Source organism: Notolabrus celidotus, chromosome 9, assembly GCF_009762535.1.
Source record: "Notolabrus celidotus isolate fNotCel1 chromosome 9, fNotCel1.pri, whole genome shotgun sequence".
NCBI lineage: Eukaryota > Metazoa > Chordata > Actinopteri > Labriformes > Labridae > Notolabrus > Notolabrus celidotus.
The window spans coordinates 36,585,795-36,729,973 of NC_048280.1; the positions used below are offsets into that span (position 1 = coordinate 36,585,795).

General features: G+C 43.5%; 4 protein-coding genes across 8 annotated transcripts; 1 reads left to right on the forward strand and 3 right to left on the reverse strand.

Moving 5' to 3' along the window:
- Nucleotides 1-28,708: 28,708 nt before the first annotated feature.
- sub1b (SUB1 regulator of transcription b) lies at nucleotides 28,709-35,345 on the reverse strand. 2 transcript variants are annotated; one of them, XM_034692908.1, is made up of 5 exons: nucleotides 35,236-35,345; nucleotides 31,687-31,756; nucleotides 31,436-31,552; nucleotides 29,403-29,511; nucleotides 28,709-29,329 (listed from the first exon to the last, which is right to left on the reverse strand). In XM_034692908.1, exons 2-5 carry the CDS (start codon nucleotides 31,753-31,755, stop codon nucleotides 29,250-29,252), a joined length of 375 nt encoding a protein of 124 aa, XP_034548799.1. In that variant the 5' UTR covers nucleotide 31,756; nucleotides 35,236-35,345; the 3' UTR covers nucleotides 28,709-29,249. The 2 variants fall into 2 exon arrangements, with proteins under 2 accessions (XP_034548799.1, XP_034548800.1); XM_034692909.1 differs by having other exon boundaries at nucleotides 31,687-31,759; nucleotides 35,236-35,327.
- A 7,447-nt stretch (nucleotides 35,346-42,792) lies between these two features.
- LOC117818873 (ubiquinol-cytochrome-c reductase complex assembly factor 3) lies at nucleotides 42,793-54,122 on the reverse strand. Its single transcript, XM_034691990.1, has 2 exons — nucleotides 53,874-54,122; nucleotides 42,793-43,072 (listed from the first exon to the last, which is right to left on the reverse strand). The coding sequence occupies exons 1-2, from the start codon at nucleotides 53,985-53,987 to the stop codon at nucleotides 42,947-42,949; spliced, it is 240 nt and encodes a 79-aa protein (XP_034547881.1). The 5' UTR covers nucleotides 53,988-54,122; the 3' UTR covers nucleotides 42,793-42,946.
- Nucleotides 54,123-63,689: 9,567 nt separating this feature from the next.
- On the forward strand, nucleotides 63,690-89,923 carry zfr (zinc finger RNA binding protein). Of its 4 annotated transcripts, none has more exons than XM_034691295.1 (20): nucleotides 63,690-63,822; nucleotides 63,972-64,053; nucleotides 69,182-69,464; nucleotides 71,247-71,382; nucleotides 71,529-71,747; nucleotides 72,097-72,332; nucleotides 72,661-72,864; nucleotides 76,054-76,366; nucleotides 76,600-76,793; nucleotides 76,877-76,996; nucleotides 78,238-78,383; nucleotides 78,467-78,617; nucleotides 78,721-78,935; nucleotides 79,062-79,212; nucleotides 80,244-80,385; nucleotides 83,319-83,416; nucleotides 84,250-84,345; nucleotides 85,657-85,768; nucleotides 86,996-87,093; nucleotides 88,530-89,923. In XM_034691295.1, the coding sequence occupies exons 1-20, from the start codon at nucleotides 63,786-63,788 to the stop codon at nucleotides 88,710-88,712; spliced, it is 3,216 nt and encodes a 1,071-aa protein (XP_034547186.1). In that variant the 5' UTR covers nucleotides 63,690-63,785; the 3' UTR covers nucleotides 88,713-89,923. The 4 variants fall into 4 exon arrangements, 2 of the variants coding, with proteins under 2 accessions (XP_034547186.1, XP_034547187.1); XM_034691296.1 differs by having other exon boundaries at nucleotides 71,541-71,747; XR_004632359.1 differs by lacking the exon at nucleotides 83,319-83,416.
- Nucleotides 89,924-98,120: 8,197 nt separating this feature from the next.
- Nucleotides 98,121-120,454, reverse strand: LOC117818391 (titin-like). The gene is made up of 11 exons (XM_034691252.1): nucleotides 120,424-120,454; nucleotides 110,074-110,210; nucleotides 109,627-109,812; nucleotides 108,863-109,034; nucleotides 108,578-108,757; nucleotides 108,375-108,497; nucleotides 107,095-107,228; nucleotides 106,976-107,006; nucleotides 106,781-106,886; nucleotides 105,853-105,937; nucleotides 98,121-105,767 (listed from the first exon to the last, which is right to left on the reverse strand). The coding sequence occupies exons 2-11, from the start codon at nucleotides 110,206-110,208 to the stop codon at nucleotides 99,294-99,296; spliced, it is 7,626 nt and encodes a 2,541-aa protein (XP_034547143.1). The 5' UTR covers nucleotides 110,209-110,210; nucleotides 120,424-120,454; the 3' UTR covers nucleotides 98,121-99,293.
- Nucleotides 120,455-144,179: the final 23,725 nt, after the last annotated feature.

Genomic DNA, 144,179 nt, shown 5'->3' on the forward strand with positions numbered 1-144,179 from the left:
AGTAGTCTAGACCTGCTCTGTTTGCAAAAGCGCTTGTTGTGATAACATCACCAACCCTGCTTCCTTGTGGTGACCTCCTCACATCATCTGACTTCATTCAGGACTTTTAAAAGACGAACTGTAAAAAGTCAGGGTGATTATATTTGGCTGTTTGCATTCACACCTGCAGCTCATTTCAGGACCAATCAGAAGTTTTGTGCACATGTGAATTCAGCAGAGGTCACACACCACAACAAGTCAGATACAAGTTTCTGCAGACAACACACTACTTTCAATTCTATCCAAATTAATATACACAAATATACACGTGTTCACAATCAAGTGTTGAGCAGAGGACAGACGGTCGGTGCAGAGTGATGATTCGTCCTGGTTCATGGTTGAAGATTTTGACCAAATGATGAAATTTAAACTCTCTGTATCTGCCGAATCCTGGGAGAAGATTAGCTCTGAATCCTGCAGATCTCTCTCTCTCCTTCTCTCTCCTTCTCTCTCCTTCTCTCTCACACACTCAAAGACAAGCTCATAAGGGAGAGTTGAAGCAGTATGTGCGTGACTGTGAGAGTCCGCCTTCGACTCCTTCTTTTCTTTGCGTGTTTGGAGTTTGTGTGTTCTCTGCAGCAGGTGCATAAACACACACATCACACACTCAGAGTAAAAATAACCCACTCATCACAGTCTGGTGTCACATGCCCATTGTGGATGAATTGCCTTCAGCTGCCTCCACACCGCTGGTTACCACGGAAACAGAGTATTATGCTTACTAGCTTAGCGGTTTCCTCTCGACGTGTTTCTTTGACAACAGGAATGTCAATTATCCGAGCTCGCAAAGCTAAAGTTTGAGCCGCCTTTTGTGTGGCTGATTGGAGCTGCAGTCAGACTTTCTATAAATCTACATGGTTTCTCATTAACAGGTTCAAGTGCCGCCTTTAGACATGCATTCCAACAACATGCAACATGTCAACACGTCTGCAGGGGTCAGAGTGTTTCCTGTTATATATCTGCAGCCTGTTTAAACACTCAAACCTGATTCAAGCTTTAAGAACAGCTTCTCCTGGTCCTCATCCTGTGGGCTTCAGTTACATAAGACTCTCTCAGGTACACTGATGGTCACGTTGTTCAGTCTGCAGCCTCATCAGATGAAAGAAACCACAGCTGCTTCATTATTACTACTTACATCTGAAACCTGCAGAACACTGAGCACTGGATGGAGTTAATCAGATCACTTTTATTATTCTCTCTTTAGTGCAGGACGTCATACAAGCTAAAACTAGGAAGAGAGAGCACATCTCTCCAGTGTTAGCTTCTCTACACTGACTCCCCATAAAATCTAGACTAGAATTTAAAATCCTTCTTCTGACCTACAAAGCCCTTAATGATCAGACACCTTCATATCTTAAAGAGCTCATAGTGCCCTATTACCCCTCTAGAACACTACGCTCCCAACAAGCAGGCCTGCTGGTCCTACCTAAAGCCTCTAAAAGTAGTATGGGAGGTAGAACCTTCAGTTATCAGGCCCCTCTCCTTTGGAATCATCTACCAGTCAGGGTCCGGGAGGCAGACACCCTCTCTACTTTTAAGAGTAGACTTCAAACTTTCCTTTTTGATAAAGCTTATAGTTAGAGCTGGATCAGGCTTGGACCAGCTCTTAGTTATGCTGCTATAGGCTTAGACTGACACACTGGGATCCTATCTCACCCCCTTCCCCCTAACCCCCCCATCACTTACTTTAACTCTCCCTGTCCCATTAAAGTTACTAACCATAGACCTTTCTGGAGTCCCTGAGCTCCCTTCTCTCGTAGGTTCCTCTGAGCTGCCGTAGACGTCCTCCTGCTGTGGACGTTCCAGACTCCAGCTGATACGGACGTGCTGGACTCCAGCGGCAACAGCTACAACTACTCATCTCATCACTATCACCGCTCCCTCTCTTATTCTCCTCTATCCCTCTTTCCAGACCCAACTGGGTCGAGGCAGATGTGTGTCTAACATGAGTCTGGTTCTGCTCGAGGTTTCTGCCTGTTAAAGGAAGTTTGTCCTCTCCACTGTAACTAGCTAAATACTGTGAGGTGCAAGGCTCATGGTGGATTAAGGTGGGGTCAGACTGAGTCTTATCCTGTCTTAGTGTTGGGTCTTGGGCTGAACTTAAGGAAATGTTTCATTCTGTATCCATAAAAACAAGCAATAGAAGTTGCATTCATTCACTTTGTTATTATGTTTTAAGTCATCCTCAGTTACTGTATTTTCTGAAAAGCTGTAGATTTGGAGATATGAGGTTTCAGCCTGACAGCAGACACAGTAGGTGGCGGTATACGATTCACCATCACACACGGAGAAGAAGAACAAGCGCAGTCTCAACAAGAGTAAAGATGGTGTCACCGTTGTGGATGTTTTCCCTGTTTCAGAGGAGAACAAAATATAAACTCAAGAAAAATGCTGCAAGTATTCAGAGAGGAGGAAAACAATAATAATAATAATAATAATAATAATAATAATAATAATAATAATAATCATAATAATAATAATACATTTTATTTAAAGGCGGCTTTCTCTGCACTCAAGGACACCGCACATATACATATATATATACAAACACAAATTTTCTCATTAAAGGAAACAAAATCAAAATCAAAATGAAAAAAATATAAACTAACAAAGTGGTAAGAAAATAGAAACAATAAAAAGTGACAGAGCAATTGGCGTGAGATGGAGTAGGCGGTTTTAAACAGATGTGTTTTGAGTTGTGATTTGAAATGGGGGTCCTCTTTGGGGGGTGGGGTGGCGCGCAGCTGGGGGGGTGTTACTACGGCAGCCATTGGGGTGTCCCTCCATGCCCCCGCGGCCTGGTCCATCAGTCGCGGGGCGTGGGTGGGGGGCGTGGCTGGGGGGAGTGGTCGGGCCGTCTGGGGGGGGCGGGGGGGATTGGCCCTGCCGCCTCCGCCCTCCCCCCGCTCCGGCGCGCCGGTTGGTGGGCTCTGGTCCTGGTCCTGCCCGTCTGCCTGGCTGTCTGCTCCTGGTGCCGGGCCCCCTCGGCCCTGGTGGCTCCTTTGGCTCCGTCTTGGGGGGCTGTGGGGGTGTCCCTTGGGGGGGCTGCGGGATCTCGCCCCCCTTTCCTCCTACTGGGTGACCTGGGGGTCGCCCTGGGTGCTCCGGCGGGACCTGTTTGATTCCGGTCTGGGTCCTTGGCTCGTCCCCTGGCCTGGGTCTCCCGCGGCGGGTTGGGTCCTTCGGTCCGACTGCTCTCGCGGCCCGGGTGCCGGGCCGTACCGCTCGGCTGATCTGACCCAAGTGGTTTCATCTGCACCAGTGGTGGTCTTGTTACACAAATAGAACACAGCACGGCGGAAACCCTCTGCGACCCAAGCCTCAGTAATGATTGTGGACACTAAGGGTTGTTTAATCCTTCTCTCTCCCTGTCCCTTTGTATATCCTTATGTAATCTTTCTTTCACTTTCTCTTATTTTATTTGGCCCACCTAGGTGTGCACGCCCTCTTTTACAGAACATGATATTAGCTGTCAATAAAAGATAGGCCAGAGTTCTAAGAAGGATGGTGATGGTTGCATGCACACAGTCACAAGCACAGAAGAAAAAGGTTTTCTTTCTTTTCTTTTGCTGCAAGAATAAATTGCATTAATATTTGACAGTCTGTGACAAACATGACACAAACCAGAAATATATATGCAGACAGAAGAAAAAAAGAAAAAAAAGAAAAAAAAAAATGAAATGGGGGAAAGAATCGATGTTTCTGAGTTGAGGTGGTAATGAGTTCCAGAAAAGGTTTTCTCTCAAGTTTTAACACAACTATCTTTAAGTCACCTGAGAAGTCGTCCTCACAGCTAGCATTAGCTCTGAGTGCTGATTCAGCAGACCTGTGAGAGCTGCAGAGAGTTCATCAGAGACAAAGCTGCAGCAGTGAACGATAAAGAGACAATTTGACATGCTTTTATCTCATCACCTTGATCGTCTCCAGACTGAACAGAACTCAGCTGTCAGGGTTTTAACCAGAACCGAAAAATACAACCACATCTCTCTGGTTTTAGCTCCCTTGCACCGGCTCCCTGTATGTTTTAGAATTGATTTTAAGATTTTATTGATTACTTTTAAAGCTCTACATGGACTTACTCTGAGCTATATAGCAGACCTTTGAATACCCTACAAGCCGACGTGTGCATTTAAATCACTTCTGAAAACATACTTTTATCACAGAGCCTTTCCTGATTTTATCTGAATTTTATTTCATTTTAACCATTTTAAGAAATATATTTTAAATTGATTTAATAGCTTTAGAGTTCTCTCAGAGTAATCTTATGTCTTTTGAAATATGTTTTATGTCTTTATTTTTACTCGTGTGATTTTATGAACTGCTGCCCACGTAAAGGACTTAGTAACTTGGTTTTTAAAAAGTGCTCTACAAATAAAATTATTATCATTATTATTATTATTATTATTATTATTATTATTATTATTATTATTATTATTATTATTATTATTATTATTATAAACTCAGTGTCTGTTCAGCACCTGATGATCACCTTCCTCCAGGTAGAGACCGAGGACTTCAGCAGCTCATATCTGCACCAGTATCCTGAGTCTCCTCTGCAGACTCTATACCTGCCCTGTATGATGTGGTCTCTACACACACTCACAGTCTGATCCACAACAAGGTCAGGGACACAAGTTTGACCACGGACAGACGGACTTCTGACATCAGTCCAGAGAGAATGCTGAGTGTGACGGCCCAGTGATGAAGACTTTAACATGATGAAGACGTGACTGCAGCTCAGGAGAGCTCAGGTTCACAGGGACTGAATCCATGAAGAGTCAGAGCTGAGCTTTGTTTCTGTGAGTGAACTACAGAGACTTCAGGGAGAGCTGTGAGGATAAGAAGATTTATATATATGTGCATCTTTGCTCTCTGAATCTAAGCCTCTCCAACCCTCAGGTGAGCAGAAACGACACATTGAAAATACAAACAAGTAAAATATGTTGTTTATCTTCTTCATCCCCAGCACCTTGTTTTGGTATATTTTCTGGTGTCTTCTAACCACACTCTTTCCTTTACTCTCTCCTCTACTCTCTCCTTTACTCTCTCCTCTACTCTCTCCTTTACTCTCTTCTTTACTCTCTCCTTTACTCTCTCCTTTACTCTCTCCTCTACTCTCTTCTTTACTCTCTCCTTTACTCTCTCCTTTACTCTCTTCTTTACTCTCTCCTTTACTCTCTCCTTTACTCTCTTCTTTACTCTCTCCTTTAGTTTCTTCTTTACTCTCTCCTTTACTCTCTCCTTTACTCTCTTCTTTACTCTCTCCTTTACTCTCTCCTCTACTCTCTTCTTTACTCTCTCCTTTACTCTCTCCTCTGCTCTCTTCTTTACTCTCTCCTTTACTCTCTCCTTTACTCTCTTCTTTACTCTCTCCTTTAGTTTCTTCTTTACTCTCTCCTTTACTCTCTTCTTTACTCTCTCCTCTACTCTCTCCTTTACTCTCTTCTTTACTCTCTCCTTTACTCTCTCCTCTACTCTCTTCTTTACTCTCTCCTTTACTCTCTTCTTTACTCTCTCCTCTGCTCTCTCCTTTACTCTCTCCTTTACTCTCTCCTCTACTCTCTTCTTTACTCTCTCCTTTACTCTCTCCTTTACTCTCTCCTGTACTCTCTCCTTTACTCTCTCCTCTACTCTCTCCTTTACTCTCTCCTTTACTCTCTCCTTTACTCTCTCCTTTACTCTCTCCTGTACTCTCTCCTTTACTCTCTCCTTTACTCTCTCCTCTACTCTCTCCTTTACTCTCTCCTTTACTCTCTCCTTTACTCTCTCCTTTACTCTCTCCTGTACTCTCTCCTTTACTCTCTCCTTTACTCTCTCCTGTACTCTCTCCTTTACTCTCTCCTGTACTCTCTCCTTTACTCTCTCCTTTACTCTCTCCTGTACTCTCTCCTTTACTCTCTCCTCTACTCTCTCCTCTGCTCTCTCCTTTACTCTCTCCTTCACTCTCTCCTCTCCTCTTATTTGCCGTTGCTCTGCATCAGCTTCACCTACAGCTCCACTCCCCTCAAACACTTCAAAGTGACACACAGTTATTTTTCTAAACCCCTGTGGTACTGGACGAGCCTTTCTCTTTCACTAAGTGACATTCCTCCGTCTAATTGCCCTTCATGGTTTGTCTTTCACAGCTGGCTGCAGCTCTGAGCCTCAGCATCCTGAGCCGCAGGTGGGCTGAGGATAAATCTTCACAGCATGCTTCACTGTCACATGACCTGCAGAGTTTCAGACTTCCTGGATTCTGAAGTTATGTGTGGTGTAAAAGTTCTTAACTGTCTGGAATCCCAGAACTGAGCCCGGCCTGCATTCCCTACAGGTTGGACGTTTTGTTTATGGTCAGGGTGGGTCCTATTCTTCAGGGTTACGTGTAGATCTGTAGACCTGTGTGATAATGAGGCTGCAGCAACAAGAATACAAAGAGTAGAGGTGGAGAGATGTGCACCTCAACTCAAAAGAGTAAAAAAAAGCAACTGGTGAGCAGAGGCAAGACTTTTTTGTAGTCTGTGTTTTGCCCTGCAGCAGAGACATTAAAGTGCTGTCACTGAGCTGAAGTATGGAGTCACAGAGTGTGATATCTGGTCCTCAAAGCAAAGACAGACTGATAGGAGACAGAGAGAGAGAGAGAGAGAGAGAGGGAGAGAGAGAGAGAGAGAGAGAGAGAGAGAGAGAGAGAGAGAGAGAGAGAGAGAGAGAGTATAGCTGTGTGTGTGTGTGTGTGTGTGTGTGTGTGTGTGTGTGTGTGTGTGTGTGTGTGTGTGTGTGTGTGTGTGTGTGTGTGTGTGTGTGTGTGTGTGTGTGTGTGTGTGTGTGTGTGTGAGTGGTCTGCACATCAGCAGAGCTGTCATCCCGCTGAGAGAAAGACTTGTTGCATTAATATTAAACAATGTGTTTCTGTTATTATTTTCAGATAAATGTGTAAAAACAAGATTTGGGCTCGATTCAAAGGATCTGAAACGCTCTGCCTGAAGTGCAAAGTGACTTCAGGGATACCTGACCGCATGTTGCTAGTTAACCGGGTGCTTGGATTTTGTGAGGTTGGATTCAGTCCCTTGGGTTTTTTAAAGGCCCTGGGAACCCAAATCAACAAAAATGTTCTACCTATGATATTTCAGATCATATGTAGATACTAAATACTATATGTAAAATTATTAGAACTCAACTTTGATCCATTTTTCAAATATGTTCAATTACGTTTTTTAACACGTTTTCACACTGCGTTTTAAGGGGGCTGGTTTAACCTGATATTTATAATCTAATAAATATACAACCAATCAGAAATGAAACACTTTGTCACATGCACACATGTTCAACAAAACCACTCCTGCTCCTGCTCAGACCGTCTCCTGACATCTCAGCCAGCTCCCCTGAGTGTTGTCTTAGCTGTTAGCTTGTTTGCTAATCACGTACTACCTGTAATCTGTCTGTATATCTGTCTCTCTGCTCTTTGCACCGCTGTCCCTGAGTGTCCCTAACTTTCCTCAGGACCGGTTCACTAACTGTCTCCAGGACCGGTTCACTAACTTTCGCCAGGACTGGTTCTCTAACTTTCGCCAGGACCAGTTCAATAACTTTACTCAGGACCGGTTCACTAACTTTCCCTAGGACCAGTTCACTAACTTTCCCCAGGACCGGGTCACTAACTTTCCCCAGGACCGGTCCACTAACTTTCCCCAGGACCGGTTCACTAACTTTCCCCAGGACCGGTCCACTAACTGTCTCCAGGACCGGTTCACTAACTGTCTCCAGGACCGGTTCACTAACTTTTCCCAGGACCGGTTCACTAACTTTCCCCAGGACTGGTTCACTAACTTTCCTCAGGACCGGTTCACTAACTTTCCTCAGGACCAGGTCACTAACTTTCCTCAGGACCGGTTCACTAACTTTCCCCAGGACCAGTTCACTAACTTTCCTCAGGACCGGTTCACTAACTTTCGCCAGGACCGGTTCAATAACTTTCCCCAGGACCGGTTCACTATCTTTCTCCAGGACCGGTTCACTAACTTTCCCCAGGACCGGTCCACTAACTGTCTCCAAGACCGGTTCACTAACTGTCTCCAGGACCGGTTTACTAACTTTTCCCAGGACCGGTTCACTAACTTTCCCCAGGACAGGTTCACTAACTTTCCTCAGGACCGGGTCACTTACTTTCCTCAGGACCGGTTCACTAACTTTCCCCAGGACCGGTTCACTAACTTTCCTCAGGACCGGGTCACTTACTTTCCTCAGGACCGGTTCACTAACTTTCCCCAGGACTGGTTCACTAACTTTCCCAGGACCGGTTCACTAACTTCCTCAGGACCGGTTCACTAACTTTCCTCAGGACCGGTTCACTAACTTTCCCCAGGACCGGTTCACTAACTGTCCCCAGGACCGGTTCACTAACTTTCCCCAAACAGCTCAGAGTTTAGACAAACAGCTCCGTCTGACACCCGGAGCCGAGCTCCTCTGCGTGCACATACTACACTTCAGCCTCCTCTGCTCCGGGCGTCCCATGGTCCTGATGCCCCGGAGACTACGGAGTGATAAAACTAATAAATGATAGAAGTCCTGATTCTGAAGTATTTTGTGACTCAGCACTCAGAGAACATTGTAAATGAATCATTTTCAGATTCTGGAGTTTTGATGTCTTTAGATTCAGAGTCAGACGGCTCAAACATGCAGGCTGTGAACTCTCTCTTGACCTGTCAATCAAAGAGTTAGGCCACGCCCACACAGTCCTGAGAAATGCTCTGACCTGTAAAATAAGATGTTTTTGAACAGAGTTTTTTCAGTGTTGTGGATGTTTATTTTCACTCTGATTTTTGTTGAAGCTTGATTACACATTACATTTTGATATTCTATATGAATTTTAAATATTCCATTTACGTTTCCAGAGGCTTTAAAGGTGTGTTTTTAACCTGACAAAAAAAGTTCTGTGTGGTCACACTACAAAACATGTTAGAAACTGTAAAGCAGGGTTGTGAAGGTATAAGTCATGTTTATTTTTGAAGTTATTTCATTTGAAACAACAGAACCTTGACTTTGAGTCTGGCCCGTGAGTCCCTGTATTTGTGGTGCAGGTCTGTGTTTATTTGACCCGTCCATCATCCCTGCAGACCGTCTGGCTCTTCGTCGCCTCCTTCCTTCAGGATTCTGAGGCTCAGAAAATCTCCCAGAAACATTTGTTTTCAATCCCTGCTGACGCACACGGAGTGGAGGACTTTTGGTGATGATATCGTGACTCTGTCGTGAACTGCCGTGAGACACAGATGACCCACTTTGAACAGAGGAGAGGGGGAAGTGTGTCTTTAATATCTGGCTTCAGAAAGCGTCGGGTCACATGTGTTTTATTGAGAAGCTGGCAGCGTGCCACACTGTACACATGTTCCTCGCTCTGTATGTTCAGTTCAGCAGGAACTCATGGCTCCATTGAGGACTGCATGTTCTCTCAGACTGTTTTATATGAAGATGATCTGAGAGCGCCTTTTAAAAGTTCATTTAGTTAACGACGTGCCGTTAAAGGAAATATGTTTCATATTTTTGTCCCTGTAAATAATTGGGCTGGTTTGGGTTTTCAACAATTAACACTGTTTTCAAAGAGATGATGTTTGTGGTTCACAAACTGGTGTTCATATCACTCATCTCACACCACAGAGCTGATACAGAGCGACAGGAGGAAGATGCTGAGGGGATCTTTGTTAAGATATTTGTTAAGTTAAAGCTCCTGTGAAAAACTTTCATTGTGTTTTGACATTGGCGCCCCCTGTGGACTCCGTCTCCTCTCTTTGCTGATCTTGTCCTGTTCATGTGTCAGAGTCAGACAATCAATCTTTATTTATAAAGCACCAAATCCAATCAAACGTTCTCCTCAGACTCTTCCAAACAGAGCAGGTCTAGACCGTACTCTATGTTCTATTATTAACAAAGACCCAAAATCAGATCCAGTCCCATCTTACAGACAGGACTCAGTCTGATCTCATCTTAATCCACCATGAGCAGAGCACTTTGCAGCATTTAGCAAGTTACAGTGGCAAGGACAAACTTCCTTTAACAGGCAGAAACCTCCAGCAGGACCAGACTCATGGTAGACACACGTCTGCTGAGACCGCGTTGGCAGTGGCGCCCAATAGGGGGGGGAAGTTAGGATGATTCTGCCCATAGGAAAATAAATGTAGAGATGAGATCTCCAAAGTGTTTCAATTATGTCTCTGAAAGCAAAATGAGACTACAGCTTATGTCTCCTGTTTCTCATTCTTGCCTCCAGAAAAAAAGTTGTAAAAAGTCTCAGCTTAGTCTCCCTTTCAGTTCAAAAGGAGATCTGGTCAGAATCTGAAATGGTTCTCAGGTATTTCTCAGGTGTTGTGACTCCTTTTGAGCTCAGGTGGAGAAATCAGGGAGCTCTCTCAATTGTCTCAATCTAACCTCATCCATTTGTTTTAGTCAGACTCAGTTTTTTGTGTCTCAAGTTGAGCTCAGATGGAGCAAAGAAAGAGCCTGAGCTCATCTTTTCAGGAACATTTATAGTGCCCTGCAAAATTAAGATTTCAATGTAATTGTCCACAAACTTACAATTCTCATTCAAACATTTGAACCACTTGAAAGATCAGCTATTTAGATGTGAAATGATCTCTTCTTTGACTTCACAGTCTGGTCCTTCCTTTACAAGTCTGCTTGGAACAAAACAACCCCACATACAGAGGCTACAGTCCTCGTTGCAGGGGTCGCCGGTTCGATTCCCAGACGGTCGACCATTTCCTGCATGTCTTCCCCCGCTCACTACTCCCCACATTTCCTGTCTCTCTTCAGCTGTCCTGTCAAATAAAGGCAAAAAGGCCAAAAATATAATTAAGAAAATGAGCCATTAATGAGTTCTCTCATTTAAGACTCATGTCCCGGTCTCAACTATTTCTCCTCGTGAATTTTAGGAGAAACTAATGAGAAACCAAAGAGAACAATTTGAAACTTGAATGAGGCTGAAGTGAGAATCTCAATTTTGTCTCCAGAGACTTAGAAGAGAAAGCCTTGAGCAGTAACATTTTCCTCTGGGGGAGGGCCCATGACTGACAGGGGGCCCGAAAATAATAATACAAAGAAAATAAAAATAATCATAATTAATATTTTATTCAGAATAAGGTCATTTAAAAAATGGTCCTGTTGTCTTCATAAAATGTATATCAGAGATCTCTACTTTATTTGGGCAAATTCACATTAACCCCCCTGTATCGGCATGAAATGGTACAGCCCAGCCCGCGCAGTCAGACACAAGTTGCACAGTGCACAGAGTTCGCTAAAGGCAGCTAAAATGTCTGGAAAGACAAAGTCTGGGTCCCAGAAAGGGAGGGTTGAAAGTTGAGAGAGGAGAGAGAGAAGAAAGGGTGACAGTATGTCACCCAGTTTTTCTCCAGGAAAGTCTTTGAGTGGTTAAAATCAACCTGTTTGCTAGTTTGATGTCCACAATGAGATGAACTACATTTCAGCTAATTACAATCAAGACTGAATATTTTGTTGAGCTGTTTTTTTGTTGTTTTTGAGAGAAATGGGTTTCTTGAGACTTATCTTCCTATTCATGCTAAGTTGCCCTACCTTTTAATTTTATATATCCTAACTGACTTCTGTCTTTATTTTGTGCTTGTTTATTTTGGTTCCATGATGAATCCATGAAAACCTAATAAAAGAAGGGGCAAATCAGTCACCTTGTGTGCAGGGAATCCTTCATTTTTGCCAGTCACACAGTAAATATTTGATTCCAAGAGGCAAGACAGCTGAAAAGGTAGAGTTATGTAAAGCTTTGACTGGGTCGATTGGATCCTGGAGACGTGGTTACAGCAGTTGCAGTTCTTGTGGCCTTTGGTGATGGGGCCCAATGTGATATTTTTTCATGGGGCCCAAAATCCCTGGTGGCGCCCCTGCGTGTTGGAGAGAGGGATAGAGGGGGATGAAGAGAGAGAGAGAGGATAGTGGTGAGACGGATAGTAGTAGTTGTAGCAGCTGGAGTCTGGAACGTCCACAGCAGCAGAGATCCAGAGGAACCTACGAGACAAGGGAGCTCAGGGACTCCAGAAAGGTCTATGGTTAGGAACTTTAATGGGACAGGAAGAGTTAAAGTAAGAGACAGGTAGTGAGAAGAGAGAGAGGGAAAGACAGGATCCCAGTGTGACAGTCTAAGCCTATAGCAGCATAACTAAGAGCTGGTCCAAGCCTGATCCGGCTCTAACTATAAAGGCTGATTTATACTTCCGTGATAAATCCACGGCATAGCCTACGCTGGGGGTCCGCGTAGCTCCCATACCTACGCAGAGTTCTACAAACGTAGCTGTCGTGCACCTCCTCATTGTATTTCCCATATTTACAGCACTTCTGGGATCCCCGTTCATCGGCCACACATCGTACGTGTATTTCATCTCCTCCTCTCTCTTCTTCATGTAATCATGTCTGTATGATAAACAGCAACATGTATCAGCTGTACATTAACAGAACACACTCTGAATCTCTGTGGAAAAGGAAACAGAGATCACAGGCAACTGGCTATCAGAGAGATGGCGGTGATGACGGTGAACAGGTTGGTTTATTTCATGGACTCAGCCTTACGTAAGTGTAGAACAAGTGTCACAAACAAACACAGGGTATGATAAACAAACAATGGGCTGTTTGTAAATAAACAAAGTTCTGGAACATTCGGAGTTATTTCCTGTATTTACACAGAACATGTTTCCGTCTCTGCAGCGATAAACGGCTCTCCCTCTTTCTCTCTCTGTGAAGACTCAGGCTCTGACACCAGATCCACCTGTTGGGGTCGAGTCAGGTGGATCATCTGTGTGACATGAAGAGTCTGTGCTAGTGTTTATGATGCTCCTGAGACTATGCTGGAGAGAGGGATAGAGGGAGATGAAGAGAGAGAGAGATGATAGTGGTGAGACAGATAGTAGTAGTTGTAGCAGCTGGAGTCTGGAACGTCCACAGCAGCAGAGATCAAGAGGAACCTACGAGACAAGGGAGCTCAGGGACTCCAGAAAGGTCTATGGTTAGTAACTTTAATGGGACAGGAAGAGTTAAAGTAAGAGACAGGCAGAGAGAGGAGAGAGAGGGAAAGACAGGATCCCAGTGTGTCAGTCTAAGCCTTTAGCAGCATAACTAAGAGCTGGTCCAAGCCTGATCCAGCTCTAACTATAAGCTTTATCAAAAAGGAAAGTTTGAAGCCTACTCTTAAAAGTAGAGAGGGTGTCTGCCTCCCGGACCCTGACTGGTAGATGATTCCAAAGGAGAGGGACCTGATAACTGAAGGCTGTACCTCCCATACTATATATATAAAGTATCAACTGCACAAAAAAAAGAATGATATTCAATTTCATAAAAATAAAACATCTTTGTCAGAGCATCAGAAATACATCCGTGAACAAAAGAGGGAGGCACACACACACACACACACACACACACACACACACACACACACACACACACACACACACACACACACACACACACATACATACATACAAATAATAGCATTTAATTTGATTATTTATCTCCTGGTCATTTGGATTAACCTACTAACATCAAAGTATCATCCAGACTTTATATTCCTATTCTTAAATGTAACTATAGTAACACAACACAGCGGCAGGTTAGTTGTTCTTTGGTCCTTAAGGGCTCAAGAAGAAGGTGTTTGTTCAAAGTCACAGTTTAAAGGACGAACAGAAAATGTGTCTCAGAGAGCAGTCCTGCTGGTTCACAACCAAACAGATAAAAAAAAGTCCAACCTTTGTCAAGGCAAAAAGCCAATCATAAGGCGTTTCCAGAATGCAGTAACTTTACCCTGGAACTATGTGCCTTTCGACCCAGGGTCTAAATTTAGTTCAGGGGTAGTTAATCTCCCCCCTGAAAAGCCCTTGCTAGGGGGGTATTACTTTTCAAAGGTCCCGGGACTTTCAGGGGGCAGGGCCTGTAATGCTGAACGTGTCTGATTGGTAGATTAACCACAGTGTTTTTATTCCTCCCTCCGTCCACAATAACATCACACACATCTGTGATTCACTTGATTTCTCTTTCTTTCATTAGTTTTGATTTGTTCTATCTTTTTTGTATGTGTGTGTACTTTTCAAAAGAAGAAGCTGTGATTCTCTTGATTTAGCAGCTTGTAACAGTAGTCTTCTCTCAGCCCACCGTGAATGCGTCTCTCCCGGTGTTATGGTTTTAAAAGTGACCCTGTAAACTGGAGACCTTCAGCTGAACGTGTCAGTGTTTGTGGAGTTTACACAGCTGTTGAAACACAGAGGGAGTTCCTGGGAATGCAAACTAGTTTAGTTTTTATTAAGATTTCAAAATATCCTCATCAGATATTTAATGATCGTCTAAAGATGTTTATGAGGGACGCATCCGGCTGAAAGTCTCCAGTTAACAGGGTCGCTGTTTAAACCAAAACACCGGCCGATCTCTGCGATCACGGCTTTTTGAGTTCAAAAGGATTTTAAAGGCGTGTTGAAACGTCTTTGCTACTCGCGCTTATCTCCTCTCACGTGTTGATTCAGTGAATCCATCTGTGATGAAATATAGCACCATCTAAAACAGACCAGCTGAGTCTCTTCATGCTAACAGGCTAACTGTTGTGTTGCTCATAATGATACCTGCCTGTCCGTCTGCTTCTATGGTGTCATCTGTGATGAATGTCATTCCTCTTTGTTTTACTGCCCTCTACTGGTCTGGTGGTGTAGTGCATTTACTTTTTTTTTCTCCATACGTCACTGGCCTGATTTGCACAATCTACCCGGGACTTCAGCCCACAGTGAAACGCAGACAACAATGGGGGCACAGGAACCTTTTAGTTCAGGGGAAAGTAGTTCTGGGGGCTAAAAGACCCCGGAACTCTTGGTCCAAATGCACCTATAGTTTAGGGTTCCAATCCACATTTAGGAGAGGAGCATGGTCACCCCTCCCTACCCGTTGAATCCACCCCTGATGACACTTCTTTTACCTCACACAGCACAGCGTGTCCTACCCCACCATTATGCTCTGTCTTTGTCTGATACTCTGAACACACTCATCAGCAGCACGTTTTATAAGGACGCCCAAATAACACAAGCCGTGGACCAGATGTAGAGTTCATGCATGATGGGAGCGAGTGACAATCAGCACGTCGTGTTAATAAATACGATTTAGCAAGAGTCCAAGTCTTGAGACAGAGTCCAGTCTGAAGTCACATTTGTGTGAGACTCGATTCCAAGTCTCAAACTGGAGTATTTTTACTACTATAGCCAGTTACAGACAGAGTGAGGAGGATGTATAGAGATGACACAGTTTGTTAAACTCCCACAGACATACAGGACAGCAGTGTGTGGTCAGTCATCCTGAGCGCTCTGCAGTCATTTGTGCCCACAGAGTGAGCCGTGCAGGCATGCGCGAGTCAACAGTAGCAGAGCGATGTAACGTTTGGACAGCGTGTTTTTCAGCCCGCCTTTGTTAGGTGTCGCTCTTTGTTGGAAACATGTGTCCACACAGCAGCAGGTTCCTGGGAAATGTCAACAGCCCCTGCTCGCCCCCGTCTGCACTGACAGCTCTCCAGTAAACAGTCGATCCTGTTCAAACACTTCCCGTCAGGCTTTTCTTCTCAGCATGCTCCGAGACGACGTGAACTTTACCCAAAGATGGTTCAGGGAAACGGCCCGTCTGTGGTTTATGATCAGGACCGGAACGTAGGAGCGTCATGTGATCACAGCAAACAGAGCTGCTGCACAACAAAGGAGAACAACAGCTGACAGTGATGAACACTGTGTAAAGACTCAGGTAATTACAGACTATAACAGTCTAACTGCCTGATAACCTGGTCTGAACCCATCGTAGACCAGGACAGGGAGCTCTGAGCCAATCAAGAGCCAGGGCCGCTCTAACTCAGGGCTGATTGGCCCTCAATAATGCAGAATCATGTTTACCCAAGAGGACATGGTTCTGCGTTTAACACCCTGCTGAGACCACGAGTCCCTGGCACTCTCTCAAAGCATGATGGGAAAACGAAGGATGTGTCCCACTTTTTGGATCTGGTATAATCTTCCACTTTAAGGAACCAGTGATATCCTGTTCACTGAAACGTCCTCATGAGGAGCTCTGTGAGAAAGACCTACTGAGCGGTCACGACCACACAAGGAGGCAGAGGCAGGAGATTGAAAGAACCCACTCGGTGGGCATTTATTTTCAGTGCACAATTCCCACCAACAATAAAACACCAGGTACACAGCCACATGCACGGGACAGAACCCCCCTAAGAGACAAAGAACCCACTTAAATACCCTCCCCAATTGGGTGCTACTAAGTGGAGGGGTGCTACACATGAAGATCCTTTAAAATCACCCTAGACACCAAAAACACATATTCACATTCATCTTCCCACAGTTATATTTATGCCCTAGTTCCCTTAACTTACATTTACAAATGTATACCTATCTACCAGTGGAACCCTCCCCACACGATAAAGAGGCTGCTGTTTCCCCGGGGACTCTTTTGCGTGTGCACCCTGGGAGTGGAGACGGAGGCTGTTTCCGAAATCGCCTACTATACTAGCAGTACGTACTGATATGTCCAAAATTCAGTATGTAGTAAGTAGTATGTGAACAAGAGCAAAATCTGCAGTAAGTAATTTAGTGTGTAGTGTGATTGTCCTGTTTGACCTGTTCAGCAGTACAGGCTGGGGGTGTTTTCAAACCGCCTACTATACTAGCAGTAAGTACTGATTTGGGCAAAATTTAGTCAGTAGTATGTGAACAAGAGCAAAATCTGCAGTAAGCCAAAACTCCCAGGATGTCTACTGATTCAGAAAAAGTTCACAGTATGCATCAGACCAGTCTGCCTCACGTACTGTTTCCCATAATGCACAGCACTCGTTCTGCTTTTTCTTTTTTCTCCTTTTATGATGGGGCACTCAGTTTTTAGGTGCTGTGAAAATTATTAAATTCCATATAAACCACCTCTTAACTTTTGAAATCATTAGTGATGGTAAAGAAGCAGTTTCTCTATCAGCAACAAATGGGTCCAGTCCTCAGATATGTCCAGTCCTCATGTAGGTCCGGTCCTAATGGAGGTCCAGTCTTCAGGTGGGATCAGTCCTCAGGTTGGATAGGTCCTCAGGTTGGATCAGTCCTCAGGTGGGATCAGTCCTCAGGTTGGATAGGTCCTCAGGTTGGATCAGTCCTCAGGTGGGATCAGTCCTCAGGTTGGATAGGTCCTCAGGTTGGATCAGTCCTCAGGTGGGATCAGTCCTCAGGTTGGATAGGTCCTCAGGTTGGATCAGTCCTCAGGTGGGATCAGTCCTCAGGTTGGATAGGTCCTCAGGTTGGATCAGTCCTCAGGTGGGTCCAGTGATATGATAAATACACACATGACAACATGCCGTTCAAAAACACACTGCTACATCTCATAACGACACCAGATTGTGCCAAAACATCAAACATGTGTCCCTTAAATTCACACTGACATGATATTCACATCATATCAAAGCAGGAGTCATCTCTGACACAGACTTCACTCTCCACAGTTTAAGATGTTTTTATTGATCTAAAGCAGCGTTGAGGGCCGTGTGTGTGATCTGTGATCTGTGATAGATCAGCAGACAGACTGAGGGAACAGACCGGAGAGGAGAGGTCTGAAGGAATCATCTGTTGACTTCAACAGAATCTTTGAAATAATCGGACCAATAAAAAGACAGAGATCTCACTCAGGCTGCATCACACAGGAGCAGAAAAACACAGCTGGCTCTGAGGTGTAAAGGAAAGTCCTCTCGTCGTCAGCATCTGTTAAAGTGACGTCAGAGCAAACCCGGTGTTCAGTTAAAACAAATAAAGGTTGTTTTCATCGGTTGGTCCGGTTTATTTTCACGGCTTTGAGAGCTGTCTGTTGGAGCAGGGAAGCTGCTGTCGGCCACACAAACACTGAGGTTCAAAGACGGCCTGCCATGTAAAGAGCAGAGTGCACTAAAGAGGGAACAACAGGACGATGTGTCTGTGGCTTTAAGGCAAAGACAGTGGTTTAGATTTAGGGTTAGGAATCACCAGCGCCCCACTGACGCGATGTAACAACACTTAAAGAGGAACTAAAACCCCAAACCCTTTTATAAACACGTATTTATAAGAGTATTAAGTAGTGCTGTTAATCAATGTGGGTCTTGATCCAGCAGTTCAGTAGAAAGTATTAAAATCCATCAAATTGTGTTAAAAATGTGCGTAGAGACTGCTCTCTACAGGTTGAAACCAGTAACTGCAATTACATTTTTTGAACAGCTGACCGGGTACACAGGGGACGTATTTGGTGCACACGTTCATCATCGGACTCTATAAATCCATTACACCCCGCTCTATAGACCAGGAGGAGTGAAGTGGAGCAGGAGAACAGCACAGCCTGATACTGACTGTGACTTTAGTGGTTGGATCATTCTGTTAGCATGGATTGATTTAGTGTTTATGTGAGAGTTTCCAAATTTTATGAAGATAGTTTTTAGTTCCTGGCGGAACTTTGGTTGTTAGATTTTTCCAATTGAAGCTAGCTGCTAACTTTAGCTGTAGGTTAGCTTAAGCTCGTAGTGTATCCAGTACGGTTCAGCTGTGTTACTTCCCCGGCTGTAAGCACTTCCTGTCTGTGACAGACTCTGGGTGCAGCTCTCAATCAATCAATCTTTATTTGTATAGCGCCAAATCACAACAAACGTCACCTCAAGACGATTTTACAAACAGAGCAGGTCTAGACCACTCTATGTCAAATTATGAACAGAGACCCAACACCAAGACAGGATAAGACTCAGTCTGACCCCACCTTAATCCACCATGAGCATTGCACCTCACAGTATTTAGCTAGTTACAGCAGAGAGGACAAACTTCCTTTAACAGGCAGAAACCTCGAGCAGAACCAGACTCATGTTAGACAGACATCTGCTGAGACAGAGTTGGGTCTGAAAAGAGGGATAGAGGAGAATAAGAGAGAGAGGGAGCGGTGATAGTAATACAATGATCATCTCTCGCAAAATAACAACAACAGCAAGCTCTTCACATATTACTCTGCGGTGGTTCAGACAGAACATCAGATGGAGATATTTCCTTATTAATAAACTTCCTCTGTTCAATCAATCAATCTTTATTTGTATAGTGCCAAATCACAACAAACGTTATCTCAAGACGCTTTTACAAACATAGGAGGTCTAGACCACTCTATGTCAAATTATGAACAGAGACCCAACACCAAGACAGGATAAGACTCAGTCTGACCCCACCTTAATCCATCATGAGCATTGCACCTCACAGTATTTAGCTAGTTACAGCGGAGAGGACAAACTTCCTTTAACAGGCAGAAACCTCGAGCAGAACCAGACTCATGTTAGACAGACATCATGCCTCGACTGAGTTGGGTCTGGAAAGACAGATAGAGGGGAGTAAGAGAGAGAGGTGATAGTGATGAGACTAGTCGTAGAAGTTGTTGCCGCTGGAGTCCAGCACGTCCGTATCAGCTGGAGTCTGGAACGTCCACAGCAGGAGGACGTCTACGGCAGCTCAGAGGAACCTACGAGACAAGGGAGCTCAGGGACTCCAGAAAGGTCTATGGTTAGTAACTTTAATGGGACAGGCAGAGTTAAAGTAAGTGATGAGGGGGTTGGGGGGAAGAGGGTGAGCTAGGATCCCAGTGTGTCAGTGTGCCAGTTCCCCCGGCAGTCTAGGCCTATAGCAGCATGACAAAAGCTGGTCCAAGCCTGATCCAGCTCTAACTATAAGCTTTATCAAAAAGGAAAGTTTGAAGCCTACTCTTAAAAGTGGAGAGGGTGTCTGCCTCCCGGACCCTGACTGGTAGATGATTCCAAAGGAGAGGGGCCTGATAACTGAAGGTTCTACCTCCCATACTACTTTTAGAGATTTTAGGTACAACTAGCAAGCCTGCATGTTGGGAGCGTAGAGTTCTAGAGGGGTAATAGGGCACTATGAGCTCTTTAAGATACGAGGGTGTCTGATTTTTAAGGGCTTTGTAGGTTAAAAGAAGGTTTTTAATTCTATTCTACATTTTATTGAGAGTCAGTGTAGAGAAGCTAACACTGGAGAGATGTGCTCCCTCTTCCTGGTTCTAGTCAGGACTCGAGCTGCAGCGTTTTGAACTAGCTGAAGAATCTTTAGAGACTTATTGGGGCAGCCTGATAAGAGGGAGTTACAGTAATCTAACCTGGAGGTAACAAATGCATGGACTAGTTTTTCTGCGTCGCTCTGAGATAGGAAGTGTCTAATTTTAGAAATATTGCACAAGTGAAAATAGGCTGACCTTGAGATTTGCTGAATTTGGGAGTTGAAGGATGTTGATTTGTCTGTGGACTCAGAGAGACTGAGGGGACTGACTCAGAGTTATATCAATAGTCAAAAATATTTAGGGCTTTGGGAAACATTCTGGGCTTGAGCTCTCAGCCAAGCTCTACTGATATCTGTGTATGTGACTGTGTGACCAGTGTTGCCAACCCTCAGTGAGGAAAGTAGCTATTGGCTGTCATCAATTAATTTGCATAATTGTAATTGTAATGGACGCTGCAGGAGAGATGTGTAACGTTGAGGGGGAGACAAAAAGAGAGTGAAAAACACCCTAAATATGTTTAGAACTACACTTAGGAGCATACAAGAAATCAAAGTCAAACAAATTACATTTTTCAACCAGAACATTTTCTACATGTTTATTGTCTACTATCTATATTAACTATCTAATGGACCAAAAACATGTCAGTCTCCAAAAGTCTCCATTAAAACCAGAAAAAGTCTCTAGATGTTTTGCTAGTCGCTTTTTTGAAAGAGTTGCTAGAGCGGTCTGAAAACTCGCTAAATATAGAGACAAAGTTGCTAAGTTGGCAACACTGTGTATGACGCTGCAGCTGATAGTAACGGCATGAAGAAGTGAGTGGGCCTTTTTTAAAATCCAGGGTAGATGCATTTCATGTAAACTGCATTGTAGTTACTCTGTAAGTCATATTTATGTGATTTTGAACATTTTGCAGTAAACTGAGAAACCAGATATTGTGACATTTTGATTTCTGATCTTAATTTAGCTTCACATTATATCCCTGAAGTAAGACCTGATCTAAACCCTTATTATCTGATCAGAGTTAATGCGTAGTCTTTTCATCCCACCTCAGTGATTTTAGTCCCTCAATGAATGGTGCACACAGACTGACCGACACTGTGCTAACCCTGTAATAAAGGCTGCAGACACCTGACACACTCAACTGTGATACAGTCTAACTCAGCTGGAGGCAAACCCTCATGGACCACTGTGTCACTACAGGACAGGTCTGTCCCGGTGTGACTGTCGTGTACTGCTCAAGTCAGTGTTTGCTGGTTTTTCTGCAGAGTTGATTTAGCATTAGCGTTCCCCTCATTGGCTAATGCTAACTCGAGATGGCATGGAGTGAGGTGAGCTCTCGTGTACGTTGATTGTGTTTTGTTGCACACTAAAACATCAGAAATAATCCTCCTCTTTGACTGAAACAGAGACAGTCCTCTCATGTCTCTCTGTCGTGTGCCAACTTCAACTTCTCACTGACACCAGCAGAAAAAAACACAACAGCACCATCAAGTGGACTGAACCAGTAACTGATTCTACTTCTCTCCAGTACCTAGGACTTCATTTGCAATCAACATGGTTTATAAAATCAATACTTGGCAGTAGGGAAGCAAAACAACATGCAACATATTGTGATACTGTGATGGGTTTGTTTGGATTTAGCAGATATGTGATTTTAAATCATTTCTACAGCTGAACGCCTTTAAAATCATCTGCTGGACATGAAATCTGGGATCTGAAGAACATTAAGTCTACAAACCGACAAATGATTCTCTGATCCATGCACACTTTAAGGTGCTTTGTGACCACAGGAGCCAGGGTCTAAATTTAGTTCTGGGTAGTTTATCTCCCCTGGAGAAGCCCCTGCTTTGGAGGTAGTACTTTCCAGAGGTCAAGGAACTATGGGGGGCGGGGCTTGCGAGCTGCACATTTCTGATTTGTCCGGTAGAGTTTTCACTGGACCTGTTAAAAGACTGTGATTTCAAGCTGCAGTATTTATTTCTCATTAAACTTCCAACCTGCATATTTTGAGATGGAGAGTGTCAAGAGTCATTGAACTTTCCATAACCGTGAGTGTCTGCTTCAAACCAAGCGGCAACCTCCGGTCTCAAAATATGAAGCCCATGCGTAAGTGTTAAAAACTGCAGTTCATCGAGCGTCCACTAGAGGCTGGCTGCAGAAACACCAGAAACCACATACACACCCATTCAAAGAAGACGATCATTACAGCAGAAATAAACATGTTTACAGCCTGGTTCAAAAAACGGTTAAGTCTACGTAGCTCATTTCTTTATCAGCACACACTGTACGGGGGGGGGTTTCTATTGCGACAGTTCAGAAGATATTAAGATGAAGAGTTTTGCCCAAATAAGGACATGACTGTCTTGATTGACCAGCAGGAACACTGTAGCTGTTAGCAAGGAGGCTCAAACCCCGCCTCTTTACCTCACACGAGCTCGAATGGCTTCAAAACAGCGCTCAGGAACAGATGGGTGACGTCACGGAGACTATGTCCATTTATTATACAGTCTATTCTTCAAACCCACACCAGCATCCGTGACGCTGTGGACTAGATCCACCCGAGGACTGGACCCATAAACAAGATGGTGAATATGGGTGTGTTTAGCAGACAGCAGACAGCAGACATGTGACGTCAGTCTTGCAGCTCTATCAGCCAGGTCACTTCTGTGCATGTCTTTGCTGCACTAGCACAATATGTCAGTATTTTAGACCAGGGGTTCCCAAAGTGTGGGTCTGGATCCCCTGGGGGGTTGCGAGACAAAAATGGGGGGTCATGAGATGTCTTAGAGAATTTATTTTTAAAGTTATCTAAAAATAGTACATTTTACCCATTATAGTAAAAAATATCAACAAAAATAGATGCTAAACTTGAAATAAAACCTTGAACATATAGAATGTAATGAGTTTTCTCCCTTTCTGTGTTTCCAGATGACTCCTAAGTTTAGTGTTAGTGAACAGTTCATTATCAAAAGCATCAGTAGCAGCAGGTTCATTCATAACAGCACAGGAAACACAGACACATGCTCATATAGGTAGGCTCATTTTCTGCAGACCAGCTAAATGAAGACACATTAAATCACTATGAGGGACAGTGGGGGTCACGAGTGTTTGGTACCTGTATTTTGGGGGTCACGGGTTGAAAAGTTTGGGAACCCCTGCCACAGACTGTATGAATTACGGAGGTAGTATCCACGACATCATCCATCTGTTTCTGAAGCGGTGTTTTGAAGCCAATTGTCGCCAGCAGCCATATTGGAAATGTTGAACTCAACCTAAGCTCTGTCAAGCTAGTGTGACTGCCATGCTGAACGTGTCTGAGTGGTAGATTCCCTGCAGTGTTTTTATTCCTCCCTCCGTCCACAATAACATCACACACATCTGTGATTCTCTTGATTTCTCTTTCTTTCATTAGTTTTGATTTGTTCGTTCTTTTTTGTATGTGTGTGTACTTTTCAAAAGAAGAAGCTGTGATTCTCTTGATTTAGCAGCTTGTAACAGTAGTCTTCTCTCAGCCCACCGTGAATGCGTCTCTCCCGGTGTTATGGTTTTAAAAGTGACCCTGTAAACTGGAGACCTTCAGCTGAACGTGTCAGTGTTTGTGGAGTTTACACAGCTGTTGAAACACAGAGGGAGTTCCTGGGAATGCAAACTAGTTTAGTTTTTATTAAGATTTCAAAATATCCTCATCAGATATTTAATGATGGTCTAAAGACGTTTATGAGGGATGCATCCGGCTGAAAGTCTCCAGTTAACAGGGTTGCTGTTTCAACCAAAACACCGGTCGATCTCAGCAGGTTAATTCATAATGGCACAGGAAACACAGACACATGCTCATATAGGTAGGCTCATTTTCTGCAGACCAGCTAAATGAAGCCACGTTAAATCACTTTGAGGGACAGTGGGGGTCACGAGTGTTTGGTACCTGTATTTTGGGGGTCGCGGGCCTAAAAGTTTGGGAACCCCTGCCATAGACTGTATGAATAATGGAGGTAGTATCCGTGACGTCATCCATCTGTTTCTGAAGCAATGTCTTGAACCCAATCGTCGGCAGCAGCCATATTGGAAATGTTGAACTCAACCTAACCTCTGGCTGTTTCTGAAACGGCCTGCTCCATACTACTTACTAATGATGTAGGCAGTAGGTATTGCCTACTACATACTGCGTTTGAATTTAGTATGTAGTATGACTGTTCTGTCCGATCTGTCATGCAGCATGCTGAGCCAGACTTCGCTGGATTTCTGGTTTCGGAAAGCGGACGTAAACGACGGCGAAGCCGATAAATAAAAAGCTTCTTTAGCATCCATTTATGATTTAAAAAGTTAGGAAGTGGTTTATATGTAATTTGATAACTTTCACAGCACCCAAAAACGGATTTCCTCCCGTCAAAAAATGAGGAAAAAGAAAAAGCAGAACGAGCGCTGTGCATTATGGGAAACAGTACGTGAGGCAGACTGGTCCGATGCATACTGAGATATTTTCCCGAATCAGTAGACATCCGGGGAGTTTTGGCTTACTGCAGATTTTGCTCTTGTTCACATACTACTTACTACATACTGAATTTTGGACATATCAGTACGTACTGCTAGTATAGTAGGCAATTTTGGAAACAGCCTTTGTCAAGCTAGTGTGACGTAAAGAGGCGGGCCTTTAGCCTCCTAGCCAACAGCTACAGTGTTCCCTCCTGTCAATCAAGTCAGCTGTGCCTCTCATAATTGAAAACTTGTAATCTCAATATCTTCAAAATTGCTGCGTTATGAACAAGTTCACCCCTCGAACAGTGTGTGCCGATCGTGAAATGAGCTATCCAGACTACACTTGTTTCTGAACCAGGCTGTAAACATGTTTATTTCTGCTGTAAAGATCGTCTTCTTTGAATTGGTGTGTATGTGGTTTCTGGTACTTTCAGAGCCAGCCTCAAGTGGATCCTTGTTGAACTGCAGATTTTCTCACTTGCGCACTGGCCTCATATTTTTAGACCGGAGGTTGCTGCTTGGTCGGTGCCTGTCGAGACACTTTTATGGCTTCACAATGGGCAGAAATGAAGATACCTACAGCCATGTAACCCACCCTGTGTTTTTTTGGATTACAACATACTTATAAGGGTTTAGAATCAAGATGTGACCACGAGATCTGTGAAGAGTAGGAGGTAGGGAAGCCGACGTGGAGACACTTAAAGTGGTTTTATTTAAAGGGACAGAGAAAGCTTGATAAACAATACAAACATGCCCCTAAAGAAGGGCTGTGATCACAGCTGCTGTCATTCAGATATCAAGGAGCTCTGTTAGGAATAGCTTGTTTTTATTTTAGGAGACAAATTCCATGTTTGTACATGATGACAGACTGTGTTTCAGAAACAGAGTGAGGGAGCTACAAGTTACAAAGATCAGAAGCAAAGTCACATGGTCGGTGTTTCAATGAGTCAAACTGTGAACACGAATTTAAATGAACACCAGGATTAAATCAGTGCCTCGTTTTTATTATTCAATACAAAAACACCTCTGTATTGATGCCCGCCCACCTCATCCAACCCCCCCCCCAGTGCTCATCCACCCCAACCTTCACCACAACAACTAAACAAAGTCACACAGACAACACTAGATCCACACAGCTACAAGTTAATGTCATTACAAAACAATCCCAGGCTTTTTACAAAACTGGTTAGCCAACACCTTGAACGTGATCCAACAGGAACATCAGAAAGGAATGATTATGTTCTCTTGATGGCGTCGTCGATTTCTGAGATCTGATCCTTCAGTTGGTTCCACTGCTCAGGATTCAGAGAGATGCCTGCAAGACAAAGTCTATTAAACATCTGCATCTCCTGTTACTGACGTCACATCATGATATCAAAGGATAATACCTTTCTTCCCAGGCTTCATCTCCTGGTCCGGGTTCATCCAGTACTCTCTGATGTCGATCAGGACTTTGCCCTTAAAGTCTCGGACGCTGACATATCTCATCTTCCCAATCTGGAGAGGAAACAAAACTGGTCACTGGACTTTTCTCCCCGAGTGGATTATTTTATAACCTCACTGATCAGGTCTTCAGAGGATAAGACAGCTGTATCCTCAAAACACATGATGAGGGGAGGAGGAGGGGGATCCACATTGTTCATCTTTATATATTTGATCTTTATGGTGTCAGGTCACATATCTGGGTTTCCACTAAGCGTCCTGCTTCTGTCCGGTTTCCACTGTTAAAAGTTTGGAAAAGTCCTTCTGTTGGGGTACCATGTGTAATTATCTAGACACACAGCAGTCCATCCACTGGTTCAAGAAGGACAGTCACGTCCTGTGTGACAGCGGTAATAATGGACAAACCTAAAAAGCCTGATATTTAATATCATGTGAAAGTTAAACACGTTTTTCAACCCCGAAACTAGGGACTTTACCCCTGAGCTAGCTGTGTTTGGACCAGTGGACCCAGGGTCTAAATTTAGTTCAAGGGTAGTTAATATCCCCCCTAAAAAGCCCCTGTTGGGGCAGTAGTACTTTTCAAAGGTCCCAGGACTTTCGGGGGCGGGGCCTGCAATGCTGAACATGTCTGATTGGTAGATTAACCGCAGTGTTTTTATTCCTCCCTCCGTCCACAATAACATCACACACATCTGTGATTCTCTTGATTTCTCTTTCTTTCATTAGTTTTTATTTGTTCTATCTTTTTTGTATGTGTGTGTACTTTTCAAAAGAAGAAGCTGTGATTCTCTTGATTTAGCAGCTTGTAACAGTAGTCTTCTCTCAGCCCACCGTGAATGCATCTCTCCCGGTGTTCCGGTTTTAAAAGTGACCCTGTAAACTGGAGACCTTCAGCTGAACGTGTCAGTGTTTGTGGAGTTTACACAGCTGTTGAAACACAGAGGGAGTTCCTGGGAATGCAAACTAGTTTAGTTTTTATTAAGATTTCAAAATATCCTCATCAGATATTTAATGATGGTCTAAAGACGTTTATGAGGGATACATCCGGCTGAGAGTCTCCAGTTAACAGGGTCGCTGTTTGAACCAAAACACCGGCCGATCTCTGCCACGGCTTTTTGAGTTCAAAAGGATTTTAAAGCCGCGTTGAAACGTCTTTGCTACTCGTGCTTATCTCCTCTCACGTGTTGATTCAGTGAATCCATCTGTGATGAATGGCATTCCTCTTTGTTTTACTGCCCTCTACTGGTCTGGTGGTGTAGTGCATTTACTTTTGTTTTCTCCATACGTCACTGGCCTGATTTGCACAATCTACCCAGGACAAAGCAGCAGGTTAATTCATAATGGCACAGGAAACACAGACACATGCTCATATAGGTAGGGTCATTTTCTGCAGACCAGCTAAATGAAGACACGTTAAATCACTTTGAGGGACAGTGGGGGTCACGAGTGTTTGGTACCTGTATTTTGGGGGTCGCGGGCCTAAAAGTTTGGGAACCCCTGCCATAGACTGTATGAATAATGGAGGTAGTATCCGTGACGTCATCCATCTGTTTCTGAAGCAATGTCTTGAACCCAATCGTCGGCAGCAGCCATATTGGAAATGTTGAACTCAACCTAACCTCTGGCTGTTTCCGAAACGGCCTGCTACATACTACTTACTAATGTAGTAGTCAGTAGGTATTGCCTACTACATACTGCGTTTGAATTTAGTCTGTAGTATGACTGTTCTGTCCGATCTGTCATGCAGCATGCTGAGCCAGACTTCGCTGGATTTCTGGTTTCGGAAAGCGGACGTAAACGACGGCGAAGCTGATAAATAAAAAGCTTATTTAGCATCCATTTATGATTTCAAAAGTTAGGAAGTGGTTTATATGTAATTTGATAACTTTCACAGCACCTAAAAACGGATTCCCCCCGTCAAAAAATGAGGACAAAGAAAAAGCAGAACGAGTGCTGTGCATTATGGGAAACAGTACGCGAGGCAGACTGGTCCGATGCATGCTGAGATATTTTCCCGTATCAGTAGACATCCGGGGAGTTTTGGCTTACTGCAGATTTTGCTCTTGTTCACATACTACTTACTACATACTGAATTTTGGACATATCAGTACGTACTGCTAGTATAGTAGGCGATTTTGGAAACAGCCTCTGTCAAGCTAGTGTGATGTAAAGAGGCGGGCCTTTAGCCTCCTAGCTAACAGCTACAGTGTTCCCTCCTGTCAATCAAGTCAGCTGTGCCTCTCATAATTGAAAACCCGTAATCTCAATATCTTCAAAATTGCTGCGTTATGAACAAGTTCACCCCTCGTACAGTGTGTGCTGATAGAGAAATGATCTATCCAGACTACACTTGTTTCTGAACCAGGCTGTAAACATGTTTATTTCTGCTGTAAAGATCGTCTTCTTTGAATTGGTGTGTATGTGGTTTCTGGTACTTTCGGAGCCAGCCTCAAGTGGATCCTTGTTGAACTGCAGATTTTCTCACTTGCGCACTGGCCTCATATTTTTAGACCGGAGGTTGCTGCTTGGTCGGTGCCTGTCGAGACACTTTTATGGCTTCACAATGGGCAGAAATGAAGATACCTACAGCCATGTAACCCACCCTGTGTTTTTTTTGGATTACAACATACTTATAAGGGTTTAGAATCAAGATGTGACCACGAGATCTGTGAAGAGTAGGAGGTAGGGAAGCCGACGTGGAGACACTTAAAGTGGTTTTATTTAAAGGGACAGAGAAAGCTTGATAAACAATACAAACATGCCCCTAAAGAAGGGCTGTGATCACAGCTGCTGTCATTCAGATATCAAGGAGCTCTGTTAGGAATAGCTTGTTTTTATTTTAGGAGACAAATTCCATGTTTGTACATGATGACAGACTGTGTTTCAGAAACAGAGTGAGGGAGCTACAAGTTACAAAGATCAGAAGCAAAGTCACATGGTCGGTGTTTCAATGAGTCAAACTGTGAACACGAATTTAAATGAACACCAGGATTAAATCAGTGCCTCGTTTTTATTATTCAATACAAAAACACCTCTGTATTGATGCCCGCCCACCTCATCCAACCCCCCCCCAGTGCTCATCCACCCCAACCTTCACCACAACAACTAAACAAAGTCACACAGACAACACTAGATCCACACAGCTACAAGTTAATGTCATTACAAAACAATCCCAGGCTTTTTACAAAACTGGTTAGCCAACACCTTGAACGTGATCCAACAGGAACATCAGAAAGGAATGATTATGTTCTCTTGATGGCGTCGTCGATTTCTGAGATCTGATCCTTCAGTTGGTTCCACTGCTCAGGATTCAGAGAGATGCCTGCAAGACAAAGTCTATTAAACATCTGCATCTCCTGTTACTGACGTCACATCATGATATCAAAGGATAATACCTTTCTTCCCAGGCTTCATCTCCTGGTCCGGGTTCATCCAGTACTCTCTGATGTCGATCAGGACTTTGCCCTTAAAGTCTCGGACGCTGACATATCTCATCTTCCCAATCTGGAGAGGAAACAAAACTGGTCACTGGACTTTTCTCCCCGAGTGGATTATTTTATAACCTCACTTATCAGGTCTTCAGAGGATAAGACAGCTGTATCCTCAAAACACATGATGAGGGGAGGAGGAGGGGGATCCACATTGTTCATCTTTATATATTTGATCTTTATGGTGTCAGGTCACATATCTGGGTTTCCACTAAGCGTCCTGCTTCTGTCCGGTTTCCACTGTTAAAAGTTTGGAAAAGTACCGACATAACTGATCTTCACCAAAATGATGTTTTGGCATCCTTCTGTTGGGGTACCATGTGTAATTATCTAGACACACAGCAGTCCATCCACTGGTTCAAGAAGGACAGTCACGTTCTGTGTGACAGCGGTGATCACGGACAAACTTAAAAAGCCTGATATTTAATATCACGTGAAAGTTAAACGCGTTTTTCAACCCCGAAACTAGGGACTTTACCCCTGAGCTAGCTGTGTTTGGACCGGAGGACCCAGGGTCTAAATTTAGTTCAGGGGTAGTTAATCTCCGCCCTAAAAAGCCCCTGTTGGGGCGGTAGTACTTTTCAAAAGTCCCAGGACTTTCGGGGGCGGGGCCTGCAATGCTGAGCGTGTCTGATTGGTAGATTAACTGCAGTGTTTTTATTCCTCCCTCCGTCCACAATAACATCACACACATCTGTGATTCTCTTGATTTCTCTTTCTTTCATTAGTTTTTATTTGTTCTATCTTTTTTGTATGTGTGTGTACTTTTCAAAAGAAGAAGCTGTGATTCTCTTGATTTAGCAGCTTGTAACAGTAGTCTTCTGTCAGCCCACCGTGAATGCGTCTCTCCCGGTGTTACGGTTTTAAAAGTGACCCTGTAAACTGGAGACCTTCAGCTGAACGTGTCAGTGTTTGTGGAGTTTACACAGCTGTTGAAACACAGAGGGAGTTCCTGGGAATGCAAACTAGTTTAGTTTTTATTAAGATTTCAAAATATCCTCATCAGATATTTAATGATGGTCTAAAGACGTTTATGAGGGATGCATCCGGCTGAAACTCTCCAGTTAACAGGGTCGCTGTTTAAACCAAAACACCGGTCGATCTCTGCGATCACGGCTTTTTGAGTTCAAAAGGATTTTAAAGGCGTGTTGAAACGTCTTTGCTACTCGCGCTTATCTCCTCTCACGTGTTGATTCATTGAATCCATCTGTGATGAAATATAGCACCATCTAAAACAGACCAGCTGAGTCTCTTCATGCTAACAGGCTAACTGTTGTGTTGCTCATAATGATACCTGCCTGTCCGTCTGCTTCTATGGTGTCATCTGTGATGAATGGTATTCCTCTTTGTTTTACTGCCCTCTACTGGTCTGGTGGTGTAGTGCATTTACTTTTTTTTCCTCCATACGTCACTGCCCTGATTTGCACAATCTACCCGGGACTTCAGCCCGTGGTCCAAACACAGACCACAATGGGGGCACAGGAACCTTTTAGTTTGGGGGAAAGTAGTTCTGGGGGCTAAAAGACCCGGAACTCTTGGTGGAAATGCACCTTTAGTTCCTGGGAGAGTAGATCCTGGTTCTTCTGGTTGAAAAGCACCTTTTGATCAGGATGTGTCCTTCAACTAAAGATGTTCATCTTAAGTCAAGTAGACGGTTGACGGCAGACTCAGTGCGTCTTTATATTCTTTTTTTTATGCAGGCCCAGAATGATGACACCTCTTTACAGAACTATACAGGTGATCAGTTTAATGAGTGACCCTGTGAACTCGCCTGCGTCAATGACCTTGTCTTGCAGGTATCAGATTAACACCTCTGTGTAAGTCATTATCTGTGTGATATCTGTGGTGGAGGAGATGACCGTGTTCACCTGCAGGACTCTAAGTTGAACGCCTGAGGTCTCCACTCTCGGAGCACGTTGACTGTTCTACCTGGAGCTCACCTGGAACATGTTGTCTTCTCCGTTCCCGCTGCCCTTTGACGAGCCTCCGGGCTTGGAGCTCTCTCCGCTCTTTGGTTTCTTGGCCGGCTTCTCTGGGGCTGCCTTCCTTTTCTTTGCCTGGAACAACACACGAGTACTTTATGAACATTCTCCCTCCCTGAGCACGTATACGAGATTACTTCCACAGGGTTTCACAGCACACACAGATTGTCTGTTCATCTGAAATGCAACGTGACAAAGAACACACCAACCTTTGACTCCACTTCGCTGTCAGAGTCGCTCCCAGAGGCAGAGGACAGGATTTCCTTTGATTTTGGCATTCTGCTGAGACAGAGACACAATCCCAGACAACTTTACAATGAGCATTTCAAAACTATAGGACATATACAGGGTCAGATTTAATCTGGACTCCCTTCACTGACAGTGTGGCGTCTATTATACTCTCATATGAGGGGACATTTGTTACAGCTTTATTGTTATTGAATTTAAAGATCACTATTTGGTTCCAGCTGTGATTATTGTATGAGTCAGATTAAGGATGGGCATTTCAATCCAAAATACAATTTGATAATCATTGGCATCTTTTCGACGATTATTCAAATAATCTGCACGCGCACGCACACACGCACACACACACACACACACACACACACACACACACACACACACACACACACACACACACACACTTCAGAGTTTGGATAGCATTTATATAGTTTGGAGAGTTTAGAGAGACGGAGGCGTGTATTGTGTTCCAAGCATAGCCTGTATAAAATATGGACGTAGTATCCGTGACGTCACCCATCTGTTTCTGAAGCTGTTTTGAGGCCAATCGTCGGCGGCAGCCATATTGCTTCTGTTGAGCGATTGTGACATTAAGAGGCGGGCTTTGAGCCTCCTAGCCAACAGCTACAGTGTTCCCGCCTGTCAATCAAGTCAGCTGGGCCTGTCATTGGAAGACTCTTAATCAGAAATATCTTCGAAATTGCTAAATTCACCCCGTACAGTGTGTGCCAATCAAGAAATGAGCTATCCAGACTACACTTGTTTTTTGAACCAGGCTGTAAACATGTTTATTTCTGCTGTAAAGATCGTCTCTTTGAATTGGTGTGTATGTGGTTTCTGGTACTTCCGGAGCCAGCCTCTAGTGGACACTCGAGGAACTGCAGTTTTTACCACTTACGCATTGGACTCATATTGACGGAGGTTGCTGCTTGGTTCTAAGTGATTATTAATCACAGGGCTCAAGACTAGTAAGAATTTCATCTGATCACGTTCATGCGAGTGCATTAAAGCTCCCTCTAACACACGCACTGTATTAGACATTGTGGTTGAAAGTTGCTCTATTTTTCACTGGTGTAGTCAGTGTCCTCCACCTGCACTCTCTCCTGTTCTAAAAAGCGTGCGTGTGTACGCTGCGCAGCGTACAAAGACAGACAGAACTTCAGACAAGCGTTTCACTATTTCCACAAATGAAGCGGTCTATCGCTGATTACTTTAAAAAACTAAATAAGGAGAGAGAGGAGGAGGAGGAGGCTGGTGGAGAGGGAGAGCCGGAAAAAGGTACCAAATCAGACTGTGGTCAAGCCAGTCTGCACTTCTGAAACGATAGTAAAGCCAGCCTCCACTGTATTCTGTTGTGTGTGTTTAGAACAAGCATTACGGTAACAGCACGGAAACACAGATTTTACATTTTCTGACTAAATGACGATTTTAGATCATTTCAAAGTGAGAATATTTTAAAAATCCCAGTTTCCACTGACTAATTTCAGTTCTGACCAATAGTGGAAAACCTCATAATGTAGTCCTGTCAATCACTCTCGATCTGATGTGTCATTTCAAAATAAGAGACACTTGAAGTTTGAAAAAAAAGTGATAAATCTGGATATTTTCAAAGTGAGATTATTTTTAAAATCCCAGTTTCCACTGACCAATTTCAGTTCAGACTGATAGTGGGCAGCCTCATGATGTAATCCTGCCATTCACAAGAAGATCTGATGTGTCATTTCAGAATAAAAGACACTTGAAATGTAGCATAATTGCAATAATTTTGAAAATGTTATATATTTTCAAAGAATTTTTTTTTTAATCCCAGTTTCCACTGACTAATTTCATTTCAGACTGATAGCAGTAACAATAACAGCAGTCTGTGAGAGAGGCTTCTCAACACAAAACAGAATGAAGTCAGATGTTAGGGAAAGTCTGCACACTGACACTGTGGAGGACCTCATCCGAATCAGTGCTGAGGGGCCAGAATTGATGGATTATAATGCCAGGCAGGATGTTAAACTGTGGTTCTCCCAGGAAGAGGGTTAGGAGGCCCCACTATAAGAGCTGGCCCCTCTGAGTTGAATTGCAGGGATGAAGCAATGCTGATATTAAGTTAAAGTTATGCTGCTACGTTAGTTTAAGTACAGCCTTTATGAAAAGTATAAAAACTGACTACATGTAAACACGTTGCTATGCTTTACTTTTATTTGAAAACCTTTTTATTATGTCTTCTTTTAAAAATGATATAAAGGAAATGACCTGTTCTGTCAGCCACTGCTTGTTGCAGACAAACTTCATATTCACAGTCAAATATCAGAACTCAACTCACTGTCAATCTTTACTTCATACAAAACTACGGTATGCCAATTAAGACAACTATTCATCAGCATGCATGGTCATGCTGTACCCCCCAAAAAAGGGTGCGACCAAATCATGTGCTGTGCGACCAACTCTGAAAGTTTTTCACCCAGTGGAAAAGTTAGTGTAGAGCCCTGAATCACTGTGCTTATTTTACATGTATTGTCCACTTGATGGCCCAGTAGAGCAAATGGAGCACCATGAAGCTTCAGCCCATGAGTGAACCAATTGGATGGAAAGCCTCAATGCTTCACGAAGCTTCATCTCACCATCACTACTATGAACCCAGAACACAGTGTTCTTATAAAGAGTACTATTTGTATTCACATGATGGTAAAACTCAGGATGTGATGACGCAGTGAGTCCCATATGAGGAACATTTGTTAAAGCTGTAATGTTTTTTAATTTAATATAAATATGTGACTCCAGCTGTGATCATTGAGTGTCTCTTTTTAGCCCCTCCCTCATGATTATTCAATCAAATAATAATAGTGTATTCAAAAAGCTCAGTGTTACAGAGCAGTGCATGTACCTGCAGTGCACAGCTTTCAATCACGTGCACAGTAAATCACCTCAGATCAGAGTGGTGTGTGTGTGTGTGTGTGCATGTGTGTGTGTGTGTGTGTGTGTGTCTGTCTGTCTGATGCATGTCTCCATTTTGGATGTTAGCAGCTCAGAGTCTCGCTCCACGCTCAGAGAGGGCCTCTTAGTTAGCGCTCCTCTCCTCCTGTGTTTGTTTACATCAGGGTTATTTACATAATAAACACATGTGTCTTCACCTTCAGAGCATTATGAACACTAGGTGATCATTATTGATCCTCTCAGCGCCTCACGCTGGATCAATCCGTCATGAAGTATCACAGTCTGATCGAGTCATCTGATTCATGTATTCATCATTAAGATCTTTAACATGATGCCCTGTTGTCAGACACGTGTTAGCTGGATGTAATGAAAACACTCAGATCATTTGCATGCACGGCCCTGAGCTAGCATGCTACATGCTAAGTGGGTAGCTTAGCATCTTCGACTAACGCTAGCAGGCTAACACGTTATATTATGTGTTAGAGCCGGTGAAACAAACTCTCCCTGTAGGGTCAGATCAGACCTCTCCTCTGTCACTGCAGCGTTTAACCCAACCTGTAATATCTTCAGATGTATCATTGAATGCTTACATGATCAGATGTGATGGAGCAGATCTCTCAGGAAGCGGGTCACTTCTTCTTCTACGGTTTTAATGGCGGCGAACAAACAATACATATAAGCAGCAGCGCCACCTGCAGCAGGAGATTAACGGAGAAAAACAATACAACACACCAAAATCAATAAATACATAAATAAAAAGAACTCCCTCTATAAACACTGAGAGGAGTTTATCATCTTTTTTTGAATGTGGAAAAAAAAACAAAGGAGCTGTTAATTAATTTCAGGAGGGCTTGCAACCAGGGGTGTTGCCAGGAATTAAATTCAAGGATTCAAGTTTTTTTATTGTCATACCAACACAAGCTGTCGCATGATATGGAACAAATGTTAGATTTTCAGGTCACGTATAAAGCCACAAAGAACACACAATTACAAAGGAAGAAAACAGTAATAAATGTGAAAATATAAATATTGTGCATGGACTAATTGAGTTGTTATGTAATAGTGCAATTGAATGTGCAAATGTACAATGTGCAAGTTATGAGGTAATAATAATAATAATAATACATTTTATTTATAAAAGCGCTTTAAAAGGTTCTCCAAGCGCTTTACAGGAAAATACAATTATACAATAGGAAAGCAAAAGGAAAACAGTGCAAAAAGCAAAGAAAAGCAAGGCAGCAAAATAAAACAAAACAAGAAAAAAATCAATCAATTCTAGTTTAAAAGCCTTTGTGAATAGGTGTGTTTTGAGTCCGGATTTGAATTTGGTGAGTGAGGGAGAGAATCTGAGGTGTTGGGGGAGAGAGTTCCAGAGGGTGGGGGCAGCGACAGAGAAGGCCCTGTCCCCCCAGGTTCGGTGCTTGGGTTTGGTGAGAGGGGTGAGGAGGTTGGCGTTGGTGGAGCGGAGGTTGCGGGAGGGATTATATGGCTGCAGAAGGTCGGTGAGGTAGGAGGGAGCTAGGTTATGGAGGGCTTTATAGGTGATGAGGAGGATCTTGTACTGTATTCTGAAGGGGATGGGAAGCCAATGGAGGTTCTGGAGGACTGGGGTGATGTGGTCTCTGGAGCGGGTATGAGTGAGGAGGCGTGCAGCTGAGTTTTGTATGTATTGTAATTTGTTGAGGAGGGTGTTGGGTGTACCGTAGAGGATGCTATTGCAGTAATTGAGTCTTGAGGTGATGAAGGCGTGGATGAGAGTTTCAGCTGCTGTGAAGGAAAGGGAGGGGCTGAGACGGGCGATGTTTTTGAGGTGGAAGAAAGCAGTTTTTGAAATATTGTTAATGTGTTGTTGAAAGTTAAGTGACTGATCAAAAATGATACCAAGGTTACGGATGTGGGTGGATGCTGAAACAGTGGATTTATCAATAGTGAGTGAGAAGTCTGGGCAGGTGGAAGTGAGGGATAGTCCGTTGTGTACTGTTCGTATAGGAGTCTGTATGACTAAAAGTGGCCGTGACTAAGATAAGACAAGATAATCCTTTATTCATCCCAGAACGGGGAAATTCACAAAGTTACAGCAGCAAACAAGAAGGTACAGTACAAGAATTCCAACAAGAATATATATATATTAAAAAAAAAATGTCCATCAGAGACGACAGCTTGGCCATGATTCTCCTGTCAGCCACCACCTCCACAGGGTCCAGGACTGAGCTGGCCTTCTTCACCAGTTAGTTCAGAGCACCAACAGAGTTCAGCAGTCTTACGGCCTCAGGAAAGAAGCTGTTCTGCTCTTGATGCTCCTCAGCCTCCTGCCTGAGGGGAGAGGGGCAAACATTGTGTTTGCAGGGTGGGAGGTGTCCTTCATGATGCCAGAGGCCCTTTTCCTGCATCTGTTGGTGTAAATGTCTGTGGTTGGTTGTAAGCTGTTCCCTACAATCCTCTGTGCAATTCTACAATTCTACAATTCTGGGCCCCCTAAAAAAATATTTCAGTGGGCCCCATCACCACAGCCAACCCTACAAAATATAACATTGCTGCTATAATACTGGTTTATTTGCATTAAACAAAAATATATGCTTAAAACTATCCTGGTTCACTCACTCAAATCTAAGCTACATATCAATATTATTATTTTTACAATTCCTCCAAATGTAACCTCACAATATTGACCTTCAGACTGTCCACCTCTTTAAACAAGACTATTTGAAGCCAAGTGACTTGTTGAATACCAACAAGGGGGCATTCTTTGGTATAATCTGACCTCATGAAGTCAAATAAAACTCTAAAAACTACAGTTTACTTTCAATCAGATTCATTTTTACCCGTTTAGTGAAGCGTTTCTTTCTGCATTGTAAGCTGTTTAAATCACACTAATAGCCCATTGTATATGCGTTTTTAATGTATTAATCACGCATCCACATTGATTGATCAAGGCTTTATTTTGCACTGTCAAGCTGGTGAGAAGCAGTATTTCGTTTCACTGATTATGGAAATATGAAAGGAAATGACCATAAAGTGAATCTTGAATCTTGAATCTTGAATCTTGAAATCTTGAGCAGGTGTGACAGGTATGAGTGTTTTTAGACCTTTCTGCTCAGGGACCACCAGTGGTTGACAAAGTCCACGTCTTCATGACTGAAGTCAGAGTGTAGATCCTCCCGGTCAAACATTCCTCCAATACAAGTGAAAGTTGTTCAGTCAGATTCTGACTTGAGTTAAAGTCCTGGAGTACTTTCTTTTAAAATTACTGAAGTATTCAAAGTACTTTTAAAAATATCTCTAAACATATTTTCACAAAGCATGAGGTCAGTCAAGAATGCATGGGTGAACATTCTGCTCCGTTCTGTTTCTCTAGAAAACATGATTTCATCTCTAAAAAGTCTACCATGAAATACAGTTGCATGTGAACCTGTCATAATGTGCTCTGACCTTCATCTAAGCCCCAACAATAGACAAACACAGTCTACTTAAACTAATACCACAAAACAATGTGTTCATGTTTTTATTGAGCACACCATGTAAACATTCACAGTGCAGGGTGGAGAAAGTATGTGAACCAACCTGAGGCTAAGGACTTCTCTAAGAGCTCATTTGAGTCTGAAGTCTGCCTACCTGGAGTCCAATCAATAAGAAGAGATGGTTGGTGTTGGTTAAAGCTGACCTGCGCTATAAAAAACACACACCAGTTTTGAGTCTGCTATTCTCAAGAAGCATTGCCTGATATGAACCATGCCAACCATCTCTGGCACGTATGCTAACATCTCTGTTGAAGAATCTACGATACGTTAAACACTGAACAAGAATGGAGTTCATGGGAGGACACCACAGAGGAAGACACTGCTGTCCAAAAACATTACTGCTGCATGTTAAAGTTTTCTAAAGAGCACCTGGATGTTCTACAGCACTACTGAATAATATTCTGTGGACAGATGAAACCAAAGTAGAGTTGTTTGGAAGGAACACACAACACTATGTGTGGAGAAATAAAGGTGCAGCACACCAACATCAAAACCACATCCCAACTCTGAGGTGTGGTGAAGAGGGCTTCAGGATTTGGGGCTGCTTTGCTGCCATGGGGTCTGGACAGATCGCTAACATTGACTGAAAAATGAATTCCCAAGTTTATCAGGACATTTTGCAGGAGAACTTAAGGCCATCGATCTATCAACTGATGCTCAACAGAAGATGGGGGATGCAACAGGACAATGACCTGAAGCACAGAAGTAAACCAACACCAGAATGGCTTCAACAGATGAAAACCAGACCTCAACCAGATTGAGATGCTGTGGCATGACCTCAAGATTTACACGAGACATCCCAAGAATATTCCTGAACTGAATCAGTTTTGTAAAGAGTAATGGTCCAACATCCCCCTGAGCGATGTGCAGGTCTGATCTGGTCTACAGGAAAGGTTTGGTTGAGGCTTTTGCTGCCAAAGGAGGGTGAACCAGTTATTAAACCCAAGTGTTGTATGACTATCAGAAAACTAGATTAGTCACAGAGGGGAATACAGGGATCTTTCTGACGCGCTGACTCCAAGGGAGGAAACATGAAGCCATTACTGCAATTTGAGTGTTTTATTTAACCTACTTGATAAACATAAATTCAAACATATATTTCATGGAGGTAGGCTTGCAGAATTTGACTATGTGGTGGTAAGAAGTTTCAGCGGTCAACAGAAATAGCAGCACCCTGCCTCCTCTCTCCCTGCACCAGGCAAAAACAGATTCACAGGCAGTGCAGGTGCTATTCATTAGGCAATCAGTGACACACACACACACTCACACAGACCCACACAGACAGACCCACACAGACACACCCACACACACACACACGCACCCACCCACACAGACACACCCACACTCCAAGTGAAAAGTGGGAAACCTTTCCCTGCCTCTACACCAAGGGTTCACATACTTTATCCACCCTGCACTGTGAATGTTTACATGGTGTGGTCAATAAAAACATGAACACATCAACTTATTTTGTGGTATTAGTTGAAGCAGACTGTGCTTGTCTATTGTTGGGACTCAGATGAAGATCAGAACACATTTATGCAGAAATCAGGTAACTCCAAAGGGTTCACAGACTTTTTCTTGCAACTGTATAAACTAAGTTACTACAAGCACAGACAAGTTTACAATGTTCCTCTGGAATCAAAGCAGTGTGTTAGCTCCAGACCTCCACATGCTTTCTCAGGTTAGATGCTGATGTTTTGGAGGCTGTGATGAAGTTTGTGTGGTAAACAGATCAGAGATTTACAACAATACAAACAATCATTCTTTATTTCAAAACCTCAAACCTGGGTTTAAAATATGGCCGTGGTGCTCGGGTAGAGAATCAGAATTCAGTAGTTGCATTTTAACATAATTTGGTTGAAGTTGAACTTAGCACGCCTGAAAGACTCTGAACACACTGGAAGTTGTTTTAAAATAACACACTTAAAACAGATCAGGTACACTTTAGATCAACTTCTCTTTCACCTGGTTTGGTTTATAAGATGTACTCACAGAATGAGAGAAGAGCAGATTCTTCAGACTGTCTTTGAGTACAGTCATGGCCAAAAGTTTTGAGAATGACAGAAATATTACATTTTCACAAAGTCTGCTGCTTCAGGGTTTGTAGGTGTTTTTGTCAGATGTTTCTATGGTATAATGAAATACAATTAGAAGCATTTCATAAGTATTAAAAGCTTTTATTGAGAATTACACAGAATTCATGCAATAAGTCAATATTTGCAGTGTTGACCCTTCTTTTTCAAGACCTCTGCAATTCTCCCTGGCATGCTGTCAATCAACTTCTGGACCAAATCCTGACTGATGGCAGTCCATTCTTGCATAATCAATGCTTGGAGTTTGTCAGAATTTGTGGGTTTTTGATTGTCCACCCGCCTCTTGAGGATTGACCACAAGTTCTCAATGGGATTAAGATCTGGGGAGTTTCCTGGCCAAGGGCCCAAAATCTTAATGTTTTGTTCCCCGAGCCATTTTGTTATGACTTTTGCTTTATGGCAAGGTGCTCCATCATGCTGGAAAAGGCATTCTTCATCACCAAACTGCCCTTGGATGGTTGGGAGAAGTTGCTCTCGGAGGACGTTCTGGTACCATTCTTTATTCATGGCTGTGTTTTTAGGTTGACTGAGGTGCAATCTTACTCGCTGCTATAAACTTCCCTGTTAGGCCCTTTTTGTGCAATGCAATGATGGCTGCACGTGTTTCCTTGCAGGTAACCATGGCTAACAGATGAGGAACAATGGTGTCATGCACCATCTTCCTTTTAAAGTGTCCAGTCACTCAATCATGACAGATTGATCGCCAGCTTTGTCCTCATCAACACCCACACCTGTGTTAATGTGTGTGACACCTGTGTGTCATTGAAATGACGTTAGCTGGTCCTTTTGTGGCAGGGCTGAAATGCAGTGGAAATGTGTTTTTGGTGATAAAGTTCATTTTCAAGGCAAAGAGGGACTTTGCAATTAATTGCAGTTGAGCTGATCACTCCTCATAACATTCTGGAGTATATGCAAATTGACATTATAAAAACTGAAACAGTAGACTTTGTGAAAATTAATAGTTGTGTCATTCTCAAAACTTTTGGCCATGACTGTACAATCAATAAGACATTTTTAGGTCACCATGGAAGCACTTTACAGTTATTGGTAGCCTCGCCCTGACTTCTCCCCTATTCCTGCCCTCTGTGACTCTAATAATAATAATACCTAAGTTTTATATAGCGCTTCTCAAGAACTCAAAGACGCTTTACAAGAGAGACAATAAATAAATACAATAAAGACATATAAGACAAGCAGACGACAAGGGAAGAGGTGGAATAATGAATGTGAGGGGAATGCCTGTTTGAAAAGGTAAGTTTTTAACTGTTTCTTAAATGAATGAAGTGAGTCAGAAGCACGGATGTGTGGGGGGAGAGAGTTCCAGAGGGTGGGGCAAAGGCAAAGGCCCGGTCCCCCAAGGTACGGTGCTTGGATTTAGTGATGGGAGTGAGGAGGTTGGAGTCAGAGGATCGGAGGCGGCGGGAGGGGTGGTAGTACCGGAGAAGGTCAGTGAGGTATGGGGGGGCCAGGTTATTGAGGGATATTTACGTGGTGAGCAGGATCTTGAAATGGATGCGCTGTTTTACGGGGAGCCAGTGGAGCTGTTGAAGGACAGGGGTGATGTGGTCTCTGGAGCGGGAGTGGGTGAGTAGCCGGGCAGCAGAGTTCTGTACGTATTGTAGTTTTTGTAGATGGGAGGAGGGAAGACCATACAGGAGGCTATTACAGTAGTCGAGTCGTGAGGATATAAAAGCATGAATTAGGGTTTCAGCAGCGGATTTGGAGAGAGTGGGACGGAGGCGGGCGATGTTGCGGAGGTGAAAGAAGGCAGTTTTGGTGATGTGACGGATGTGGGGTTGGAAGGAGAGAGTCTGATCGAAGATGACGCCAAGGTTTTTGATCTGAGGGGAGGGGGTGACTGACTCTAGATGGGACCAACCACCCATCTTCCTTATCTAGGTCCGGGTCATGGGGGCAGCAGTCTCAGCAGGGAAGCCCAGACACACCTCTCCCCGGCCCCTTCCACCAGCTCTTGTGGGAGGATACCAAGGCGTTCCCAGGCCAGCTGAGAGATATAATCCTGCCAGCGTGTCCTTAGTCTTCCGTGTCCTCCTCCCAGACGGACATGCCCGGAACACCTCCCCAGGGAGACGCCCGGGAGGCATCCTGACCAGATGCCCCAACCACCTCATTTGGCTCCTCTCGATCCGGAGGAGCAGTGGCTCTACTATGAGCCTCTCCCTGATGTCTGACCATCTCTCTAAGGCTGAGCCCTGCCACCCTGCAGAGAAAGCTCATTTCGTCCGCTTGTATTTGCGATCTCGTTCTATGGGTCACTACTCTAAATGGGACCATCATTAATAAATGAGCATCATGATGTGTGAAGAAGAAACCAGAGATTGAGACCATGAACTCATGAGTGGTTACTGAGGGAATAAATCAGCTGATGAGAAACATTTTCCCACAGACCAGTGGGGTCGCCCCCTGCTGGATATCAGAGGGAGTGCAGGATTCAGGCTCTTTGTAATGAACACCTGGTGTTTATCAGATCCTCAGTCTTTGACATCATTGATCTTCGAATAAGACTGAGAGGTGATTCGGTTTGTTTGGAGAGTTTTAATAAACAATGGTAACATTGAATAGTTAAAGTGTTGAAGACATTACAGCTTAGAAAGATTAGACAGCGTCCAATCCAATGTCCATATTTTGGCCCAGCAGCTGTCACTAGCAGGTGTCACGTCCAGGCGGCTTCATTTCGATCGGAGTCCTCTGGCTATGTTTTCGTCTGTCTCTGCCGCCTCCTTCAGCGCCTGCATCACCAGAGCGTTCCTCTTCCTTGTCTCTTCCATCCTCATGGGGTTGGATTCAGGAAGATTCTGGAGGGCAGAAATAAATCCTTATAGAAACCAGGTAAAGAAAACTGTGACCTTTCCTCTCTTTATGTGGTACATAGACAAAAAACAACAAATTCAGATACTACTTGTACAAATGTGACACCTTTGAAAACACAAAATATTCAACCTTTCGTCTTTGTAAGTATTTTAGGGTGCAAAACAAGTTATTTATGTATTATTTTTCCACGTTAACCACACATCAGAAATATAACCAACACATCCCTCTTCCACCTCAGATCCTCTCTCTCCTCCTCTGCAGCAGAAACCCTCATCCATGCCGTCATAACCTCCAGACTGGACCACTGCAACAGCATCCTTTAAGGCCTCCAAAAACTCCAACATGTCCAGAACTCAGCTGCCCGGTTACTCACCCACTCCCGCTCCAGAGCCCACATCACACCCATCCTTCAGCACCTCCACTGGCTCCCCATACAGCACTGAGTCCACCTCAAGATCCTGCTCAAGCCCTTAATAACCTCGCCCCCTCATACCTGACCGACCTCCTCAAACGTCACTCCCCATCTCGTCGCCTCATACCTGACCGACCTCCTCCTATGCTTATCTCCTGTCCCCCCTTCACCAAGACCAAGCACTGCACCTTGGGGGACAGAGCCTTTGCCATCACTGCTCCGACTCTCTGGAGCTCTCTCCATCCAAACATCCTCAACTCTGACTCTCTATAACTCAAAACCTAAGCGTGTTTGAGTACCAAGAAAAGCGATATACAAATCTTATTAGAAGTAGAAGTATTTTTATGAATAGTAATCTCATATGTTGGCCAATGAATGAGGGTTTCAGCGCATCATTCCACCACGGTGCAAGACTGAACGCTTCAGGCGCTCCTTTGTGCCCACCGCCATCAGACTGTTGAACAGTAACGGCGGCCACAGACCATGCTGACCACTGACCCCCCCCCATAAACAGATCCATAACATCCCTGCTCTGTCTGTCACACTCCATCATCCCATCCCGAACTCTCTCTTGACTGCTGCTGGCATTATAATGTATAATATACTGTATTATATATATGTATATTATATTATGTTATATTACATTACTATTCTAAGTACAACCCATGGTCATATTACATACAAATATTATTTCTATTTATTGCTTAATTTGTCATTACCAACCATAATCACACCATGTCAACCTGTCACTACTGAAATGTTTTAATACTGCCTGTAATTACTGCTATTTAATTTAGATTCCATTTGTAACATTGTATATATCTAAATTGTACTCTAGCTTTATTTATCGATTTTATTTTAGTTATTTTTATTTTTATTTTATTTTTTATTTTATTTTATGTTATTTTGTTTTGTTTTATTTTTGTTTTATTTTTATTTTGTACTTATTTTGTACTTATTGAAACTTCTTTCTTGATTGTACTTATGTCTGGGTTGCTGTAACAACTGAATTTCCCCCCCGGGGGATCAATAGAGTAATATCTTATCTTATCTTATCTTATCTTATCTTATCTGCAGGTTCAAGCACTTTCAAGGAAGTCTCCATGCAACAGTCTCTCTGAGCTGAGCCCCCCTTAAAGTCAGATCCTAGTATCGCCCCTGCAGCCTGTTGCACCAGCTGTGTGTAAGTTCAAACGTAGCCTAGTTTGAACGTAACTTCTCATTTAGGATGGAGTTTACACTCGACTAACGTTTTGGGCGTTGCCCCAGCTGAGATAGTTCCAAAGTCAGCCTAAGTTACAACTGAATTCTTACACTTGCCTCCTCGTAGGTGCAAAGTCCTCTGTAGAGTACCTGTTGATACAGCGCGTCGTTTTGAAAGGTGGGATGATTCGGAGGATGAGGAGATACAGAGGATTCTCACAGCTAGATTACTTCAGCAACGTGTTATCAACGAGAGATTACATCCTTTGGAAAATATGATCAGAAAGATTTGATCTCTAGAGTATTGATGTATGTTGTAGTTGATCATTTTACCACTTGATATCACTTTTACTATAGACACTGTAGATTCAGGATTTAGACTATAGTTCTCACCTTACTGTGACACCTTTTCAAGACTGACATACACACTGTTGTTGTCCTGTGACAGTAACGGAAGTTTGTTTCAACTGTTGGTGAGTTCTGAGACGATAAAGCATGAAAGATAACAATGCAGGTGCTTTCCTCTGATTGGCTGCTGGAAGTGTAAACATCATATCTGAGACAATGTTTTGGTTAATTTGGACGTTACAGTCTACAACATAGACATATATACTGGCGCTGCATTGACTGGCTGAGTCGTACATCAACATCCCTGTCATGTCACATCATCAAACAGCTTAATAGCGCCGCTCTAGTGTCTGCTTGTTGCAGCAGCTCTCTCTTCGTTGTTCTTTGTTCATATCTGTTTAGTTCTCTTTGTATTTGGAGCCTGTCAGGACTTTTAATGACTCATTTGTTGGCCATAGACACCAAACTGACTACGTTTGCAGTGGTGTTTTTACTGTTTTTGTTCCTGTGTGTGTCCGGAGCTCCTACGTGTGACCATGGTTTAACTATAAGCTTTTTGATAAAGCTTATAGTTAAGCTGGATCAGGCTTGGACCAGCTTTTGTCATGCTGCTATAGGCCTAGACTGCCGGGGGAACTGGCACACTGACACACTGGGATCCTAGCTCACCTTCTTCCCCCCAACCCCTTCATCACTTACTTTAACTCTGCCTGTCCCATTAAAGTTACTAACCATAGACCTTTCTGGAGTCCCTGAGCTCCATTGTCTCGTAGATTCCTCTGAGCTGCCGTAGACGTCCTCCTGCTGTGGACGATCTGGACTCCAGCTGATACGGACGTGCTGGACTCCAGCGGCAACAACTTCTACGACTCGTCTCATCACTATCACCTCTCTCTCTTACTCCCCTCTATCTGTCTTTCCAGACCCAACTCAGTCGAGGCATGATGGCTGTCTAACATGAGTCTGGTTCTGCCTGAGGTTTCTGCCTGTTAAAAGGAAGTTTTTCCTCACCACTGTAACTAGCTAAATACTGCGATGTGCAATGCTCATGATGGATTAATGTGGGGTCAGACTGAGTCTTACCCTGTCTTGGTGTTGGGTCTCTGTTCATAATTTGACATAGTGTGGTCTAGACCTCCTATGTTTGTAAAAGCGTCTTGAGATAACGTTTGTTGTGATTTGGCGCTATACAAATAAAGATTGATTGATTGATTGATTGATGGTCGCATTGTTTACATATGAGATCAGCTGTTAGCATCCCGTAGCATGTTGATGCTAAAGATACTAGGCCCGATGTTCCCTGCGAGCTGAGGAGAAGGAGGCAAGGATGACGTGCTGGTACTGAGGTGCAAGCTAAGAAAAGACGACATGGACCTGTCCTTCCACCCACCGTTATGGGGAATGTAAGATCTATCTACGATAAGGTGGACGAGCTAACCCAGCACCAGAGGGAATACTGGCAGAGTAGCATCATGCTAACAGAGCTAACACCGGACACGAACGCCACATTGGAAGGATTTCACCTGCTGTGGGCAGACAGGATACAGGAGAGCAAGACTGAACACACTGGTGAAGAAGGCCAGCTCAGTCCTGGACCCTGTTGAGGTGGTGGCTGACAGGAGAATTATGGCCAAGCTGTCGTCTCTGATGAACATTTCTTTTTTTAGATATATTTTCTGATAGATTAGATAGAATTTGACATAGAGTGGTCTAGACCTGCTCTGTTTGTAAAAGCGTCTTGAGATAACGTTTGTTGTGATTTGGCGCTATACAAATAAAGATTGATTGATTGATTGATTGATTGATTGATTGATTGATTGATTGATTGATGGATTGATTGATTGATTGATTGATGGATTGATTGATGTTGCACTTCGTCCTCACGTTATATAAAACATAATACATGGACAACTGACCTTAATACAATGCAAATAAAAAATACATATTCCTCAGAGTGGGCCTTTTAAAGCTGGGGTTGGTAATCAGATTTAGATCCACTTTTTGTTATACTGGTTAAAATGATCTTTATGTCCTGATGGCAATCATTACATGATGTGTTCCTAAAAAAGAGTGAAAAAAAGCTGCTATCTACAGCCGGAGTAAACCTGGGAAAACACCAACCAATCACCGTGTTTTGGCTCCCCAAATTTTAAACCTATCAAATCCCGTCCAGCCGTTCTGCCCTCCTCCTGCGCGTACATTTCCCGGCGTGCACTCCTCCGAGTCCCCGTCTCCTGCCTCTTCTTCCCCTGACTCTATTTACTGCCCCTCTCGCTCGACCTCGGGCCTGTCCCCTCTGACCCGATGAGGGGCTTTGCTCAGGACTGTAGTCCGGATCAGAGTCTAAAAAGCTCTCACCAACAAGCAGAATAATTAATGACGTTCAGTAAGTCCTACAGAAAATGTAGATGTACTGTAGCGTCCGTCCGGATGCTGTAATGATGACGAGCAGATTCGTGAACACGTTGGTCTTTAATAACCGGTCACTGTCGGCCGTGATCACGCCAACCAACAAAACAACAATCAATGTTTGAATGAATGAAGAACTTCTCCTCTCCTCTCTCCAGCTCACACACTCTACACCTCTCCTGATGCCTTCACTGACCGTCAACACTGTAGGAATTAAGAACATCTACACTGAACACGTTTAACAAACAGTAGAGCTGTTACAGTGTTATATATGTGTTATAACTTTTCTCCTGATATCGTGTCACCAGTACAACTGGATAATGCTAGCATGACAGTTGTGAGTGCTAACAGCAGCCATGTTTGTTTGTGTTTTTAACTTTCACTATGAGAATGTTTTGGTGAGGACCGGTTTTGAATCAGTCACGATTAGGGATGACCACAATTAATCGATTACCGATTAATTGATTGTTAAGAAATTACTCGAAACACACATTTTTGTTATCAATTTTCAGTCACGTGGAACAAACATCATGTGGTCTCATATAACACTCAGCTATCAGGGAGGTGTTTTAAGTTTAAAGCATAAAGCCTGTTTGGATGTGATTCAGTTGTTAAAGGTGTTGTGCACAGCGGAGATGCTCAGCTGGCGTCAGGTCTCCCCGTGTGCTTTTTTAAAAGAGGATCAATACAAAACTGCTGCCAACAACGACAAAGACACGAAGGTTCACAACTATAAACAGGACATTTCCCACATTTGGATACGAAGGCAACAGACAGGAGGGAAATTCAGGTATACTATGTTTGCAGATCAGCAACATCAGAGCCGTCTGAGCTTTTCTGCAGCTGGACTGATTATGACCCGGTTGCTCTCCTGGCTGACACCTGACCGAATACACATGTTTATGTCTCTCAATAAGAACGAGTAGACAGAAAACTGGACACTGTGAGTCTGAAGTACTTTTCTGTTAGTATTATGAGCCTTCACTTTATAAGATTATGTCCGCGGAGAATATTTTAATGAGCCAGATCGTTGATAATCTGCGTGTCAAACATGTACCCGTATTCAATCCCGTGTTATATGCATTTTGTTGCTGTAGAAAACATTATTTAGGGGGAAAACAACCTATTTGGCCTTTTTTTGACGTAAGAATAATACTTTTTTTTTTTATCAATTAATCGATAATTGATCGTTAACATTTCCAAAAATCAATCACGGAAAATACTTAAAATGTACATCCCTAGTCACGATCATATGGTCGAGAATCAGCGGCGCTCGTGCATGTGAGCGGGGGGGCGTCGTTTTGGAGGAGGTCCGAGGGAGGAGGGGAGGGGTTAGACGGAGTCATGAGGAAATGCTACATTCAAATTCATGCTGGTTTTCCGAGACTACCAACCCCAGCTTTAAGGCCACAGAGCAGTGGTATGAAAAGGAGAGAGTGAAAATGAGACAAACAGCAGAGTAACAGTGCTGGAAGGCTGAACATATGAAATTAGAATGATGAAATATTGGGAGCAGGTTATGGATACAGGTGATCAAACTAACAATAGTCAACAGTGAGTGATGTGATCAAAATGAGTAAAGTGATCAGAGGGAAACAGTAAGACTTGTATGTTGGGAGTATGTAGCATAACAGTATAACAGTAACCTACTGCACTTTTTTTTTTCATTAAATTATATTTTATATAATTAAAAAACATCTACCATGTCAGTAATGTAGTTTATCATTCCACTGCTAAAAAGCAGACCCACTGCCAGCTGGAGCCTTTCATCATTTGATAAACAGACTTTGTATGTTGTTTTTAAAAAATAATGATCGTTTTTAGTCCTTACATTAGTTATAATCTTTTATTGTAAAAACGGTTGATCAAACTGAGTTAAATGCAACGGAACATTTCTTTCTTTCTTTCATAAAACCCAGTTTTCACATCTACTTGTATCAGTTCACACAGCAGACCCGCCACCCTCAATAAGGCGAACACACTGACGTATCGGAGCAGTGGGAAAGCACAGTCAATGCAGCGTCTACGTATATATATATGTCTATGGTCTACTAGTTAAGATGAACCTTAGGTCTCTGTGCTGAAACCAAACAATGACACAACTTAACTTACAAACTAACTCGTTTCAACGTGTGGTTTAGGGTGGACATTGCACCCTAACTTAGGACTCTACTTGCACACAGCTGGTGCAACAGGCTGCTGATGTGCAGGATGCTAATGGCTTATGTCTGTGTGCTCTCTGACATTGTTACAGTGACTTCTCTCCTCCTTACACGGCTGCTGTTTCAAAAAGTGATGCTCAGCAGCATGCAGACACAACCTGTCTGTGTTACTGAGCAAATGATTCTACACTTCATTTTACTGACCTGCTGCAAATTATTAACCTGATTAGGTAGATGCTCCCTCCAGGTGTTACTTCAGGATCACATAGTATGTTCAGTGTGTTGATGCATGTTGATCGCATCAAAGTTGAATATTTGTCATATTTGTTAATATGATATACAAGTTTAAGTATATATATATATACAGTGGGGAAAACAGTATTTAGTCAGCCACTGATTTTGTAAGTTCTCCCACTTAGAAAGATGAGAGAGGTCTGTAATTTTCATCAGAGGTACACTTCAACTATGAGAGACAAAATGAGAAAAACAATCCATGAAATCACATTGTAGGATTTTTAAAGAATTTATTTGTAAATGATGGTGGAAAATAAGTATTTGGTCAATAACAAACAAGCAAGATTTCTGTCTCTCACAGACCTGTAACTTCTTCTTTAAGAAGCTCTTCTGTCCTCCACTCATTACCTGTATTAATGGAACCTGTTTGAACTGGTTATCTGTATAAAAGACACCTGTCCACAGCCTCAAACAGTCAGACTCCAAACTCAACCATGGCCAAGACCAAAGAGCTGTCCAAGTACACCAGGAAGAACATTGTGGACCTGCACCAGGCTGGGAAGAGTGAATCTACAATAGGCAAGCAGGTTGGTGTGAATAAATCAACTGTGGGAGCAATTGTAAGAAAATGGAAGACATACAAGACCATTGATAATCTCCCTCGATCTGGGGCCCCACGCAAGATCTCATCCCGTGGGGTCACAATGATCATGAGAACGTTGAGCAAAAATCCCAGAACTACACGGAGGGACCTGATGAATGACCTGCAGAGAGCTGGGACCAAAGTAACAAAGGCTACCATCAGTAACACACTACGCCGAGAGGGACTCAAATCCTGCAGCGCCAGGCGTGTCCCCCTGCTTAAACCAGTACATGTCCAGGCCCGTCTGAAGTTTGCCAGAGACCATATGGATGATCCAGAAGAGGATTGGGAGAATATCATGTGGTCAGATGAAACCAAAATAGAACTTTTTGGTAAAAACTCAACTCGTCGTGTTTGGAGGAAGAAGAATGCTGAGTTGCATCCCAAGAACACCATACCTACTGTGAAGCATGGGGGGTGGAAACCTCATGCTTTGGGGCTGTTTTTCTGCAAAGGGGACAGGACGACTGATCCGTGTTAAGGGAAGAATGGACGGGGCCATGTATCGTGAGATTTTAAGCCAAAACCTCCTTCCATCAGTGAGAGCATTGAAGATGGAACGTGGCTGGGTCTTCCAGCATGACAATGATCCCAAACACACCGCTCGGGCAACGAAGGAGTGGCTCCGTAAAAAGCATTTCAAGGTCCTGGAGTGGCCGAGCCAGTCTCCAGACCTCAACCCCATAGAACATTTGTGGAGGGAGTTGAAAGTCCGTGTTGCCCAGCGACAGCCCCAAAACATCACTGCTCTAGAGGAGATCTGCATGGAGGAATGGGCCAAAATACCAGCTACAGTGTGTGCAGACCTGGTGAAGACTTACAGGAAACGTTTGACCTCTGTCATTGACAACAAAGGTTATGTTACAAAGTATTGAGTTGAACTTTTGTTATTGACCAAATACTTATTTTCCACCATCATTTACAAATAAATTCTTTAAAAATCCTACAATGTGATTTCCTGGATTTTTTTTCTCATGTTGTCTCTCATAGTTGAAGTGTACCTCTGATGAAAATTACAGACCTCTCTCATCTTTCTAAGTGGGAGAACTTGCAAAATCAGTGGCTGACTAAATACTGTTTTGCCCCACTATATATATATATATATATATATATATATATACACACTACCGTTCAAAAGTTTGGGGTCACTTAGAAATGTCCTTATTTTTGAAAGAAAAGCACTGTTTTTTTTCAATGAAGATAACATTCAATTAATTAGAAATACACTCTATACATTGTTAATGTGGTAAATGACTATTCTAGCTGCAAACGTCTGGTTTTTAATGGAATATCTACATAGGTGTATAGAGGCTCATTTCCAGCAACCATCACTCCAGTGTTCTAATGGTACATTGTGTTTGCTAATCGCATTAGAAAGCTAATGGATGATTAGAAACACCTTGAAAACCCTTGTGCAGTTACGTTAGCACAGCTGAAAACGGTTTTGCTGGTTAGAGAAGCTGTAACACTGGCCTTTCTTTGAGCTAGTTGAGTATCTGGAGCATCACATTTGTGGGTTTGATTATACTCTCAGAATGGCCAGAAAAAGAGAACTTTCATATGAAACTCCACAGTCTATTCTTGTTCTTAGAAATGAAGGATATTCCATGCGAGAAATTTCCAAGAAACTGAACATTTCCTACAATGATGTGTACTACTCCCTTCAGAGAACAGCACAAACAGGCTCTAACCAGAGTAGAAAGAGAAGTGGGAGGCCCCGGTGCACAACTGAACAAGAAGACAAGTACAGTAGAGTCTCTAGTTTGAGAAATAGACGCCTCACAGGTCCTGAACTGGCAGCTTCATTAAATGGTACCCGCAAAACGCCAGTGTCAATGTCTACAGTGAAGAGGCGACTCTGGGATGCTGGCCTTCTAGGCAGAGTGGCAAAGAAAAGACCATATCTGAGACTGACCAATAAAAGGAAAAGATTAATATGGGTAAAAGAACACAGACATTGGACAGAGGAAGATTGGAAAAAAGTGTTATGGACGGACGAATCAAAGTTTGAGGTGTTTGGATCACACAGAAGAAGATTAGTGAGATACAGAACAAGTGAAAAGATGCTGGAAGAGTGTCTGACACCATCTGTTAAGCATGGTGGAGGTCATGTGATGGTCTGGGGCTGCTTTGGTGCAGGTAAAGTGGGAGATTTGTACAAGATAAAAGGGATTTTGAATAATGAAGGCTATCACTCAATTTTGCAACGCCATGCCATACCCTGTGGACAGCGCTTGATTGGAGCCAATTTCCTCCTACAACAGGACAATGACCCAAAGCACACTTCAAAATTATGCAAGAACTATTTAGGGAAGAAGCAGGCAGCTGGTATTCTAATGGAGTGGACAGCACAGTCACCAGATCTCAACCCCATTGAGTTGTTGTGGGAGCAGCTTGACCGTATGGTAAGCAAGAAGTGCCCATCAAGCCAATCCAACTTGTGGGAGGGGCTTCAGGAAGCGTGGGGTGAAATGTCTTCAGATTCCCTCAACAAATTAACAGCTAGAATGCCAAAGGTCTGCAATGCTGTAATTGCTGCAAAGGGAGCATTCTTTAATGAAAGCAAAGTTTGAAGGACAAAATTATTATTTCAACTAAAAATCATTATTTCTAACATTCTCAATGTCTTGACTATATTTTCTATTCATTTTGTAACTCATTTGATAAATAAAGTGTGAGTTTTCATGGAAAACACAAAATTGTCTGGGTGACCCCAAACTTTTGAACGGTAGTGTATATATATATATATAGACTCCCAAGCAGTCTTACAGATCAAAGTAGAACACGTACTAAATCTCAAACTTACAACACAATCACTAGAATGTATATCAGAAGTATTTCTGAGAGGTTCACATACTTAAGAGATGTGGAGCAGTTCTTTTTCAATACTGTGAGAATAGAGGAGTACATTTCATCTGTGTAAATACACTGATGAATCATTGAATACACCAAAGCTAGAGGAGGTTTAATGAAATGTGTACTGTTCGCTTATTATTTACAAAGTAGTGTTTAATTTAAAAATGTTCCTGTGCTGCCACCTTCAGGACTGTCACTGTAACAACAGGTGAGCTGACTTATCTAGGTCATCAACCAGGAACAAGTATTTATTCTAATATGTGAGATCTTTATATTAAATATATAAACATAGAGTGTTCATGCAGCAGTGAGTTACTGTAAGGTTTATGTTTTATTATAATAGCATCAGTATGCATTGATTCGGGAGGGTCAGACCTCCATGTGGCTCTCAGTAACCCCCCTCACAGACTGAGGTCTGCAGCAGGCTCTGTTTGTGTCAGACACAGCTTCAGGTTGTTCCTGCAGCCGGTCCATGTTAAACTGTGCACCGGGTCCGGGTCTCCTTTCAGCTGACTCACCTTGACGAGCTCTCTCCGCCGGTCCTCTCCCGGATTGATCATCGCCCACATGCCGTACCCGAGCCCGACCGAGGCGATAAGCGCGGTGGAGGAGAGGAGGGTTCGGAGGCTCATGGTCCTGCCTCACAGTCTGATCTGGGTCTATCACACTAACCTTCGAGCTCTCACTTACTGCATCTCACTGTGTTTGATAACAGCAGGAACTACAGCCGCAATGCAATGTGGGAGATCAGGACCTCTTCTTCTTCTGTGGTTAATATGGGACCGAACAACAATGTGTACATGTGCACACTGCCCCCTGCTGGGCTGGAGTGTGCACGGTCACAGAAATACTAAAATGAAGGAGTTACTGTGATTGTTTTTTATTTATTACAGTGGCTGGGAAGTGCAATGCAAATTTACTAAGGATGAAACATTTTTACAAAGTTTAAGACAAATTTATATTTTAGAAAACATTTTTACATTTTATAAAACAAAATGGCATTAAACACTTTTGCCAAGAACAAAAAAAATTACATTTAAGAAAACAAATTTACTAAATCAGAAACACTTTTACAGGCAATGAGACATTTGTACCAGTCCTGAAAGAAATATACAAACAGCAGATTCTGACGGAAAAGGAATATACCAAGGATTTTCAAAATAAAAGACGGCTGTAACATTAAAATGTGCAACAGCCGGGGAATTAATATATATTCAACATTAATAACCCTGTTTCCACTGAAATATTTAGATTCAGACAGATAAAAGAGCACCTCAAAATGTGTTCCTGCCAATCACAGCTATATCTGATTGGGAATTTTTTTTATTTTTTTTTTTATTAAATTTATTTGTAAAGGGACCATGTACAATATTTAACATAAATGTCACCATCTGATGCATTGTACCAGAGTTAGCTGGTACACACACACACACACACACACACACACACACACACACACACACACACACACACACACACACACACACACACACAATCAAACAAACAAACAAACAAACAAACAGTATGTATATCAAGTTAAAAGTATCAAATCAATGGTTGCAGTGTTGTTGTCTTTAGCAGACTTTTCAGTTTGGTTTTGAAGCTGCTGAGAGATTCACTGTTCTCAATGTCCTCTGGTAAGGTGTTCCACTGAGTTGTGGCTTTCACAGAAAAAGCTGACTGCCCAAAGGCAGTACGGTGAAAGGGCACATTGCAATTTCTGAACGAAGAGATTCTTGTGGATTTAACGGAGTCCACTGAGTGAAAGTTGATGAACTGACGCAGCGGAGGCGGGGCCAAGCCATTTAAAATCTTATACACAAGACACACATTTGAATACAATTTCAAATTCTCAAACCTCAAAAGATGATGTTTCTCCTACAGTGGTGGTATTGCATTGTTTTTTTGTCCAATATTTTTAAGGTTTGTTTATACAGAGAGTGAAGTGGTTTAATGACCGTCTCCCCAGCCTGACCCCAGCATGTGATACAATATGACATTTCAAAATAAAACTTAGCATATACATTTATTTAATTTTTTATTTCAATATTTTAGTGGGAACAGGGTGTTTAATGTCAAATATATATATTAAATCCCTGGCTGTTGCACATTTTAATGTTACAGACTTCTTTTATTTTGAAAATCATTGGTACATTCCTTTTCTGTCAGAATCTGCCGTAAATTTGTTTCTGGTAAAAATGTTTCAGCTCTTTAAAAGTGTTCATGATTTATTCATTTTGGTTTTTTAGATGTACATTTTTTTAGGCCTTGGTAAAAGTGTTTAATGTCATTTTTGTTTTATTCATTTATCTATTTGACCTTTATTTAACCAGAAAAGAAACTCATTGGGATTAAAAATCTTTTTCAAGAGCGTCCTGGCCGAGATAGGCAACAGCACAGTTCACAGAATTTCAGACAGAGCAGCCACACATACAACCACAATACAAGACATCTTGAGGACAACCAGAATCACGTCATTACAGAATAAAACAACAAAATGAGTCTTAAAAATGTAAAAATGTTTTATAAAATGTAAATTTGTCTCCAGCTTTGTAAAAGTGTTTTATCATTTATAAATACTCATTGAAATTCCCAGACACTGTAATTAACCGTCTTTATAAAAAATAACTTAATGCTTGAATCCTCATAAATTAAATCTGAAACAAAAAATAACATCTTTTATACGCTAAGTTTCATCTTAGGAAGGAAACAGATAATATATGTAAATAGTATTCTTATTACATTCTATTCATAATTGCTTAACAGCCTTTTCAGATATTCATCATTTGATTTTTTTAAGTTTCTGATAGTAACACAGTGTTTTAACAGATGGGTTTTTTTAGATACAAACAACAATGCAAAATAAGAGTAATAAGAAAGCATAAATACATTTAAAAAAATTCAAATAACTTTTTAAAATAAAAAGAGGTGAACTTTTAAGCCCTCACTTCCATGTTTCCTTAAATAATAAGTAGATTAATTCATTGTTTCATCAGGACGGATACAAATGGGTCAAAAAAGGTTGTAAAATAGTCAGAGGCAAAAGTTTGATACATTTAGGACAGGATGTTCCATAGCCTAAATCAAGAATCTGAAAACAGATGAACATCAATATTTTTCCCTTTATTAAGACTGAAAGGATCAACAGGCTTTTGGGGTTTTCATATGTGCAGTTTTTAAATATTATTATTATCTCAATCAATCAATCAATCTTTATTTGTATAGCGCCAAATCACAACAAACGTTATCTCAAGACTCTTTTACAAACAGAGCAGGTCTAGACCACTCTATGTCAAATTATGAACAGAGACCCAACACCAAGACAGGGTAAGACTCAGTCTGACCCGGCCTTAATCCACCATGAGCATTGCACCACACAGTATTTAGCTAGTTACAGTGGAGAGGAAAAACTTCCTTTAACAGGCAGAAACCTTGAGCAGGACCAGACTCATGTTAGACACACATCTGCCTCGACCGAGTTGAGTCTGGAAAGAGGGATAGAGGAGAATAACACTCCCGAACACTCTGATTTACCTGGCCCCCCCACAAGCCCCTCCCCACCCCCCTCTGACCCCCATCCTGCGCTGACGATCTGTGAAGATGAGGTAATCCAGCTCTTCCAGCGACAAAAGACCAAGAAGGCTCCAGGACCAGACGGCGTGTCCCCCTCCTGCCTGAGAGTCTGTGCTGAGCAGCTGGCCCCCATCTTCACAAAGATCTTCAACACATCGCTGGAGCTGTGTGAAGTGCCCTCATGCTTCAAAAGCTCCACCATCATCCCAGTCCCAAAGAAACCCACCATCACAGGACTCAATGACTACAGGCCCGTCGCCCTGACGTCTGTGGTCATGAAGTCCTTCGAGAGACTAGTGTTGAGCCACCTGAAAGACATCACAGGCCCCCTGCTGGACCCCCTGCAGTTTGCCTACCGGGCAAACAGGTCGGTGGAGGATGCAGTCAACATGGGTCTGAACTACATCCTGCATCACCTGGACTCCCCCAGGACCTACGCTAGGATCCTGTTTGTGGACTTCAGCTCTGCGTTCAACACCATCATACCAGACATCCTGCACCAGAAACTCACCCAGCTCACAGTGCCGGCCTCCATCTGTCAGTGGATCACCAACTTCCTGACGGACAGGAGACAGCAGGTGAGGCCGGGGAGCATCAAATCCAGCACCCGGACCATCAGCACTGGCGCCCCACAGGGGTGTGTTCTCTCCCCACTGCTCTTCTCCCTCTACACCAATGACTGCACCTCAGGGGACCCCTCGGTGAAACTCCTGAAGTTCGCAGACGACACCACCGTCATCGGTCTCATCCAGGACGGAGACGAGTCTGCTTACAGACAGGAGGTGGAACAGCTGGCTCTCTGGTATAGTCAGAACCATCTGGAGCTGAACCCACTCAAGACGGTAGAGATGACAGTGGACTTCAGGAGAAGCCCCCCCCCACTCCCCCCCCTCACCATCCTGAACAGCACTGTGTCTACTGTGGACTCTTTCAGGTTCCTGGGATCCACTATTTCCCGGGACCTGAGGTGGACCTCCCACATAGACACTATCAGGAAAAAGGCCCAGCAGAGGATGTACTTCCTGCGTCAGCTCAGGAAGTACAACCTGCCCCAGGAGCTGCTGATCATGTTCTACACCTCCATCATCCAGTCTGTTCTGTGCACCTCCATCACTGTCTGGTTTGGCTCTGCAACCAAACTAGACAAACACAGACTGCAGCGGACTATAAGGACTGCAGAAAAAATCATCGGTGTCGACCTGCCCCCCATCCAGGACTTGTACCGGTCCCGGGTCAGGAAACGGGCAGGTAGCATCACCGCTGACCCCTCACACCCTGGACACAAATTCTTTAAACTCCTCCCCTCCGGCAGGCGCTACAGATCACTGTGCGCCAGAACAACCCGTCATAAGAACAGTTTCTTCCCCCAGGCTGTCACTCTGATGAACACTAAACCATAACAGTGTCATACCTGTCAGATAAATACTCTCTGTAAATATACATGTAGATACACAATGCAACAATTCTCAAGCAGAATTCCATATTTCTATTTTTTGTATTATTTAACTACTATTTTTATAATGTAAAACTACCTCTGCAACACACCACTGCACTTTATCATATTATTTTAGCCTGTACATATTAGTCAAGCCTATTTGTTGTTTCTTTGTATTTATAGCTAAGGTTATTGTTATTATATTTTCATTTTATTTTTTATTGTAGTTCTTATTCTTATTCCTATTCTGCCCTGTACAAAGAGAGCACAGTTTACCAAAGTCAAATTCCTTGTGTGTTCAAGCATACTTGGCGAATAAAGCTGATTCTGATTCTGATTCTGATAAGAGAGAGAGGGAGCGGTGATAGTGATGAGACGAGTAGTAGTAGCTGTTGCTCACGGCAGCTCAGAGGAACCTACGAGACAAGGGAGCTCAGGGACTCCAGAAAGGTCTATGGTTAGTAACTTTAATGGGACAGGGACAGTTACAGTAAGTGATGAGGGGGTTGTGGGTAAGGGGGTGAGATAGGATCCCAGTGTGTCAGTTCCCCTGACAGTCTAAGCCTATAGCAGCATAACTAAGAGCTGGTCCAAGCCTGATCCAGCTCTAACTATAAGCTTTATCAAAAAGGAAAGTTTGAAGCCTACTCTTAAAAGTAGAGAGGGTGTCTGCCTCCCGGACCCTGACTGGTAGATGATTCCAAAGGAGAATGGCCTGATAACTGAAGGTTCTACCTCCTGTTATCTATATCGTCTGATTCTTTTAAATTAATTTTCCCTCTGTAGTTTCTCTTTTTTTTAATCTCTTTTCTTCTATATTTAATTTTTCTTTTTTACAATCTGCTGTAACAAATACATTTCTTTAATGGGAGGTTATCATGGTTGTCTAATCTTATCTTTAATGGTATAAAAAATACCCCAAAAACGTTACACTACATCAGCGATATGTTTTCACCTTGGGCAGTTAACCTTCTCTCCTCTCATGAAAATGGGGGAGGAGGATGAGCTGTTGACCAACAAGTTTCTCGCCCTGATTCTTACTTCCCTGTCCTCTGTCTCATCTCTCTCCTCTCTGTTTTTCTCCTTTCTCTCTCTCTTTGGATGTCGCTGTAGCAGGAGGTGAAAGCTGCATGGAGGGGAGGGGGGCGGTTCTTGGACACCAGAGCTACCTGTTGAGCCTCCTTGAGGTGTTGTGCAACCTCATGAAAGACAGGTAAAGGGAGGTTACCACTTGATAACCCTGCCGTGTTGCCCGTCTGGTTCTAAGGCTGGGATGTGGGGGGCCAATAAGGGCCGTGGGGTACAGGTAGCATCAGTGTCTGTACCTGGAGCTTGCATGGACTGTGACCTGTAGGGTTAGGGTTCAGAGGAGGATGCTATTCCATCATCAGTATGAACTAATCCCATTCACAGTGCTGACAACATCACTGGGAGAAGTTTGGGGTTCAGTCTTGCTGAGGGACTCTTTGGCATGTGACCGTACCAGCCGGGATCGAATTCCCAACCTTGAGAGATGATCCTCTCTGCCACCGAGCCACAGGTACAGAGCCAGGGTCTGTCGAAGGTGGCCACAAAGGACCATCTGGAAGCCATGTAACTCATCAGAAGGGAGAAAGTACGTGGATGTAAAGACACACCTGGGCCAGGTGTGCCTCAGCCTGTTACTAAGAGATCACCTCAGCCTCCAACCACACACACCTCTGCTTCTGATTCACTTTCTTTGTCTTTGTTATCACATCACACCTCCACTGGGGCGGCTGTGGCTCAGTGGGTAGAGTCGGTTGTCTGTGAATGGGTATGAATGGGTGAATGTGACGAGTAGTGTAAAAGTGCTTTGAGTGGTCAGAAAGACTAGAAAGGCGCTATATAAGTACAAGTCCATTTACCATTTACCATTTACCATTTACCACTCATCCACACTACACTTCTGACTTTACAGATTCTTCAAATCTATGTGTTTTTGTAGATTTGATTATATTTTCTTGTAAACAAATTGTGAATTAATTAACCTCCCCGGGTTCCCTGTTTTTGTCCAGACTTTATACTGCTTCCTCATATTCCCTCTCTCCTGATCTCTCTGACAGATCAATACTGTTAAGTCAGTTTAGCCTCCTTTAAAATAATCCATTCTCTTCAGACCTTTTGATAGCTCATAAAGTCAGTCCACTTTTTCCATTTTCCTTGGCAGGCAGATTGTTGAAGTCTTAAATTGTGGGTAAAGTTCTCCTTCCTCATTCCTTTCCACACTTCATCCCAGTACTCAGTCATTTTCACACATTGCCAAAAAACATGAGCATGATCAACATCCTGCTCACCACACTGTCTCCAGCAAGGCTGTGGGACAGGTGAGAATGTTCCTTTAAGTTAGGGTGTGATGAAGAATCTCACAATATTTCTCCACCCGTATTCCCTCCACATTCTAGAGCTTGGTGTTCTACTCTGTGTCCTACACATGTTATGTTGTTCCATGGTTTTTTTTCTCTTCAGTTCCTTTTCCCATTTATCTTTAATGTACAGAGTGGAAGTTGTTCTATTTCTCACCATGTTTTGACACAACACTGACATCACTCTCTTCACTCTGTATGCATTACACAATGTTACAATCAATCTGTTTAATTCACATGGGGAATCCGGATTTATCTCCTTCTTAAATAATCTCTGATTTGTAGGTACATGTAGAAATCTTTGTTTTCTAAGTCATATTCTCTCCTTAGTTTTAGAAAACTTTTGATTTCTCCTCTTTCACTTAATGTGTCTATTATTGTTATGCCTCTATTTGCCCACTGTTTAAACCTTTGGTTGAGAGTCCCTGGTTTGAAGTTAGTGCCATAGGCCATCCAACTCAAAAACTTGGCTTCATTCTCCAATTTGTATTTCTTGACTACTTTAAACCAGATTCCCAAGGTAAACCCAACGACAGAATTCAATAATCCATCCCTCCTTTTCCTTATACATGTTTCTGTTCGCCATCATACTCTGCACGTGGCACCCTTCCATGTTCAGTTAAATCTCCTTCCATACTGTAAAATAATTGGCATCACACCAACCTATCAAGGGCCGGAGTGGAGCAGCATGATAATATTCTTGGAGGTTCGGCAGTGCCAGGCCTCCCTCGTCTTTGGGTATCTGAAGTGTTGGGAAACTAATTCTCGGTTTATGCCCATTCCAGATGATTCGTGAAATGTTTTTGTCCCTCTTTTGAAATTGAGAGGCAGGGATTTGCACCGGCAAACACTGAAACAAGTACAAGAGTCTTGGTAGCACATTCATCTTGATGATTTCAATCCTTGAGCTGAAATCTAACATTAATACTGACCATCTATCAATATCCTTAAACATTTCCTGGTTAAGAAGTTTGTAATTCATTTCAAAGAGTTTGGACAATGTATTTGTAAATATGTGAGGATTTTGAACCCTAAAAGGATCCACATTTTCTAAAGACATTCCTTGTTCCTCCCTTACATTACCTTTCAAAATATTCATTTACCATGTAGTGACTTCTGTGTTGATACGCTGTAATATTACAGTATTTAGTGCCAACTTGCTTTAAAAAAAATGATATTGTAATTATTGATGCTATGTAAGGCAGAACAATCCTGGAGGTCAGTGGTGTACTGGGGGGCATCATGTTGACAGAAAAAGTGAAAAAGTGCCCTCTTGGATTCAACTTTATTTGATAAAACATAAAAAAATGTCCTTCTCTGGTGCCCTGTCAGTGGAAAATGCACTAAAAGGTGCCCTTTAGATGCCCCACCTAAGTAAAAAACGCAAAAGTGTCCTCTGGATGCCCCTAAAATGTATAAAACATTGAAAAGTACTCTCTGGAAACCCATGCAGTTCATTATGTTATGTTATGTTAATCATGTAATTTAATCAATAATATAGAAATATAGAAATAGCTTTGTGTTTCACTTTTTCATAATTCAATTTCCAGTACAAGTAGTCACATAAATATTCACCAGGATGCAGGAAATAAGTGTTAGCTGCTCAAAATTTCCTGAGCCCCCTCTTGTTAATGCTGCCTCAATACTTTTATATTAACCCTAAACTGTGAGTTCCAGGTATTTGAAAGGAGGAGAACCCTTTTTTGGGTTTTTGCCCCTGCCCCTTAAACAGCCTGAGTACCCCACTGCTGGTAGTTGACTCCTCTTGCATGCTTCATTTGATTACTCAAATTCATACCTATTTTTTTAATATGTCTCACTGTACCACTGGTTTTCTCACTACTATTGTAAATTTATGTACATTTTACTTATTGAGTTCTGTACAAATTTTTCGTAAGATATACAAATTTACTTTTTTAATTGTTAATATTTTTGAATAATTACTATTTTATATTCTCTTGTTTACGTTATACTGTTTTGCATCTACTTTGCTGCTATAACACTTTAAATTTCCCCGTTACGGCACGAATAAAAGAATATTTCATCTTATCTACAGCAGGGGTTCCCAAACTTTTCAGTCCGTGACCCCCAAAATATAGGTGCCAAAGACTCATGACCCCTACTGTCCCTCAAAGTGATTTAATGTGTCTTCATTTAGCTGGCCTGCAGAAAATGACCCTACCTATATGAGCATGTGTCTGTTTCCTGTGCTGTTATGAATGAACCTGCTGCTACTGATGCTTTTGATAATGAACTGTTCACTAACCCTAAACTTAGGAGTCATCTGGAAACAAGACAGGCAGAAAACTCATTACACTTTCTATTTTCAAGGTTTTATTTCAAGTTAAGCTACTATTTTTGTCGATATTTTTTACTATGATGGGTAAAATTTACTATTTTTAGATAACTTTTTTATTGCATTTTTTCAGTATTTCTTTGTTCATCACAAGATAATAAATTATATATAAGTAATACAAAACTAACAAATAGAAGAAAGAATAACTACAAAAAATACAGACACAATAATAATAATAATAAAGGAATAATCTTAATTAACAGTACAACCAAAAAGAAAACAAGTTAAAAAATAAAAATAATAATAACAAATATTTTTAGATAACTTAAAAAAAACACTCTGGAAGATATCTCACGAACCCCCAGGGGATCCACTCCCAACCCACACTTTGGGAACCCCGATCTACAGTATTTATTATTGGTATTTATTTATTGGGGGGAAACAAAAACTGAGTAACTACAAAAATAAAGTAAGTGTTCCTGTTGACCTGATATTACTATTTGTATTTCTGTGCTCTTATTTGAATGATGTTTTGGTTTACTTGTTATTCAATTTTCAATTCAATTTCAATTCAATTTTGCTTAATTGGCAGAACAATTACATGTTTCAGTTTCTCTTGGTTTGAGTTGTAAAGAAAACAAACATCCTAACCGCGCATGCGCATACGCAGCTTTTCCGGGAACGACATGAAATATCAGCAGACTGGTCTGCAGTACGGGCGTCGATAGAACACACCAAACCAATGATTCCCATATGTCCAGTTGTCTCCTTCACCTATGGTGAGTATTAATACACAGAGGACAGTATCTTACTGTCATTAATACAACATGTGATGACTGAATGTGACGCAGTGTTGAGTTATTGAGGTGAAGGTGAGTCCTTGGAGCCTCATGCTAACAGTTAGCTCCTCCTGTGTCCTCCTCCGCAGTGCCCGGCCGGCTCGGTGAAGAGGCCAAGATGGCTACCGGCAACTACTTTGGATTTACCCACGGTGCTGCTGCCCAGTACAGGTAAGGATGCCTGAAAAGCTGTGCGTTTGTGTTACAGTATGCTGTTTGGTTCTAGTGATGTGGTGCGGGTCTAGAGGCGGTGCGGCAGCGGCCATTGTTGAGCTGGGGGAGGGGGCGGTATCCCTCCGCTGCTGCAGTGAGGTGTCAGGGAGGATGACTGTACAGTACACCGTGTAAGAAGAAGCAGCTCACTGGTTCTATTCATTATATTATACAGGAGTCATTCAATAACGTTTAACAAGGAAAACACAACACACGACACAGACAACCGGTGAGTTCAGATGAATGGACTCAGGTAAGCCGGAGAGGATGTCCAGTAATCCCCAGAACCTGATGACTGCTGCTGTTCCTGTCCAGCTCTGTGATGGAGTCACATTAGATACAGAGTGTTCACTGAGAGCCCAGACCTGCTGCTGTTCCTGTCCAGCTCTGTGATGGAGTCACATTAAATACAGAGTGTTCACTGAGAGCCCAGACCTGCTGCTGTTCCTGTCCAGCTCTGTGATGGAGTCACATTAGATACAGAGTGTTCACTGAGAGCCCAGACCTGCTGCTGTTCCTGTCCAGCTCTGTGATGGAGTCACATTAGATACAGAGTGTTCACTGAGAGCCCAGACCTGCTGCTGTTCCTGCCCAGCTCTGTGATGGAGTCACATTAAATACAGAGTGTTCACTGAGAGCCCAGACCTGCTGCTGTTCCTGCCCAGCTCTGTGATGGAGTCACATTAGATACAGAGTGTTCACTAAGAGCCCAGACCTGCTGCTGTTCCTGTCCAGCTCTGTGATGGAGTCACATTAAATACAGAGTGTTCACTAAGAGCCCAGACCTGCTGCTGTTCCTGTCCAGCTTTGTGATGGAGTCACATTAGATACAGAGTGTTCACTGAGAGCACAGACCTGCTGCTGTTCCTGTCCAGCTCTGTGATGGAGTCACATTAAATACAGAGTGTTCACTAAGAGCCCAGACCTGCTGCTGTTCCTGTCCAGCTTTGTGATGGAGTCACATTAGATACAGAGTGTTCACTGAGAGCACAGACCTGCTGCTGTTCCTGTCCAGCTCTGTGATGGAGTCACATTAGATACAGAGTGTTCACTGAGAGCCCAGACCTGCTGCTGTTCCTGTCCAGCTCTGTGATGGAGTCACATTAAATACAGAGTGTTCACTGAGAGCCCAGACCTGCTGCTGTTCCTGTCCAGCTCTGTGATGGAGTCACATTAAATACAGAGTGTTCACTGAGAGCCCAGACCTGCTGCTGTTCCTGTCCAGCTCTGTGATGGAGTCACATTAGATACAGAGTGTTCACTGAGAGCCCAGACCTGCTGCTGTTCCTGTCCAGCTCTGTGATGGAGTCACATTAGATACAGAGTGTTCACTGAGAGCCCAGACCTGCTGCTGTTCCTGCCCAGCTCTGTGATGGAGTCACATTAAATACAGAGTGTTCACTGAGAGCCCAGACCTGCTGCTGTTCCTGCCCAGCTCTGTGATGGAGTCACATTAGATACAGAGTGTTCACTAAGAGCCCAGACCTGCTGCTGTTCCTGTCCAGCTCTGTGATGGAGTCACATTAAATACAGAGTGTTCACTAAGAGCCCAGACCTGCTGCTGTTCCTGTCCAGCTTTGTGATGGAGTCACATTAGATACAGAGTGTTCACTGAGAGCACAGACCTGCTGCTGTTCCTGTCCAGCTCTGTGATGGAGTCACATTAAATACAGAGTGTTCACTAAGAGCCCAGACCTGCTGCTGTTCCTGTCCAGCTTTGTGATGGAGTCACATTAGATACAGAGTGTTCACTGAGAGCACAGACCTGCTGCTGTTCCTGTCCAGCTCTGTGATGGAGTCACATTAAATACAGTGTGTTCACTGTGAGCTGCACCTCCTCCTGTGTGCTGGGTACTCTAGGTGCTCTGACGGCCTTCCCCTGTCTGTGTTTAGACTCTCATTAAGGCTGTTTGAGAGAAATGGTAAAGTGTATTATATGGTTATTGTCAGACCATGTGATATCCAAACAGCTGAATATCAGAATGCGTGCTTTAGCCCTGTATTGCCTACAGACCAGCAGGGTAGGCAAAGATGAGACATGAGGTTTTTTCAATTTCCACCATATACGTGTCCGGTCTGTCTCTGATCCGGCACCGCATCGGATCTGATATGTTTCTATTCTAGTCAATGTGTTAACTTCCACTGGATCCGCTCCGTTGCGTTCCGGCTGCTTCTCTGATCCGGCAGGTCGGAGTCCTCCGGATCAGATACACAAGACTTCCTCGGAGAGGATCTGGTTGAAGTCCTGGGTAAAGGTGGTTTATAGATCTGCGTCAAATCAACACAGTAGGTCTGTGTAACACATTCCCAAAGCAGAAGCTTCACACATAGCCTGACTTGCCCCACCTCCACAATGTAACTATGAGTCGAAACGACGCGGACCATAAGCCCTGTGATTGGTCCTCTAGACAGCATTGTACATCGTGCATTTACAGCCCTTCGGGAGTCTCTGTACATTTCCTCTCCTCTGACGTCTCCTCTCTAGTCTTCCCTGTATCTTCCCGGTCAACCTTTCTGAGGTTCATATTTGATGTCCGGCATGTCAGAGCCTCCCTGATCAGGTGTTTAGGTCTGTCAGGTGTGGAGGTGACGCTGATACTGACTCCTGAATGAAAAGCTCTGATATATCTCAGCGCAGTGTTTCCTGCTGAATGCGTTTCTCTGTCTTAAAAATGTCCCCCTGTGATTTAGATGGGGAGGTGAGCCCTACATGGACTCGTGATGGGTGGTGTAACGTTGTGTCATGTCATGGATTTTGCAGTACCATCAGGAAAGACACACATTTTGGTTTTAGTGCACACATGATAGAGGTTTCCTTCCCCCCACAGGTTACATTCAGAGCCTTTTATCCATCCACCCACTTTCTCCTATTCAGTCTGGTTTCTAACCCCTCAGCCAAACATGTGAAAGCTTCTGTTCATCTGGTGTGCTTCAGTGAGTCACAGCGAGCTGGAGAGGGAACAGCTTTTAGAGAAATCAAATGGTACGGTGGAGTTTGAAGACAGGACTCCAACGTCTACCTCCAACATGCAGGTGGATTTAAACATGACAGTCTTACAGCGTTTGTGTTGCAGTGACATGTTGCAGGTCCTGTTTAAACTCTGGTACAGTGTGAAGGCCAGTCAGAACGGTCTGTTGTTTTTTACTTCTTATAAAAGTGTAATAAAGGGACAGGATTCAGAGTGTCAGGTGGTTTTCTTCATGTGGGTAAGGATGTAAAAGGACAGGTTAGCTTCAGTTTCCTCTAATACCCCGTTTCCACGAGGCAGTTTCAGGGCTGGTGCTCAATTGAGGACCAGTTCATTGTGTTTCAACTGCGAGAGAACCGGCTACCAGCCTGGAAAACAGGTTCCAGAGCAGCACCAACTCTTTGCCTGTCTAGAACCGTGAACTGCTTTCGTCAGAGGCGAGGGGTGAGGGGCGGGTTGCCGTGGCCTAAAAGACAAACCAGACGAATTTCCGCCATTTTCCTGCAGCGAAATAACAAAGACAGAGCTAATAAATTCTAAGGCTAACGGACAAATGCCACCAGACACGTGTCCGGTCCGTCTCCGGTCCGTCACAGAGCAGGACCACAATGGATTAAAGACAGACCGGACACAGATCTGGTGGAAGTCCTGTGTAAGCAGTGGTCTGTCGAGGAAACAAGCTGCCTCCTTGCGGTTTGGTCCTTGCAGGAGATCCAGAACAAACTGGAGGGATCGACCAGGGAAAAGCGGTCACGTAGAAGTCATGTCATGACGTGGCTCTTCCACAGGCTCGAGCAGGTGGGAAAACAAAACAGGAGAGGAAGACCAGGGGTTTCATTAACTAACATTACTGACACATGAAACGGGGCCCGAAGGGGGCGTAGAACTCCACTCTGAGATTATGATCTACAAACACAAACTGAACCCTGGAGCAAACTCTGACCCGTGCACACGTTGGATTAGGAGGCAGGTGGTGAACGTAATGACAGTCCCACCAGTTCACGATCATTAACATGGAGTGAGTTGAATGAGTAAAAAGATACCGTACTCAGTCGTAGGACGTACAAATTCACAATAAAACCAACAAACTGAAAAGAAATGTCACCAGTGGTGCAGCTCTCACATCAGTCACGGCTCAGGTGAAGTTGGCCCTGAGGTAGTATCCACAGATCGGACTCCTGTTGAGATGATAGAGAGGGGGGGGAGACTGCATTGATGTGAGCACTGTATCATAATGTGGACATAGAAACACTGCAGTGACACTATGCATAGTGATGAATGAAGGATGCTGCAGCAGCGTGGTTCTTAATTTATTCATGACCTTCCTTCTCTATCCACAACTGAATCTATGATCAGTTCAGAATCAAACACTCTGTGTTATCACCAGATCGTGTTTCACTTAACTACAACAACAAACCAAAGTTATGATGAGCGGAGCCAGGCCTGGAGTCAACAGGTCAGAGGTTTTCAGAGGACCAGAAAGACAGCATGGATGAGGAGAGGAGGAGGAGGATCATTGATTCAGGGATTATCGGGGAAAACCTCGGTCACATGACTCCAGCTGTCCGGAGGTCCTGCTCCGTGCTGCGTTCTGAAAACACAACCGGTGGGTGTTGACGGACGAGAGAGCTTGGAGCCGGAGCAGATCAGAGACGGACCGGACACGGATCTGGTGGAAGTCCTGTGTAAGGGCAAAAAAAAAAAGGATCATGCTTTGAGTAGAGAACAACCTTAAAAAGCAAAACCAAAAAACTACTGTTCACAAGTTTCATGTCATTAAGGCCTCCACGTGTGTTAAGGAGTTGAAGTGTTAAAGATGAGCGAATTCACGCAGTCCAATCCAACATGGTGCTGAATGACATCAGCACAAAGCAGCTGAGTCTGAAAGGTTCAAAGAGCAGCATGTGAACCGCTCTGTTAGAAAGAGGAGGCTTTAAGCCTTCAGTAATGCTTCCATTGGAGGAAGACAAAAAGCTGTGTTATCGTGGGTCTCTGTAGAGCATGTGCACAGGGAGCAGAGAGTGAAGGGAAAGTATAAACACATGACTCCACCTGAGTGCCAGGTGAGATCTATGAGGAACCACATCCTCACCTGTTGTCCTGTGTTTGTGTTTCAGTCAGCAGCCAGCAGCTGGGGTAGCGTACACTCACCCCACCACAGTGGCCAGTTACACCGTGCATCAGGCCCCGGTGGCGGCTCACACCGTGGCTGCGGCCTACGCTCCCACAGCGGCCACTGTAGCGGTGGCAAGGCCCGCGCCTGTTGCTGTGGCAGCTGCTGCTACTGCTGCTGCTTATGGAGGATACCAGCCGACGCACGCCGCCACCGACTACGGCTACGCTCAGCGGCAGCCTGAAGTCCCTCCACCGCCTCCACCGGTCACCTCACAGAACTACCAGGTACGCTCACACTGAAGGGATGAAGCTCTTAGTAGTTAGCAGAGGTTAGCGTGTTTGTTTCTCAGCTTGAACAGCTATGGAGCACTGCTTGTAAAGTTGTGCACACTGAAAATAATAGCAACAATTCTCCATAAACGTCATAAAAATGTAGAGTGAATTTTTAAAAGTCACTTTTTTTAATCACATTTAGAGCAACATGTTACCTCCTTCACATTTAATTTAATTGTGAAAAATATATTAGGTTAAAATTATTGTTAAATCCAAATGCTTGATATAAATCTAAATGTTAAATCCAAATACTAAATATAAATGTAATATATATAAATCTAAATATTAAATATAAGGGCTAAATAAGTGTTAAATATAAATATAAATGTTACTCTGCGATCCTAAATATTTAGCTAAAATGTAAATTCACACTGCCGCGGAAATACCAAATAGAAGCTTCATAGACTGGGTCAGTTCTGTCTCTGAGCGTTATGAAATATCTTACTGGACTCCAAAACTGTCTATCCAGCATTTTTACAGTGTTCAGTCCAGCTATAACCTGCAGGAGTCAGTACTGACAGACTATGGTTAGGATATCTGTATCGCTTAATGAAGTTTTTTATTTTGGTACTTCTGCTAGGCGGCAGTGTGAATTTAAAAATTATCTAAATTTTCAGGATCGCAGAGAACATTTAATATTTATATTTATATAACATTTATATTTATATTTAACATTTTGAGTTGGCATTTAACATTTATATTTTACATTTTGATTTATATATAACATTTATATTTATCATTTGAAATTTATATTTATATTTAGCATTTAGATTTAACATTTATATTTATATAAAACATTTATATTTCTAACATTTATATTTAGCATTTAACATTTATATTTATATTTAACATTTAGATTTAACATTTAGATTTAACAAACAACAATTAGATTTAACATTTAGATGTAACATTTAGCATTTATATTTATATTTAACATTTATATTTAATATTTGTATTTATTTTTAACATTTATATTTAAAATAAAAAAATTATATCTAACATTTAATATTTATATTAATATTAAACATTTATATTTATATTTAGCATTTGGATTTAACAGTGATTTTAACTTAGTATATTTTTCTCAGCAAAATTAGATGTGAAGAACATCTCAATTATTCCACTAAAGGTGATTAAAAAAGTGACTTTAAAAAATTAGCATTAGGTTTTTATGAGGTTTTGGATCTTAATGTGGAGAATTGTCAATGTTATTTTCAGTGTGCACGACTTTACAAACAGCGTCCCATATACGACAGTGTTATCTGAAGATGTTATTTTAATGTTTAAACCATAGACTGTATAAAATATGGACGTAGTGTCCGTGATGTCACCCATCTGTTTCTGAAGAGCTGTTTTGAAGCCAATCATCAGCGGCAGCCATATTGCTTCTGTCGAGCCAGTGTGACGTAAAGAGGCGGAGTTTGAGCCTCCTAGCCAACAGCTGCAGTGTTCCCACAGTCAGCTGTGCCTCTCATTGGAAGACTAGTAATCTCAATATCTTCAAAATTGCAGCGTTAGAAAAAAATTCACCCCCCTCACAGTGAGAGGACATCGATTTAAAGATCAGATTTAAATTCTGGTAGAAACGTGCAAAACTAAGTGAGTCAAAGAGCGCTGACTTTTGGTTTCAGACATTGTTCTATCTGGCCTTTATCTAAAGTGTTTTCTTATGTCTCTGTTGTTTTACAATCTGAGGCTCACTTTGACTCTTCCTCTTCTTCCTCTTCCTCTCAGGACACGTACTCGTATGTCCGCTCCACAGCTCCTGCTGTGGCGTACGACAGTAAACAGTACTACCAGCAGCCCGTCGCCACAGCTGCTGTCGCTGCTGCACCGCAACCCAGTGTGGCAGAGTCCTACTACCAGCCAGGTGAATACACTGCATCTTATTATGGTCTTTATGGCGTTTGAGAGACTCTGGTGTTCACACAATCAGGTTGAAAAGCTTCTCCAGCCGTGATCACTTCTCATTTTCATAGCACTGTTGTGAGACCTGATTTCTTCATGTGTTTCTAGCCCCTAAACCAGGCTACAGTCAGGGTGTCACATCATACACACAAAGCCAGCAGTCTCGACAGGTGACGGTGATAAAGCCAGCTGCTCCCAGCCCGGCCTCCTCCACCTTCTCCATCTACCCGGTGACCTCCACGGTCCAGCCTGTGGCGGCTGCTGCGTCTGTGGTCCCGTCTTACTCCCAGAGCCCCACATACAGCACCAACGCGGTCACATACTCGGGTAAGATCTGAGATTGAGACTTATATCTCTGGACAAATGCAGATCAAATATGTTGTAATGCTAAACATTGGATCAAATCAAATCTTGTTGTGGTGGTGCCAGCGGAAAATAAGAATAGAGATCAGGTCTTCTGTTTTGTCCAACAAATTAAACACGACACACTTTGTATCGATGCAGTGAAATGTAGTGCACCTTTTCATGTTTCATTCTGAATGAATTGTAAACCTTAAACCAAATGGTAGCATTAGCAACAAGCTAAACTGATACAAAGACCAGGGTTAAGATTTTAAACTCAAGCTTTTAAAACGCCGCAGATTCTAAGCTGTGTTTTTATTTTCCTCCTCTCCAGGAACGTCGTACTCGGGCTACGAGGCAGCAGTTTACTCTGCGGCCTCCAGCTACTACCAGCAGCAGCAGCAGCAGAAACAGGCGGTGGCCGCTGTAGCAGCGACAGCGGCGTGGACCGGGAACACGTTCACAAAGAAACCCCCCTTCCAGAGTAAACAGCTCCGACCCAAACAGCCACCCAAACCCCCTCAGATCCACTACTGTGACGTCTGCAAGATCAGCTGTGCCGGCCCTCAGGTGAGCTTGACACGGCACACAGTGACACTCATCCTAAAACACTCATGTTCAGCATCATTTTTAAACCGAAGACTTGTGACAATAAAAAAACTCTTCATTTGATCGTTTCCTTTTTTATATTGTTGCTTTAGTAATCTGTCTTTAAGTCGTGTCAGATACAAAGCAGGAAGAAGAGGTCCTACAGGAGTGATTTTAGTCTCTTGAAGTAATCAGTGGTATTATATGCCTGCACAGTTTTCTCATCATGATGTCGTAGAGAAGTCTTGACATGAACGTGTGCTGTCAGTGTAACTTGTGTCTCTCCGTCTGTGTCCACTGAATCCATCAGACTTATAAGGAACATCTGGAGGGTCAGAAGCACAAGAAGAAGGAGGCGGCTCTTAAAGTTTCTCAGAGCAGCACCAGCAGCGGGAGCAGTGGAGGAGTTCTGGCTCGAAATGCTCAGAATCAGCTCCGCTGTGAACTCTGTGACGTGTCCTGCACCGGTGCTGACGCCTACGCTGCACATATCCGAGGAGCCAAACACCAGAAGGTAAGGATATGAGCTGCTCTCTCTGTCTTCATGTGAGTCAGAGATACAGTTTGTCCTCAATTCTCTTATAAAGATCTCAGTCACAACATTCAGTTCAAGTAGGGATTGGTTTTCCACTGATGCTGGTCTTAGCTCTTATTTCCAACATTGCTTATTGGCAAAGCCTTCACCCAGCCCCTTAGCATCAAATATACATAATCTCTTATTCTATACTGTGGGGGCTGCAGCCTAAATCAGCTCACGTAGGATTAAAGACATCCATTCATGTTCACTCCTACTGACAGCTTAGTGAAAAAAACCTCTTCAGTTAGAAACTGGAGCATCCACAGAAACGATGTGTGCTGCAGCTCTGTATGTTTATTCTTCATGTATGGAAGGTGAAACAACACTGCAGCTTTAAAAAGAAACACAGAACCATAACATGAAGACCGTAACATTTGAATTCTACAAATCCAAGCGCAAAAAGGACGTGTTAGAGACTCCTGTGACACATCTTAATCAGTCAGTGTCCACAGAGGATGAACCAGCTGAGCCACAAACAGATCAGACGACAGTTTGAAATCAGTCCCAGTGTGGGCTGCTTCACCAGCTTCTCTTGTTTCCTGCAGGTTTCAGGTTTTTTGACTTTAACAAAGAAATCTTTAAATCATTATGTTATGCATATCAGGTCTTTATGATTCATCATACTGTACATGGCTCCTACAATGGCTTCCTCTGGGTCGTGTTCACATTTGTGTAGTTTGGTGTTTAAATGGATCTTTGGGTCATCAACATGAACACAATGACTCTTTGAATCAGGAGCTCGGTCTGCAGGGACTCGGCTTGGAAACCAGACGGTCACCAGTTAAAGTCTTGTTGTGGACTTAAGTGAGGAAGTTGGGTTGGTGGTTGTAGAGGTGCAAAGTCACTAGTTAGGTACTGCTGAGGTACCCCTGAGCAAGGCACCAAACCCCCAACTGCTCAGGGTGCTGGTCCATGTGCAGCCTGCCGTAAAAGTGAAATCCCCCATGAAGAGTTATAATGTTTGTCCTCCTGATCTAAAGTTTCACATCATAATGTGATATTCATGATTATGTAGTGACTCACGACACAATAGGATACAATAAGTTAAAATGTAATACATTACGATACTATATGTTACGATACAATACGATACATTATGATACAATACGATACGACACGTCAAGATACAATATGATACGTTACGATAAAATACGATACGTTATGTTACAATACAATACGATACAATCCGTTACAATACAATACGATATGATACAATACGTTACGATACAATATGTTATGATACGATACAATACGTTATGATACAATACCAAACGTTACGATACGTTACGATACGTTACAATACAATACAATACAATACAATACGTTACGATATACGTTACGATACGATACAATACGTTATGATACAATATGTTATGATACGATACCATACGATATACGTTACAATACGATACAATACGACATGATACATTGCGATACAATACGTTACGATATGATACGATACGCTGTGATACAATACGATACAATATGTTATGTTACGTTACAACTGCTTTTTGCTTTACGACAACTGTTATTGTTAAAATTACATTATTAAAAATGACACATTTATAAATGAAATACATTTAAATGAACAAACTCAACCAGCTGGTGTCTGTAAACTGTTCATATGTTCAAACTTTAAATGTGTTAATGGTAACCTCTATGACTGTACCTGTAACAGGTGGTCATATTCACCGTCACGTCAGTAACTAAAGCAGGATCTGTTCAGTCAGCATCAGTTCCTCTGTAGTCCTCAGTCAAACCTCTGCCATGTGAGCTCCACTGTAAGTCTCATATAGGGATGGGTACCTTTCACATTTGAACCGATACGGTACCGATACCCGGTACCTGGGATACGGTACCGGTACTCAACGGTACCAATTTTCGGTACTTTTGTGTGTTTACGTTGTAATAAATGTTGATTTGTTTAATAATAAAATCGCAATTTTTTTAAATTTAACATATTTATTTCATTTAACATGAAATGAACAGAAACAGGATTATATAGGTGATTAGATATATTAGCTGACACGTGCTCGTGGCGTCTAATTGCTCTTTCTGGAGTTTATCAATGAACACACGTGAACCTCTGCGGACTGGAACAAGTCAGTTCTCCGTCTCTTTATAATAACAGGACACACAACTTGTTCGGCATTCACGCACACAGGAACGGTTATAGACAGGGCAGGTAGTCGGAGCCAGAGAGTCCGTCTCAACTTAATCCTCCCCTCTGCTCTCTGCATCTGCGCGGGAGCGCCAAACGGAGCCTGCAACTGATGGGCGTGCGCACTCACAGCAAGTCTGAGCTGCAGGCTCCGTTTGGCGCGCAGATGCAGAGAGCAGAGACGTCCACCCGATCAGTCTCGAATTTTATTACAGGGGGAAAGTATGGTAGTATGGAAAGTATCGCCTACTCTTCTCTTCCCCTCCCTCATAGTCACAAGGTCGTGAGGTACCGAAACATGGTACCGTTAGATTTTGCGTCAATCGGTACTCGGTAGTACCGACGGAATTCGGTCGGTACCTATAAAAGTACCGAATTCGGTATCCCTATTCTCATACATCGTCCTCCTTTATAACACGTAGGAGCGTTTCCCTCTCTTTTATAACGAGCAGTAACGATCACGTAGGACTCCGTGCCACGTTAAGTCCACCATCACAGGTGAGTCAAACTCTCTCTGCAGACTTGAGTGCTCCATCTTTCCTCTGGTCTCAGCCACTCTCAGAGCTCAGACAACTTGTTCTCTTTTCAGTTTTAAGAGCGGTTAGCACATTTCTACATCCTTTTCCCTGCTGTCTGACATCCAGTTAAGTAGTGACGCGGTGAGTCAAACTGACGGGGAAATCTAGCGCCGTATTTATCTGAGAAAACCCACACATGCGCCAAAAGATCACAGGAGGAGAGGATGAAGCAGACAGTAATGAAGTGATAATGAGTAGTGGGCGGTTGGTTCTGGAAACACAATCTTGATGAGGCAGGATGAGACTCCAACACACAGCGTGCATGATGTTTCCTGTGTTTAGAAAGCAGTAACAGTGACGTTAAACTTTATCCTGTTTGTAATGTGATCCGTGAAACTCCACCCTCACCTGTCCCGTTGTGTCTGTACTCTCACTCGTCCTCTGCAGGTGGTGAAGCTTCACACCAAACTTGGAAAGCCCATCCCCTCCACTGAGCCCAGCATGGTCACTCAGACGTCGTCCTCCACCACAGCCGCCCCCAGTAAGACCACCACGGCTCCCCTGAACAGTTCCAGCACCTCCAGCTCTCTGTGTGGCTCCGCCTCCTCCGCCTCCAACTCGAACGCCCCCTGCTTGAAACCCGTCAACATCGTCAGCAGTGGGGTGGGAGGAGTCAAGAACCCGTTAGCCAGCGGCTTGTCTGCTGCGAGCTCCGCCTCTGCTGGGAAGAAAATCAGCACACCCAAGATCAACTTTGTTGGTGAGTACCAATGAGTTGGTGGTGAACACCTGAGCAGCAGGTCTTATGTACACACCAAGCTGTGAGGTCGTTAAGTTAAATGTGGCCTTATTGAACCTTATTGAGGGGGCTGGGGGGAAGGGGGTGAGATAGGATCCCAGTGTGTCAGTGCGCCGGTTCCCCCGGCAGTCTGAGGTGATTGAGAGAGAACGTAAGTATACACTTGGTGAGTGATCAATGTTTCTAAACTGCAGGAGGAAATAAGCTACAGACCACAGTGAAGATGGACGAGAGCAGAGCGGAGGCCAAAGTAGAGTCTTCTAAACCTGCGGTGCCCTCTTCAGGTCTCCAGGACTCAAAGTCTGATACCTCAGATTCTCTCTCCACGTCGGCCCTCGCTGCTCTGCAGAGCGACGTCCAACCTGTTGGTCACGACTACGTTGAAGAGGTGAGTTTGACGGATCACTGCAATCACCAGAGCTAACGTGCGCTTACTTGATCTGGAGTTTAACATGTGAAACTTATCTCTAGGTCCGAAATGATGAAGGCAAAGTAATCCGCTTCCACTGCAAGCTGTGTGAATGTAGTTTCAACGACCCCAATGCAAAGGAAATGCACCTGAAGGGGAGAAGACATCGCCTACAGTACAAAGTGAGTGTTTGCGTCTGTACATGGTTACCTGCTGCATTCATCACAAGTCTTTTTGAAAAGGTGCATTTCGACCAAGAGTTCCAGGGTCTTTTAGCCCCCAGAACTACTTTCCCCTGAACTAAAAGGTTCCTGTGCCCCCATTGTTGTCTGCGTTTCGACCGTGGGCTGAAGTCCCGGGTAGATTGTGCAAATCAGGCCAGTGACATATGGAGAGAAAAAAAGTAAATGCACTACACCACCAGACCAGTAGAGGGCAGTAACACAAAGAGGAAGGACATTCCTCACTGATGACACCATAGAAGCAGACGGACAGGCAGGCATCATTATGAGCAACACAACAGTTAGCCTGTTAGCATGAAGAGACTCAGCTGGTCTGTTTTAGATGGTGCTATATTTCATCACAGATGGATTCACTGAATCAACACGTGAGAGGAGATAAGCGCGAGTAGCAAAGACGTTTCAACACGGCTTTAAAATCCTTTTGAACTCAAAAAGCCGTGGCAGAGATGGACCGGTGTTTTTGTTCAAACAGCGACCCTGTTAACTGGAGACTTTCAGCCGGATGCATCCCTCATAAACGTCTTTAGACGATCATTAAATATCTGATGAGGATATTTTGAAATCTTAATAAAAACTAAACTAGTTTGCATTCCCAGGAACTCCCTCTGTGTTTCAACAGCTGTGTAAACTCCACAAACACTGACACGTTCAGCTGAAGGTCTCCAGTTTACAGGGTCACTTTTAAAACTGTAACACCGGGAGAGACGCATTCACGGTGGGCTGAGAGATGACTACTGTTACAAGCTGCTAAATCAAGAGAATCACAGCTTCTTCTTTTGAAAAGTACACACACATACAAAAAAGATAGAACAAATAAAAACTAATGAAAGAAAGAGAAATCAAGTGAATCACAGATGTGTGTGATGTTATTGTGGACGGAGGGCGGAATAAAAACACTGTGGTTAATCTACCAATCAGACACGTTCAGCATTGCAGGCCCTGCCCCCCGAAAGTCCCGGGACCTTTGAGAAGTACTACCCCCCCTAGCAGGGGCTTTTCAGGGCGGAGATTAACTACCCCTGAACTAAATTTAGACCCTGGGTCCACCGGTTGAAACACACGTAGTTCCGGGGTAAAGTCCCTCTGGTCGAAAAGCACCTTTCGAGATCAATCAAGTAGTCACATAGAAGCCCTCTGTATCTCTACAAAATGTTTCTCATCCACAATGTTTTGCTTTGTAGAAAAAAGTGAACCCAGATCTGCAGGTGGAGGTCAAACCGAGCATCCGAGCGAGGAAGATTCAGGAAGAGAAGATGAGAAAGCAGATGCAGAAAGAGGAGTACTGGAGAAGAAGAGAGGAGGAGGAGCGCTGGAGGATGGAGATGCGGTAAGCTGGTTTCTTCTTGTGAAGCAGGAGGTTCAGTTCTTCTCCGTCTGTGATACGTGAAGCTAACCTCCTCTTCTGCTCAGGCGTTATGAGGAGGACATGTACTGGAGGCGTATGGAGGAGGAGCACCACTGGGACGATCGCCGCCGCCCAGATGGAGGGTATCCTCAGGGCCCTCCTGGTCTACTGGGAGTCCGGCCTGGCATGCCTGGTCTGCAGCCTCAGGGTCCTGTGGTGGGTTTTGTGATTGGCATCATGCATTGTGGACAGTCTGTGTAGTGATACTGATTTCTTTTAGTGCTTCAGTAACATCTGATGGGTCCTTTCTGTGTTCCAGCCTCCACGTCGACCCGATTCCTCCGATGACCGATACGTCATGACCAAACATGCTGCGATCTATCCCTCTGAAGACGAGCTCCAGTCCATCCAGAAGATCGTGTCCATCACGGAACGAGCCCTCAAACTGGTCTCAGACATAATCACAGACCAGGACAAGGGGGGCAAAGAGGAGGACAAAGAGAAGAAGGAGCCTGCTAAAGACAAATCTGAAATGTGGGTGGAGTCTCTTTTTATCTTTTTCACATTCACTCCCTAAAAAATGTGCACACAGCAGTTTTTTATTTTCTGATGAATGACATTGTATTGTGTGTTTCTTCTCTTCCTCCTGTGACGTCTCAGGGCTCTGAAGGGGGTGATGAGGGTCGGAGTCCTGGCCAAAGGTTTGCTGCTTCGTGGGGACAAGAATGTAAACCTGGTGCTGCTGTGCTCTGAGAAACCCACCAAGAGCCTCCTGACCCGCATCGTGGAGCACCTCCCCAAACAGCTAACAGTACTGTCTTTACATCATACACTCCACAGTTCAGTTCCCCCTCAGACACTTGTTACCTAATCAGTGCTGTGGACCCACCCTGCAGATTTTAGTGTAATCTGAAGCCTCAAAGTCCTGCTTCACTGTTTGCTTTGCAGTGTTTGGAGCTCAGATCCAAATTAACCTTGTTACACCATGTAGATGTTAAATATTGGGTTTTATGCACAGAACATTTAGAATCTAAAAATGGTAAAAATACAAACTGGAAATATTATAATTTAGTTGCTATATTCTTTCCTGATATTGGGTTTAAATTTGGTGCCATTGGGCCATTCCTCTTAAACTACACTCAATACTTGTGAAAGTGGCCGCTGAATTCAGATTTCATTATCTGCTCCTAAAGGTGCATACCTTTAGGAGCAGATAATGAAATCTAACCAAGAGTTCCGGGGTCTTTTAGCCCCAGATCTACTTTCCCCTGAACTAAAAGGTTCCTGTGCCCCCATTGTTGTCTGCATTTCGACCGCAGGCTAAAGTACCGGGAAGATTCTGCAAATCAGGCCAGTGACGTATGGAGAAAAAAAAAAAGTAAATGCACTACACCACCGGTGTTTTGGTTTAAACAGCGACCCTGTTAACTGGAGATTCTCAGTCGGATGCATCCCTCATAAACGTCTTTAGACGATCATTAAATATCTGATGAGGATATTTTGAAATCTTAATAAAAACAGGGGTAAAGTTCCTCCGGCTATAAAACGCTGACTGTTACATCATGCAGATGTTAAATGTTGAGTTTTGTGCACAGAACATTTAGCATCTAAAAATGTTAAAAATCCAAACTGGAAATATTATAATTTAGTTTCTGTATTCTTTCCTGATATTGGCTTTAAATTTGGCGCTGACTTTGGCCACTCCTCTTAAACTACACTCCTGTGCAGGTAGCTGCTGAATTTAGACTTCATTATCTGCTCCTAAGGGACCAAAAGAAGAAGTATTCACCGTGAACCTACAGAGTATGTGAAGCACGTCGACCTCTTTGCTGTCTCCTCCAGGTCGTAACACCAGATAAATATGAGGTGAAGGGTTCCACCCAGGAGGCGGCCATCATTCTAACTTCCCCCACCGAGCCAAAGATGCAAGTGACGATCACGCTGACCTCGCCCATCATCAGAGAGGAGACCGGCCGGGACGGAGGTTGGAGATCCCCTCACAGCCCTTTCCTGTGCACTTCTTTTCTTGCCTTTCTGCTCTCTCTCTCTATGAAATCAGTTTCGATATGTTGGTTGAACCCCTGAAGAGCAGCGTCCTGCTGGCACTCCACAAACATCGTTCTGTTGGGCTTTGAATCCGATCATCCTGGAAACTTGCTCTCCATTTATGATTCATTTCAGAAATCAGAAATGACGGAGCAATGAAGGAGTGCAAGCTCATCAGGACTTTAGTTGTGGTCTTTCCTGTAGGGTTTGTTGTGCAGAGTGTTTGACCTGCAGACGTTACTCTGTGACAAACCTTAGAAAGAAGTATGCATTTTAATGAAACGGCACATCTGGATAATCTTTAATCGATTTGAGATGAGACACATACCCATCCTCCTCTTTTTGAGGTACATCACTTGATCAAAAAAGAAGAACGAGGAAAGTGCCAGCAGTTCTGCTCTTAGGCTTTTTGCTCTGTAACTCCTTCCTCTCAAATGCTATCTTTATCCTTTAAACAAAGCATGATCAGTGTTTGCATTGTGTTAAGTCTAGTTATTCCCAGGTGAGATTCTATTTTGTTTCCTGTGTTCCAGGAGATTCTGTTTCCATTTTATTATCAGCCAGAATCAACAGGAGACATGCATTACTGGATATTCTCTCCAAGCTTTCCTGAAATGAGGAGACAAAAAAAAGAGTGTAGAAGAAATAAAATCTCAGTCAACAGGACACAGCTCTGTTCCTCAAGCTGAAATCTGGCATCAAGTGTGCAAACTTGTTTGAAAGCTTCTCTCAAAACAAGATTTGGCAGAAAATTAGATGTGATATCTCACAGGAAACAAATCTTCCTTCTGTGTACTGGTGAACAGTTCACCATGCTGAAGTCCCCTGTTCCTAAAGTGCTCCCCTGAGTTGATTTTGATGTTCCTTTACACACACAAGACTCTGAATCGGGCCCTCGAGGAGAAAAACTTCAGATCAGCAAAAAATGAAAGTTTTTGTCTTTTGATTTCGCTGAAAATAGAAAGATGAGGACCATTTTTTGTTTTGAGTTAATTGAAAATATGAAAACAAACTATTCTTTTAAAAGCTGATTATCTTGAACTACTCTTAGGGGAGTATTGTTAAGTGCTCAGGTAAGAAAGCTGTGACAGAGGAATCTTTGGTTGGACCTGAGTACAGCCTCTGGATTGTTGGGGTCTTATTCCAACCTGCTGATGTTAGGTATGCATGCAGTGATATCCTAACCCCTTTTGTTTGCTGGTAGTTCTCATGTTTTTTTCTCTTCTTCAGCACCCATTGCTTCCTCCTCTTTATATCTGTAGTGATATTTACCGGTCCAGAACACAGACCCCTTGACTTCTTTAAGCAAAAAGAGAAATAAAAAACTGTTTCCCATCAGAGGTTAAGAAGGGCCCGACAGCTTCGGAAGGATTTTTGACCAAGGTTTTCTCACATCCCAAAAACTTTGCCACACCTACTACTGCCATGCCACATTTTATCAGGTCATTTTTTGAAGATGTACACCCTTTCTTTCTCTCTACACCAACTTTAACCAGAACAAGTTCAGACCAAAGATTTACAACAAGAACAAAACCCATCCTGAGACAGAAACTGATGTTCTTGTGATGTTCTTGTAATGAACAGGTCTTCAGTTTGCTGAAATAACAACATCATGATGCAGATTAGTCTAAAGACAAAAGACAAGCTTTGTCAGGTCTGTCCTCAAGAGGAGAAGAAAACTATGTATACAATGTTTGTTTGTTGAATGGAGGTCTATGAAAGAGGATTAGAGACACTGATGTTTTTTAGCTCTGACCTTCTTCATGGAATGTTCCATTTGTTCTAAGAATTCTGACATCAGAGAGAATTCCGGGATTCTGTCTTTTCAGTTTTTCCTGCTGACACCTGATTGGTGGATACTACTCAGACTACAGACAGAGACCTGAACCCTTCTCAGACTTCAATCCAGATTTTACATTTTCATGTATAATCTGAACATATGAGGTGACAAAAAAACAGTCAGTCTGAAGCTCTAAGCTTGTAAACCATACATAAAAAATATTTCAACTGGCTCCTTTCTATCTGGAGCATCAACAAAAGTTTAGATCTATTTAGCCTCTATTTCATCTAAGCATGCATCTGAAAGTCATGAGACAAAGAAGCTAAGCTAATGTAAGCAGCAGCCCCCAGGCTCCTCCTAAAGAATAAAAAGAAACACTTGTTTATTCAATTCACTGGTTTAAACCAACGTGTCTTTTTGTTATGTGCAGGTAGAAACCTCTTCAACAACCAACACTGAGCTAACACTGAGTGGTATCTCAGCTCACAGCTCCCTGATGATATATGTCTGCATCAGAATGCATAGAAGTACGCATATTTTTAAAAGGCGTCATTGACAACGAGCGCACTGTAGGTAGTCTAAAGTTCCTTTATTGCAACTCTTTGGTCTGAACTGGACTTGAATATATTCATTGTGGAAACTCCTCCTCTGTCTTTGAGATTGAGAAAAAAAAGAAGTGCTCCCATGCTCCCAAAGAAGGCAGAGGGAAGCTTTACAACACAATCACCTGATAAAATGGCATCGGCTTCAAGATATCTGTGAGACCAACACATTTAAATACAGACACATCAGTCTAACTGTGTTCATTGTTGAGTCAGTAAATTCACACTGCTCTTACAGAATATAATGACTTAACATACACTGCTGATCTGTATCTATCCATCACTTTGACTATGTGTAGGTTTGTGTAGTCAGTTCTTTGATGTCAGTAACCTTTCCAGAAATCACAAAATAACACAACCCAGTGCAGGTTGTCCTGGAACATAAAACCTTTGGTATGTGTGGCAATGTGTTTGTTCTCTGCCAGCCTTGCTGACCTGGTCAAACACCCGTTCCTCATCTCCATTTTGACACTTGAAATCCATTTTTAGATGTAACCTCGGGTATGGTGAAAGACCCAGCGGACGTCTTGGACAGGCAAAAATGCCTTGACGCTCTGGCTGCTCTGCGCCACGCTAAGTGGTTCCAGGTTCGGAACATCATTTTACTTTCTTATTGTAGCCTTATGAGATGCATTCTTTATTTGTTTATTCATTTATTTGTGTTTTACACATTTGGTTTTCATTTTATAATAATGAGGAAAACTATTACTATTTGAAGATACAAAATATATATTCAAGGATGCCAAACATAACAACAAGGATCTGATCATGTAAGCAATATAAACCTAATTGTATTTGAAGCTCTCACCTGAAAAAGCTTGTCTTAACAAAATACCTGGCATCCTTGTATTCCCTTTTCAATTGTCCAAGTATCGTAGTCACATGTGATTCCATAAGGCTGCACAATAACTTGCACAGAGGTGTGCCATCAAGAAGTGCTTCCATGTTTGTATTGTTTTATTCTATATATTTAGTAGAATGGGGATTGAGAGAAAAAAGAACATCTGGGTAGTTTCCTGTGGTTCTGCTCTCTGAGCACAAGCACAGGTAAAGTAAAGCAGATTTCTTTGGCTCTTTCAGTCCCTATACTCTCCTCTCAGGTGGACTCTTGTACTCTTAAGTACCTGTTGGTCAGAAACCTGAAGAAACCTGGGGTCAGGGTTTAGAAGATGGCAAGAAAAGTGCTCATTTCTTGTGCATCTTGCAAACTTTGAACTCCCTTACTAACTGTGAGGTACAAGACTACTGGGAATGGCAGCTGATTGCAAACTCTTGTGGCTCATTTGCACCTCAAAGCATACTCAAGCTTCCATTATGCACAGTAGTGTTTGGACCTCTGTGGCAGAACTGATTCACCTGTTTGGTCCATCTCCTGTCACTTGTGTGTTACTGTGTAAACCTAACTCTATTGCATCAAAAGGCTAGAGCCAACGGACTTCAATCCTGTGTGATCATCATCCGCATCCTGAGAGACCTCTGTCAGAGAGTCCCCACCTGGTCTCCCTTCCCAGGATGGGTAAGTGACCATGCTAACAGAGCCACTCAGCCCTCCCATCCTCATCCTCAACCAATCACAATCACAGTCTGATGGTGTAAAGTGTTCAGGACCACACTGCCAAGCCCTTTTGCAACAGAGCAACTTTAAAGACATCAGGGAATACTTTAGTCACATGAACCCAACAGCAGAGTCTTTATTTACACATGTGGAAGACACCAGAGCTCGAGTCCTTCTCAGGTATTGAAGTAGGACCTTTGCAGACACAGTCATTACTGTATCTAGGGGTGTAATGATTCTTCTTAATGATTTGATTCATATCATGATTCCTGGTTGGCGATACAATTAAAGGACGATATTGGTTCATTTAGAACGATACGATCTGAAACGATTCAGTGACTTGAAATCAATTCAGTAACTTTTTAACCAAAAAATTCCACCAGTGTGACTGTGAAATAAATCCCTTGATACTGGACAGTCCTAGAGTCCTGTTGTTGTTGTGATGTTTTGTCCTGAGCCGAGTTTTGTCCTAGTCTCTGACTAAACATGCTGGAGAGGCCTGAGGCTTCTGCAGAGCTGATGTTACCTTGATGAACGCTGCAGCAGGTGCCTGGACAGTCGGCGTTGTGTGAAACCCCATGGCGCCTTAGTAGATGGTTGGATAGATTTGACGTGTTGCGGTGGTAACTTTACTTGAACTTTACATATCCTACAAACAGAGAGCGACTTATTTAGAAACATCTCCGTCTTTGTAAAAGCCAAAGTGTTTCCACACGCTGGACTGCAATGGTGGCTTGATCATTTCTTGTTCTCTGGCTTCTCCTCTGCCATACGTCATGCTATGTCTTGTTGTCTGCTGGCGCGTGGTGATGACGTCACAGACAGGCAGCCTGAATTGAGTAACGTTTAACGTCTTTATCATTAAAAGTGTAAAAAAAACCACATCCATATAAAGTCTGCTGTGCTTAAATCCAATGTGTTATTTCCTAGTAAGGATACAATCAATTTATTACCTTTAAAACGATGTTAGATCCATATATGTTGTCTGGAAGGCCAACTTGCCGAGCACAGATCGATGTAGTCGGATCATAGGAATATAAATGGATGCATTGATGTAGTAGATGAATCGTTACACCCCTAACTCCTAACTGTAACATTAGGGGATGAGATCAGAGGGACTCATTGTTTCACACTAAGAACACGTCTCAAACTTCAGAGCTCTACATTAGCAGGGTCCTCAGTCTGTATCATCTGATGGGAGGAACCATCTGGCCTGACCTTTCAGGGCTCCTTCCCCACATTGAACCCACCTTTCTGTTCCCCTGTGTTCAGGCCATGGAGCTGCTGGTAGAGAAGGCCATCAGTAGTGCATCTGCCCCCCTCAGCCCGGGTGACGCACTCAGACGGGTCTTTGAATGTATTTCATCTGGAATTTTACTCCCTGGTAAGACTCTTTATTTATGACACCATTCTTTCTGTTTTATGTTCCTTCTCTTCTGCTGAACCAGAGGAAACGTTTCCGGCTTATCATCGTGAGCTTGATTTAGAGGATCTTTGTTCTCTCTGCAGTGATCTCACTCTTCAGACGATATCAACCTCTACCTCTATCGTCATGTTTGTGTCTGTGGAGTTTTCTTGTTTGCTGGTTGCAAATAGGACTGAATGATATATTGATCATGACATCAAATCTAAAACAAACTCTTACCTGATCAGTGTAACACAGTCCCTTATTTTAACACAGATAACTGAACACTGTGTGAATGTGGAGTCTGTCACATGACTTCTAAATGTAAACATGCACAGTAATCATCACAGGCACCAAACATTTGATTAAGACAGACAGATTTATAAGTGGGTGTAATGTTAACACCTGTAAAGGTTAACTCAACTTCCTAAAACACTTCAAGCAAATAATCTCACATGGTGTAGCCTATCTGTGTCTCAACCATAGACTGTATGTATAATGGACAGCGCCGCTCCGCCTTTCCCCATTGTACGGTTTTGAAGCCAAAATATCCTGTTCCAGAACGCTGACATTTTGTACATTTTCTGCAGCTAGAGTCTGGTAGGGAATTTGTGTGTTTCCACAGTAACAAGCTCCGCCCTACAGCGTACCGTCCCAAGGTCCTACAGAGTTTCTCTCTACGGCAGCTGTCAATCAAAGTAAACCAGGATGTAAAACCCCGTTTTTTAACCTCTAATAACTAACGAAGAAGAAACTTTTCAGAAAAAAGAGGCCTTGAACTCAAAACAGTCAAATAATAACTACATACCACCACAGCATACCGATGAGAGAAACATTCCTACCACTTGTATTTATTTTTTAAAGTTTGACTGCAGCCACATTCAAATGAATGGAGGAGACACAGTTTTTGACATGTACTGCAGCCAGCCACCAGGGGGAGCAGTTTTTGTGGAAGCCTCACTTAGTTTAGTGAGTTTAGTTCACAGACTGTCTCTGTGTTCTGACACACAGAGCTGCAGACACTCGTGGATAATAACTCTGTATAAAATGCTTTGATGATAATAACTGGACATCATCTGGAGTCACGTAGCAGCACTCAGAGAGCTGTGACCCACACTTTCCTTTTCTTCTCAGACGTCTCATTGATCCAGAGGAGACATGATGACATCAACTAACTTCTCATGCTGAATGATTTGTTTCCAACAGGTGGACCGGGGTTGATGGATCCCTGTGAAAAGAAGCCGGTGGATACTCTGATACCCATGAGAGAGCAGCAGAGAGAGGACATTACCTCAAGTGCCCAGGTACACACTCTTCAAAGTGACACACACACACACTCTCAGCTGAGGGTTTCATGGAGCCAGGTTAGAGGTCTGCACACGCTGCTCACGTGATAAGAAAGGTCATAGTACAGCCGGCTCTGTCTTTTTGGAGAACGGCTGCAGGACTTTTAGAAGTTTTAAGACATTATGAGGTCGCACAGCTCTCAGCAGAGATAGTAAGGATGCAAGATGTCTCACTCAGCTTCAGAAATCAATGTTATATCTGCTCACAGCATGAAAAACAAAGAAGATGAGGGAACTTAGCATCAACAGTCATTGATTTTAGCCGACAGTGTTGACTCATGGCTGCACCCTCGGCAGCTGTCACAGTAACATATACGGGAAGCCAAAGGTTATTGAACGGTAATCAGATGATACATATAATCATCCATCCATCCATCCATTATCTTGACCACTTATCCCATTGGGGGTCATGGGCGGCTGGAGCCTATCCCAGCTGGCTTCAGGCTTCAGGCAGGGTACACCCTGGACAGGTAATCAATCAATCATCAATCTTTATTTGTATAGCGCCAAATCACAACAAACATTATCTCAAGACTCTTTTACAAACAGAGCAGGTCTAGACCACTCTGTGTCAAATTATGAACAGAGACCCAACACCAAGACAGGATAAGACTCAGTCTGACCCCACCTTAATCCACCATGAGCATTGCACCTCACAGTATTTAGCTAGTTACAGCAGAGAGGAAAAACTTCCTTTAACAGGCAGAAACCTCGAGCAGAACCAGACTCATGTTAGACACACATCTGCTGAGACCGAGTTGGGTCTGGAAAGAGGGATAGAGGAGAATAATAGAGAGAGGGAGCAGTGATAGTGATGAGATGAGTAGTAGTAGCTGTTGCCGCTGGAGTCCAGCACGTCTGTATCAGCTGGAGTCTGGAACGTCCACAGCAGGAGGACGTCTACGGCAGCTCAGAGGAACCTACGAGACAAGGGAGCTCAGGGACTCCAGAAAGGTCTATGGTTAGTAACTTTAATGGGACAGGGAGACTTAAAGTAAGAGACAGGCAGAGAGAGGAGAGAGGGAAAGACAGGATCCCAGTGTGTCAGTCTAAGCCTATAGCAGCATAACTAAGAGCTGGTCCAAGCCTGATCCAGCTCTAACTATAAGCTTTATCAAAAAGGAAAGTTTGAAGCCTACTCTTAAAAGTAGAGAGGGTGTCTGCCTCCCGGACCCTGACTGGTAGATGATTCCAAAGGAGAGATAATTGTGAGGTAGGCAGCCCTGTGCTGGTCATGATCCTGGAGATCTGTGATAGAGGGGTCAGGTTCTGTTTCTGGGTCTGGGTGGAGTCTGGGTGTGATGAATCCACTTTGCAGCCCTCTGATTGTGATGTTTTCCAAGAGGAGAGGTGACTCCACGTCTCTGAAATGTCCACCCTGTGTCTCCGTACAGTTTGCCCTGAGGCTGCTGGCGTTCCGTCAGATCCATAAAGTCCTGGGCATGGACCCCCTGCCGCAGACCAACCCCCGCTTCAACGTCCGCAACAGCCGCAAGCGCCGCCGTGACAACAGCGACGGGACGGACAGCTTCGAGGGCGAGGGCAAAAAAGACAAGAAGGATTATGACAGTTTCTAAGCTCGTGTTCACTAAATTAAATTAATCTGAGTCTAAAAAAATACTAACATGTTGTAAACACTGTCTCTGTGTGCTGGCTGAGCTCCAGTGATGCTGTTTCTTTCTCCTCCTTTTTAAGCTCCAGATGAACCACAGACATGCCAGCTTGTGTTCTGTTTTAGTTTTAGACTCCTCAAGGCTGGGCTCCACTCCGACCTGACGTGTTGCTCACCGCTGCTGCTCCTCCTTTGATTTTAAGTTGTTTTTAGAGGAAGACGGACCTCACAGGATCAAAAACAGCATCGTGGAACAGTAAAGATTAATGTTGATGCCTTCGTTCATCTGTAGAGCTGCATCCCGAAGTGGACCGTGTTGTTTTTTCTTTTATTATGAATAATGTGCTTCATGCAACGTGACGTGTGACGCTGTGGTCTTGTTCTGTATCAACGCTAGGCTCCACTAAAGATAAAAGACCTCTGAGGCATCACACAAACATTCAGAAGAATTTTAACTGTGGTTAGACTTTTGTTTAGTAGTGAGGCTGTCGGCCTGCGTGTAGCTTCGTCTTTGTTTTCATATGAGTATTTGTATAATCTTAGTAACAGACGCGTTGGTTTGCCCTGTTCTCCACGTAACGTCATGGCTTTCCTGGTTAGCGAGGAATTTTATCGGCCTGCTTGCCCGTTCACTTGGTTAAGTGCTAGATTAAGTTTAATACTGGAAAAAAGATCAATATCATGAGGGGTGGTGAGGTACAGACGGGGATCAATTAAAGGGGAAACCAGCAGGTGACGCCACAGTGAGGGTTCAGATTTGATGTTTCAGTCACTAAATATCGACTGAACCTAAACCTCTCACAGACCGTCAGATTCAGAGTCCTGTTCCTCGACTGTCAGACTATCACGTGCACGAGGGCTCTGATGCAGATAATTCATCATCACATGAGCGTTTATCTGAGCTCACCTATCTGCAGACTCTCCTGTGGGACCTGAAGCCTGGTGTCCCTGCACCACTCCACCAAATGTAAACCCAAGTTAGCATCCACCAGTTCATGGAAAAACTGGAGCTCCTCTTATCACGTTGGGGTCCAGGTGTCAGGTTTCTCCTTTAATTCGTGGCCGGTCTGTATCTGCCTTTTCGTTGTGGGTCCTGTTGTGAATGCTTGCTGTGCCCTGCTTTCTGCTTTCAATATTCCAGTAGAAGCAGAATAAAAACATTTCCACATTTAAGAACCTCCGTCTCCTGAGTCTGTTTTCCTCTGCTCGCTTTCTCATGCTCACAGTTGGATGGAGTTTCAGGGTCAAGAAGAAGATGAAGTACAAAGTTCAATCAATCAATCTTTATTTGTATAGCACCAAATCACAACAAACGTTACTTAACACTCTTCTACAAACGGAACAGGTCTAGACCACCCTATGCTAAATTATGAACTTAGCATCAACAGTCATTGATTTTAGCCAACAGTGTTGACTCATGGCTGCACCCTCAGCAGCTGTCACAGTAACATATACGGGAGGTAGCCACAGGTTATTGAACGGTAATCAGATGATACATATAATCCATCAATCCATCAATCCATCCATCCATCCATCCATTATCTTGACCGCTTATCCCATTGGGGGTCATGGTTGGCTGGAGCCTATTCCAGCTGGCTTCAGGCAGGGTACACCCTGGACAGGTAATCAATCAATCATCAATCTTTATTTGGATAGCGCCAAATCACATCAAACGTTATCTCAAGACTCTTTTACAAACAGAGCAGGTCTAGACCACTCTATGTCAAATTATGAACAGAGACCCAACACCAAGACAGGGTAAGACTCAGTCTGACCCCACCTTAATCCACCATGAGCATTGCACCTCACAGTATTTAGCTAGTTACAGTGGAGAGGACAAACTTCCTTTAACAGGCAGAAACCTCGAGCAGAACCAGACTCATGTTAGACAGCCATCTGCCTCGACCGAGTTGGGTCTGGAAAGAGGGATAGAGGAGAATAAGAGAGAGAGGGAGCGGTGATGGTGATGAGATGAGTAGTAGTAGCTGTTGCTGCTGGAGTCCAGCATGTCCGTATCAGCTGGAGTCTGGAACGTCCACAGCAGGAGGACGTCTACGGCAGCTCAGAGGAACCTACGAGACAAGGGAGCTCAGGGACTCCAGAAAGGTCTATGGTTAGTAACTTTAATGGGACAGGAAGAGTTAAAGTAAGAGACAGGCAGAGAGAGGAGAGGGAAAGACAGGATCCCAGTGTGTCAGTCTAAGCCTATAGCAGCATAACTAAGCGCTGGTCCAAGCCTGATCCAGATCTAACTATAAGCTTTATCAAAAAGGAAAGTTTGAAGCCTACTCTTAAAAGTAGAGAGGGTGTCTGCCCCCCCGACCCTGACCCCCCGACAGACTCCAAAGGAAGAGGGGCCTGATAACTGAAGGCTCTACTTCCCATACTACTTTTAGAGACTTTAGGTAGGACCAGCAGGCCTGCATGTTGGGAGCATAGTGTTCTAGAGGGGTAATAGGGCACTATGAGCTCTTTAAGATATGAAGGTGTCTGATCATTAAGAGCTTTGTAGATCAGAAGAAGGATTTTAAATTCTAGTCTAGATTTTATGGGGAGTCAGTGTAGAGAAGCTAACACTGGAGAGATGTGCTCTGGTTCTAGTCAGTACTCGAGCTGCAGTGTTTCTAATGTTCTACAGAGCAGGTAGAGTGACATCTATGACTCAGCATCATGTTCTACCTGAGACAGGAACACAGCAGCCTCCATGATGTGAATGTTTAATGAATCTAAAAACAGCAGGAACAATCTGCTGCTGAGGGGCTTTATTATATAACCATGTAGAATCATGGTTAAACACTGACCTGCTCCTCCACATCACTCTCTGCTGCCTCAACTGAGATCACCTTCAGCTCAGGGAGTCCTGCTGCTGTCCCTGAGGAACCTTGATGATCAGCCCCTGACTTCCCTTTTGATTCCTGTTGGACCTCCGCTTAGAGTTCATGGAGTGTCATTTATTTGTAGATTATTTTGTCACTCAGCAGATCTGTTTCAAGGTACCCTCTAACCTCTGTATGACCTCTTACATGCACCACTCATCATTCCTGTGATCCTGTTCATGTCAAACTTTGTTAATGATCACATCTTCTTCCTTTGACTACTTTAACAATGTTTGTACATCTTCAAATGAACCACTCATTAAAAAAATCCATTTTGACTTGTTTAACTTTTGACCCATCTTGTTAAATGGAAATGCTAAATCTAAGTGTTAAATGTTAAATCTAAGTGTTAAATGTTAAATCTAAGTGTTAAAGCTAGGGTTGGTAGCCACAGAAAACTAGTATGAATTATAATGTAGCATTTCCTCAGGACTCTGTCTAACCCCTCCCCCCCTCCCCTCGGAGCTCCTCCAAAACGACGCCCCCGCTCACATGCACGAGTGCCGCTGATTCATGACCATATGATGGAGACTGATTCAAAACCGGTCCTCAGTACATGGTTTGTGTTTTGCACTACGTCAACTCATGTCTCACTCAGCGGTAAGAAAACACCAAAACATTCTCATAGTGAAAGTTAAAAACACAAACAAACAGGAAATGTACGCTCTGCAGGAGGCGGGCAGAACGGCAGGACAGGATCTGATTGGTTTCATCATTTGGCTCCTGATGGCAGGGATTGGTCTGAAAATTTAACTTTTCACATTTAACATTTATATCTATATTTAACATTTAGATTTAACATTTATATCTATGTTTAACATTTAGATTTAACTTTGCACATTTAAACATTTAGATTTAACATTTATATTTAACAGTTGTATTTAACTATTCATATTTAACCTTTATATTTAACATTTATATTTAACAGTTGTATTTAACTATTCGTATTTAACTATTCATATTTAACCTTTATATTTAACATTTATAATATAACATTTATATTTAACAGTTATATTCAACTATTCACATTTAACATTTATATTTAACTTTTCTTCTTTTATTCAACATTTATATTTAACATTTATATTTTTTTAACTGTTATATTCAACTATTCACATTTAACATTTAGATTTAAATTTATATTTAACAGTTATATTCAACTATTCACATTTAACATTTAGATTTAACAGTTATATTCAACTATTCACATTTAACATTTAGATTTAAATTTATATTTAACAGTTGTATTTAACTATTCCCATTTTACATTTAGATTTAACATTTATATTTAATTTACAGTTATATTCAACTATTCACATTTAACATTTATATTTAACAGTTCTATTTAACAGTTATATTCAACTTTTCACATTTAACGTTTATATTCAACAGTTTTATTCAACTATTCACATTTAACATTATATTCAACAATTATATTCAACTATTCACATTTAACATTTATATTTAACAGTTCTATTTAACAGTTCTATTCAACTATTCACATTTAACATTTCGATTTAAATTTATATTTAACAGTTATATTCAACTATTCATATTTAACATTTAGATTTAACAGTTATATTCAACTATTCACATTTAACATTTCGATTTAAATTTATATTTAACAGTTGTATTTAACTATTCCCATTTCACATTTATATTTAATTAACAGTTATATTCAACTATTCACATTTAACATTTATATTTAACAGTTCTATTTAACAGTTCTATTCAACTTTTCACATTTAAACATTTAGATTTAACATTTCTATTCCAAAGTTTTAAACTGTTGTGCTTTGTGTTTCTCTGTGCTTCTGTAAGACTGATAGGATCTGTTGCAGGTGCAGTTCTCTGAGGTCGTACTCAGAAGGCTTTTGTTTGATAAGAAGTAAGGTTTCCTGTATTCCCATAACTCCTTCTTTTACAGATCATGTATTCTACCCATCAATGATCTTTGTTGGACCACAGGATATTACCTTTTTTGGAAGAAGCTTCCTGTCATTGTACCACACCTGTTTTCATTCTCTGATATACACTATATTACCAAAAGTATTCACTCACCCATCCAAATGATCAGAATCAGGTGTCCTAATCACTTGGCCTGGCCACAGGTGTATAAAATCAAGCACCTAGGCATGCAGACTGTTTTTACAAACACTTGTGAAAGAATGGGTCGCTCTCAGGAGCTCAGTGAATTCCAGCGTGGAACTGTCATAGGATGCCACCTGTGCAACAAACCCAGTCGTGAAATTTCCTCGCTCCTAAATATTCCACAGTCAACTGTCAGCTTTATTATAAGAATATGGAAGAGTTTGGGAACAACAGCAACTCAGCCACAAAGTGGTAGGCCATGTAAACTGACGGAGAGGGGTCAGCGGATGCTGAGGCTCATAGTGCAAAGAGGTCACTGACTTTCTGCACAGTCAATTGCTACAGAGCTCTAAACTTCATGTGGCCTTCAGATTAGCCCAAGTACAGTACGCAGAGAGCTTCATGGAATGGGTTTCCATGGCCGAGCAGCTGCATCCAAGCCATACATCACCAAGTGCAATGCAAAGCATCGGATGCAGTGGTGTAAAGCACGCCGCCACTGGACCATAGAGCAGTGGAGACGCGTTCTCTGGAGTGATGAATCACGCTTTTCCATCTGGCAATCTGATGGACGAGTCAGGGTTTGGAGGTTGCCAGGAGAACGGTACATTTCAGACAGCATTGTGCCAAGTGTGAAATTTGGTGGAGGAGGAATTATGGTGTGGGGTTGTTTTTCAGGAGCTGGGCTTGGCCCCTTAGTTCCAGTGAAAGGAACTTTGAATGCCTCAGGATACCAAACCATTTTGGACAATTCCATTCTCCCAACCTTGTGGGAACAGTTTGGAGCGGGCCCCTTCCTCTTCCATCATGACTGTGCACCAGTGCACACAGCAAGGTCCATAAAGACATGGATGACAGAGTCTGGTGTGGATGAACTTGACTGGCCTGCACAGAGTCCTGACCTGAACCCGATAGAACACCTTTGGGATGAATTAGAGCGGAGACTGAGAGCCAGGCCTTCTCGACCAACATCAGTGTGTGACCTCACCAATGAGCTTTTGGAAGAATGGTCAAAAATTCCTATAAACACACTCCTCAACCTTGTGGACAGCCTTCCCAGAAGAGTTGAAGCTGTAATAGCTGCAAAAGGTGGACCGACATCATATTGAACTCTATGTGTTAGGAATGGGATGGTACTTAAGTTCATATGTAAGTCAAGGCAGGTGAACGAATACTTTTGGTAATATAGTGTATATACTGTTTGAACTCACATTTCTGGGGGCAGAGGGCATCTGACTTCCACTGAGAGAAGACTTGTTTTCTCCTTCTTTGCAAAGAGTGCTGATAATAAAACTTGACAAAAGACAATCATTTGTCTCTCCATGAGTTTATTTCATCTATCAAGCTGACATCACAGCCTGAACAAGAACTTGCCATTACTGAAGACCAAACCCTCAACTGGGACTCCTTTACTCTAGATTCTTGTTTAAGTGACAGTGTGGGATTTATCACATGGTTCAACTAACAGACACGAATGGATGGTGATTTTAAATAAGATAATCAGATCAATTCTGTAGTCTGATCATGTTTTGAAATGAAATGAAGTGGATTGGAATGAAAGAGGAAAAAACAACCAACAGAGGACAAACTGTGTTTAAAATCTTTATTCAGCACAGAAAAATAGTGAATAATAATTCATGGAAAAATAACTTTACAGAAAAGGTTAGTCTACACAAAAACATCTTTTAAGAAAATACATGTTGTGACGACTTTAAGAGACTCCTGCATCTGCTATTAAACTCATACATCTGTGACATCAATCTAAAATCAGACAAGAAATCAATCTAACATTTGTGACTAAATATTATTACATTAAAAACAAGACCGAGGATGGAGGCTACACCATGGCTTCAGAAAGTCATCCTGTACGAGATGTTAAGGAGAGTTCACATCAAACATGACGAGACGTACGGTGACACCCACACCTCTACAAGCTCAAAGTCAAAGACAGGACACGTTCACAGAAAGACCTGAGTTCAGCTCAACATGTTTTGGTAGAATTGAAGTACACGTCTCTAAAAAACACTTTTTAAAAAATGGTTCCTGTTTGAGCGTCTCACAAATTCAAAAAGCACCGATTCATCTTATTCCACTTTACATCTAATTCGAAGGTGTTTGCATATTTCTGAGTTCAACACACAAAAACAATCATCAGACGCTAATCTCAGACACAGAGACTGAAGACATCATATTCAGCTCCTACATTACTAAATGCAAACTAGACATTCACATTTCCACAGAGGCGTAGGAAAATATGTACAATACAAAAATATCACTCACCACTTTTACAAACTGTTATTCCAATGCAAAATATGGCTTCTTAATAAGAGTCAAATCATCACATGCTTCCTCTTTGCTTGTGTCACATCATTATCAAAGACTTGTTCTGGTTTTGTATTCTGACTGCTCATGACTTGATGCATCTCAGTGGATGCTGATGATGAACCTCGTGTCACAGTAATTATTAAAATAAGTCACATAAACTGGAGTCCTGTGGGAGCAGCGTCAAAGAACTGATACAAACTGAGACTGAACCTCCCTCTGTCATGTTTTATAGTTCCCTTAATGTCCCATCATTTAGATGACTTGTTTCCTCAAATAGCTGAGGACTTTTGGAGCCAGAATATATGGACCACACTAAAATCAGAGCTTTTGGATATAAAGTCTTAATATTTAGAGAACAGAGTTGAAATGTAATGAAGATAGAGCTGTAATACTCTAAATGTAAAGTCATAATATTACCAGTATTAAAGCTCCAGTGAGGAACTTTCAGCCTGCGTTGATGTTGGCGCCCCCTGTGGACAGATGATCTCACTGCTGGCCTTGTGCGTCTCTGACGGAGTCTTAGGCCATTTGGACAGCGTGTGTTTGACACCTACCCCCCGCAGTGAGTTAGCATATTAAAGCTCCTCTGAAGAGTTCTATTAAAGGTGACATATCACGCTTTTTTCATCAACATATATTGGTCTAAGAGGTCCCCAAAACATGTCTTTAAAGTTTATGCTCAAAAAAACACTTTGAAATCAGATTTTGGCATGCCTGAAAAACCCTCTTCTTCAGTCCTCCTCAGAACACTCTGTTTTCCCTCTGACCACGCCCCCTCCGGAAGTGGATGTGCCTCGGCTCTCCAGCACGTTGATCTAATGTTTACATGTTGGCTGAATATACACGACTGCTCAGAGATCACGTTACTTCAACCCTCTGAATCTGATCCTGACGGAGAGGCGCCTGTAGCAGGACCTTTCTGAAGGATTGGTCACAGATTTAGTGTTTCTTGTTGTTTTATTTATCAGCATGTAGACGTGTGTCTTGGTACACAGCTACGAACATATAGCTATGTGGCTATGCTAAGTAGCGCTAGCACTTATCCATGATAAATAAAAATCATCCACTAGATCTTCAAATCTGCAGACGTGGGGAGTAAAACCGACCTCTACCAGAAAGGCAGCAGGACCTTTCTGAAGGATTGGTCACAGATTTAGTGTTTCTTGTTGTTTTATTTGTCAGTATGTCGACGTGTGTCTTGGTACACAGCTACAGCTACAGCTACAGCTACAGCTATGAACATATAGCTATGTGGCTATGCTAATTAGCGCTAGCACTTATCCATGACAAATAAAAATCATCCACTAGATCTTCAAATCTGCAGACGTGGGGAGTAAAACTGACCTTTGTGTTTGTTAAGACAGCCTACAACTAGCATGCCTCCCTCCTAAGCTCCTTGTTAGCACACGTGTGCAGGTAATGAAAAACGGAGGAGGGGTTGAGTTGTATTTTATACAGTCTATGGGCTGAACAAGCTCTGAGCTCTGACTCCGTGACAGACCGGATATTGTTGTGACGTAACAAAAACACTGAAGTCTGAAACGGCTCGTTTCACACACATTTACAGAAAGGTGGAGAAATCAGAACAGGGGCAGAATGGATTCTTTTCATTCTCGGGGGGTTTGTAGACATGCCAGGGAAACATATTTCAGGTAAAGAACCATTAAAAAGTCCATTTTGCATGATATGTCACCTTTAAGGATGGGCAATGATTTTCAAATATTTGAATATTTATTCACTTTGTAAAAAAAAAGTTACTTTGAATATTTTCTCATTTTAAAGAACAATTTTTCATCGTTTCTAGCGGTGCCTGGTTGTAATACAGTATTCCCTCCAGAGCGTCTTAAAGCTGTTTGCTAACCACATTAAATAACAGACGAAGAAGAATGCTAACTGCATTAAATAGCAAAAGAAGAAAACATTAGAGACAGTTGCAGTGATTTTCTTCATTTCTGAATCTTAAACTACTACACACCATAGACTATAAATAATGGACGTAGTATCCGTGATGTCACTCATCTGTTTCTGAAGAGCTGTTTTGAAGCCAATCGTTGGCGGGAGCCATATTGCTGCTGAGCGAGTGAGGTAGTGAGGTAAAGAGGCGGGCTTTGAGCCTCCTCGCTAACAGCTACAGAGTCAGCTGTGCCTCTCATTGGAAGACTCGTAATCTCAATATCATTAAAATTGTCGCGTTATAAATTGGACTCATATTTTTAGACTGAAGGTTCCCGCTTGCTACACACATATTTCCAGAGACTGAGCATGGCTGTAAAATGTAAACACACACACCACGCTGCTTCACAGAAACACCAACATAAAGATGGAGGCAGACGAATAATCATCTAATAGATGCCAATGGTTATCAAATAGTATTTTGGCTTGAGATGCCCATCCCTACTTGCTATGAAACCCACTGAAATTAAAAGTGATGCTGAATACGAAACAGCTCATGAGCATAAAGAGCGTCTGTTTCTGTCTCATCATCTCGGCCCTGCTGTGAGGGGGGGCAGGTCTCAGACGAGGCCACGTGATGAAAAACCACATCAAATATTCATGGAGAGCGACTGCTGGAGAAAAGCTGGATGACTTTCTTTCACAAAATGCTGCAAACACATGAACAGGCCAAGATCAGCAGAGATACAAGAGGTGTCAGTCTGTCCACAGGGGGGAGCCAAAATCTACACAAACAGAGTTCCTCACAGGAGCTTTAAAATGAAAACCATCAGGTTCAGTTTGTCTTGTTTGCTTTTGTAGGGTCATAATAGTTTTATGAGGATCCTAACTTTGAAAGAGCAGCCTGCACTAGAACAAGGATCATGCTAGTCTTCAGTAAGTGCTTCATAAAAACCTGAACCCTCACAGCTTTACTGTACTCTAATTTATGACTTTATATTCCGTAAGACTCGGATCATTTATTCTTGAAATATGACGACTTAATTCACAAGATCTCCAGCTTCTCTTCTGTGACGTGTGTCTACAGAAGTCCTCACTCTCTAAGGTGTGGACGTGAAGCTCTGTCCTCAGTTTGAGTTCAGACGAGACGTTTAAAGGTCCTCCTGCGGGGATGAGAAGGAGCTCGTACAGAGACAGCTCTGAAGGCCGCTCTGCCTCCACTGAAGCTTCCAGTTACAGTCACTGAGTTTGTAAAGTGTGCTGACCGACATGAGAAGGTAAGTCCAGTCCGGGGCCATGATTCTAACATCTATCATATGGTGGTGTGAGACCGTGAGACCGTGAGACCGGGCTGCGGTCCTCTACACTCGGCTGAGACGCTTTGATTTGCGGGCTGGTGTGGGCTCCTCGCCCTTCCTCTTGCGGGGACTGCTCCTCGGCACCGGCTGCGCTCTCTCCTCTTGTTTAGCTTTCCCCCCGCTGTGTCTGGGTGTGACGGTGACTGAAGGAATTACTCTTCCTCTGAGGCTCCTGTTTCCAATCACTACAGGCTCCGCCTCTTCCTCTGACACACTCTCCTCCTCTTCGTCTGCGCCTGACGTCGGTTTGGGGACTCGTTTCTTCTTCCCGCTGCCCCTCTGAACGTATTCTTCTCCGCTGCTTTGGCTATCTGAGGATTCATCCCCAGAGGACTCAGCCTTCTTCTTCTTGTCCTCCTCCTCTTCCTCTGCGTCTTCGTCTAACACCAGCTTGAGGACGCTTTTCTTCTTCTTCTTCCCACTGCTCTTCTGACCGTATTCTTCTCCGCTGCTTTCGTCTTCTGCTGATTCATCCCCGGAGGATGGGACTGTCTTGTCATTCTCCTCACTTGACTCCACTTCATCCCCTTCCTCTTCGTCTGTGGTTGTCTCGGATGAAGGCTCCTCTACTTCTTCTTCTGTGTAATCCACTTTTGGTCTCCTCCGCCTGGATCTCCGTTTCAGCGCTCTGCGTGCTTTAGCTTTCTCCTTCTTTTCCTCAAGAGTGGTCTTCTTCCTCTTTAGGGGACTCTTGCCTTCCACCACTGAAGGTTCTTCTTCTTTGCTCTCTGCCGGCTCTTCCTCTGGTGATTTCTCTGGTTCTGGTTCTTCTTCCTCCTTTTTGTCGTCCGTTAGATCAGCTGTTTCCTCGGTTGGTGTGTCTACATCTTGTTCAGGAGGGGATGTTTCCTCTGCTGGTGCTGGAGCTTCTTTATCTTCCTCCACAGACTCGTCTTCAGCGAGTGCCTCTTGGTCAGCGGTGTCTGATTCTGTAGATTTCTTCTCTTCCTCCACTTCAGCTGCTGGAGTCTCGATGGTGTCGTCCTCTTCCTCAGCCACACTCTCAACGTTCTCCTCCGCAGCGTCCATCTTCTCCTCAGCCTCTTCTTTCTCCTTGGGTAAAGCCTCTGCTTCCTCTTCTTCAGCCTCTTCCTCCTCCTCCGGCTGAGCCTTTGTACGTGCTCTCTTGGATTTGCGTCTTGGAGGAGCAGGCGCAGACTTCCTTCCCCGCCTCAGAACCCTTGTCTCGACTACAGGTTCCTCAGTCTCAGTCTCCTCTTCCTCAGGAACTTGTCCTCCATCTGCGCTCGGTGTGTCTGCAGGACTTTCCTCTACAGGAGCGTCCTCCGGTCCGTCTGAGACAGCCGGGGTCTCGTCCTCTGCTGCAGCTTCTCCTTTCTCAGCTTCTGGCTCTGTGGTTTCTTCTTCTTGAGCTGCGGCTTGGTCATCCTCCTTTTCTTCTGTTTTCTCCTCAGCTTTTGTTTCCTCTGCTTTCATCTCTCCAGCTGGAGCAGATTCCTCTTCCTCCTCCTCTTCCTCAGGCTCATTCTGGGTCCTGGTTCTTTTGGATTTACGTGTAGTCGTTGCAGCAGACCGTTTCCCCTTTCTCTTACCTCTCGTTTCTGCAGCTGCCTCTCCATCATCGTGTCCTTTGGTGGTTTTGCGTGGTGAAGTCCTCACGGTCTTTTCTCCACCTCTCAGAACTCTGGTTTCCACAGTTGGTGGTTCCTCGTCTGCAGCAGGAGTCTCATCTGCAGCCTCCTCAGCAGGAGTCTCCTCTGCAGCCTCCGCAGCAGGAGTCTCCTCCGCAGCTACCTCGGGTGTAGTCTCCTCTGCAGCCTCCTCAGCAGGAGTCTCCTCTGCAGGTGTCTCCTCTGCAGCCACCTCGGTTGTAGTCTCCTCTGCAGCCTCCTTGGCAGGTGTCTCCTCAGCAGGAGTCTCCTCTGCAGGTGTCTCTTCTGCAGCCACCTTGGTTGTTGTTTCCTCTGCAGGAGTCTCCTCAGCAGATGTCTCCTCTGCAGTCTCCTTGGCCGATGTCTCCTCTGCAGATGTTTCGTCTGCAGCCTCCTTGGCAGGTGTCTCCTCAGCAGGAGTCTCCTCCTTGTCTTCTGTAACAGCCTCAGTCTCTTGTTCTGTGGTCGCCTCTTCTTCTACAGCTTTGACTTTTTCCACCTCAGCCTCTGGTTCTGCTTCATCTTCCTGAGCTGCAGCCTCTCCTTCATTCTTCTCCTCCGTTTCTGCAGCCTCTCCTTCATTCTTCTCCTCTGTTTCTGCAGCTGCTCCTTCGTTCTTCTCCTCTGTTTCTGCAGCTTCTTCCTGGACTGCCTCTGCCTCCTCTGCTGCAGCCTCCACGTCCTCCTCTTCCTCTGCGTCCTCCTGTGTTCTGGCTCTTTTGGATTTGCGTCTGGGTGAAACAGGAGCAGACCTTCTTCCCTTCCTCAGAGCTCTGGTCTTCTCAGCAGGTTCCTCTCCTTCTTGCTCTTCATCTTGTCGTTTGCTCTTTCTGGGTGACACCCTCACCGTCTTTCCTCCACTCCGCAGAGCTCTTGTCTTAACGACTGGAACCTCTTCCTCCTCTTTGGCCTCGTCCTCTGTCCCAGTGAGCTGAGTCTCTGGAGCCGTCTCCTCAGCTCCCCCGGTCTGCTCCTCCTGGACTGGAGCTTCAGTGGAAACCTCTTTGGAGTCCTTTCCCTCCTCCTCTTCCTTTCCTTCTCCTCCTGCTTCAGCGCCGTCAGCTGGTCCCTCCTCTGCAGCGTCTTGTTGTGGGACAGCCTCCTCTGATGTGTCCTTCTCAGGTTCTGCTTGTTGAGTTGCGTCCTCATCGTCTGGCTTCTCCTCCTCTGCTTGTTCCTTCTCTTCCTTTACCTCCTCCTCCTCTGCTGTTGTAGATTCCTCCTCTTCTTTTACTTCCTCCTCCTCTTCCTCCTTACGCTGTGTTTTTTTGGGTGTCTTTGTCTTTACGACACTGATGGACTTCCTTCCCCCCCGGAGAACTCGGACTCTGACTTCTGGTTCCTCTTCCTCCTCTTCCTCCTCCTCCTCCTCCTCTTCATGCTTCGTCTGTTGTGCTCTGGTTGATCTGGGTCTTGGTTTGGCTTTGACTTTAGGCTTCCTTCCTCTCTTCTTCCCTCTGGTTTCAGTCACAGTGACTTCCTCCTCGTCGTCGTCTTTAGCCGTCTCCTCCTCCTGTGTTTCTTTTGTTGGGACTTCTTCTTTCTTCTCCTCCTCCTCTCCCATCGCCTCCGGCTCTTTGACCGGAGAAGCCTGACTGTCCTCCTCTTGCACTGCCTCTTCCTCTTTATTTTCTTCCCTCTGCTCCTCTTCTCCGTCAGCAGAAGGTTCCTCCACAGATACCTTGGCTTCCACAGCTGCTGCCTCCCCGAGAACCTCTTGGTGTGTTTTCTTCAGGTCCACGAGAACCACGCTGACCCTCTGGAGCTCAGGGAGCACAGGTTTCAGGACCTCTGGCGGTGCCGCCTCCTCTGCAGCGGCATCAGGTGTGGGCTCAGGTACGGATGTGTTGGCCTCTTTGTCTTGTGCTGAATCATCTGCCGCAGCCGCCACGTCAGACTTCACGTCGGCCGCCTCATCAGCAACCACGTCAGCTGCAACGTCAGCCGCCACATCAGCCGCCTCATCAGCAACCACGTCGGCCGCCACCTCAGCCGCAACATCAGCCGCCACATCAGCCACCACGTCAGCCGCCACATCAGCCGCCACATCAGCAACCACGTCAGCCGCCACCTCAGCCGCAACATCAGCCGCCACGTCAGCTGCAACGTCAGAAACCACGTCAGCTGTTGTCTCTGTCTCTTCGGTCTCCGGTCCTTCCGCTGATGCTGCCAGGGCGAGCTCTTCTTCATCATCTTGTGCAGCAGTCTCAGTGCTCGGAGCCTCCTCCTCCTCTGGAGCGTCCTCTTGTGTGACTGGTTCCTCTTTCTCTTGTTCTGGTTCTGGTTCTGCTTGTTGGGTTTCCTCCTCTTTAGCTGGCTCCTCTTTCTCCTCAGCCTCTCTCTCTTCTTCTGCAGTAGCATCCTCTCCTCCCTTCTCTTCCTCCTCTTCCTCTTCCTGGCGCTTCTTGGGTGTCTTCTTCGGGGATCCTCTCTGTACGGGGCAGGACTTTCTTCCTCCCCTCAGAACTCGGACTTGAACCTCTTCTTCATCATGTTCTGAAGCTTCCTCCTCTTCCTCTTCACCTTTTTTAGGTCTCCCAGCTGATTTGCGTCTGGGTGTAGCTTTGGCTTTTGGCTTCCTGCCTCTGCGTCCTCTGGTTTGAAGGACTACCTCCTCCTCCACTTCCTCCTCTTCGGCAACAACTTCGGCATCCTCCTCAGCATCCTCTTTAGCGGCATCCTCCACTGTTGTGCCTGCATCTACTTCCTTCTCCTCCGTCACCTTCTCTTCCTGAGCTGGTTCTGGTGCAGCAGGAGAGGAGGTGCTGTCCTCCACCATGGGTTCTTCTGTGGGTTCCTCTCCTCCTTCAGCAGCAGGAGCTTCTTCTTCTTCTTCTGCAGCTGCTGTTTCGTCCTGCTCCTCCGCCTCTTCAGATGTCTCAGGTACTGCTTCAGTTTTCTCTTCCACTGCACCCTCTCCCTCCTCTGCCACAGCTTCAGGCTCCTCCACCTTTCCTCCCTCCTCCTCCTCCTCTCCAGTCTTCTCCACAGCTGCCTCTTCCTCCTCCTGGACTTGTTTGCGTGTTTTTCTGGTCGTGGCTCTGGGTGTTGCGGCGGCAGATTTCCTCCCTCGTCTCAGCGTTCTCGTGGTAACGGCTGGCTCTTCCTCTTCAACGTTCTCCGCCTCTGGTTCTTCCTCTTCTTGCTTCCTTCCCTTTGTTTTTGGTGAAGTCTTTGTTCCACTTCTCAGAGCACTGCTTTCAACAACCGGTGCTTCTTCCTCGTCCAAGCTCGTAGCCTCGTCTGCCTCAGCTGGCGTCTCTTTGTCATCGTCCACAGCAGGAACGGCGGCCTCTTCTTCTTCTGCAGGTGTCGTCTCCTCCACAGTGGCTGCCTCTGTTACAGCATCCTCTGCTGATGCCTCCACCTCTCCACCTGTTCCTGCTTCACCTGCCTCCTCTTCAGTCACAGCCTCCTCCTCTTCCTCTTCCTGTTTGGTGCTCTCACTCGTAGATTTGCTGCTTTCTTGAATTGTCTTTCTTCCACTCCTCAAAACTCTTGTCACAACAACAGGAGCTTCCTCTGCTTCCCCCTTTTCCTCCGTCAGGTCTTCAGATGTCTCCTTCTCTCTCTCAGACTCGTCTTTCTGAAGCTCTTCCTCCTGGACCGCCTCCGACTCTGCAGGAGCATCAACGGTTTCCTCAGTGCCTGTTTCCTTCTCCCCTTCTTCCTCCTCTGCTTCAACAACAGGCGCCGGCTCCTCTTCCGCTGCTTTCAGCTCCACCTCTTCTGGCTCCACCTCTTCCGGCTCCTCAGCAGCAGGTTCTCCATCAGCTGGAAGATGATCGCAGGTTGCTTTCAGATCTCTCTGGAGCTGTGGGGTTTCCGAGTCCGTCTCCTGAGGCTCTTCAGGTGCAGGGGCTTCAGTGGGAACAAGGGTTTCAGAAGACGAAGCGTCGCTGTCAGGCTCCTCCCCTTTATCCTCAGTGGAGGGTAGAGTGTCCTCTGCCTTTGGAAGAGTGTCTCCTTCCTCCTCCGTTGGAGTCTTCTCCTCTGTCTTGTCCTCCTCTTGTTCCTCTACTTCTTTTTCTCCTGCCTCCTCTTCTTGCTCTTCCTCTGGTTTCTGAAGTCTTCTGCTTTGTCTCTTGGGTGTGGGTTTATCGCTGCGTCTCGGTCTTCCTCTCCCTCTTGTTGGTACCACAGGAGGCTCCTCCACCCCAGACTCCTCTTGTTTCTCCGCCTCCTCTTCGTTTGTCGGCTGCTGGTCTTCCACAGCGTCCTCCTTCATGGCGGTGATTTCCTCCGGTTCTCCTGCGTCGGTCTCAGCGGACTCTGGTTCAGTTGCAGAGACGTCCTCAACCCTGGTCTCCTCTCTGTGCAGTCTCTGGCTGTGGCGTTTGGATTTGGGGGGAGTGGGGCTCATCACAGTCCTTCCTCTCAGGACTCTGGCCCCGGGCGTGACTGGTGGTTCCCTCAGCTCTGGTTTCCTGTGCCGCTGAGAGATCCTCCTGGGAGTACTCTGTTCTCTTTCTTTGGCCTTCACGTATGTCCTTCTCGTCTTTGGAGCGTCTCCGTTCTCTGTTATGACCGCCTCGTGTTGTGTGTCTGTGTCTTCTGTCTCCTCAGTCGGTGTGTCCTCTTCCTCCTGCTCCTTCAAAACTTCCTCAGAGACGATGACCACTGCAGCTTCCTCGGACTCTTCCTCAGCTTCTTCGATCTCTGACGCCACGTTCTCCACGATCAGCTCCTCCGTGCCTTCAGCCTCGGCTTCAGGCTCCTCCGTTATCGGAGCTGAGGTCACATCGTCCTGTGCGGCTGGTTTGTCCTCCTCCTCCTCCTCCTCCTCCTCCTCTTCTTCTTCTTCTTGAGCTGCGGTATCAACTGCATCCTCCCCTTTCTCTTCAAGACTCAACCCGACTTCATCCTGAAAGTGAACACAGAACATTTGAACACAAACACTTTGCTGAGCTGATCATTGAACATGAATCTGAGAGGAGACTCACACACACCTCAGTCTGCACCAGGTCAGAGATGTTCTGCACCTCAGTCTCCTGCTGCTCCTCTCTGGGGGTTTCTGCTTCAATGTCCTCGATCCTGAATCATGCAAGGGGATTCTTTTATTAATTTCAAGCATTTAAAAGTATAAAGAGGATCCGGAGTTGATCGTTGATGATAAGAAGGGAGTGATTAACGTTAGAGATCCCTCAAGCTAAAGCAGTCATGTAAAGATGATCAGCTCTCCTCTTCAGACACAGAGCTACTTCAGGTTTAAGGACTTCTGGGAACTGCTTACTAATCAAGGACTTAAGGTTATGATCAAGCAGAGGACAATGCAGAAGTGTTAGACGGAGGGTGCTAGTTTTCAGTGACTACCAACCCTAGCTTTAAGATTATGAGTTTTGCCCAAATAAGGCCGTGGCTGAGTCTAAAGTCCCGCCTCTTTACATCACACTAGCTCTTCCAATATGGCACCAGCCAATGATCGGCTTCAAAACAGCTGGGAACAGATGGGTGACGTCCCGGAGACTACGTCCATTATCTATACAGGCTATGGTTATGATGGAGTGCCATCGACTTTTAATGGCCTGAAATAATGGAAACGATGAAAATTCAAGAACAAAAGTCCAAAAAAAAGCAGCGACTGGAACGTGCAGCATGTTCTGCAAAGAGACAGAGTAATAAACCTGATCCCTGACAGACCTACAGACCTGGGCTCCTCGCCCTGATGGTTTTTTTTGAGTCTGTGTTTTGGACTTTGCATTGCATGTTGCCTATTGAAATTCTTTCTGCAGCAGCGTTTCATCCTCACACTTATTTTGGACTTCTGGTTTTTATGGAGATTCCTCTTAAACAGTCTAACACTCCCTCCATCAGTCCACATGTGAATGACAGCAGACACATTGAGCAGAGAGCTGATATTGAAGTCAGGATACAGACCTGATGACTCTCTCTGATCTCTCCTCTGAGATCCGTCCAGCCATCTTTCTTTGTTTGGATCCACTGCTCCGACCCCGCACCACAACCGGGATCTCATCATCTAAAACTGTGACCATGAGTAGAGATGACATTAATGAGTTAGAGCACATCACACAGCTTTAAGATGATGAAGATGTGACAGGATGAAGCGCTCACCTTTGCTTCCTTTGAGCACCGTCATCTCCTCCTGCAGAGTAAGAAGACACAGATTATCTCTCCGTGTAAACGCCTCTTAGATTTAAATATTAAGAATAATGATGAGATAAATAACGTACCACGATTTCCACGGTACACTCCATGGATTCAGTTTCTTTGATCTGCGTGGTGATCGCCTCCATCACGACATCTGTCTGAGTGACCTCAGTGATCACGATGGACTCCTCTGTGTAGGTCAGAGTCTTTGACACTGCTGAGAGACAGAGGAAGACGAGCAGCGTTTGATGAGTGCACAGACACCATAGGCGTTTTTCAACCAGAGGAACTTTACCCCTGAACTACATGTGTTTGGACCGGTGGACCCAGGGTCTGAATTTAGTTCAGGGGTAGATAATCTCCCCCCTAAAAAGCCCCTGCTAGGGGGGTAGTACTTTTCAAAGGTCCCGGGACTTTCGGGGAGCAGGGCCTGCGATGCTGAACGTGTCTGATTGCACGTTGGTTTCATTAGTTTTGATTTGTTCTCTTTTTTGTATGTGTGTGTACTTTTCAAAAGAAGAAGCTGTGATTCTCTTGATTTAGCAGCTTGTAACAGTAGTCTTCTCTCAGCCCACCGTGAACGCGTCTCTCCCGGTGTTACGGTTTTAAAAGTGACCCTGTAAACTGGAGACCTTCAGCTGAACGTGTCAGTGTTTGTGGAGTTTACACAGCTGTTGAAACACAGAGGGAGTTCCTGGGAATGCAAACTAGTTTAGTTTTTATTAAGATTTCAAAATATCCTCATCAGATATTTAATGATCGTCTAAAGACGTTTATGAGGGATGCATCCGGCTGAAAGTCTCCAGTTAACAGGGTCGCCGTTTAAACCAAAACACCGGTCGATCTCTGCGATCACGGCTTTTTGAGTTCAAAAGGATTTTAAAGCCGTGTTGAAACGTCTTTGCTACTCGCGCTTATCTCCTCTCACGTGTTGATTCAGTGAATCCATCTGTGATGAAATATAGCACCATCTAAAACAGACCAGCTGAGTCTCTTCATGCTAACAGGCTAACTGTTGTGTTGCTCATAATGATACCTGCCTGTCCGTCTGCTTCTATGGTGTCATCTATGATGAATGGCACTCATCTTTGTTTTACTGCCCTCTACTGGTCTGGTGGTGTAGTGCATTTACTTTTTTTTCCTCCATACGTCACTGGCCTGATTTACACAATCTACCCGGGACTTCAGCCCGCGGTCCAAACACAGACAACAATGGAGGCACAGGAACCTTTTAGTTCAGGGGAAAGTAGTTCTGGGGGCGAAAAGACCCCGGAACTCTTTGTTGAAATGCACCTCATCTGAACAACCTGTAGCTGCTCTTCATCATCAGACACATCTGATCTGAGATCCTGCTCTCTCTCACCACTCAGATCCATGTTCTGGAGCTTGTTGGCGATGTTGGTCCTCTGCGTGGGGCCTCCGATGCTCTCCGCCTCCCACAGCAGGTCTGTGTCCTCCGGGTACTGACGAAGGTACTTCTGGCACACTGAGGCAGAGGAAGGACAGTTTAGGATTCACACAGTTTGAATCAGAGAGGTGTTTGAGCAGCACGGGGGCCTGCTGTACCTCTATACATGGCCTTGGTGAGGGGGTATCTCAACCCCAGATAGTCCTCTTTGTAACTGAGCACAAAGTCCTCCAGCATCTGCAGACCGAAGCCTTTCCCACGCTGACTCTTCCTAACAAATATGGAGTCCATCACGGGGAGCAGGTAGCTTCTGGTGGTGAAGGAGTTACACAAGCTGCCTGCAAGAAGACAGAAACACGTTCATGAGCACATGAATCAACGATTGAATCCACGATCCTCTCTCTGCGAGGTGACATGAACACTGAGCGGTAAACATCAGTGACCTGCGGGTTTGACCGAGTAGAAGCCGACAGCCTGTCCGTTGTTCCAGAGGATCTTAGCGTGGTCCGTCTCTCCGTGGCAGAGGAAGGGGAGCTCCTCTGGGCTCATCTCTTTGGCTCTGTAGACCACTCGGTTGAGGATGTATAGAACGATCCTCTCTCCGACCGTCTCCACCTGAGGGACACACACAGAGAGACACACTTCATGGAGCAGCACGCTCAAACATTTCAAGGTTTGTGGTGTTGCACAACATTCTCTTTCCAGGTTTTTCCAAATAAAGTTTGTGCTTGATGAAAACAAGATGCCATGAGTTCTCACTGACTGAGGCTCCCTGTAATCAACAACAGACGCTGCAGACTCCTGGCTTCCAGGTCTTTCCTCATCCAGAGTTTTACAGAACTGCTTTCTTTAAACCAGGACCCTGTTTCTACACATTCAGGGTCAAATACGTACAAAACCCTCAGAGTGTCTGCAGCTGATCTCTCCATCCTGCAGCAGGTGAACAGGCTGCAACGCCTGCAACATAATCCTTGATGGATCAAAGTGAGTCCACTAACAGTTCTTGTGTTTGTCCCTGACAGGCTCAGGCTGTTATTCTAAGAGAACATTAAATAAAGCATCCCTGCAGAGAGAGAGAGAGCTTTGTGAGGAAGAGGAAGAAATCTGCTCCTGTAATAATCCCTGAGAGGCCTGCTCAGTTCAGGATTTAGGACGCCCCTCTCTGACCAGACTACATGGATACAGATATTTAAACATCTGGTCCTACCTCCATGGCTCCGTCTCGAACGGGGTCTGCTGTCTTCAGGAGCTCGTCCACCGTCCACCATCGGTCCAGCAAAAACAGAGCCACGGCGGTCATGGGGTCGGAGGGAGGGAAGAGGGCCAGGACCTTCTGTTTGTCGCTGGATCCATACAGAGGAACGAAACCCACACTGGAAATGTTTATGGAGACCTGAGGATAGAAAGACAGACCGCTGCTTCACAAACAAAGAGGCTTCAACCAGATACAAGACTTCAGGAGGATGTAGTCATCTGTGATGGAGTCGTTGTCTCCTGTGAGTCCAGGGTGAACCCTCAAAGTAAGTCAGCTCTGACTCCCAGACTGCACGCTAACACTACCTCCTCCAGACAAACACGTGTGTTACTGACTGTGTGTGTGTGTGTGTGTGTGTGTGTGTGTGTGTGTGTGTGTGTGTGTGTGTGTGTGTGGTACCTGTGAGGAGTCGGACAGGGTGAGGCGTTCAGCTGAATCAGGGTTGCTGTAAAGGAGGTTGTTCAGGTAGTTCTGGGCCGGCCGTTCCAGCTCTGCATGGCTGACACCAGCCAGCAGATCCACGGGGAACTTCATCCCTAAACAAACAAACAAACAAACAGTAAGAGGGGATCCTCAGTCAGATGTTACTTTCAATTTATAAACCTGATCCAGAACCACAGAGACTTCTCTGGACCTGTTTAAGATGGACTGAGGGGAAGTGGAGAACTGTCCTGTGGTCTGATAAAACAAAATCTGACATTCTTTTTGGAAATCATGGACGCTGTGTCCTCCGCTCTAAAGAGGAGAGGGACCACCCGGCTTGTTATCAGCTCACAGTTCAAAGCCAGCGTCCCTGATGGTATGGGGATCATAAGAGTCCATGGCATGGGTAGGTTCCACATCTGTGAAGGCTCCATTAATGCTGAACTATATCTACAGGTTTAGGAGCAACATATGCTGCCATCCAGACCATGACGTCTTCAGGAAGACCTTACAGATTTCAGCAAAACAACGCCAAACCACATCCTGTACAGATTACAACAGCATGGCTCTGTAGTAGAAGAGTCCAGGTGCTGAACTGGTCTGCCTGCAGTCCTGACTCGTCCCCCATTGAAAACATTTGGAGCATCGTGAAACTAAAAACACGACAAAGGAGACCCTGAACTGTTGAGCAGCTGAAATCCTCTATCAGGGAAGACTGGGACAACATGTCACTTTAAAGTCCAGAACCTGGTCTCCTGGGTTCACCAACATGTCACTTTAAAGTCCAGCACCCGGTCTCCTGGGTTCACCAACATGTCACTTTAAAGTCCAGCACCCGGTCTCCTGGGTTCACCAACATGTCACTTTAAAGTCCAGAACCCGGTCTCCTGGGTTCACCAACATGTCACTTTAAAGTCCAGAACCTGGTCTCCTGGGTTCACCAACATGTCACTTTAAAGTCCAGCACCCGGTCTCCTGGGTTCACCAACATGTCACTTTAAAGTCCAGCACCCGGTCTCCTGGGTTCACCAACATGTCACTTTAAAGTCCAGAACCCGGTCTCCTGGGTTCACCAACATGTCACTTTAAAGTCCAGAACCCGGTCTCCCGGGTTCACCAACATGTCACTTCAAAGTCCAGAACCCGGTCTCCTGGGTTCACCAACATGTCACTTTAAAGTCCAGAACCCGGTCTCCTGGGTTCACCAACATGTCACTTTAAAGTCCAGAACCTGGTCTCCTGGGTTCACCAACATGTCACTTTAAAGTCCAGAACCCAGTCTCCTGGGTTCACCAACATGTCACTTTAAAGTCCAGAACCCGGTCTCCTGGGTTCACCAACATGTCACTTTAAAGTCCAGAACCCGGTCTCCTGGGTTCACCAACGTTTACAGAGTGTTGTTAATTAAAGAAGAGCTGAAGAACAGGAAACATGTCTCTGAACCGACTGTTTGAAACGTGTTGATACATTTTAGCTCTAACTTCTGATGTTGTCTTTGCTCCTTAAATGACTCCTCTTTATTGATTAAACAACACCTTCATTCACCCAACACGTCTCTGAAGCACACTGTACTCTGTTTGCTTTCTACGTAGGATAAACTTGACCTTCTCACCTGGAGGTGGTTACCTGAGCCGCTCCACCTGTCACAGCCAATCCCAGTTAATCCTGTTGGATCTCCTGCAAGACCAATTAACCCCTCAATTCACTGAGCTAAGCTTGACAAAGAAAGGAGCAGGACAAGTGAGATTGGAAAACTGTGACCATGAATAAACACCTGAAGCTGACGTGGCTAATGCTGCCTCTGAGATGAAGCTATATGATCAAACTGAGACCCACAGAGAGAAGCGCTGCAGGCGGACACCAGCTGAGAGGCGACACCAGGATCTGAGAGACATACTGACTTTAGTAAATCCTTAAATGTAATAAAGACTGAAGCTGAATGATCATTAAACTAACAGTTCATCACCCAACAAATGTTCTCCTCAGACTCTTTCCAAACAGAGCAGGTTTAGACCGTACTCTATGTTCTATTATTAACAAAGACCCAACATCAAGACAGGATCAGATCCAGTCCCATCTTACAGGCAGGACTCAGTCTGATCTCATCTTAATCCACCATGAGCAGAGCACTTTGCAGCATTTAGCAAGTTACAGTGGCAAGGACAAACTTCCTTTAACAGGCAGAAACCTCCAGCAGGACCAGACTCATGTTAGACACACGTCTGCTGAGACCGTGTTGGAGAGAGGGAGAGAGGGAGAGAGAGAGAGAGAGAGAGAGAGAGAGAATGTGTGTTGCTGCTGATCATAAAATGTGAGCATGCAAAGAAAGGACTGTCGAGGCAGATGTCTGTCTAACATGAGTCTGGTCCTGCTCGAGGTTTCTGCCTGTTAAAGGAAGTTTTTCCTCTCCGCTGTAACTAGCTAAATACTGTGAGGTGCAATGCTCATGGTGGATTAAGGTGGGGTCAGACTGAGTCTTATCCTGTCTTGGTGTTGGGTCTCTGTTCATAATTTGACATAGAGTGGTCTAGACCTGCTCTGTTTGTAAAAGAGTCTTGAGATAACATTTGATGTGATTTGGCGCTATACAAATAAAGATTGATTGAATCTTCTTACGAATGCTTCCAAATCTCTGAGTTTTAGAGTCACCAGGTCCGGACTTTAAGGTTCAGGTAGAGGGACTGTTTCTTACTGGCTCCTCCTACAACTTATCATGATTAAAGGAGGGAAAGCTCAACAGGCCCGACCACTTTTCCACCCCCCTTACACAAGCACACACACACACACACACACACACACACACACACACACACACACACACACACACACACACACACACACACACACACACAAGAAAGCTAGCTGGCTGCTGTCAGTTACAGGAGACAAACTGATCCGTTGGTTGGAGGGGCTGCAGGGCAGGGCTGGGTGCTCTGAGGGTCAAACAAGAGGTGCACACACACACACACACCCTGCTCTAAACACACACTCAGTCACACAGCCTCAACAGCTGTGTGAGCACACACACTGACATGAGTTCATGTATGAACACTGAGTCTGATTCAAACCTGCAGCATGTGTTCTGCACGTGTGCAGTTTAGACATGTGGAGCCTCTCAGAGAGAAACCTTCAAACATGAACCCATCATCGTCCACGTTCTCATCTCTACCTGATAATATAACAATGACTATGTAATGACCACTGAAGTTATCCTTTTCTCCACATCAAGTTCTACTAATAACATATTCAGCCATCTTGGACCCCTTTCACTGAACATCACACCTACTGCAAGAAACGTAGGTGTGCTGTTTGAGTCCGAGCTTTGTTTTGATGCCCAGGTTAAAAAGGTAGTGCAGACATGTTTTATCCATCTCAAACTAATTTCCAAAATTAATCTAATGACTTGCACAAGGTAGTCCATGCCTTTGTCTTGCCAAGATTGGATTTTTGCAATGTCCTTTCTTCTGATTTATCTCATACTTCAGTTCACCACCTTCAACCAACTCAAGATGCAGCCGCCCGATTAATCACTGGATCACGAAAATCAGACCACATAACTCCAATTGTGGCTTCATTACGTTGGCTTCCTGTTAAATTCTGCATTGATTTCAATTATTTTTTACTAACTTACAAAGCTGTATACAATCAGGCTCCCCAGTACATCACAGACCTTTTCACTAGGTATAGGCCTGCCCGCCCTCTAAGATCAGCCCACATGGGCTTGTTGGTTGTTCCCAGAGCCCGTCTGAAGCCAAGGGCTCTTAAACTGTGGAACGACCTACAGCTGAAATAAGGCGTGCTACTGCTGTCTGTAATTTTAAGTCGCTTTTTAAAAAGGCCTTCATGATTATGAACATGTTATTTTGCTCTTAATGTCTCATTATGCATTCTAGTACTTTGGAGTTCATTTATTTTTATTTTTATTTTTTATATATATTATTTTTTTTTCCCCGCCTTCCACCCGAAGTCAGCTTTGATTGGCTCAAGCCCCTCAGTGACCCCGAACAGGAAAAGCAGTCAAGATAATGGATGTATGGATAGATTATTATTATTATTATTATTATTATTATTATTATTATTATTATTATTATTATTATTATTATTTGCCTTGTGATAGGTTGGCGACCTGTCCAGGGTGTACCCTGCCTTCCACCCGAAGTCAACTTGGATTAGCTCCAGCCCCATGTGACCCCGGACATATAAAGTCCCACATTAAGAGACACGCAGGACCATGCAGAGCTCTTACGCAACACCACTTTTTCCACAACATCTCCAGTGAAGTCTCCACACTCTGCTTGATTCGCTGCTCTGGAGGGATGTGCAGGGAGCTGCAGCACTCAGGTCTGATGTGCAGCCTGTGTTGAGCGCACTCACACGTGTGTGTTCATTATTAAAAGCTGTATTTGAGGACCACAGGGGGGGACACTGTGGGATGTTCCACATGGTTTTAATTCAGCCTGAACAAACCTCTATCCTCATATAACTCCTGAACACAGCAGTAACACATCTCACACACGCCCCTCTGTTAAACACTGTGATAAAAATTTGAGATCCATTCCAGCAGGACTGGTTTACTCAGCATGTGGACTAACCCCGGGGGAACGTTGATGTCTATGCATGTACGACTGTGAACATGAAAACAGCCTGCAGGGAGATCTCCATCAAAACCAGGGGGAGAACTTTCACACATTAACCCTCTGTGTGCTGTGGAATATAAACATTTGTTCAGTACTTGATTCTGATTGGTCAGCTCTAATCACAGACTCTGGATTGCCCAATCAATTCAGTTAAATTGTTCAGTATGTTGCTCCACTTTTCCCTCTCAGAGGTGGTTGGGGTCCAGTAGCTCCTCAGGCTGAGACCACATCTGAGCCCGCTAACTGTCAGTCAGTATATTTACATGCACAGGTGAGTGGAGCTACAGCTAGCTTGATTCGGACAAGACTGCTGTCCTTGTCCCAGCGGCACCGGCAAGAATCAATTTACTGACATTAGTATGTCCACCTTTGCAACAATAGTTACTTCAGCTGTACTGGAGCTTCTCCTGGCTTACCTATGACCTCTTCTGCTAAAGCAATGGACTAACAAGTTAGCAAGACAGTTTCACACCTCTGTACACACTGTACACCAGGCCGTTTGGGGCCAATTGAGGTGTACAGTATGTTAAATGCAAACACCATAATTTCTTGGTTCATTACATCCCCCAGAGGAGCTCCCGTTCATCTGTTTCTGCAGAGTCTCAGTTTCACTGTAAACAGTTCCACAGAGGCTTCACTCTGGCTTCCTTCAGTGGTTTGAACCTGAAACAGACACTGATGTTCTTGTGATGTTCTTGTAATGAACGGGTCTTCAGTTTGCTGAAATAACAACATCCTGATGCAGATTAGTCAAAAGTCAAAAGTCAAGCTTTGTCAGGTCTGTCCTCAAGAGGAGAAGAAAACTACGTCTACAATGTTTGTTTGTTGAATGGAGGTCTATGAAAGAGGATTAGAGACACTGATGTTTTTTAGCTCTGACCTTCTTCATGGAATGTTCCATTTGGTCTCAGAACTCTGACATGTCAGAATTCTAGAGTGCCTGCTGCCCACCCTGATGTTGGGATCCATCATTTCTGATGCTGCGTTCCAGCAAGTCAGGAAATCTTAACGCTGATTGTCTTTAGTGACACAGCATCAAGCAGATTTGTGTCTCAGTGTAAATGTTTGATGTAGAACAGATTGTTAGCTGCTCTTCATGCAGAGTTAAACTCTTCACACTGTGAGCGTTTAATTTTGGAATCAAAATCAGCCAATCAGCTGCAGCTCCTCCAAAGATTCAAATTGTGTCTGTTATTAGTAGATGTCTATGATACAGAACTACTTTATACGACAACAAAAAACACAGACACACACAGTCACACACTGTCAGTGATGATCAGCAGCAAAGCAGAAAGTCCGGTCGGTCTTTTGTGAGTGAGAGAAAGAGAATCATCAGCCTTGGCAGCAGACTGTGTGTTTGTGTGCAGGAGCATGCTCGTCTCTGCTGAGCGCTGCCTCGGGGGAGGGGAGTAGTGAGCATACCGAGCATACATCCACAAACCACACACACCATCATAGTGTCTACAACACTGCTCTATATTCAGCACCTAGGCGCACACTAAAATACAAGCTGGTGCAACGACTCAGCATTTTCTGGAAACTCCTCTTTATTAACACCTTCATTACACCGTCATTATAAAGTTTCACTGAACTCACTTCTGCAGTGAAAACACCTGCCTGAGTTTTTAATGATCTCTGAAGACGATGGAACAATGCATGAATGATTTCTTGTTTGTAAATTGTCTCTCGGAGCCATGCGTGCACAGGGGGTCTGTGCACGTCTCAGCCTCCGTCCTCCAAATGTCCCTGAAGTCTTAGAGAGATAATAAATCCATGTGAATACTGACACATGTCAAATGGCTCTTTGCAAATGCAAGACACATGTGCCAACCTTTGGTTCAGAAGCCAATTAAGTTATACAAGAACCTGCAGTTCCTCCAGTGTCCATTACAGTGTGTCTCCTGCAGTTCCTCCAGTGTCCACTAGAGTGTGTCTCCTGCAGTGAGTCAGTCCCCATAGAGCCCCATGTTAAAATGTTACAGCAGAAATCAACATGTTTACAGCCTGGTACAAAAACTGTTTGGGTCTCTATAGATCATTTCTCTCTTCATGACAACTGTACGGCTGAATTTATAAACAGCTCACCTGTTTACAGCAGGTTATTACCCAGCTGTGTTCAATGCTTGATTCTGATTGGCTGAAACCCCATAACAGTAGAAACAAACACCAGGGACAACCTGATCACACACTTCATATCAAATCAATCTGCAGAGAGGAGAACAGAACAGAACAGATCAAAGGAGGATAGAATGGAACAGATCAAAGCAGAATAGAATAAGACAGATCAAAGGAGGATAGAATGGAATGGAACAGATAAAAGCAGAATAGAATGGAACAGATCAAAGGAGGATAGAATGGAATGGAACAGATAAAGGCAGAATAGAATGGAACAGATCAAAGGAGGATAGAATGGAATGGAACAGATAAAGGCAGAATAGAATGGAACAGATAAAGGCAGAATAGGATGGAACAGATCAAAGGAGGATAGAATAGAATGGAACAGATCAAAGCAGAATAACTACAGTCATTAATTGTAGACAGATAAAGAGACACCAGGGACGACCATATACATGTCAGTTTAATCTGAGTAAAGGAGTCGGTCACATGTCCCCTCTGCCTGTTGACACTGTGGTAAAAACTCTCTACAGGTCATTTCTTTCTTGAGACAACTGCACGTCTGAATTTATTAACAACTCACTTGCCCCCAACATGGTGACCTCCATCTTTGAACGTCAGAACGCCTCTTCAGAAACTAATAGATGATGTCACTGAGACTACATCCATGTTTTACTGAGTCTATAGCTGATTTTCTACGCGTGCACAAAGACTCCTGAGCTCTCCCTCAAATTTCAGGGTGTGCTGCATGTGTGAACACAAAAAGCCCAAATTTTCACCAGACTGTTGTCTGCCATCCACACTCCTAAAATCAATCAATCAATCTTTATTTGTATAGCGCCAAATCACATCAAACGTTATCTCAAGACTCTTTTACAAACAGAGCAGGTCTAGACCACTCTATGTCAAATTATGAACAGAGACCCAACACCAAGACAGGATAAGACTCAGTCTGACCCCACCTTAATCCACCATGAGCATTGCACCTCACAGTATTTAGCTAGTTACAGTGGAGAGGAAAAAACTTCCTTTAATAGGCAGAAACCTCGAGCAGAACCAGACTCATGTCAGACAGCAGAGACCAGGTTGGGGTGGAAAGAGGGATAGAGGACAATAAGAGAGAGAGGGAGAGGTGATAATAAATGTCCAAATCAGGTGAGCTGATGTGAGAACAAGGCAGGAAAAGTTGCTGCAAGCAGGCGAGCAGGGTGATCACGTCTTTATTGAGACTGGTGCAAACCAGAAGAGCGCCATGAATTCAAGATAACAGAGAGGATGTCTGAACATCGGTCTGTTTCCACATTAGTGATAGAAATGTACAAACTGTCATCTTAGTGTAGCTCTCTGCTGCTTTGTATTGATTTTGGATTCACCACACTGATTCAGGTGTCACGTCTTGACTCCAGAGTTTTATAAAACTGACTTCAAATAAACAGACAATCTAAGAGGACTGGTTTACTTTCCTTTACAACTAAAATATGAAAATGAAAACACAAACTTCTCTCTGTTTTACCCTCTTGTTTGATTTATTACACTTTGACTCAGTCTGGAAAACATGGATGTCCTGCCCTAAACCTGCTCCTTCTTTAGAATATCTAAAGTTTAGTCACTCTCTAAGCTCTAGATTCATCTTCAACATGTAAACACACATCCACATGTCCTGTGACTGAACGCTGTTCATTCATCATTGGAGTAACTTCTCTTCAAGCTCTTTAAGCTTCTGTGCTCTTATAAAGAGGGTTTGTATCTCAATAAGCATGATCCGTGTGGATCAAAGATCAGAGTATAAATCAATACAAACAATAATCTTCACTCAATGTGAACAGAAGAGTCTCCCCTAAATGATCACAGGCTTAAACATTGAAGTGCCCGTGCCGAGGTCGGCTCTGTGCAGGAAGAGAGCGGGGGAGGGGAGGCCTTCTCTTCAGTTACATCACATATCACCCTTTAAGGGGGTTTTGGGACTTTTTAGGGTCAAAATGAACAATGGAGGTTAGGAAATGTGGTAGATTTCTTCAGTTGGCAGCAGAGGGTCGTTAAAACTGAGAGTTGTTGTTGTTTTTGTCCCTGACAGACTCAGGGTGTTATTCTAAGAGTCAACATTACAGAAAGGATCCCTACAGAGACAGAGAGCTTTATGAGGAAGATGATCTTTAAACATATGGGGAAACACCCTGAGACTGAGGGGCAGAGAGGGATGCATTTCTCTAAAGTGGAAGTTTAAATAAGCTCTGATACTTTGATTAGTGATGAAGATTCACCTGCAGCAGGGAGACCTGAGCAGTGTGCATCAGGACTGTCCTCTGTGTTTACAAAGACTTCACCACAAACAAACCGGTTTGACTTTAGACCTTTGTTCTTTTACACCCCGGGTTGAATCATCCACATCTCTCTGCAGGGAGCTCCAATAAGACTGATGTAAGAAATGAAGGACTTCTGGAAGTTACTCTGCTGAAGTTGTGACTTTGAGGGACAACGTCTCAGTGACTGAAGACAGACTTCTGGAACACGATGTTCTGATAAGAGGAAGAGGGCACCCGGAGTGGCTCTGCCTTCCTCCTCTTCGTGTGCCCATTGTTAACACGCAGAGCTCAAATAAGACGCATGTAAGACTTCCATGAAACTTCTAGGAAAAGAGGCTCGTTAAACCTGAACTCAACCACACGGAGCGCTGAGTGCGCACTCCGTCTCCGCTCTGACGGCGCACAAACGGATCACACAAAGAGCTCAGTCTGAACCCGCGCTCAACCTAAAGAATTCCACAGTCACGGTAGATGAGAAAGGACTGGGTGGGTGTGTGAGTGAATGGGTTTGTGTGTGAGTGAGAGTGGGGGTGGGTGTGTGAGAGAGCGCGCAGGGATGGGTGGGTGTGTGCTCTCCTGCAGCCACGCTGCGAGTGATGAAGAGTCGGAGGGAGTCCCGCCCGCAGAAAGAGGCTTCAAAACAACTTTTAAATAAAGTTGAAACTAAAGTGTGATGAGTGAACTCTCCCAGCCTGCTCTCTCTTCTCTGTGAAGTTAAAATAAGTCCCAAATAAAGCGAAGTTTACAGAAAGAAGCGCTCTGTGCGCGTCAAAGTGTTCTAAACCCTCCAAATAAACGAGTGCGTAAAACTCAGAATAAAGCCTCGAGAGGCTGCGAGCTCTAAACCCAAACCCGCTTCACTTTGAGAAACACACGTTTTTATAAACGCATCAATGTTCATCCACACAGAGCACAAACTCAAAGCACCAGCAGCTCGTTGTTCCTGCAGCCTCTTTCACAGCAGAACATTTTGTTCCAGATAAAAACCAAGTTGTTGCGTGCAGCGCGTGCCCCGCAGCTCCCTGCGTGTTGGAGCTCTAACTTTCTATGCTGTGTGTGTTCACACACTCTCACTGAGAGCTGCACACACTCGCGATAGTCTATATTTAATGCCTGCCTGCTTTGCACTCCAGCAGATGCCTCGGCCGTCCTGGATTCTGCCTCCTAAATCTATAAGTGCACAAAGAGAACACACAACAACCGGAACGCACACACACACACACACTCCGAACACACACCGAGCTGACCTACAGGAAGACACAGGAACTCACCTCTGCTCTGCACGCGACGCTTCTTCTTCTCTTAAAAACTCGCCAATGTTTTTAAATTCCGTAAACACGCTTATGGTTTATTGTTGGTAGGTGCGACGCTTTGCGCATGCGCAGACTAGGCCACCAATCCTGATGAGCCCTCTTATGTAAGAAAAGTATAATCCAATCTAACCCGCGATAACCCGAAAATCACTCCGACTGCTTTTGTAACAGCACAGGACTTTCAAACAGCTGCTGCTGCAGTCACTGATGGGCTCACTCATACTCAGTCTTTTATTTATAACAGATTTATTCACCAACATTCACTACAGGCCAGCAGAGGAAGAGCAAAACACAGTCACTAATATTAAAGGGAACACTGCAGTCAGAAATCATCTTTACTTTTTAAAAGCTTTCATTCAGACAGAGTTAAATAACACAAACACTGATTCATCAAACTGCTGGGACCACTTTGTCTTCAAATAATCTGAGACACACACCTGTAAGAAATACTTTTACAGGTGTACACTGTGTCATAATTTAAAACTCTAAAAAGTAACAGAACATCATTTCTAAACTTCTGATTTGAACTCTGTAATGACTTGAAAAAGAGAAAAAAATAACATTTTAACACAAAGAAAAGGATAGCAGCATGAACTGTTGATTTAAACATGAGTCCCGCCTCTGACCAGGGAACCAGCCAATCATGGTTTAGTTACCTAACACAGTCACCCCTCTGGACACGCCCCTGACCCACTGAGATGTTCCCTCCATGATTATCAGGAAACTTCACAGCACTCTCTCTTTAACCGAAATGTTCCTCACTCTGATTTAAGAAAAGAGTCTAAGCATCATAAAAAGTGAGAGCCTGACTCAGCAGAACTGCCCCTGTGTGATAACCACAGACTGTGTGATGGATAGAACTGAACATTAAAGCTGCTGTGAGGAACTCTGGCTGTGTTTTCATCCTTTCTAATCAATCAATCAATCAATCTTTATTTGTGTTTTACAAACAGAGCAGGTCTAGACCACTCTATGTCAAATATGAACAGAGACCCAACACCAAGACAGGATAAGACTCAGTCTGACCCCACCTTAATCCACCATGAGCATTGCACCTCACAGTATTTAGCTAGTTACAGTGGAGAGGACAAACTTCCTTTAACAGGCAGAAACCTCGAGCAGAACCAGACTCATGTTAGACACACATCTGCTGAGACCGAGTTGGGTCTGGAAAGAGGGATAGAGGAGAATAAGAGAGAGAGGGAGCGGTGATAGTGATGAGACGAGTAGTAGAAGCTGTTGCCGCTGGAGTCCAGCACGTCCGTATCAGCTGGAGTCTGGAACGTCCACAGCAGGAGGACGTCTACAGCAGCTCAGAGGAACCTACGAGACAAGGGAGCTCAGGGACTCCAGAAAGGTCTATGGTTAGTAACTTTAATGGGACAGGGAGAGTTAAAGTAAGTGATGAGGGGGTTGGGTGTGTCAGTGTGCCAGTTCCCCCTGCAGTCTAAGCCTATGACAGCATAACTAAGAGCTGGTCCAAGCCTGATCCAGCTCTAACTATAAGCTTTATCAAAAAGGAAAGTTTGAAGCCTACTCTTAAAAGTAGAGAGGGTGTCTGCCTCCCGGACCCTGACCGGTAGATGATTCCAAAGGAGAGGGGCCTGATAACTGAAGATTCTACCTCCCATACTACTTTTAGAGACTTTAGGTAGGACCAGCAGGCCTGCATGTTGGGAGCATAGTGTTCTAGAGGGGTAACAGGGCACTATGAGCTGTTTAAGATACGAAGGTGCCTGCCTTATCGTATCTCCCCTCGTCCTCTGCGTGCTGCGGTAGTGTACTAAGCCTCACAGTCTCCCCCCTGCTCTACGACGTGTCACTGCCTGTGACGTTGAAATGTTAATAGAGTCTGTTTTAAATGTTAATGTCCGGTCTGACACCTTCCTCCTCTCAGCCATCTCCTCTTCACAGATCAATGAGTGTCAGGTAAAACTCCTCACAGAGGCTTTAACATGTTTCAATAACAATAACCTGAGGACTGAATGAAGTGCTGAGACTGAATCATCATGTGCACTGTTAAAACAAAAAAACTGTGAAAACTCAAAACTTCAAGTGAACTGTCTGCACTTGATTTTTGAGTTTTGATGTTAACTAGAAATCTTACATTTGAGCCAACTGATGAGTTTTTGTTGGGATAACTTATCATTCATATGTAGTGTAACTTAACATTTTGAGTTCTACATACTAAGAAGTGAAAGTTGTGCCATCTTATTATTGTTTGTTCAGAAAATGTCCCTTTGTTACTGCACGTTACTGCACCGTTTTCACACCTTATGCCTTATTAAACTAACTAAACAAATTAAAGTGACAGTAACCGGTAATCAACTCACCATCAACTGACCAACTGTAAAGCTAGAGTTTCAATACAATACTCAAACTAAACACTCACCTTCAGGGCGATCAAATCCACACAGGACAGGAGAGATGGAGCCACATGTGGGGAATGGAAAGTGTAGAAGACCCCTGTAGATTTGAGTTGGAGACCCTGTTTTTTGCCTGAAGCAGACTCAAGTAATGTAGCCAAGCCTCCAACCCATAATTTCAAGTTTTGCCAACCTAACTTATGAAATAAGACCAACTTTACACAACAAACTTCATACAGGGAGTCGAGATAACTAATTTGTAATCATTTTCAGGCCAACAATTTTAAGTTTTCATTTTACAATGAGGAAATGTGTCTTGCCACTGTGTCTCCTGATAATATCACATGTATTACACACATGTGCATGAATACTTATGATAGCAAAGTCTCTATATTCTTGGGAGAGATCCCGCAGCCCCCCCAAGGGACACCCCCACAACACCGCCCCCACAGCCCCCCAAGACGGAGCCAAAGGAGCCACCAGGGCCAGGAGCAGACAGCCAGGCAGACGCGCACGCCCTGCGACTGATGGACCAGGCCACGGGGGCATGGAGGGACACCCCAATGGCTGCCGTAGTAACACCCCCCCCAGCTGCGCACCACCCCACCCCCCCAAGAGGACCGCGAGGGAACCCCGGGAAACCCGACCCCGAGGGCAGCCGCGGACCAGGCCCCCACAGGGGAGGGGGCAGCAGGGGGGTGGAGGGTGACAGGGACACCAGCCACCCACCCAGCCCCGATGGGCCCCCAACGAGTAGGGCCGAGCCAAACACCAAGGCCCCACCAAACCTGATCTGTGTGTGTGTGATATGATTTGAATTTTGTTTTGTTTGTTTTTTTGTTATATGTATGTTTGCTAGTGAGGTGGATTAAAATAGGGGGGGCAGGAAGGGAGGCGGTAGAGAGGGGGGAGAGCCGTAGTGCACTACTGCATCACAATCCCCCCCCCCCCCCCCCCGTAAAGTCTCTATATTCAAAGGCAAATCAAAACTGGAATACAAGAGATGTTTAAATACCCTAATATTTAACGTTGTTATTAATGTATTGAAGGGTTGGAGGTTTAACTGTGAAGGACAGCAGAGTTAAATTAAAGGGAATATTAAACAGTAACATTTAAAGTGCTGACATGTCACAGGAGACTTCACATCTGACTTTAGAATACATAAACTCAAATAAAATTAATCTTTTCCCTCATGCAGCCATGGATCGATGACGATCTCAAAAGTCAATCAGACTTTATTTATAAAGCACTTTTCATACAATGACATTGTAACACAAAGTGCTGTACATAAACACAACTTCAAATAGATTCATTTTAAAAAAAGATATAAAATAGACCCCCCATCCTAATCCCAACCCCAGCACCGACCCCACTATCCTAAGGTCAAGAACACAATATATGCAACAACAATAATAATAACAACAATGAAAATAAAATAAATGAAAAATAAAAAGGAAGTTGCTGAACGAACTGAGGAGACTCTCTCATGATGTCTTAATGAGGAAACACTGGAGGAAACATAAGATGTTAAAACTCAACACAGGAAATTAAACTCACCAAAATAAAATACATTTCTAAGATAATAAAACATTAAAATCTTAAACCACTAAAAGAAAATTAGATTCTATACTTAAAATAAATACAAAGTGAGTTCAGCTGTTTTATTTGTGTTTACATGTTCAACACAGAGATATCCATCATGAGTGTTAATAAGCCTCCTGCTTTCATCAGTTTCTGTGATTGGTCCAAGTAATCTAATCAATCACTGCACAGCTCTTTGATCTCATTGATGACAGATCACTCCGAAGGGTTAACAAACATGAAACCTGAACCCCAAACTGCTCCCTCTGTAGTTCAGTGGTGTGTGAATGTGTATGAATGAGATTAACACTAATGGTCCCTTACTATAGCAGCCTCTACCATCAGAGAGTGAATGTGGTGTGAATGAGTGAATGTGGTGTGAATGAGTGAATGTGATGTGAATGGGTGAATGTGACAAGGAGAGGAAAAGAGCTTTGAGTGCTCAGAAAGAAAAGAGACATAGAATCAGTGGTTTCTTTTTAACATGAATGTTTTCTTTTAATGAAGAGTGTTTAAAGTTTAGCTTCATGTCAGAAGGGTTTTCTTTTTTATTTCAAGATTTGTATTCTGAAATAGAAGTTATACCACACAAAAACCCCACAACAAAGGAAACACACAACAACCCAAACAGAAAACATGGACATGGATGAAGTCTCTAAAAGTAGTATGGGAGGTAGAACCTTCAGTTATCAGGCCCCTCTCCTTTGGAATCATCTACCAGTCAGGGTCCGGGAGGCAGACACCCTCTCTACTTTTAAGAGTAGGCTTCAAACTTTCCTTTTTGATAAAGCTTATAGTTAGAGCTGGATCAGGCTTGGACCAGCTCTTAGTTAAGCTGCTATAGGCTTAGACTGACACACTGGGATCCTGTTTTTCTCTCTCTCTCTGCCTGTCTCTTACTTTAACTCTGCCTGTTCCATTAAAGTTACTAACCATAGACCTTTCTGGAGTCCCTGAGCTCCCTTGTCTCGTTGGTTCCTCTGGATCTCTGCTGCTGTGGACGTGCCAGACTCCAGCTGCTACAACTACTACTATCTGTCTCACCACTACCATCTCTCTCTCTCTCTTCATCTCCCTCTATCCCTCTCTCCAACACGGTCTCAGCAGATGTGTGTCTAACATGAGTCTGGTCCTGCTGGAGGTTTCTGCCTGTTAAAGGAAGTTTGTCCTTGCCACTGTAACTTGCTAAATGCTGCAAAGTGCTCTGCTCATGGTGGATTAAGATGAGATCAGACTGAGTCCTGTCTGTAAGATGGGACTGGATCTGATCCTGTCTTGATGTTGGGTCTTTGTTAATAATATAACATAGAGTCCAGTCCTGCTCTGTTTGAAAAGAGTCTGAGGAGAACATTTGTTGGGATTTAGTGCTTTATAAATAATCTGAACATGACTGAGCCATGTAGACTCGATGAAGCTCAGGACCTGAGCTCATATTGTTGTATCTCTGCAGGTAACTTGGACTCATGACGTCCCTTCACACCTTGTAGTATCAATAATCTGTATCTGGTATTCAGCTTCTTCTTCACTTCTTCATGGTCAGACTGAGGGAGGACGGTTCTCTGGGTCTGTGTTAGTGTGTTGGTGTTTGGTCTTGTGTCACTGAGGGATCTGTGGGTTTGAAAATATGTCACATCATGTTGTTTTGACACATGCTGTAAGTTCTGTCCTGTTTTCCTGAGCTGTTAGGATTCAGTCATTTCTCCTCATCTGATTATACAGGTGTCACATGTTCTTCACTATGCTGACTTAACCAAACAAGTACAATACAACATACTGAAATACTCAAAGGTATCAGTATTTCCTAAATCCAGGGTATCACATAGAAAAAAAAAATTCTAATTCTTTGAAAATGGAGTGTTAATGGGACCTTCTGACAAAAAAAATAATAATCAAATATCAATTTTCATATATGAGTTTTAATTTGTATCATATTTGATACATCAGGAATTTGGTGCAAATTTATTGCAGAAAGTTTCTTCTTTCTTAAACAAACTAAAACATATAAAAACAACATTTTAAACTTTGAGTTTCCTTCAGATTTTTCCCAAAGTAATTTCAAACAGAAATAATTTTTTTCCATATTGCACGACAACGTCAAACATATTCTGCATCTGCTACACAACAAAAAAAACCAACACATTTCTTGTGTATTTCTTCTCTGAATCGTTCAGTTTTTAGTGGAAATCAATGAGCAAAAGAAAATTGATCATGATACAGCAGATTGAATATATGAAAATCTAAATATAGCGAATTATTTCATGTAAGATAAGATAAGATAAGATAAGATTAGTCCTTTAATCGTCCCACATAAGGGGAAATTTAAGTGTAACAGCTGTAAAGTAGACAGTGCAAAAGAGTATAAAGCAAACAAGAGCTTATAAAATATCAATTATTAAAAAGTTATTAGCAATTAATTAAAGAGGTAAAATTAAGTAAGTAATAAACATGTTCTTCAATAATAAATAGACTGTATGCTGCTTTATGGAATAATGTATGAAATGTAATACAATGATGATTGACAGATCTCCTAATAAATGTCCTTATATACCTGCTGTATCAGTTTTGATACACACATTTTCAACACAGTTTGACTATAAATGAAGTAATGAAATATTAGGTGTTTTACATTGCATCAATCCAGTAACTATTCCTCTTGAAGTTTCAAGAACAATTTGAAGGTTGGCGCTATATAAATAATGATTGATTGACTGATAAAGTGAGCACACTTGATGTAGAGCTCGGTGCTGAGGGCTGAGGTAAGATAAGATATACTTTATTGGTTCCCCATTGGGGGGAATTCTTTTGTTACAGCAGGTGAGCAGATAGCAATGACAGCATCCTCGTCTTCAGGTATCTTTAGATCAGCCCCAGACCAAGAGCATTATGTGCTGCACGTGTTCGTCTGTGTGGAACTAACGAAGTGTGAACTCTAAACCCATCACACTGTCTCTCACTGATGAGCCCTCTAAATATACGGAGAGTCTGCATCCACTGACTTCAGACTGTAGACCAGGTTTTTGTTGGTCTAAGGCGCGGAGGCTTTCTGCAATGCACTTTCTTTGCGCCTGACCTCACCTCATTTTGAAACCAGCACAGCCATGAGTGCTGACATGTGCATAAGTTCACTCCATATTCACTCAACCTGGACGCTGGGTGCAGAATGATGTCTGCCAGGACACTTTGCATGGGGTGTATGATAGGGTCCAAAGTCTGTTTCATAACCTGAGAAAAGAAAATACTGGGACTCATTCTTCCTGTGTGCAGTGTGTAAATGGACCTTTGTATTTTATAAAGGCTGGAAGCTGGAGAAATGAAGCTCCTCCTGTGGAACAACTTCATTTTACAGATCAAATATCTGACGTAGCTCTGCCTCGCCTCTGATGATACTCTGATTCTGTTTTCCACATGCATACCTGAACCTGAAACCAGAACTAGGAGGAAGAGAATATCTAACTGAAGGGTTCTTAGAGGAGGAAATGAAGACTGCAGGGTTGGAGGACCCCTCTCAAAGACACGCTGCGCCCTCCTAAATAAAAGTCTAATAAACCCAGTTCCGGGGTTTTACTACAGCGAGCTACTTCCAGGCATGCAACCCGCTTCCTGTTTCATTTAGACTTTCAGGACTGCAGGACTATTTCGTTCTGGCCCCTGACCCTCTGTCTCATGCAGAGCTTTGAGGAACTCTGCTTTGTGACACACTCTTAATATTTGAGTTAAAATGAGTAAGCAGCGTCCACAGTCAGAGTGAATGATTGACTCCATTCACACCCCAACATGTGCAGGGAGGGCAGAGGAGCACAAACCAGTTCAACTGGAATAAACAAATAACATAGTATATTTATTTTTGTTTGTTTATTCAGCTCATTTTACAGTCAGACTTAAAGAAACACATGCAAATAGAAGTACATTGGTCCTGCTGGAGGTTTCTGCCTGTTAAAGGGAGTTTGTCCTTGCCACTGTAACTTGCTAAATGCTGCAAAGTGCTCTGCTCATGGTGGATTAAGATGAGATCAGACTGAGTCCTGTCTGTAAGATGGGACTGGATCTGATCCTGTCTTCATGTTGGGTCTCTGTTCATAATTTGACATAGAGTGGTCTAGACCTGCTCTGTTTGGAAAAGTGTCTTGAGATAATGTTTGTTGTGATTTGGTGCTTTATAAATAAAGATTGATTGATTGATTTTGATGGTTTGAAGTCAGAGTTCACCGTGACAGGGTCAGGAGCTCAAATGTTTGATCAGGATCCTTCCTGAGAGGAAACCCTGGGGTTGACACGGAATACGCTGCAGGGGTTATACATCCCATCGGGCCTGGGGAGGACTCAGGATCCAGGAGGAGCTGGGAAATGATGCCGGGGAGAGGGACGTCTGAGTGGACTGCTGCCACAGCAAAAAGGAAAAAACAAACCAACGGATAAAAACAGGAGGACAGGCTTAGACTGACGGACCTTTATGTGGCAGGATGAACAAATCTACTGAAGCTTCTCCATAAACAGTTTGTCAATATCAGACCCCAGCACATGAGAGAAAACAGGACCCAGGACCTTGATGTGAAAGTTTATACCTCTCTGTGATCATCTCTCTATGTTTAGGAGTTACAATCCTTCACTAATGTGAGAGTTCACTCATGTTGATGTAAGGATGTCCTCTGTCCACCAGGTGGCAGTGTCCACTTAAAGTTCAGTTAACAAACACTTCAGGGACACACAGTAGCACATTTCATCCTCCTGGTCCTCCACTGGAGTTATAAACACACACAAACAGCAGTCCAGAACCTTCATTTACACACACCTGCAGCACTGATCCGCTCATCAGGTCTATGATGTTCGAGTCCCTGATGTGTTGGGAATGTTTCATCACCTCAGTGTGAGATCCTCTGAAGCTCCACAGTCTGATCCTGATGGAGCAGACTCAGTGTTGTAGAGTGATCTCAGTCTCCAGCAGCTCACACAGTGTGTGTTGATCAGGTGAACATGGTGTGGATCATGGCTTGTGTCATTAACAATAAAAGTGGAGAGAGCTGAACTCCTCCTCTGAAGACGCTCTAACATTCAGCTTCTTTCTGATGTCACTTCTGAAAAGTGAAGAAAGCGGGTCAGTGGCGATCAGTGAGGCTGAACTCTAGGTTACTATATAAAGTTAAAATCCAAACACAAGCACGCAAAGCCTGAGCTAACAGAGGGAGAACTAAATGTTTGATTTCTGCTGTTTTCTTTTTGCCTGATGTCTCAAATCTTCATCTTCACCCTATAACGCTAAGTGTATCATTTTTGATACATCAGTTTCTGAGACCTCTACATCATCAGTGTGATATATTCTTTCAGTAAAATGTATACAATCAGATACATGCAGTGCACAGATAATCCACCAGGTGTGAGTAATTCATGCAGCAGAAGGACGTCACCTGAGACATCCAACATGTCAGCTATGGATCAGAGACCCACTCCAGGTTTTTCAGGGAGATTTTTACCAAGTTTGAAAAAATTTGGATGAAAAAAACTTTCAAATTGTTCCTGAAACTTCAAGAGGAATAGTTACTGGATTGATGCAATGTTAAACGAATTAATATTTCATTACTTAATCTATAGTCGTGTTGAAAATGAGTGTATCAAAATTAATACAGCAGGTATATAAGGACATTTATTTACTGTCAATCATCATTTTATTACATTTCATACATTATTCCATAAAGCAACATACAGTCTTTTTATTATTTAAGATCATGTTTAAATGACATAATGAGGTATATTTAGAGTAGAAATTGAAATATTTATAACATATATTGTATTTTTATATATGTAACCTGCTGTATCATGATGATTGATGACTGGTTAATGGTTGCCATGGCTCCCTAGTGAATAATTGTCTTCTGCTCATTGATTTCCACTAAAAACTGAACAATTCAGAGAAGAAATATACAATACATTAGGTTTGTTTGCAACAAAATATGTATGATGTTGTCATGCAATACGGAAAAAAATATTTCTAGGTTTGAAAAAAATGTGAAAAAAACTCAAAGTTTGAAAGGCTAAATTTTTTGTTTTTATATGTTTTAGTTTGTTTAAAAAAGAAGACACTTTGAGTTATAAATGTGCACCAAAATACCTGATGTATCAAATATGATACAAATTAAAACTCATATATGAAAATTGCTATTTAATTTATTTTTCTTTTATTTTTAGAAGGTCCAATAAACACTCCATTTTCAAAGAATTAGAATTTTCTGACAATTATTTGATGGTTCAGGCTTTACAGGGTTAAATGTTTTAGTTTGTTGCACCAAAATGCCTGATGTATCAAATATGACACAAATTAAAACTCTTCTATGAAAATTGACATTTAATTTATTTATTTTTAATTTGTCAGAAGGTCCAATAAACACTCCATTCTCAAAGGATTAGAAGTTTCTGGTAATCATTGATGGTTGAGGGTTTATAGAGTTTCTAGTGTTAGGGGACAGGCAGACTCTGTGGTAGATGAACCAGCTGACAGGCGTCTGAAGAAAGATGGCCGTTGCTATCCATGCAGAGTGCTTCTTAATCTTGATTTAAATTTCTTTCTTAAGTTTTCTGTGTGATCATTTTCAAAGATGGCGCTCGTGATGAAACAGTGGTCTTTAATGAAGCATGTGGTTTGTGTCATGTTAGTGTGTCTCTGCTGAGCAGCGGGCGAGCAGTGTGAGCGAGCAGTTATCACATACAGCGCTCTCTGTGTTCGGGTGATTACCTCATGTAGTGAGGTGTTGGTTGGAACCAGCGGCTGTCTGCTCACACAAGGCGTCCATTATGCTGAGAGAGCTGTGCACCATGGGCGTTTTTTTCAACCGCCATCAGTTATAAAGCTGGCTTTTCATGCTAATGAAAACATGAGGTCCATATCTATCAGGACGATTGAGCAACAAGTGAGTGGCTCAGAGTCAGAGGCAGAGAGACGGCTAGATTATCCTGTTCCTGATATGTGGACCGCATGTAAACAAGACCTGATTGTGTTTGGGCATGCTGCTTCCTTGTATCCAGCAGGTATAGAGAGCAGTGTTATTTGTCCTTCATGTCGAGTACTCAGCAGATATTTGCCTTTCAGTGAGAGTGGGAACAGAGTAAACAGAGAAGTGTTAGTGTGAGGCAGAGAGAGAGGAAAGAGAATCAAGCTGCTCTCCAGGATCATAAACACATTTTGTTCACCTCGGCATAACGCTCCAAATATTTCCTTGGAACCGGCCAATGTGCAGGGCGGAGTGAAGACTTTCACACCAAACCTCCACAAAGTATTTTTCATTTTTCACCCACAGGTCAGTTTCAGGTTCTGAGTTTCTGAGGCGTGCCTTATCTTAAATAAACAGCAGATAAACAAGTAACAAGGACGGCCTGCACTCAGAGCTGAACCCTTAATGCTGCAGCCAGGTTCACTCCTCACTAACAAAGACAGGTTGTTCACTCAGAGGTATTTCTGGTCCATCGAGGTCTGAGGCGTCACCACAGGAACTGGGTCGGGCTGATGACAGCAGGTTGAGAAGCCCCCGATCAGGACTAGACTCTGTGAAAGCCGAGCTGTGTGCAGTCCAAGAACACACGCTCTATGCTGCAGAATATCACCAGTTAGTGTTTAAAATATGTAGAGGTACGTTTTATGCCAGAAAAAACTGAGGAGCAACTGTCCTGCTAAATTTGGGTCCACGCCTCAGTTCTGAGGAACACAGGTCTTTGATAGGCCTCTGTCTGTGGTGCACAAGTAGTGTAGGGTTCAGCACATCGCCTCGCATCACTGCCATGCAAATGTTTGTCTCGACAGAGCTGCAGTGCACGAGTCCCCATAGAGCCCCATGTTAAAAGTTACAGCAGAAATAAACACGATTGCAGCCTGGTGCCGAAACAGACCCTGTCCCTCATGCTCCAGCAGCACATCACCTCCACCTGACAGGGACCGATGGGGATCAATCTTTATTTATAAAGCCCCATATCACAACAATCATTATCTCAAGACTCTTTTACAAACAGAGCAGGTCTAGACCATAGACTGTAAATAAAAATGGACAGCGTTGCTCCGCCTCTTCCCGTTGTACAGTTCTGAAGTAAAAAAATCCCTCTCCTGGGCGCAGCCATTGTGCAGCCAGAGCCTGTGAAGACTTTGTAATAAGCTCCGCCCTACAGCGTAACGTCACAAGACGCTGTGTGCCCTTTGAAGTTTCGTTCTACGGCGGCTGTGAATCAAAGGAAACAGGAAGTAAAACCCTGTTTTTTAAACTCTAATAACTAAAGAAAAAGAAACTTTTCAGAAAAAAGAGGCCTTGAACACAAAACAGTCAAATACTAACTACATATAACCACAGCATACGGATGGGAGAAACATTCGTACAACGTGTATTTATTTTTTAAAGTTTGACTGCTCCCCCATTCAAATGAATGGGGGAGACGGATTTTTTGACCTATACTGCAGCCAGCCACCAGGGGGCAGTCACACTGCTGAAAGCCTCACCACCAGGGCCGTATCCGGCACTCTTGGTCTAGACCAATCTATGTTTAGCTAGTTACAGCGGAGAGGAAAAACTTCCTTTAACAGGCAGAAACCTCGAGCAGAACCAGACTCATGTTAGACAGACATCTGCCTCGACCGAGTTGGGTCTTGAAAGAGGGATAGAGGAGAATAAGAGAGAGAGAGAGCGGTGATAGTGATGAGACGAGTAGTAGAAGCTGTTGCCGCTGGAGTCCAGCACGTCCGTATCAGCTGGAGTCTGGAACATCCACAGCAGGAGGACGTCTACGGCAGCTCAGAGGAACCTACGAGACAAGGGAGCTCAGGGACTCCAGAAAGGTCTAGGGTTAGTAACTTTAAGGCAGCCCACTGACCTTATCACCAGTCCTGTCCTCAGGTGGGTCCAGTCCTCAGGTGGGTCCAGGCTTCAGGTGGGTCCGGTCCTCAGTTTGTTGAGTCCAGAGGTAGGTCTAGTTCTCATGTAGGTCCAGTCCTCATGTAGGCCCAGTCCTCAGGTGGGTCCAATCATGTAGGCCCAGTCCTCAGGTGGGCCCAGTCCTCATGTAGGTCCAGTCCTCATGTAGGTCCAGTTCTCAGGTGGGTCCGATCATGTAGGCCCAGTCCTCAGGTGGGCCCAGTCCTAAGTTTGTTCAGTCCACAGGTGGGCCCAGTCCTAAGTTTGTTCTGTCCACAGGTAGGACCAGTCCTCAGGTGGGCCCAGTCCTCATGTAGGTCCAGTCCTCATGTAGGTCCAGTTCTCAGGTGGGTCCGATCATGTAGGCCCAGTCCTCAGGTGGGCCCAGTCCTAAGTTTGTTCAGTCCTCAGGTGGGTCCAGTCCTAAGTTTGTTCAGTCCACAGGTAGGTCCAGTCCACAGGTAGGTCCAGTCCTCAGGTGGGTCCAGTCCTCAGTTTGTTTAGTGTAGAGGCAGGTCCAGTCCTCATGTAGGTCCAGTCCTCATGTAGGTCCAGTTCTCATGTAGGTCCAGTCCTCATGTAGGTCCAGTTCTCATGTAGGTCCAGTCCTCATGTAGGTCCAGTTCTCAGGTGGGTCCGATCATGTAGGCCCAGTCCTCAGGTGGGCCCAGTCCTAAGTTTGTTCAGTCCACAGGTGGGCCCAGTCCTAAGTTTGTTCTGTCCACAGGTAGGACCAGTCCTCAGGTGGGTCCAGTCCTAAGTTTGTTCAGTCCACAGGTAGGTCCAGTCCACAGGTAGGTCCAGTCCTCAGGTGGGTCCAGTCCTCAGTTTGTTTAGTGTAGAGGCAGGTCCAGTCCTCATGTAGGTCCAGTCCTCATGTAGGTCCAGTTCTCATGTAGGTCCAGTCCTCATGTAGGTCCAGTTCTCATATAGGTCCAGTCCTCATGTAGGTCCAGTTCTCAGGTGGGTCCGATCATGTAGGCCCAGTCCTCAGGTGGGCCCAGTCCTAAGTTTGTTCAGTCCACAGGTAGGTCCAGCCCTCAGGTGGGTCCAGTCCTCAGTTTGTTCAGTCCAGAGGCAGGTCCAGTCCTCATGTAGGTCCAGTCCTTATGTAGGTCCAGTCCTCATGTAGGCCCAGTCCTCAGGTGGGTCCAATCATGTAGGCCCAGTCCTCAGGTGGGCCCAGTCCTCATGTAGGTCCAGTCCTCATGTAGGTCCAGTTCTCAGGTGGGTCCGATCATGTAGGCCCAGTCCTCAGGTGGGCCCAGTCCTAAGTTTGTTCAGTCCACAGGTGGGCCCAGTCCTAAGTTTGTTCTGTCCACAGGTAGGACCAGTCCTCAGGTGGGTCCAGTCCTAAGTTTGTTCAGTCCACAGGTAGGTCCAGTCCTCAGGTGGGTCCAGTCCTCAGTTTGTTTAGTGTAGAGGCAGGTCCAGTCCTCATGTAGGTCCAGTTCTCATGTAGGTCCAGTTCTCATGTAGGTCCAGTCCTCATGTAGGTCCAGTTCTCATGTAGGTCCAGTCCTCATGTAGGTCCAGTTCTCAGGTGGGTCCGATCATGTAGGCCCAGTCCTCAGGTGGGCCCAGTCCTAAGTTTGTTCAGTCCACAGGTAGGTCCAGCCCTCAGGTGGGTCCAGTCCTCAGTTTGTTCAGTCCAGAGGCAGGTCCAGTCCTCATGTAGGTCCAGTCCTTATGTAGGTCCAGTCCTCATGTGGGTCCAGTTCTCAGGTGGGTCGAGTCCACGGTGTCACAGGTCCATGTGTTGGTTTGAAGCAGACTCTCTTGATTATGGTGCGTTCAATGACTCTTGTGTTAGTGTTGGTTTGAAGCAGACTCTCTTGATTATGGTGCGTTCAATGACTCTTGTGTTAGTGATGGTTTGAAGCAGACTCTCTTGATTATGGTGCGTTCAATGACTCTTGTGTTAGTGTTTGTTATGTTTCCTCTCACTGTTTCTTCTCTACTCTGATAATCCGGTGCACACAGCGCTGCAGGAGCCTCAATGGTCGACACAGCTGTCAATCATGATGTCACACCCCCTTTTTTTTATATCATCAATAACTAATTCAAAGTAAGTATTATTATTATTATTATTATTATTATTATTATTATTATTATTATTATTATTATTATTATTAACAAATTATTAACAAACTATCACCTACATACTAACTTTTGCTACTCACCACTGCACTATTATCATATTATTTTAGTCTGTACATATTAGTCATGCCTATTTGTTGTTCTTTTGTATTTACTAGCTCGACTCTTCTCTTCTGTTGTCCCTTTGTGCATTGCCTTTACACTGCTTGGCAGTACCTGCACCCAAATGGACTTGAAGCACTTTGTTACTCTTACTGATCTTGTTTCCTCTTGTCTAGATCTTTGCTTGTGTTGTTCTTGTTCTCGTATGTACGTCCCTTTGGATAAGAGCGTCTGCTAAATGACATTGTAACATTTTAACATTTACAGGTGATGTTATTGTTAATATTATTACATTTTTATTTTTATTATATTTTTATTTTATTTGTAGGTCTTATTCTTATTCTTATGCCTTGTACAAAGAGAGCACAGTTTATCAAAGTCAAATTCCTTGTGTTCAAGCATACCTGGCCAATAAAGCTGATTCGGATTCTGATTCGGATTCTGATTCTGATTCTGATTCGGTAAACTAGTTAGAAACAGGAACACTGAGACATAAATCAGCATGATAAGAACCAACTATAAAGACAGAAACCATGTTTGACAAACATTTATTTGACCTGTGTTTGATTTTACACTTTGACCCATGTCCCATCTGTTTCTATGGAGGAGGTGGGGCTTATGACCTGTACTGTAGCCAGTCACCAGGGGGAGGATTAAAAAGTCTTGGCTTCCGTTTCAGGGTGCAGTTGTGCAGTCCATCTTCTCAGACAGTCTGTGAGTCTAATAGAAATCTTTTGTCAGCTATGACTTTAACTAGAAGAAACCCACCCCACTACGCCCTCTACTGATCAGTTCAGTACCCAACCACATGGCCCCTCATGTCTCCCAAAGCCCGAGATTGAGAGGACAGATGGACAGAGACAGCCAGAACATTATGGGGTTATCAAGTGGACTCATCCTTTCAATGATGTTTCCTGTAGTGAATGAATAATCCTCGGATACAGACTGTTTAGCTTTAACAACTTATCATGTTAGCCCACGCTCCTCTCCAGCTCCGCCCCCTTGTCCAAATATGGTCACTTCTGGATAGAAAACCAACATCCTGGCAGCTGGTATGCTTAACTCAAGGCTTTATATTTGCAATCCACCAATGAGAACCATCATAATGGCTACTATATAAACAGTCTACTGTCTCTTTTAGTTTTAACTTCAAAAGACACCAATCATCAGAAAACTGTGAGCTGTGAGAGGTGAATAGAGATGTGTTTAGTCATTTCATTCAGAGGAATTGTGTATGTTGGATACCAGTTTACTCTCATTTAATCACCATGAAAAGCAGGAACAACCATCTGCCTCGACTCTGGACAAAGTCCACCCGCTTTTTGGCCAATTATTCCTTCTTTTCAGAGCAGCCCATCTTGCGAGCGGGGAGTGACGCTGTAATGTAATTACTTAAAGAGGGGATGGTTGTACTCAATATCTTGCACTTTTGAAGCCAAAGAAGGCTCAAAAACAGATCAGAAATTCAACTGGACCACCCAGTGGATAACAGGAGGCTTGCCAAAAACTTCTTGTGCTGAAACTGAGTCATTATTTCCCAGACCTGGAGGATGACACAGCAGCTCTCTGGGAAAGAGGTCTTAATGAGTCAGGGGGAAAGAAAAAAACAAACAGCTCAGCTTGGCCTGGGTTCAAAATACCAGAGCGCAGAGAGAGAATGATGCTTATTGTTCATTGTATACCTGCAGACAGACACACACATAGGAGGGGGGCGCAGGTTTGGTATTCAGATTTCACCTGTCCTCTACAACCCCTCTGCACCGCGGAGCAGCCATGAATCGAGTTTATTGTGAGGAGAAGGCCAGTGATGAAGAGGAGGCCCGACAGTGAGGCCTCCTGCTCACTCCAGTGATCCTGAATAAAGAACATCTGATCCTCCACCACGAGCCCTGAGCTTCTCCCAACGATGACCGACACACCAAGAACACTGAAGCAACCTGGAGTCATTCTGGGACTTTAAAGTCAGGCAGATTTGTTGATGCATTTTGAGTTTAGATGACTGGTAGGTTAAAAAAAGGTGCTTTACTGTGCATAATACACATGGGAGAAATCGCTGAGAGTAGATGGGCCCGACACTTGCACCAAGAATTGTACATCATTTGCCCCGATATCCAAGACAGTCTGGTTGCAGACCTCCACAGTCAGGCCTCTACCTCTGCAGACCTCCCCACAGAAGCACCTCCACGGTCAAGGCCAGAAACACACGCACAAAGTTTCCAAATAAAATTGCGTTGAACGTCCGGTTTAACATTTTAGTCAATTGTTTCCTCTAATCTGTAAAAATGTGCAAGATATTAGAAAACAAAGTCTTGTGTTGACTTCTGGTTTCAACATTGTTACAAGTTTTAAACCTTTGTAGACCACAAATAACCTGATCTACAAAACCTCTTTACAGAACTTTATAACCAAGCTCAGAATAAGAACGCTAATGTTCGTGTAAAAAACACTTGGTACTGGTGTCACATTCAGTAATTTGATTACTAAAATAATTGAAACTGTGAAAAATGAAGAAATGTAAGTTTGGGACATAAAGACTTATTTATTCACTGTTTTGGATTCTTAAGAATAGCAACTCACCGTTGTCTCCAGGTGTAATCACTACAACAAATTATACCAGTTCCGGCCCTGACTGCAGAGGTGCATCACTGGGGAGGTCTGCAAAGGTAGGGGTCTGGCTGTGGATGTCTGCAGCTGGACCCCTTTCCCAATATCTCCCTGTCTCAAGGTCTCATCAGACGAGCTGTTAGCATCTCCCCTCACTGCTGCACAGATCTGCACTGTGTGCTCTCACATATACACCATGAGTTGAATGGAGAGAGGAAGTCCTAATAACAGACGTGACACAAACCTCACAGTTTATACCCAGCTCAATTATAGTTCATCTTGTGTGATGGCTCAGCTCCAGACTGATCGAACCCCTGATGATTATAATAACATGTCAAAGTAATATCAACAGACTTCACGTGTTATCTTCAGGACATCCAGAGGAGGAGCTGTTGTCTTGATCACCGAAGAGTTTGAGTGTAACAGCGGCGTAGTCACCACCAGCTCTCAGCACACCGTAGATATTTCACTCTAACTGGCTGTAAGAGCCGGTGTTTGTGATTAAGGTGTTATCTACAGTGAGGCTCATTTAAAGAGAGAAGGTTCTGTTATATATGCTAACAACACTGGTGCACAGCGGTGCTATTAGTGATGCGTTTAACCCTTTGTGCATGTGTCGTGTCTTAACAGCCCGTGATGTGCAGATGTAGAATGAACCTCGTGACACTGGCCAGCTTGAATAGTAATTCGATTTATTACAATCAAACAGCACCAGCATCAGTAACAAGCATCGCGACTACTTGGAGGACGACCGGGCCAGATGAAGTCGCCTCTCTTCTGTCTCCACGTTCTGGCTTAAATACTATGAAGGTGTACTCAAATTAGAATGAGGGTGTCCTTCAAACATACACATATATGGACTCTTCAATATAAGTTTCACGTTAGCTGCTATTTGACTCCATTTATGGACGCCTTGTTTTAAGTATTGACAAAGACGTCAGCTGTCTATCATAGATTTGCCTATGTCAAAGGTGATCTTTTTCAGGCCCTTCCTAGAGACTTCTGGAGCCTACTATTGTAACTCATTCTTGTGGGCCCCTGGACTTATTTTAAACAACACAGACTAGCAACATATACTTAATTTTATGTGGTAATATCAGATACTTCACATGCTTTGTGAGTTAGAGCCATATCCTGTATAAATAATGGACGTAGCATCCGTGATGTCACCCATCTGTTTCTGAAGTGCTGTTTTGAAGCCGGTCATTAGCGGCAGCCATATTGCAAATGTTGAACTCAACATAACTGCTGTTGAGCCAGTGTGACATAAAGAGGCTTGCTTTGAGCCTACAGGGTTATCGCCTGTCAATCAAGTCAGCTGTGCCTCTCATTGGAAGACTTGTAATCTTAATATCATCAAAACTGCTGTGTTATGAAAAAATTCACCCCCTGTACAGTGTGTGCTGATAGAGACATGAGCTATCCAGACTACACTCATCTTATGAACCAGGCTGTAAACATGTTTATTTCTACTGTAAAGATCGTCTTCTTTGAATTGGTGTGTCTGTGGTTCCCGGTACTTCCGGAGCCAGCCTCAAGTGGACACTCGATGAACTGCAGTTTTTAGCACTTCTGCATTGGCTTCAATTCTCACAGCCGGAGGTTGCTGCTTGGTTAGAGCGTGTCTTTATGGCTCATAAAGGTTCAAGATCACTGCCAATCTCAGAACCCACCTGCTCTAGTCTGGTGACAGTGTACGCCACTGGGAACAATGGTATTAGTATTTTGTAGTGTTGTAGTCAAGACCACATTCACAGAGACCAAGACATGTCTGAGACCAGAGTGCACAGAGACCAAGACATTTAGGGAATCCAGACCAAAACCAGGGCAGGGCGAGACCGAGACAAGACCATAAACTGTATATCAATGAAAAATCATCATGATAAGAGTTAACAAAATAAAAGACTTTTATTTTTTTTGTTTGTCTCTCTTATCACAGTTATGACAGGGACACAGAGTGCATCAGTGGTGGTCTCAACTGGTCTTGATTTGAATTATGGAGTTTGCCTAGCCCGAGACCAAGACAAGACAGAGTAGAAATGCTTACGTTTCCGAGACCGGTCTGGAGACCAAGACCGATCTAGAGTACTACAACACTAGTATTTCAGATATATTTTTGATGCCCTTCAGCTGGATCATGCTCCTCCTGCTGTTGCTCTCCATACAGACTGTTTTTCCTGCAGACACCTGATTAGTCGTTACTACTCAGACTACAAACAGAGACCAGAACACTTTCTCTACCATAATCCAGACCCCAGCCAACAGAGTCTGCATTCTCATGTCAAATCTGTGAATAGGTTACGGGGGAACAAACACTGATGGAAGACAGAAACATGAGCTCGTGTTCTGCATCCACTTGCTGCCCCTAAAACAGCCCCTTATCCCCTTTGTTGTATTACCTACATGATCCCTTTTCACAAGCTCAGCACACCATGACTCCAATGCAGGAGATAAAAAGTGCTGAGGTCGACACATGAACTGGTGAAAGAGGAACATCTCATGGGAGACTTTCACCTAGCTGAAATAGTGAACTCATAAAGTCTAAACCAACTTTGAGATTGGTCCATCTTTGAGTTTGTGTTATCATGTCCTCCCTCTTCTGAAATATTTGTGCCTCACTTTCTGGAAACTTCCACAGGCTTTTTGAAAACAGCAGCTTGGACCGGCTTGAATAAGGGTCTGGTCTTCAGCTCCCTGAGTTATGTCGGCCTGCCAGCTTCCAGCTCCCTGATACACTTTACACTTTACTTCAGTCCTGTTCAGTCAGCAGGGTCTGGAGCCAAGTCTGGAGCCAGGACAATAAATCTTCCCTTCATGAAGGTAATAATATTCAGTGTGTGTTGAAACTGTTTCAGAGAGGTGATGATTAAACTGCGGGATCATTTCACAGGATTAGTGGTCCCTGTTGATCTGCGGTGTTAGCCAATCCTTGTTGAGAGTAATGGATCAGATGAAGTAGAATAAACAAATTTGACCGGAGAGGAATTTCATGAAGTAATGTTTTTACTGGTAAACCTCAGACACTTTGGGTTCTCCATATTCATGTGGTGGTGATTTCTTTCTCTCTATATCTGCATGAAGAGCAGCTAACAATCTGTTCTACATCAAACATTTACACTGAGACACAAATCTGCTTGATGCTGTGTCACTAAAGACAATCAGCGTTTAGATTTCCTGACTTCCCTGAACGCAGCATCAGAAATGATGCTCCATTCAACAAACAAACATTGTAGACGTAGTTTTCTTCTCCTCTTGAGGACAGACCTGACAAAGCTTTTTACTTTCAACAACAACTAACCTGTAATTACAGATTCTGATTCAGAGACATGTTGAATCTGGATCTCAGGGTCTGGGTTCTAGTCTGAGAAGGGTTCAGGTCTCTGTCTGTAGTCTGAGTAGTATCCACCAATCAGCTGTCAGCAGGAAAAACAGTCTGTATGGAGAGCAACAGTAGGTGATCTAGAATTCTGACATCAAAGACTGAATTCTGGAATTCTGTCTTTGATGATGTCAGAATTCTGTCTTTGATGATGTCAGAATTCTGTCTTTGATGATGTCAGAAATCTGTCTTTAATGATGTCAGAATTCTGTCTTTGATGATGTCAGAATTCTGTCTTTGATGATGTCAGAAATCTGTCTTTGATGATGTCAGAAATCTGTCTTTGATGATGTCAGAATTCTGTCTTTGATGCTGTCAGAATTCTGTTTTTGATGTCAGAAATCTGTCTTTGATGATGTCAGAATTCTTATATTGATGTCAGAATTCTGTCTTTGATGATGTCAGAATTCTGTCTTTGATGATGTCAGAAATCTGTCTTTGATGATGTCAGAATTCTGTCTTTGATGATGTCAGAATTCTGTCTTTGATGATGTCAGAAATCTGTCTTTGATGATGTCAGAAATCTGTCTTTGATGATGTCAGAATTCTGTCTTTGATGCTGTCAGAATTCCGTTTTTTATGTCAGAAATCTGTCTTTGATGATGTCAGAATTCTGTCTTTGATGATGTCAGAATTATGTTTTTGATGTTAGAATTCTGTCTTTGATGATGTCAGAATTATGTTTTTGATGATGTTAGAATTCTTATATTGATGTCAGAATTCTTATATTGATGATGTCAGAATTCTTATATTGATGATGTCAGAATTCTGTCTTTGATGATGTCAGAATTATATTTTTGATGGTGTCAGAATTCTTTCTTTGATGATGTCAGAATTCTGTCTTTGATGATGTCAGAATTCTGTTTTTGATGTTAGAATTTTGTCTTTGATGATGTCAGAATTCTGTTTTTGATGATGTCAGAATTCTCTTTGATGATGTCAGAATTCTGTCTTTGATGATGTCAGATTCTGTCTTTGATGATGTCAGAATTCTGTCTTTGATGATGTCAGAATTCTGTTTTTGATGTTAGAATTCTGTCTTTGATGATGTCAGAATTCTGTCTTTGATGATGTCAGAAATCTGTCTTTGATGATGTCAGAATTCTGTTTTTGATGATGTCAGAATTCTGTCTTTGATGATGTCAGAATTCTGTTTTTGATGTTAGAATTCTGTCTTTGATGATGTCAGAATTCTGTCTTTGATGATGTCAGAATTCTGTTTTTGATGTCAGAATTCTGTTTTTGATGTCAGAATTCTGTCTTTGATGATGTCAGAATTCTGTTTTTGATGATGTCAGAATTCTTATATTGATGTCAGAATTCTGTCTTTGATGATGTCAGAATTCTGTCTTTGATGATGTCAGAATAATATTTTTGATGGTGTCAGAATTCTCTTTGATGGTGTCAGAATTCTCTTTGATGGTGTCAGAATTCTGTCTTTGATGATGTCAGAATAATATTTTTGATGGTGTCAGAATTCTCTTTGATGGTGTCAGAATTCTCTTTAATGATGTCAGAATTCTGTTTTTGATGTTAGAATTCTGTCTTTGATGATGTCAGAATTCTGTTTTTGATGTTAGAATTTTGTCTTTGATGATGTCAGAATTCTGTTTTTGATGATGTCAGAATTCTCTTTGATGATGTCAGAATTCTCTTTGATGATGTTAGAATTCTGTTTTTGTTGCCAGAATTCTGTCTTTGATGATGTCAGAATTCTGTCTTTGATGATGTCAGAATTCTGTTTTTGATGCCAGAATTCTGTTTTTGATGTTAGAATTCTGTTTTTGATGTTAGAATTCTGTTTTTGATGTCAGAATTCTGTTTTTGATGTTAGAATTCTGTCTTTGATGATGTCAGAATTCTGTTTTTGATGATGTCAGAATTCTTATATTGCTGTCAGAATTCTGTCTTTGATGATGTCAGAATTCTGTCTTTGATGATGTCAGAATTATATTTTTGATGGTGTCAGAATTCTGTCTTTGATGATGTCAGAATTCTGTTTTTGATGATGTCAGAATTCTGTCTTTGATGATGTCAGAATTCTGTCTTTGATGATGTCAGAATTCTGTCTTTGATGATGTCAGAATTCTGTCTTTGATGATGTCAGAATTCTGTTTTTGATGTTAGAATTCTGTCTTTGATGATGTCAGAATTCTGTCTTTGATGATGTCAGAATTCTGTCTTTGATGATGTCAGAATTCTGTTTTTGATGTTAGAATTCTGTCTTTGATGATGTCAGAATTCTGTCTTTGATGATGTCAGAATTCTGTCTTTGATGATGTCAGAATTCTGTTTTTGATGTTAGAATTCTGTCTTTGATGATGTCAGAATTCTGTTTTTGATGTTAGAATTCTGTTCAAGTCAAACACAAATAACTACTGTATCCATCTGAATCACACTGTTCTTCATACTGTGTATGTTTGTTTAAATAACCTGGTGACATTTTTATCATGCAATAACTTACCTTATCTATTTATCAGATAGAAGTGTACATAGTGTGTATATATCTGGAATAGTTACCATATTTTATTTTATTTTTACTTTATTTTATTTAATTTTATTCTATTTAATTTTATTCTATTTAATTTTATTCTATTCTATTCTATTCTATTTTATTTTACTTTATTTTATTTTAATTTAATTTAATTTAATTTAATTTTACCCTTGTCATTGCTATTATTACTGTTATTATATTTTTTA

Bases quoted from the DNA above. Each gene is read 5' to 3' on its own strand.
- LOC117818873 (XM_034691990.1), bottom strand. From the start codon at position 53,987: ATGAGCCTCCGAACCCTCCTCTCCTCCACCGCGCTTATCGCCTCGGTC. The intron at 43,073-53,873 runs GTGAGTCAGCTG...TCTGCCCTCCAG, and splicing joins GGCGGAGAGAGCTCGTCAAG to AATCTTCCTGAATCCAACCC.
- sub1b (XM_034692908.1), bottom strand. From the start codon at position 31,755: ATGCCAAAATCAAAGGAAATCCTGTCCTCTGCCTCTGGGAGCGACTCT. The intron at 29,512-31,435 runs GTGAGCTCCAGG...TTTCCTCTCCAG, and splicing joins GAGAAGACAACATGTTCCAG to ATTGGGAAGATGAGATATGT. The intron at 29,330-29,402 runs GTATTATCCTTT...TTTGTCTTGCAG, and splicing joins GATGAAGCCTGGGAAGAAAG to GCATCTCTCTGAATCCTGAG.
- LOC117818391 (XM_034691252.1), bottom strand. From the start codon at position 110,208: ATGAAGTTCCCCGTGGATCTGCTGGCTGGTGTCAGCCATGCAGAGCTG. The intron at 109,813-110,073 runs GTACCACACACA...TTCTATCCTCAG, and splicing joins CCCTGTCCGACTCCTCACAG to GTCTCCATAAACATTTCCAG. The intron at 108,758-108,862 runs GTCACTGATGTT...GTCTTCTTGCAG, and splicing joins CTACTCGGTCAAACCCGCAG to GCAGCTTGTGTAACTCCTTC.
- zfr (XM_034691295.1), top strand. From the start codon at position 63,786: ATGATTCCCATATGTCCAGTTGTCTCCTTCACCTATG. The intron at 64,054-69,181 runs GTAAGGATGCCT...TTTGTGTTTCAG, and splicing joins GGTGCTGCTGCCCAGTACAG to TCAGCAGCCAGCAGCTGGGG. The intron at 85,769-86,995 runs GTAAGACTCTTT...TGTTTCCAACAG, and splicing joins ATCTGGAATTTTACTCCCTG to GTGGACCGGGGTTGATGGAT.